The sequence below is a fragment of the Barbus barbus genome (assembly GCF_936440315.1).
Source record: "Barbus barbus genome assembly, chromosome: 3".
NCBI classification, from domain to species: domain Eukaryota; kingdom Metazoa; phylum Chordata; class Actinopteri; order Cypriniformes; family Cyprinidae; genus Barbus; species Barbus barbus.
In genome coordinates, this window is record NC_136731.1 from 17,280,189 (window position 1) to 17,402,084 (window position 121,896).

Below are 121,896 nucleotides of genomic sequence, written 5' to 3' on the forward strand. Positions count from 1 at the left end.
GATAAACCATACTGTCCATGATCCATGAACACATATGGTGTGATCTAAACATCCAGTTCATCTTCATTTTGTTTGCAAATCCAAATGTACATTTTGCAAAAGCTACTCCAATTTTTGCCCATAGCAATTGTTTACATTTGCACATTGCTCCTGTTCATATATTGGAAAACGTTATGCTTATAGGGTGCTAAATGATCCAGAACTTTAATTGTAATTGATTTATTTATTTTTGTGATTGACCAACTAATTGTATATTATTCTACATATATGCAGCTACTTAGCAAATAAAAATAATAAATGGACATGATGTAGATTCTGAATTTGCGTTGTTTTATTTCTGTCAGGACCACTATCGTCAAAGATGATTGACAATTAGCATATAGTTTGGATTGGCGGAATGGTTCTGTTCTGGTCAAGAACTCCCTGTGCATTCATGCAGCTTAGCATGGATGAGAGCAGGGAGAGCAGGAAAACCCCCAGGGTAAACAGAACCAACAAAAGTATTGCAGATTTGTTAAAAAGTTCAGTAATTTTATGAACACATTTTTGAATTAGTCTGATTCAAAAGAGAAGCAGAAGGCTGGATCCTGACTGACAAAGGAGTTGAGGATGGAGGAGGGTAATTAGCTATTGAGCAATGCAAAAACTGCTGATAATACTGATGGACCTTATATATGGATGTTTAGATAGGTGTCATATTCCTATAGGTAGATGGGGATCAGCTGAGAGTCTTGACTAACGTGACCAGCCAGAACAAACGCTAAGCTCGATTTTGTGAGAAAAAAGAGACCATTGATTTGAGAGATGAAACTAGCACAGCTATTTTTGAAAATATAAAACCTAAAAATAGCAACCAGTGACTGACCAGATTAAAGTATTAAGTATTAGTCACAACATAATCATTAAGAGTTTATTCTGTAACTAAAGCATTTTTTTTTACCCTATGTAGTCTGAGAAATAATGACAGAAGCCAATGCACTGTTGGTTAACAACTTCTGCAAAAGCCCAACACTATGTTTATAGGTGTCAGAGACCCTTAGCTAGACGCTAAATGCGCTCTTGTTCCAATAAATGCAACCTGTTACTGAGCGCAGTTCTCACATTTGTGTTTGTGACATTGAAACTGTGGTTTTCAGGGTGGAGTAGTGTGACTTTCAGCACCCTTTAAGTGGCGAACTATTTTAGATGCTAAAAGTTAGAATTCTCATGAACAGGACAATGTTAGCTTTAGCAATAAAGCATGACCAATGTTTGTGTAACTGAACAAAACAATGTCACTAAAATGTAGAAAACGGTTACACTTTATTTTGATGGTCCACCTTAGACATAATACTAGTAACTTTGCAACTATGTAAAAAAAATTCTCATTAATTTGCAACTACATGTCTACTAACTCTCAGAGTAGACTGTTAGGTTAGGTTTAGAGTTTGTAAAATAAGTTGACAGTCAGAATGTTGTATGTTGTGGACCCATCAAAATAAAGTGTTGGAAGATATTAAACAGATAGTCTACTAATACTCTATTGACTAGTTAGTTGCAAAGTTACTTGCTGTTAGTAGAAGGGTCTAAAGTGGACTATCAAAATAAAGTGTTACCTAGAAAACTACTCTATTTTTTTATATATATATGCTTGCAAACACTCCTGACACATTATTAAAAATGTGCTTGTCAGCATTTGGGGAACAGGAGGTCAGATGCTATCAGTATCTGACCTGATAGCACTAACAGTGAGGATCTCCATACACTGACGTTATCGAGTCTGTTATCAAGAACATCCTGTTTTTTCTCAGATTTATCGTATTTCTTTTTCTTTTTTTTTATCTGTTGCTGATTATGTTTTGACCTCTTGTTTAGGCTCCTGCGCATGCAAGGCTATTTCCTCAAGACTCATTAGATGTTGTCCCATGCTTCCAGAGGATTTCTACTGGAAGAAGGCAGCTTTACTTGGATTTTGTATAAATGTCAGTGGTGTTTCCTAAGTCTGAATTCACATTGAACACGTTTAGCCTGCAGCAGCAGCAGCGACACTCTAGCATCGTCATGGAGGTAAACACCACACAAATGTTCTTCAAGCAATTCTTACTGTTTTTCTTGATTTAAAAATCTTTATGAAATTTCTTAATGTAAAAATCTCAAATTAAAAAGGACTGCATATCACAGAAACAGCTCTGGAAACATCAGCCCGCATTTAGCGTGGGCAGTCTGAATCAAAGTATCTAATTCAATGGAATAGATTTGCATTCTGTGTATAATCTTTTACAACCACATTTTTCCTTTTTGGTCACTGAGGTCATATGAATATATTTCCACACTTCTGTCTGTGGCTCAGTTTCACACTTCTGCAAGAACGTTTCTACATTTGAAGTGCTTGTAAATGTGCGTGCTCATTAATGCGCCTATGGAGTTATTTATAAACATAAAATGCATTGTGAACTGTAGATGTGTTAGAGAAAGGTGTCGATGCTTTCGCTGTATGTACTAAATGCTAAATTAATAAATAAAGAGAACCACACATCGGTTCGTTTCCTCTCAGTGTTAGTCTGGCATTAACCTCTGTGCAGCCAGTAATTTAGTAGACCCCGGGATCCACCAGAGATTCATTTCTGTCTTTAATAGGGCAATTTCCCAACCCTCTCCACCCTTTCCATCCTTCTAACCCCTCTTTTGTTCTCCTCCCTTTTCTCGGCCTCTTGCTCTCTCCTCATTTTTCTTGGCCTTGCGTCTGTTCTGTTGGTTTTGGGGGTTGGAGAGTGAGGCCTGTCATTACATGATCTCTAATGGTATCGAGGAAATCAATCCCTGCTGCGTCTTTTATATTTGAAATGACTCTGAAACATATAGAGGCCTGGATAGGGGACAGGAAGCTCTTTCGAAACTATGTAAAGAAATATTGCTTTGACATCTGTGTCTGTTTTTATCGCAGGAAACTTTTACTTACCAATAAGACTTACTCCGTTACTTGAAAAACAGACGCTCCACATCACATACCTTCCTGTACTTGCTTTATTTATTTCCAAAACCACAATCTGAAGGAGATCTTGACAGGCTGTACACGAGAGACTGTTTCTACTGTGCTGTAGCTTTTCAAATTCTATATTTCATTATGTTTTACAACAGCTTTATTCCAACATGTTTTAGGAAACTTATCTTTAGCATTGCTGTGTTTGACCTGTTATGGAGCTCTTTTACCAGTTACTAGTGACCAAGAAATGATGCCATAGAAATAGTTCATGCATCTGTAGATAATTTACGCCAGATTTACAAAACAAAAAAAATTAAATTTCCAAGCAAAGTCTGTCATCAAAGCATTTCTGTATAATTGTCTTACACAACTGCGTTCCCAAAAAACAGGCATCCACCTCCAAGAGCAATGACTGCATTTACTGTGTTTCGTCTGGTTTGTCTGAGGAGCAAGCAATTTATTATAGCCTAAATTGAAATTATTATTTTCAGTGGCTTCTCCTATTAATCCAATTTTGCAGATAAGTAAAATGCGCAACTTTGGATGGAAACCCAGCAATTGTCTTCTGAAGTAGCGTGACAGCCTTTTTTGTGAAACAAGAATGACTTTTAAAGTGTATTGGTGTAATTTATGAATCAGTAGCACCTGATGGAAGTGCAAAAATAATGACTGTTTTCAAATAAGTTTCCCAAATACTCCCATTGTCGAAATTTAGTTGCTTTCAGTCTGCAGCTTTTTTTTTTATTTATTTTTTTTTATCACAAATGCTTTGAAAATACACAAACTATCAATTCTATTTCACTTGTTTAATTGTCAAATCTGGCTTGAATACATGCTGTGGCAAAGAGGAACGTTTATGATAAACTTCATAAATGACAATAAATATGGTCTGCTTATTAACTATTACATGGCTTCAGAAGGCTTACTGTATATAGCACAGAATACTATTTTTATGACGGTTTTTTTTTAACCGTGACAGCATGCATCCCCTTTCACTTTCATTGTATAGAAAAGCTTTAACGACTCCCTTCAAAGCACTGAGAATTTCACTGTGAACTTCCTCATCCTTTTGTTACTCAGAAACAATGTTGTAAATATCGAATACTCCTAAACTACTTCAGAAAGCCCTTTCAAAGGCCTTTGCCTGTTTCTACAGATCCTGAGATACTCTTATCTAAATTTGACAAAGCAGGAATAGAATGCATTGTGCCGCAGAAAAGATGAGTTTGTAGACTGATAAAATTCTTGTTTTGGATATGAGCTGTGCGACCATACTGCTGCAGGATACCTGGGGTCACATGGATTGTTCTTGACTTGGGTTTGGCAGCTGCCGTACCTTTGATCAGGTATTACAGGTGTTGGAATTCAATTTGGCTTTCTGTGGCTTTAATGTTTTTTTTTTTTTTTTTTTTATATATATATAAAAAGTAGTGTAAATAATGCCAACTGTTGGAAAAGTAAAATCCCACAGTTAGTATCAAATACTGAGGGAAAAAGCTTAATGATATTGATCCAGGAATATTATCTGTTGACATATTAATGTAGGCCACATTATGTTGCATTATGCTCTAAAATCTTGTCTGGACAGCTCTCCTGTCAGCAGTCATGACATGGCTATATTAATAATCTCAGGCATGTCACAACATAAAGTGATATCCATAGTTGGGTTTCTATATCTGAACACTCTCAGCCAAACCCTTTGTCTTCCACCGGATCTTATCATGTCTTGTAATCAAATACACATATCCTCACATTGACTCTGAAGGAAAGTTGAAAACAAACCAACCATAGCCCTTTTTTATGTTCCCACACTTACAGATGAGCAAAAGATAGACGTTTTATGTTGGTATAATTGTTTTTGTATATCATTCCTAGCTCCATCCTCACACCAAAATAAAACATGACCTAAATTGACATCATTTTTATGATGCTTTAGGGTATAAAAACATTATTTGACATTGTTTTCTCTAGTTTTGTGCACCCTGTGCTAGAGTCATTCAAATTGTGAAGGGCTGTGGGTAAAAATTCCACAAATATACAATCCAATCTGTGGGAAGCAGCTGTGATTGTAGGCGAGTGGTGTTGAGGTCATGAGGTCAGGGGTTGTGGGGTTAAGAGGTGTTTTGGGTGGGCGTAGTGCAGAGGCGCATGCAGTTTTATATGGTGGATGCTCAAGTGCGTGTTGATCGTCAAGATCTGACACAGCTGCTTTGCTGGAAATGAGCAGCACACTCTGAGTTTCCCCGTCACATACTTCGCCTGCCAGTTTTACATCACAGACCTTGTGCAACTTTAACCACAGTTTATATTTTAAAAACAGTTTGACTGACTATTTAGAATACAACTCTCATATAAAAGGAAATGCAGGGAAGTTTGAGCACTGCATTTCACATTCAGTGTAGTGACTGTAATTGGGCCATTATCACAAGTTATACTGTAGTTTGTGCTGGTTAATGAGCAGTAGTGAAGAACCAGCACATGCAACCAATGGACATTATATTTAAACACAATAGAAAGAGGCACAAGTCAGTAAGGAAGTTTTGGTATGGGAATCACACACAAGAATGACTCTCATGAGACTTGTGACAGTCTTTAATAATTAAAGAAAGTGCTGCAACCATCAGACCACTGTTCAAAGCCGATCAGTTAGATCATTTTGGCTCAAAAGTTCAGTTTTAAATAAATATTATAAAAAATGTTCATTTAATTTCAGAAATCATCTAATTTGTAATCATTGCAGTAAGTTTTTTCATATATCACTATATCGAAAAGTCATGGACTACTGTTTGTTTAAATGGTTTACACTTTCATTTTTTGTCTATATTTCTTGACTATTATTTTTTGAATATTTCTGACTCTCTGGCTGTGTCTCAATACACTACTGTTAAAAAGTTTGGGGTCGACAAGTTATGCTTACCAAAGCTACAATTAATTATCAGAACAAAATTACAGTACAAACGCTAATATTGTGAAATATTATTATAATTTAAAAAAATAGTTATATGTTGAATTGTTATTAATTCCTGTGATGGTAAAGCTGAATTTTCTTTACTCCTGATCCTTCAGAAATCATTCTAACACCGCGTTAAAACTAAAGACAATACAACTTATTATAAACAGTGATTACTGGATGCAGCACGATGCAAGCACATCTTCCATAGTAAACTGATGCATCGTTCTGTTTATGACCACTGACACAAAGAATAATTTGCAACAGTCGCTTTGTCTCGTCCAATATTGACAGGCTCTAGGTGTTGCAGTCAGGGATGGGCAGTATTTCAAATACATGTATTAAAAATACGTATTTCAAATACAAAATACTATTTTGTATTTTGTATAAATACCTTTGAAAAAAATCTAATGTATTTTGTATTTAAATACATTTAATCTTAGTATTTTTGTATTTTCAAAATACATAAAATACTTTTTGCCAATCAACCTCTTCATTAGACTGTTGATTTCCTGTATCAACCAGTTCAAACATGCCACTTTCATGCATGTGAGCTGCAGCTGTATGACTCCATCTAGAATCGGGTAATGACATTTTCTGGTTTCCTGTAAGGAAATAAGGAATAATACTGACTTCGTGTGCTATCAAAACGTCATATTTCCAATTTCAGAAGTCCTGATTACAAGCATGTCGCATTCAAGTGCTTTGCTTTTGGAAAGAAAAGGAATCGTGGAGGACGCCAGGTTTCCTGGGAAAATCTTATTAAAGTCAAAATCATAGATATTTAAGATACTTAATTTTGAATAAAATGTAGCATCCCATTTGTTGACAACTATATCATCATTCACAGTGCTATCTTTATAGTTAGCTTGTTGATGATTCTGGATTTTCAGTTAAATACATGCTGTTTTGTGTCTAAACCACACAAATGCTTGAAATGGTTATTGCACTACTATGTGCATGACTTTAACATTAAAACAAGTTGATCTTGCTTTTGTGAGAAAAAAAAGCATACCTGTCTCAGCAGGTAAAAAAAAAAACTAGCAAGGGGAACATTAGCATTAGCATTAGCACTAGTCAGTCTTGTTAGGTTTTTTTTTTTTTTTTGGTCAGATTTTGGTTTTATCAACTATGTCAAATGTGTCCATTAAACTTTAATCATTACTGCTTGCTATGGCGATATGGCAATAGGCCTATATATGTCGGCGATGATATAAAGTGTAAATCGATTGAAATTTTTCTATATCGTTTATATATCGTCGTGTTTTGCAAATATATCTGTGGAGCTTTTCGTGGGCAGGAGCTATTGACACGTCAGAGCAATAAAGAAACATGTATAAATGAGTACATGTGTAACCGGTTCTACTTTGCCTCGCTCCGAGCGGGATTGGAACCGCGGTCTCCGGCGCGGGAGGCGGGCGCTCTAACGAGGAGGCTAAAGGCCACGGGCCACTGAGGTTACACGCTGAGGTTACACGCACCAGCACTTACTTGCCTACGTCTGTTACACATGTAAGTACAATAAGCCGCTTTCTGTGTGTACCAAGACAAAGATAACTATAATGCTAATAATAAAGATTTTTTTTTATTGTTCTAAGGGCATACTCACACTAGGCACAGCTGCCTTGTACTAAAGCCCAAGCGCAATTGTCCTTTTGCTAACAGACAGATATCTGGGAGTATTACAGAGGCAGCTGAGGATAATGTTGGGATTTGCAGCTTTACTCGCAAAAAACTACATTACCTGTTCATCAATAAGATGAGACCCAGACCCATTATAAATCTAAATGTACTCGAATTAAATTAATTGAAAAGTGTGATATCCAAGTAGTTATAAATATTTTTGCTGTCATAATGATAACAATAGTGCATACAAAAATAGTAAATTAACTGTTCCATGCTACATGTGTACCGGCACACGAGCCACCTCTTCAGGCAGGCCAGGGCATGGTTAAACGAACCCCACTGGACACGATACAGAGCAGTCACACTTGTGAAATGAACTGGACTTTGGGGCTCAGTCGTGCTCAAACATGGATCAGATCCCCTAGTGTGAGTTCATCCTAAATCTAAGAAGAATAGAAGATAGCACACCACAACTATAACCATAACAGCACAAAAAATTATGAAAGATAAAAACATTGACAGCCAATCGGAATCATTTCTGCTTTAAAGAGCTCGAGCATTTAGTGACAGATGACACAACTGCATTGTATACTTAGAATACACTAATATAGTTACCTTTATAATTATCGTTCTTGGTGCAAACAGGCCTTAATAGTGGATGGCCAATTTCAAATGTATTTTCAAAATACAAAATACAGAATTTGTATTTAAATACATTTTTCCACACAGTATTTTGTATTTTTATTTTAAATATATTTTGATGTATTTGTGCCCATCTCTGCTTGCAGTGTGAAGCGACACTACTGACAAAGGTCACGACCGGTGTCAGTACAATGTGAATTGTTGCACAAGAAACATTTCTTATTATCAGTGTTGAAAAACGTTGTGCTTCTTATTATTTTTGTGGAAACCATAACACATTTTCTTTGCATTCTTTGATGAATAGGAAGTTCAAACGTATAACTTAGAGACCAGTTAAACACTTTTATTGTAATAAAGGAAGATATGATAAAAAATATGACTAATATATATCCAGATGTGGAAAGATTTGCTTCATGTGCAGTTACAGTAAACACTTTAAGTACGAGTAAAATTCCCTGGCCAGTAAAACTGAAATTGACACTGATAGTGGATACAGATTGGAGATTATTATGGTTGATAAAGTACTTTGCACTGTCAGTTCTCTTCCATATTGTCAGGCTCGTGGTTGGTTGCAATGACGTATGTTCTCAGTGATTTTAACTTATTGCTATGTGGTTGCTATAGGGCATTCTGGGTGATCGATAAGTGCTAAGTCAAAAGTGTTTGTGGCCTTGTAACCAATGCTGAGCTCAAAATTCTACATTTTTAAAAGACCGCAAACTCCAGATATCCGGGTGGTGATGGCGCAGTGGATAAGACACATGCCTTTGGTGTGGGAGACCCGGGTTCGAATCCACTGTGAGACACCAATGTGTCCCTGAGCAAGACACTTAACCCCTAGTTGCTCCAGAGGCGTGCGACCTCTGACATATATAGCAATTGTAAGTCGCTTCGGAGAAAAGCGTCAGCTAAATGAATAAATGTAAATGTACTAAGAAATTTGCATTAGCCTATATACTAATGTGAAGAACTGTGACATTACCTTTTGTCTTTTGCTTTCTCTTTAGTGGGAATGTGAAAGTTTTTGCCCACATCTGCTGTGTTATTTTTAATGCCTTAGATTGGCCCTTTGACCCCCCAAGCACCAGTTTGGTCATACCCGGCCACATTTTAAAGACACTGTTGTGGTCAGCTGTTGGCTTCTGGGATTGCTCCGAGCAGAGCTGAGGGGAAGCAGCAGGATTTGACCAAGTGTGGTCAGGAGGAATGTAGTGCAGCGCCTGGGGCCCCACTCAGGTATGCTGACCACTAAGAAGGACACTTATAGAATAACTGGGAAAAATATCTGATTCTAACACCTTTTCCTGTTTAAAGGGACAGTAAAGACATTTATAGTATTGCAAAAGATTTCCATTTCAAAGAAATGCTGTTCTCTTTGAACTTTATATTAATCAAAGAATCCTGAAAAAAACAACTTTGATAAGTTGAAAAGTTTTTTGAGCAGCAAATCGGCATATTAGAATGATTTCTGAAGGATCATTTGACACTGAAGAGTGCAGTAATGATGCTGAAAATTCAGCTTTACCATCACAAAAATAATAATTAAAATTTTTTTTTTTAAATGACATAGAAATCAGTTTAAATTGCATTAACATTTCACTCATGCTTTTTACTGTATTGTTGATCAAATAAATGCACCAAATAAGTGAATCTTTTCACTACCAATTCCATGTAAAATGTTTGAGTGAGACACTATATTAGAAAATAAATGTAGATCGGGGCTTAATTGTATTCACCATAATTGAACCATAATTGGATCAGTGAAAACTTGCCTTTTTTTCCCAGAATGATGCCAAACCTGAATACAGGATTGCCAAGTCTACCTGTTGCCAAGGATTGATTGATTGATTGATTGATTGATTGATTGATTGATTGATTGATTGATTGATTGATTTTTCTTTCAAGTAAAAAATTATTGCATAAATTGCATTTGGCTAAAATGCTTCTATCAAAATATTTTACCCATTTTACATTCTACCAATTATAAAACTGGCAAGGGCACTAGAGAGTTCATATATGATTAAAACTATATAGTGATTTTCAAGTTGAAATTGTGTGAAGGTAAAATATTTATTTTATTTTATTTATTTCAAAACAGTGCAAAATAGCTATTTGATTACTGTGTTTTCTTTTTTGTCCCCATTAATGACAAAGAGTGTTTAGCGAAACTATTATATTTGTCTTTCATGCATGGGAAAAAGTCATAAAGGAATTAAACGTGGGTGAATAAATGACAACATTTTCATTTTTGTGTGAACTATTACTTGTTTTGCAGGTTCAGGAGTTGTCTTAGATTTCTAAAACAAACGCGTACAAACATAAATAACTCAAATTCACAGAGCTCAGATAATGTGTACCTACTATAATTTCAGTAACCAGATCACCATCACTGTGCACTACAGTACACTTTACCACCGGCCAACCCTGGAGCAAAGGCTCACCCATATTTATAATATTTTTGCAGCTCCTTGAACGAAATTGCCCCGAACCTCAGACTTTCAACACAATAGATGTGAACTTTTGTGTATCCGAGGCAGTTTTTCATCTGTCATTTTTCTGGAAACACGATTCCTGCCCTACTGGCAGGCAAACAGGCCAAGACTGCTAGTTTTGCAGCGGTTGCTTTTTGCCAAGGCCTGGGAAGCCCATGTAAGGATGTGTGGGTGGATGGAGAGAGAAGAAAGAAAGAGTAATACAGAAAAAGAGAAAGGGAATGAGAAAAAAGGAGAGTGGGGCTGCCAAGGAAAGCTTCCAAACTCACTGCTCAACATCAGTCATTATTCTCAAGACTTTGATGTAATTCCTCCCTGTTTTCAGGCTTTAGGACAAGCGCCCATATCCACATGAATCAGGCTTGGCCGAGTAAAATAATCCTCAAATCATTTGTCATCCCAATCCCAATGATTGTTTTCAAAGACAGAATGATAAGCACCAGCAGCAATAGCAAGAGAGCTACTGGCTGCCATCTACAAGTTAAACTAACATCAGTTATACAAGTAGATCTTTGATCTGTTTCACAGCTTCAAAATCTTTTTTTTTTTCCTACACAGCAGAACACCAGGGTAACTCATGTTAGTAAAAAAATATTTAAGATAATTAAACTGTCAGTAATACAATAAAAACAAAAAAGCAAAGGACAAAGAAATATAAAAAGATACAAATGAAAGAAACAGCTCTTTTACGTTTGTTATGCAAGTCTGAAGTATTTAGCTAACAGCCTACTACCGAAATTGAATAATCGAATGTAAAATAAAACAGCATAGTTTTCACTGTAAGAAACTAACTTTGTTTGTTTCTCATTAAATCTAAAAAGTCATTAAGTCAAGAGCACAGAGTGATTTTCTCTTTGTCTTTTGTTGTTTGATTAATATTAAGCGCTCAGTCGACAGCAGGAATTGCCTGTTGTCAATTTAAAGGGATCATATGATGCGATTTCAAGTTTTCCTTTCTCTTTGGCGTGTTACAAGCTGATTGTGCATAGATAAGATCCCTGAAGTTGCAAAGACTAAAGTCTCGAACCCAAAGAGATATTCTTTATAAAAGTTAAGACTCGTCCACGCTGTCCTAAAACGGCTCATTTAAACACGCCCCCACATGTCTACATCACAGTGTGGGAAGATTTACATAACACCGCCCAAATGTTTATGCAAAGAAAGAGGGTGTGATCTTTATTCTCGCTGTAGCATTGTTGTTGCCGCTGGCGCCATGTCCTGGAGATGCTGTGCTTCGTTGTGAAAGCAAAACTACTTTGTTTGGGCTTCCAAAAGAAGACACAACTAGAAATCAGTGGTTAAGTTGTATTTACAACACTGTTCCAGAACAGTGCAACGCAAATATTAGAGTGTGTGCAGCGCATTTTACGGAGGATAATTTCCTGAACCTGGAAGAGTAACGTCAGCCTAGAATGCCAGCTGTGCACAAAGGTTGTTTCTATAAAGTGGGGCAATTCCAACTTTGCAAGGACAGTCTGGTGCTTCTGACTCACAGCCTGTAAGTATGTTTTCTTATTTAAAAAATTTGCCACTTACTATTCAAACGCAAGTTTTGAGCAGTGTAGGGTAGCGCTTGTTGTTTGTTGTTTCTCCGATCATAAATGCAGACATGGCAATGTTTACGCAGAGCAACACGAAGCATAAAAAGACAGTATAAGTCATTATAATCAGTAATTATGTCCCCACTGGATGCAACAAATGCCTCGTTTATAATGGGTTTTTATTGTTTTGGTCTCATCATGCCGGGACAAGGCATCACAATACAGTAAGGGGCGTAACATTTCAGTCACACGCTTGAGGTATTAGGCCAATCACAACAGACTGATAGCTGGCCAATCAGAGCACGCCTCGCTTCTCAGAACGATGAGCTCAGAACGCAAAATCGATGCGTTTCAGAAAGGCGGAGCATAGAGGTGCAACAATAATGTACAGTATGTGGAAAATAATGTGTTTTTTGGACCTTAAACTGCGTTTACATTATGTGTTTGTGTATTACACCAAATACACAAAATAACATTCTGTATAGTAACATCATACGACCCTTTTAAGAGCCGCTCGGATCCAATTTACTGTTACACAGGTATTTTCATTCTCAATTGTTTACATTCACTTAAGAAATAACCGACCAGGGTTTATGTGAATTATCAACGAGAGCAGATTTTTTTATGTGTATTTGACCGTTTAGGCACTCACCTAAATGTTCACTTTACTTATCTGTGTTCTGTTCCATCTTTGAATGCATACACAGAAATCCTACTGAGGAACATCGTACGTTCTCTTTCATGCTTTTAAAAACATTAAAATGTCTAAAGAAAATTATAAAAAAGTCTATCAACTTTAATGAATAAAGCACGTCCCATTTTGCAAAAGTCACGTTTTACGATTTTACTGTTTTGCCCATGAAATTGGGCTTATCTGGAGGAGCGAAGGTTCACCGTTGGAAAGGGGGAACAATAATTGCTTTATCTCGATTATTGTATTTTTATAATTGGGGGTCAAAATCTTACTCAAAACGATGAATTGCACAGCTTTACTGGTGAGTGCCATTGAAAGGTTAATGCTCTATCGTGCTTGAAAGTAATGTACAACCAGGGATGAGCAGTATTTCAAATACATGTATTTAAAATACATATTTGAATTTAAACTTGCTTTTGTGAGAAAAAAAAAGCATACCTGTCTCAGCAGGTTAAAATAAACAGATTTTGGTCAGATTTTGGTTTTATCAACTAGTCAAATGTGTTCATTAAACTTTAATCATTACTGGCGATATGGCAATATATATGTCGGCGATGATATAAAGTGTAAATCGATTGAACTTTTTCTATATCGTTTATATATCATTGTGTTGTGCAAATATATCTGTGGAGATTTTAGTGGGCAGGAGCTATTGACACCTCGATAGAAAAGAAAAGAAACATGTATAAATGAGTAATAAGCCGCTTTCTGTGTGTGTGTACCAAGACAAAGATAACTATAATGCTAATAATAAAGTTGTTTTTTTAATTGTTCTAAGGGCGTACTCACACTAGGCACAGCTGCCTTGTACTAAAGCCCAAGCGCAATTGTCCTTTTGCTAACAGACAGATATCTGGGAGTATTACAGAGGCAGCTGAGGATAATGTTGGAATTTGCAGCTTTACTCGCAAAAAACTACATTACCTGTTCATCAACAAGATGAGACCCAGACCCATTATAAATCTAAATGTACTCAAATTAAATTAATTGAAAAGTGTGATATCCAAGTAGTTATAAATATTTTTGCTGTCATAATGATAACAATAGCACATACAAAAATAGTAAATTAACTGTTCCATGCTACATGTGTACCGGCACACGAGCCACCTCTTCAGGCAGGCCAGGGCATGATTAAACGAACCCCACTGGACACGATACAGAGCAGTCACACTTGTGAAATGAACTGGACTTTGGGGGTCAATCGTGCTCAAACATGGATCAGATCCCCTAGTGTGAGTTCATCCTAAATCTAAGAAGAATAGAAGATAGCACACCACAACTATAACCATAACAGCACAAAAAATGATGAATGATAAAAACATTGACAGCCAATCGGAATCATTTCTGCTTTAAAGAGCTCGAGCATTTAGTGACAGATGACACAACTGCATTGTATACTTAGAATACACTAATATAGTTACCTTTATAATTATCGTTCTTGGTGCAAACAGGCCTTAATATTGGATGGCCAATTTCAAATGTATTTTCAAAATACAAAATACTGAATTTGTATTTAAATACATTTTTTTTATTTTATTTATTTATTTATTTATTTAGTCATTTAGCAGACGCTTTTATCCAAAGCGACTTACAAATGAGGACATAAGAAGCAATCAAAACCAACAAAAGAGCAACAACGTGCAAGTGCTATTACAAGTCTTGGTTAGCCTAACGCAGTACAGATAATTATTATTATTATTGTTGTTATTTTTTAATAAAAAGACATAGATAAAATACAATTAGAATAGATAGTGCTAGAGTTAGAGGGTCAAGTAAAGATGGAACAGATGAGTTTTTAGCCGTTTCTTGAAGATGGGTAAGGATTCGGCTGCTCGGATCGAGTTGGGCAGGTCATTCCACCAGATGGGAACAGTTAATGAAAAAGTCCTTGAAAGTGTTTTTCTGTGTTTTTGGGATGGTACAATAATTCGTTGTTCACTTGAAGAACGCAAGCTTCTAGAGGGCACATAAGTCTGAAGTAAAGAATTTAAGTAAAGGGGTGCAGAGCCAGTGGTGGTTCTGTAGGCAAACATTAATGCCTTGAATTTAATGCGAGCAGCTATTGGTAGCCAGTGCAAATTGATGAACAGAGGCGTGACGTGCGTTCTTTTCGGCTCATTAAAGATTAATCTTGCAGCGGCATTTTGGATTAATTGTAGAGGTTTAATAGAATTGGCTGGAAGACCTGCCAAGAGAGCATTGCAATAGTCAAGTCTGGACAGAACAAGAGCCTGAACAAGGAGTTGCGTTGCATGTTCCGAGAGAAAGGGCCTGATCTTCTTAATATTATATAATGCAAATCTGCAGGACCGGGCAGTTTTAACAATGTGGTCTGAGAAATTCAGCTTATCATTAATCACAACTCCAAGGTTTCTGGCTGTTTTTGAAGGAGTTATGGTAGATGAGCCTAACTGGAAGCTGAGATTGTGATGAAGCGATGGGTTAGCTGAAATTACAAGCAGTTCTGTCTTAGCTAGGTTGAGTTGAAGGTGATGGTCCATCATCCAGCAAGAAATGTCTGATAGACACGCTGAGATGCGAGCAGCTATCGTCGGATCATCAGGATGGAATGAGAGGTAGAGTTGAGTGTCATCAGCATAGCAGTGATATGAAAAGCCATGTTTCTGAATGACAGAACCTAGTGATGCCATGTAGACAGAAAAGAGAAGTGGTCCAAGAACTGAGCCCTGAGGCACCCCAGTAGCTAGATGTTGCGACTTGGATACCTCACCTCTCCAAGATACTTTGAAGGACCTATCAGAGAGGTAAGACTCAAACCACTGGAGTGCGGTTCCTGAGAAGCCCTTTCTCAATAGGGTTGACAAGAGGATCTGATGGTTGACTGTATCAAAAGCAGCAGACAAATCTAGCAAGATGAGTAATGAAGATTTGTCAGCCGCTCTTGCAAGTCTTAGGGCTTCAACAACAGAAAGCAAGGCAGTTTCGGTCGAATGTCCACTTCTGAAGCCAGATTGGTTACTGTCCAGGAGGTTGTTCTGTGTGAGAAAGACAGAGACTTGGTTGAACACAACTCGTTCAAGTGTTTTTGCAATGAAAGGAAGAAGGGAAACCGGTCTATAGTTCCCAAAAAGAGTTGGGTTAAGAGTGGGTTTTTTAAGAAGTGGAGTTATACGAGCCTGTTTAAATGCAGAGGGAAAAATTCCAGTGTGAAGGGATGTGTTAACGATGTGAGTGAGTGCAGGTACGACTGCAGGTGAAATGGCTTGAAGGAGATGAGATGGAATAGGATCAAGCGGACAGGTAGTAGGATGACTGGAAAGGATGAGTTTAGAGACTTCTGCCTCAGAGAGTGGAGAGAAGGATGTGAACGAGTGTATGTTTGCTGGTAAGATATGTTTGATAGATTGTGGTGTGGAAAATTGTGCAGTGAGGTTTGTAATTTTATTAATGAAGAATGTGGCAAAGTCATCAGCTGTTAGAGATGATGAAGGAGGGGGAGGAGGAGGACAAAGGAGGGAGGAAAATGTTTTAAATAGCATGCGAGAGTTAGGTGAGTTGTTAATTTTGTCATGATAGTATGTCCTTTTAGCAGTGGAAACATAAGCAGAGAAGTCAGAGAGGAGTGATCGATATAAATTAAGGTCAGTAGGATTTTGTGATTTGCGCCATACCCTTTCTGCAGCCCTGAGTTTAGAACGATGTTTTTGGAGAACATCAGATAGCCAAGGGGCAGAAGGGGTACTACGGGCTGGCTTGGATGAAAAGGGGCAGAAAGTATCTAAACAAGACGTCAGAGTGGAACAGAAAGTATCAGTAGCACTGTTAGCATCAAGAGAGGATAACTGTTTATGGGGAGGAAGCGAAGATGAAACCATAGCAGATAGCCGGGAGGGTGAGAGTGAACGCAAGTTACGTCGAAAATTGACATGTGGAGGGATATGTGATGTGTCAGGAATCATGTTGAGGTTAAGAGTAAGGAGGAAGTGATCTGAGGTGTGCAGTGGAGTAACCAGCACATTATCAGTGGAGCAGTGCCGTGTGTAAATAAGGTCCAGTTGGTTCCCTGATTTGTGAGTAGCCGTAGTTAGCACTCTCTTGAGATCAAAAGACGCAAGCAGAGTGTGGAAGTCTGCAGCCTGAGGTTTATCTAGGTGGATGTTGAAGTCTCCAAGTAAGACAAAGGGAGTACCATCCTGAGGAAAGGTTGAGAGCAATAAATCTAATTCTTCCACAAAATTACCTAGTGATTTTTCCACACGGTATTTTGTATTTTTATTTTAAATATATTTTGATGTATTTGTACCCATCTCTGTGTACAACCTACAGTACACTGAATCCTATCCCAAACCTAACCGACAGAGTTAACAAATGCAAAAACACATTTCCTGAAGCAACTATGCAATTTTAGTTTGCTTCTACAGGTTTCTTTTATTGGGACTTCTGTTTCACTGGAATCGAGCATTCTGCATTGCAAGTGCAATACTGGGTGCGCTACTGAGCAAGATTACTTCAGAAATGCCATACATATGGAGCAGGTAATGTGGCCTGGACATCAAAATGTATTTATTACAAGTTATTTTTCATTAATCGATAATCTGTTCCTGTAATAATCATAATTTGTGTGAAAAGGAATAAAAGTTGCAAAGTTGTGTTTTTACTGCTGCTAATGTTCATTTCAGCTGGAAACTGCAGTGAATTGTATTTGGACTCACATTCCTCCTTCAATATCAGTTTATGAGAACTTTTCACCTTTTTATCGTCTACCTACCACATAAATATTGTAACTTTGATCACTTGAGCAGAAAAGCAGAAGTGCAACTCTGCTTAATAAGCTGCATGATTTAAAGTATCATTCATGTCCATGGCAACAATAGTAACACATTTTTGAAAACTGCGTCATCTACATTGAAGAGTTTCCTAACTATTCCTATTTAATTATATTTACAGTTATTCTCCTGATCCAGAGATTATTCACATTTCGGGTATTTGTTGGAAATCAAGTGATTCACACTTGACATCTGCCATTTTTGCTTCTAAATAAAATCTCAATAGTTGATCATTTTTTGTTGTTTTTGAAATGGAAATGTAAAAAAAAAAAAGTAAAAGTAAAAGATTATCAAAAAATATGCTTTGTTTGTGAATATTTGTGCATAAAGAAGAAAAAAATCAAAATCACATAAAAAAATAAAAACTTGGTGGTTACTAGGGTGTTCTGTATGGTTGCTAAGAGGCCAAGGCCCAATTGTCCCCAAGTCCCATATTCTGGCCTCTATGCTGCCATGAAAGTGTGGAATAATAATAGCTTTAGCTTAACATTGTAGTGCACCTTGATATACTAATATGCACCCTTCAGGGGTTGAGATGATATTTTGATTATAGTGTAGGTATGACTTGAACTGGCTACAAATAGTGCGGGATGAATAACATGCTGAACTTTAATAAGGTTAGGGGGTTGTACCAATCATGAACCCTAAGTCGGCGCAATAGCCTTAAGAAGAGTTGTGTTTGCATTTGAATGTTTTTCAACAAGTGGATGAAAATTATGGGTTTGATTTGTTCTTCTGGAGTGAACATGATGAAATTCCCATCCAACCTCAGCTACCCAGAATGCCTCAGGACACGTTCAAAACACAATGAAGACACTGTGCGGTATATCCTGCCATCATAAATCTGCCATTTGGAACAGTGAAAAGCGGCTGTGGACAATTTAAGCCCAACTAAAAACTTCAAAGCAAACTTTCTTTTTCTACCTCACTGCCAAATCAAGCCACACAGATCAGTATCAGAAGTCACTGTGCAGCAATCATTTAGACATAAACAGGAATACTTGGCTGTGAGACTGTTGGCATATGCCCATTCTTCATTCTAGAGAAATTGCCCACTCATTCATATCTTTCCATTCCTCCCACATTCCTCAGGCTCTTTCAGTGAATGTGTGAAATCCCTATTTTACCTTTAAAAAGTGCTCATCTCATGCTTTATTCAGTCAATTAAGAAATATCTTCAGCCCAAGTAAAACTAGTTAACTTGCTACATGAATCAACAGAAGCAGCATGTTACAGTCAAGTGAATTTTAAATGCAAAAATCTTTTAAATCAGTTTTGCATGATTATAAATGTGATGAAAAAAAATGCATAGTTCAGTCATGAAACTCTAGATGGCGCATGCTAATGGTATTAAAGTAATTTATGATATTCACAGCGTTAAACGACTTGGCACAAGCTGACTGGTTCATGTTGCATACGCAGCCAATGAGCTTGCTGCTTTACATTTAAATGGCTTGTTAACATCCACTTGAGCATTTTGCAGTGCACTTTCAGAGTTCCTCTGAAACACTGTATAGATCTGCTACGGGTTATTTTATATGCTATTTGTGCAGCAGCAGTATGTCTTGAATACTCACAGCACTGTATCACCGTATGCATTGGCAAGTTCCTGTACTTGCAGCAGCAATAATCTACAACTACAGCAATAATCAACAGCAGCAGCAATTTAGCAGCAGCAGGTGGTGATGGCGCAGTGGATAAGACACATGCCTTTGGTGTGAGAGACCCGGGTTCGAATCCACTGTGAGACACCATGTGTCCCTGAGCAAGACACTTAACCCCTAGTTGCTCCAGAGGCGTGCGACCTCTGACATATATAGCAATTGTAAGTCGCTTTGGATAAAAGCGTCAGCTAAATGAATAAATGTAAATCTATTCCGCCAAGACCAAATACATTAACACTGTCATATCCATTACCATGCTAAAATCTTCGGAGAGTTGTCATGATTGAAATTATATATATATATATGAGTATACATACACACACACACTTTATATATATTTGGTGTAACAAATAACTATTAGATTATGTGAATTTTAGATGGTTTTGTGTAGTAGATATGATGTAACTTTATTTTAAAAAATGATGTCTCTTACATGAAGTAATATTTTAGGTTGTCTAACAAAACAGTGTGCAATAAAGTTTATATAACATGATTTATTTTGTATCTGGAAGTCACCATGTTGCCAAGCTGTCATATAATTACAGGCTGGTGAAAATGCAAATATAAAACTCCACATCTCTGCACAATTTCTTCTTTGCTGCAAGGCATGAATCAAGAGAAATACTACAATGAGACATGCTGGTCCATTGAGGCTGTTGCAATGGTTTTGAGAAGCATGATGTGCTAAAAATGAATAGTAGTGGGAACAGTGACACTCGGTTAGTGCTACACGATTGATTCAGCTTACGTGGGCGATGCGTGTTGCCGCTTTCCCACACGCAGATATCAGCTGTGTCATTTCTAACCTGTTTTTAATCAGCATAACCATGAGCTGCTGCCAAGAGGCTGTGGTTTGTGTGAATTCCCGTGAATAGCTAGAGAGTCGCCTGGCAAGTTGATTAACAAAGCCTTCAGGTTGAGAGGGAGCTTTGTTCTGACCTGTCTCAGGGTTCTAGCTAAAGATTAAATAAGTTAAATTCATCATGTGTTACCTTTTGTGGTTTAAATGACAAGTGTATTAAATTAAATTCTGTTTTCATAAGAAACTTGGCTTATCAATGTGCACAGCAGGCTCTAAGAGGTGTTCGGCCATTTCTAACATGACAGGAAAATTTAATCCATTCACTCTTAACAACTGTCTAATTGTAAATGATTCATCGGTGCACATTAATCCAAAGAAAAACATGTTTGTCTTTCTAATCTTTTATCAAAATGTAACAACTTGCTCCAACTTGATGTGTCTTTCCAATTTGGCTGACATCATTTAGGCCGTGCAAGCGGTTGGACAATGTTAATCAGCAGCCAAATAATAATAATAACCCTGACCTAGTTTTTTTTTTTTTTTTTTACTGGGTATATATCCTATTTCACTTGGAAATACATTACATTATGAAAGTAAACTGGTTGCGTATAATGTTTCATGTTGACTTTGAAGACAAAATCGAGATGGTTCCCATTTACTTGCATGATAAATGTTCCTGGTCTTACTGTGCAAATAATCAATATATATTATATTTTATTTATTGGTTTTAGTATATATTATTAATATATATACTGTAACTATATTTAATAATATAGTTTTTAATTTTAGTTTATTATTTTAGTCATAAGAACAAATTACTTTTTTTTTATAGTGCCATTGTCTATTTTCTCTCTCTCTGGAATACAGGAGCTGGACCAGTGTGACAAATACTTGTTTTTTAGCCTGATTTGCCAAATTTACCATACTATTGTTGTCCTATTTTATTGCAGAAGTGAAAACATTATTGAGAAAAAAAATCTAAAAAGTTTTTCTATTAGATTTCAACCTTTCCTGAGGAATAGTTCACTCAAAAATGAAAATGTGCTAAACATTTAAACAACATACACCCTATATACCATCAAAGATGTAGATGAGATTATTTATTTTTTTAATCAGCTCAGATTTGGAGAAATGTAGCATTAAATCACTTACTCACCAATGGATCCCTTGCAGTGAATGGGTGCCGTCAGAATGAGAGTCCAAACAGCTGACAACTTGTGGCAAGTTACATGCCAAAGTTCAATACTTACGGTTAGAAGTTTGTTCAAACACCAACCCTAAGTATGAGCAATAGTAATGTAAAGGTCAATTTAGGTTTTTTTTTCAAGTCCTTTCTGCTTTGTTCCCAGGCAGCACTTGAGAACAACTGTGCTGACTCATAAAGAAAATCTGAAACGTAAACTTCAATTAATCACACAGAAGCCAAACAAATTCACTTTCTCACAGTGCAGAAGTGCCCGAAGGCCTCAATACAATTTAATGGTGCCATCATCAGATCAGCAAAGATAATTTCAAGACGTTGTCATCCTTCCCGAAATCAGAGTGATTAGTTTAATGATACGTGACTCGCCAGACTGCACAGATTCAATGATGCAGTCAAACAGCGCTCACGTGCACAATGCATAATCAGTGATTCAGAGCAATGACCTACAGAGAACTGCTGAGTGGATCTTCTCACAGGATAACAGTTGTGGGAACATTATGGAAGCACAGGTAAACAGGGGTCAGCAGCAGTTGTTTTAGCCATATGGAAACTATGCTGAGCTAAGGAGAGAAACAATCTGACTCCAGTATTGGATACTGACCTCTACACATCCGCCCTGCCCTGGGGGTCGTGACCTTTAGCACTCACTGACAGCAGCTGACACTTGTTCATGTCTGAGTGCTCCACAATGACAAGACAATGATTGTTACAACTGAAAGCAAATTAATGTTTGAATATGCATATTGGGCACTTTAAGTTGTTTTTAAATATTCAATAACATCAATACTTTATTATGCAGCTCTTTAGAATACTCGATTCTGATTGGTCATTTGCTGCTGTTACGGTTGGTGGTTGTGGAAATAGGAGCGCACGACAGAGAATAACAAAAGGTATATTTATTAGCTTCAACACACTCTAAACCATTACAAACTTAAGATCTGACAAGGATTGGGACAAAACTGAATGCTTATAAAGAAACAGGAAACAAAGGAGCAAACTAGATAATTAATCAAACACAGGTGACAAGACTAAATGATGATTACTAATTAACTAAATAAGAACAGGAACTACCAAATAAGGTCAAAACAGAACTGAAAGGAAAACCGACATGTGACAGATATCGCCCCCCTCCCGGTAGGTGCGTCCCGCACCGTAACAGTAACATCGGGGAGGGGGGGCGGGCGTCCTGGAGGCTGGCATAGGATCAGGACAGGGAGGAGAACAGGGAAGCCTCCAGGGCAGATCAGGGGCCTTGGGAGGCCATGGCAGGACTGGAGATTCGGGAGGCCATGGCGAGACTGGAGATTCGGGAGACCATGGCGGGACTGGAGATTCGGGAGGCCATGGCGGATCAGGGTCCTCGGGAGACCATGGCGGGACTGGAGATTCGGGAGGCCATGGCGGATCAGGGTACTCGGGCGACCATGGCGGATCAGGGTCCTCGGGCGACCATGGCGGATCTGGATCCTCGGGCGGCCATGGTGGGTCGGGGTCCTCGGGAGGCCATGGCGGATCGGGGTCCTCGGGTGGCCTCGGCGGATCGGGGTCCTCGGACGGCCATGGCGGATCGGGGTCCTCGGGCGGCCATGGCGGATCTGGATCCTCGGGCGGCCATGGCGGATCGGGGTCCTCGGGAGGCCATGATGGATCTGGGTCCTTTGTGGCCTTGGCCTTTGGCCTGGCCACACAAACTGAGGCTATATGGCCCCCCCCCAAAATTTCTTTGGGAAAGTTCCCCTCAGGCGGCCATATTGGAGGAGAGGGCTCTTGGGGGCGCTCTGGAGGAACGGGCACTTGAGGGCGTTCCGGAGGAGCGGGCACTTGAGGGCGCACGGGAGGCGCGGAGCTGGACGGAACCAGCGGAGACGAAGGAGAGCTGGACGGGACCAGCGTAGATGCAGGAGGGCGCTCTTGCAGAGCGGACTCTTGAGGGCGCTCTTGCAGCGTGGACACGAGACGAAGGAGAGCTGGACGGGACCAGCGGAGACGAAGGAGAGCTGGACGGGACCAGCGTAGATGCAGGAGGGCGCTCTTGCAGAGCGGACTCTTGAGGGCGCTCTTGCAGCGCGGACACTTGAGGGCGCACGGGAGGCACGAAGCTGGATAGTATCAGCGGAGACGAAGGAGAGCTGGACGGGACCAGCGGAGATGCAGGAGGGCGCTCTTGCAGCGCGGACACTTGGGGCCGCTCTGGCAGCGGGGATTCTAAGGAGCGCTCTTGTAGCGCGGACATTAGCATTAGAAGGCGCTCTTGCAGCGCGGACATTAGAGGGCGCACGGGATGCGCGGGGCTGGACGGGACCAGCGGGAACTCAGGTGGGCTGGACGGGACCAGCGGGAACTCAGGTGGGCTGGACGGGACCAGCGGGAACTCAGGTGGGCTGGACGGGACCAGCGGGAACTCAGGTGGGCTGGACGGGACCAGCGGGAACTCAGGTGGGCTGGACGGGACCAGCGGGAACTCAGGTGGGCACTTGCGAGGTGCCGGAATTGGTGGGCTCAGACGAGGAGCAGGCACAGGAAGGCGCTTGCGAGGAGCTGGCACTGGAGGGCGCTTGCGAGGAGCAGGTACTGGATGGCACTGGCGAGGAGCAGGCACTGGATGGCACTGGCGAGGAGCAGGCACTGGATGGCACTGGCGAGGAGCAGGCACTGGATGGCACTGGCGAGGAGCAGGCACTGGAGGGAATGACATGCCCTCAAACTCAATTAAAATCCCCACCGGCACCTGTTTTTCCCCCCTCGGTGGTTCGGGGGAACCGTTATTGCGCGGGCGGAACATTCATCGCCGTGTACGGCGGGATCCTCTTCGTTGCCGACGGCGCAACGTTCATCGCCCCTTGAGGCGGAATCCTCCACGCCGTGGGCGGAACATTCCTCGCCGTCTCAGGCGGAGCGAATTTCACTTGGGCGGTGGGTAAGGGTGTGCGGCGAATGGCGACCCGTTCTCCCCAAAACGGGTGGCCTGGGTAAGCCGCTACAGGCAGCCCGACATCCCACGCAGCACGGGCAGGGGCGAGCCGCGAACGGCGGCGTGAACCCCCGCAAACGACGGGCACAAGCTCCAGCATCCTGAGCGTTGATCTCGTCTAATGCTGTATGCGGTCAGATCTTCTGTTACGGTTGGTGGTTGTGGAAATAGGAGCGCACGACAGAGAATAACAAAAGGTATATTTATTAGCTTCAACACACTCTAAACCATTACAAACTTAAGATCTGACAAGGATTGGGACAAAACTGAATGCTTATAAAGAAACAGGAAACAAAGGAGCAAACTAGATAATTAATCAAACACAGGTGACAAGACTAAATGATGATTACTAATTAACTAAATAAGAACAGGAACTACCAAATAAGGTCAAAACAGAACTGAAAGGAAAACCGACATGTGACAGCTGCATACAGTCAAATATTTTATATAACTGCCTAATTGACCTGATAACAATCTCCTTCATACTTATACTAGTTTTATGTCTCTTGTATTACTTTATGGTCTTTTTCCTCTCAAATAATATTGTGCAATTAATCATTATATTATATTATATTATATTATATTATATTATATTATATTATATTATATTCATTTATTGTACTGAATATCCCATGAACAGCCAGATGTTGCCACAAAATAAATCCATCTGGGTTTATTTTGCAATAAACTATGGTTCATTGCGGTATCTTTGTTGTTCATCAACATTTAAGAAACACCTGAGTGCATGTGCAGTAAATGATACCCACAGTAAAAGTAGATTACTATTTTTATGACATTAAAATCTCATTTTCCCTCACGGCCCTGATGTTTTAATTCTGCTCCACCAACGATGTTCTGAAGGTTTTAACAGATCACGATTTTATTTCCATGATCCCAGACTCCACATGAGACAACAGCTGAAGGCCCATTGCCAGTGTTTGTTTACTGGAACCATGAATATTATTCCACTGGATTTAGATTAAAGATACGAGCAAAATTCCAGGTATTGGTAGTTTTCTGCCAAAATATTCATGGCAATACGGTGCGTAATTCAAAATACCTATGAAAAATCATTATGGAAAAGTTATATTAACGCAGTACACTGGGCCCTGTTTTAACAGACTATTTTTAGAGTGTAGATTTTCTGAGGATGGATGCGGGTTTATAGTATAATGTATTCAATATTTACACATTTCAGTCCTTGAGCCTAGTTACCCTAGTTACTAGCTACTCTAACCACCCACTCATCCATCCGTCTGTCCATCGACGGTGGTAACACTACCCTCTAATCATCATTGCCCTGGACCTTGCTTGCTGGACCTTCAGGACCACAATTACACTTTGTCACTAAAATCCACCATTGTATCTCATTGTTCTCTACTGAACAGTCCTGACACCACACCACACCACATTTTTCCCCATTACAGAAATAAAAAATCTGTGAAAAAAAAAAAAAAAAAATACAGTTTTATTGTATTTACCTAAATTTTACACAAATTGTAGTGTTAGATGCATTCATGAAGTTCGAATATTTTTTTTTATTAAAAATTTCTAAAATATAAAATACATTTATGTCCAGGTTTTCCAGTAATGTTATTTTATTATATGATAGGAGTGTGATAGGAGTTTTTTTCAAATGCGTACGCACAAAATGAATGAATGAATGATGCATTTATATAGCGCTTTATTGTGTATTGCTGTGCACCCAAAGCGCTTTACAATCATGTGGGGGGGGTCTCTCCTCAACCACCACCAGTGTGCAGCATCCACTTGGATGATGCGACGGCAGCCACAGGACAACGGCGCCAGTGCGCTCACCACACACCAGCTACAGGTGCAGAGGAGAGAGAGTGATAGAGCCAATCAAGTGTATAGGGATTTTTTTTGTGTGACAAGTAAAAATTTAATTGTGTGACAAGTAAAATCTTTACTTGTCACACAATTTCTGAAACCTGACACTCAAACACCAGAACCACACACCAAATCTGCAAAACCAGACACCAATTCTTGGCCTTTGACTCAGATTTCAGTTTCATAAAACACTTTTTGCAAAACACAACACACAATTCTCTATGTAACACAAAAATCAAACAGGAATTAATATTATGGCAAATGTTTGCCTTTGAGATGTGTTTGTGATATTCTGAATGCAGTGCTTCATTTTGCAAGAGTTATGGGGCATTTTGTGTGTGTGTGTGTGTGTGTGTGTGTGTGTGTGTGTGTGTGTGTGTGTGTGTGTGTGTGTGTGTGTGTAAAGAATGCAGGTAAGATAAGGACACAAGTCACAGTGACTGATGTGTGATTAATTGTTCTCCTCTGCCCAGGAGCACTTAGTGAGCAACAAAAAAGGAGAGTTCAGCGAGTGGATGAAGAGAGGGCAGGACTGAAGACGAGTGTGAGTGTGTGTGTGGGCTGTTAACAGCTGAGAAATGCCTGAAGCAGCAAATCAAGAAGTGTGCACAGTAAAGGTTGTATATGTGTAGATAGATATGCAGATCGAGATAGAGATACTGTAGATAGAGTATATTTTGTATGTACTGCATGCCATTTCTATTGGCGTCAAAGAGCCCATCAAAATAGAAGTGTTACTTTTATTGCATGTCTGTTAAGAAGTGGAAACCGTCACCAGTGACACTTTGCGTGTGGCATAAAAGGCACAGCTGTTGGAGTTGTGTCATCCCTTCACATATGAAAGCGCACAGGTTTATAACAGTGTTTCTCAATGCTACTACTCGTGCCCCCCAGCACTGCACATTTTTGATGTCTTCTTCATCTAACACACCCGATTCAACTCATCATTTCATTATAAAGGCTCTGTGACATGAATTGGGTGGATCAGATTAATAAATCTTGTAAATGTGAGGTGCAAGAACCTCCAGGAGCAGAATTTATAAATGCTAGTCACTGACGACAGGGGAACTGCTGCTCTAAAGCTATTTAAAACTGAGGTCAAGCATTGGCTCACTAGTAATAGTAGAACCCAGTTTTCCTCTGCTGGTGGATTACGAAAGTGCACCATCTGGACACAAAAAAAATGCATGTTTTTAATCGACAGTTGTTCAGAATTCAGAAGTGTTTTTTTGTTTGTTTGTTTTTTGCAAGCAACACATAACTCTTTTTTCTATTTTAATATACTAAGTATATTGTTTATATACTATATATTAGTATATACTTTACAATGTGATGGTAAAGCTGAATTTTCAGCATCATTAGTCCAGTTTTGTCACGTGATCCTTCAGAAATCATTCTAATATGATAATTTATTAGACCCATCAATGCTGGAAGCAGTTGTGCTGCTTAATATTGTTTTGGAACCACTGTTTTTGTTTTTTTCAGGGTTATTTTATGAATTTCTGGCTTATATTTACATATTTAATTGTCCATATTTTAACTGAAGATATGTCATAATAGCAACTTAATTCAATCAAATCTAATGAGTTTACTCAGTGAGCCTAAATGAAAAGTGAAGATATGCCAATTCAAAGTCTATTTTTATCTTTTTATTTCAAAATAACAACTAGCCTATATTTTTACTCCACAAATCTAAAAACATGAATCTATCATTAACAAAATGTCATAGACCACTATTAAAATCGAAAATGTTTCCACTGACTAAATCTCACACATGTTGGCATTCAGATGAAATGACAAAATTAAAAATAGCACAGCCATTTATTAAAAATGCTTGAGGTCTATGGTCAAGAGAAAAACATAAGGTGGGGCGCATCTTAAACAGTCCTACTCTTTATAAATGTAGAATGCATTATATTACCCAGTAATGTAGTTGCCTTCCTTGTTTGCAGCTCATAACAGTGACCAGGGGGCTCAAAGCTGCGCATGCTCTTCATCAGCCGGTAGAGTTTTAACAGTGGGGTTTTACTGACACCTACTGGTCATTTAATTGATCACAATATGGTATGGGTTTATGAAACCCAAAGAAATAAATAGCATTTTATGGAGCCTTTATTTCAGTATAGGTAACAGTTATTTCAGCTGCATATTACTTGATATTCATAGTAGCCTATATTCTTACATTCATTATACTATGCTTAAAGTTTAGCTTTATAATAGTTAAATGTACCTCATTAATAGGCTAAGTTTAATAAAAAAATACATATATTTTTATATAACAACGTGATGTCACACAAATGTATTTTTCTTTAAAAAGCCGTACGCAAGCAGTGTATATAAAGAGCTGAACAGGTTTGTCTGCTGTCTTCAGTTGAACAGAACAGACATGACATGAAGGACACCAAGCAAGCAGATACAGGCCTGCACCTGTAAGGTGGCATTTCTTTCTTCTGGTTCTTCTTCCTCTTCTTTTTTTTTTTTTTTTTAATAACTATCAAAAAACGTTTGTCTTGACACAATGCAAATCCAATGTTTTTCTAGTAGCCATTTTTCTCGAATTTCTAACAAACGTTGATATAGCCTATAGCCTGCTACACCCTATTTGAGCTGGGCTGTAATATTTTTGGGAACCAGCTGTTTATTTACACTGATTTAAGAAGAATAATAGGACTAGATCTAGATAAAATATTGAGTAAATTTAAAAGCCATCTTCCACCGCAGGAAACTTTTTGTCACAAGGTGGCGCTGTTTCTTTAATCCGGGGTGTTTTTCTTCAAGGCTGCAGGCATCCCACCAGCATGCCCTGTTCAGTTTGTCTCTGCTGTCCACTCATTTATTCATGCCATCTGCATAAAACAACCATCTCTTTGAGGACAAGAACGAGCAGCATGGCCTCAAGTTAGCACGTTGTTTTGAACACAAGAACAAAAGACTAGCTACAGACCTTCTCGCTAATCAATGCACTATTAGTTTTGTAATCAGAATTAAACGAATCTGCCAAACACAAGATAGGCCTAAACCTTGTTTTTCTCGCGCGAATAAAACAGACTTTGTCAGCAGATTCTAGGCATTTTTTTTTTTTTTTGGAAAGAGATAAGCTATTTTCAATGTTTACATCAGTCATTTGCAATAAATTAAATATGGTGCACCGCGGCAATAAAGGCAGAAAGACAAATGTGAATTAAACAAATTATATTTAATGGGATCTAGGCTATTTGTCACAGTTTTTACTATAATGATGATTCTTATAATAGGCTATATAGCTACATTTATAACTTGGTGACAGCTTACACCTGAATTGTAAAAAATAGACAAAAATGTAGGCTACTGCAGAACTTTTGTATAGCTTTATTGCGTTTACCCAACGGATATTGCAACAACAACAAAAACTATGATATTGTAAATTTGTGTTTGTTAAAATTATTCTCATTTAAGATGGTCTGCTAAATTTTTGAGACCATATTAGTTCTTCTAGAGAAAACACACGTTTGTGTAATGGGACTTTTGACTAAATTCGATATAGCCACGGTCTATCCTAATAAAACCAAAATATTAAGCGTATAAATAGGTAGAACATCTTTTACATAGCAAGTCATTTATTGTCGTCTATATTTGTAGAGTATGTTGTCTATATAGGAATACCTCACCCATGAATACCACATTAAAGCACATTATCTGTGGAACTACTGCGTCGGGTTTGTATTATTATCCTCTTTTCGCTTCCAAAACCATCCTTCATTCATGTCTCTCGCTGGGCCTGTTTCCAATCTGAGGACATGCGTGATAGATTTGTGAAATCATGCCCACCCACTTCATCTCTCCGCTCGGTGGGCTCCGGTATCAATAAGATTATGCGCAGGAAATGTAGAAATCCTCAACAAAGAGCTGCATCATTAAAACAAACACCCCACGGCCTTCAGCAGCCAATTGCCAGGGAAAATGGTTCACTTTCATCTGAACGACCCGACAATTTTATAGCTAATTTTCACCATATCATAAAAAACTAGCCTGTAAGCGCAATGGGAAATGCAAGATAATAAGACAGAGGAAACATATGTGCGAAGATCAAATACAGTATAGGCTACGATACCTTATGATATAAATCTGTTTCTTATTTTAGCCTCATTGCTTCACAGCTGAATGACATGCAGGCTGATTCACATTGTGCTGTCATTTTACTTATCTTGTATTGGTTTTAATGGTCTCCAGTATTTTCTATATTTATTATAGGCTAATTGTTGTTTTTGTTGTAGCCTATATTTATCTGGATTTAACAATAGCCTAACTAAATAACAATAACTGCTGTAAAATTATATGTTTGATATTAATGCTGTTCAGTAGGCTATCTATCAATCATTATTAATATTATTTAATAATTTGTTATTCATTATTTAAGATAATAAAACAATGTGGATAGAAATAATAAAGAACATTAAATATTTACGAATAAAATTGGTCACACTTTATTTTGATAGTCCACTTTAGACGTTCACTAACTATAAGTAACTTTGTAACTACGTGTCAACTAAATCTCATTAATTTACAACTACATGTCACTAACCCTCAGAGTAAACTGTTAGGGTTAGTAGAATAAGTTGACATATACTTGCAAACTAAGTTTCTGATAGTCAGTATGTTGTATGTTGTGGACAAATCAAAATAAAGTGTTAGAAGATATTAAACTCTAATGACTGCTAGTTGACATGTAGTTGCAAAGTTACTTACTATTAGTAGAATGTCTAAAGTGGATTATCAAACTAAAGTGTTGCCATAAAATTAGATGACAATACCCCAAATAATATAGCCTACAACTTTGTGCAATATGAATAGCTGTCATACTGTCAACTAATTTTCTAAATTTGCTGAATGGCTAAAAAAAATAATAATCTCAGGGATACACAATTGTTATGCATGTTATGTCACGTTATCCATTTCTTAACTTGTGCCCTAATTCAGCAATTTTCAATTAACTTGGTCGATTTAGGCTACATGTAAAAGCTATTGCGTGAATAGAGAAATAAGCATATAGGCTTAACTAATCATTTGGTGCTGGTAGATTTCATTTCTGATAATTCCTTTCGATTTCCAAAATAAAACAAAAAAATCTAATTCCTTTGACTGCTCGACATATCAAGTATTGTGTTTGAATTGACTGAAAATATTAAAAGCATGCACTAATGAATCTCAGCACATGAAAGAAGGACAGGGACATGCTCACTTTTATTAATGCATGCTTTTAATATTTTCTGTCAATTCAAACACAATACCTGAGCAGTCAAAGGAGCAGGTAGTGTAGTTTGTCTAATTCATACTCAAAGTTAAGCGACGTAATACCCTTTTGACTTGAGCGACATGATATCAATCACTCCAGAGGACTGTCTGCGGACAGAACCTGGTAGAGTTGCCCTGTTTTCATTGGAGTGGAGCTTCTTCCTGAGAACTCCGTCATGACATCATCGTCATCCGATTCCCGAACAGCTGCAGGAATCCAGTTGCGTTGGAGTGGACGATGGACATTGCTGCAAACGCAGCTCTCCAGACCTCCTGCGCTCGGACGGTGGAGATTCCTGTTTGGCCAAATTAAAGTTTGCGTTATAGCGCTCGTCTCTTTATCATCCATCTTCCATCCAGGGTGTTCTGAGGTGCCAGGAACAGCCCTTTTCGAGCGAAGGAGAGTTTAAGACTCCTGCGCGTTGCCATCTGCTTGTTTAGAACCCGTTTCGCGTCTCCAACTTGTGGATTATGACCCTGGACACTGATTTAATGGATGACCTCGTTGTCGACGTGGTTGGAGAGGGTGGCAAGGAGTCTGGAGACGAACATCTTTCGCCATCAGCTCTTTCTGCATCCGACCGGGTACATAATGGGGAGGATAAGGACCACGTCCCATCTTCCATGTGTCCCTCAAGCTCTAGCAAGAGCCCATCGGTGAAACCGCCCTATTCCTACATCGCTTTGATCACCATGGCCATCCTCCAGAGCCCAAAGAAGCGTCTCACCCTCAGCGAGATATGCGACTTCATCAGCCACCGGTTTGCGTACTACCGAGAGAAGTTCCCAGCCTGGCAGAACTCCATCCGACACAATCTCTCCCTAAACGACTGCTTCGTGAAAATGCCGCGCGAGCCCGGTAATCCCGGGAAAGGGAATTACTGGACTCTGGATCCCAATTCATCGGATATGTTTGAGAACGGAAGTTTCCTGCGGAGGAGGAAGCGATTTAAGCGGCAGCACTTCAAATTTGGCGTGTTCAAAGATCAGGCGCTGCAGCCCAGTAGCTTTCCTAACCTCGGCTACGGCGCGTACGGGCTCAGCGCGTCCTGCGCTCATTTACCTGGACTGGATATCTACCCGTTTGGCTTCCATCAACCCATCGGCGTGCCACCTGTTGGGAGCATTTTACCGGCGCTGTCCACGCTTTTCTCGAGGAACTCTGTCACAGCCAAGTCTTTCCCACAGTCTCAAACAGTGGCCATGGAGCCTGTCACCCCTGGCCTCGCCTGCGCAATGGCCCCGACCTCTCCATACGCGTCCTCAGCACTGTTCAATCCAGTGGGCTTCCCTCGGGTCCTTAATTTTCAGTACGAGTACCAGAAGCTGCAAGATGTGCACAGCCACGTGGATTTGTCCACTAAACACAGACACCTGGCCAGTGTCAATGACTAGCAGCGCATATTTGGACACGAAACTATTGGGTTTTTTTTTCTTCTTCTCAGGAATCATTTCATTTGTCCCGCGGTATAAACGTGTGCAAAGCATCGCGTCGAATGTTTTCGATTATTTTAACGAAGTTTTGAGCTTTTAATTTCTGTCAGGAATTCATCCAGTGAAGTGTTGAAGGGTTACATGCTGAAATTGTTTATTGATGCATGTTATTTTATTGGAATTATTAAATATCGAACGAATCGATTATTTAAATGACGAATTTCCTTTTCGCGTTTTGTCGGAAATAAAATTGACATTTTTTAAATGGCCAAGAAATGTCGTGATTTGATTTGGCATGAACAAGAAATACAACCAGAAAACGGTTATAAGATGATGTTGTAAAACAAATTGTGTTTTACTTGCAAAATTTCTCTTGAAATGTGCTGTAAATACAGTGCCATTATTTTCCAGACGTGTCTCACTCATTTCTCAACAAGGATTAACAGTTAAATAAGCAACCAACCAAAAAAGGTAAGATCAGGTAAGATATCGATTGCTAACATTTTTTTTATTTATTAATTATTATTATTCATCATCACATTTTCAATATTGTGAATTATTCTCATTACTATGAATGAAAAATTAGGAATTATGATAACTATGACACGCATAGGCATAAATAGGCTAAACACAACCTGTGTGTGTGTGTGTGTGTGTGTGTGTGAGTCAGAAATAAACCAGGACTTAGAAAGTTACATATAATGCCCCACATATCTAAAACGTGAGAGCTACTTCACATATCTACTCATATCTACTTTCCTCTGTTAAGTAATTTATCTGTTATCTAACATTTGATGAAAATCAGATAATAATCTAGGCCTAATGGTTTTTATTGATTGTGGGAGGGTTTTTAAATAGTATCTTGTGCATTTATGTGATTTTATAAGAGCCATAATCATTAACATTCAGAATGTATTGAACTGTTCAATTGAAGTATTGTACATGAATGGTATTTAACATGGTTAAAATATTGCCCTGATAGACGTAAAATGGCCTTGAAAATCATTTACAGAAGGACATTTATATTGTTTTATAGCTCTGGTCCTGTGTAGATCTAAATGGCTGTTCATGTATCTCCATCATAAATAAGCTAAAAAATTAGAAGGATAACACGTGCCCACTCATGTCGGTTTATTTATTTAAGCTTGTTAAGCGGAAATAATCAACCGGATCAGTCTCAAATGCGTTTCACAAATATACAGTATCTCGCCTGAGCATGAGCAGATTTCCATCTGAGAGCACATTGTAAATAATCATCTCCAAACGCGCAGCTGAGTCTTGACAGCTGACTCTGACTCAGGTGTATATTCACACTTCTATTAACCTGACAATTATTTAACACGGTAATTTCTATCGTCGATTTCTACACATTATGCATCTACATGCAGCCTATCATCACATGACCGTAAGTCTTTGATCCCTCTTCTGAGTGCTTTGCTAGGATCTTGGGGCCTCCATTTTTGCTTGTAATGATTGAACAGATTTTGTATGATTTCATAATCAAATCAAAAATACACTGTCAACAAATTCATAAAATGATTCAATAAGAATTTATATTTCTCCTGGAAAAACAACAGGCCACAGATTTGGAATGAGAAATAATGACACCCTTTTAAAGTACAGATTTTATTTTATGTGCACAGTGCAGTGTGCTGTTTTTATGAGTTTTATATCATAAGGACATATGATTGCTAAGTTTCAGAATATTCCTTCAGTTACACAAAGCGTTTTTATCTGTATGGAAGACATATTTATAGGAATGGAAATGAAAAAGTACGCAAGCACTGGTATACCAACTAGAAGAAATAAAGATAATGCAGAGGGCAGAGTGACAGGAACTGGAAAACAAGAGTTAAAACCAGTGTACTGTATGTATTTATCTAAATATATTCATATTTGTTTATATATGTGTGCGACACAGATCGACCACATTGCTGATATGAATTGGTTTTATATTTTATCATAAATTGAATAGTCACTTTAACTCCTACGTTTATTAGAACGTTTAGATAACGAGTAAAAGAATTAGAATTTCTATAAATTAAAAATGTAAGAATTATGCATTTTATGCTGCAGAATGGCGTTTAAAATATTTTTCAGTTAAAAAAGTCGATCCCTAATATTTTATCATATTGACAGCAAATCCATGCCTCGGAAATTGTCGGAATTATTATGCCTAACGTAAATTTTAAATATAAAAAAATAATACGGTATAGCTATAACAAAACACCACGAGAGCGTCAAATGTCACATGCATGTCTGCATTTAGCGTCCCTCACTGAGTCTGTGTGCTGTATCACCAAATAAATATCATGCAAGCAAAAGAGCTCGTGATCTGGAGTATACCAATTCATCTCAGCTGGATCGTGAAGTCACGTGCCTTAATCCTGCTTTCAGTTTGATGACCTTCTCAGTGTCATATTTGTCATATAGGCTACAGATCTTCATATGAATAAAACGATTACAGTACAGTTCCTTTTTTTTTAGTTTTATGTAAATAAAATGTCAAATATCATATATCAAACTGAGGGAAATTGTTAATTTGTCTGTAAAACCCGTGACTTCTTTAAATTTCACCGTAATGCTTTGGCTGCATTTGAAATCTTGTTTATTTGGATTTGGCCTGCGCTTTAATTTTTGTCGTTTTCCAGTCTTCCTCTTTCTTTAGGCTAATTCATAAGACTGGACAATGATCTTGAAAGTTATATGCCTAAATGGACTGTACTGGATTCATGTGTGAAAAAAGAAAAAGAAAACAAGCGCAGAAGAGCCAGAACCAAAGTTAAGGCCAACCTGAGATAACTAAATTCCCCGCTGCACCTGACAAAATAAAGGAAACAAAAGCACTGTGTCTTTGTGAGTGTGTGTGAGCACAAGAAAATGCACTAGTGTAAATGTGTCCATCTGTCTTTAGCTCGCCCACAGACTCTTTCATGCAGTATATGGAAAGATTCCTGTTGTTGGCTTTATTTAGCCGCGTCCCAATAGAGATATAGAGACAAATATTTATTTCTACAGTGACCATCACAGCGTATCTGTGACCCAGCTCCCACATCTTGCTTAAACACTATCGTCTTTCCCAGCTGCCACAGTTTGTGATCCTCAAAAACAATCTGCGAGATTATTTTCCCCAGTCAAATGGCCGTCTAAAACCCATAACATAAAGCAAAACAATTGATTTCACGTAAAACACAAATGATAATAAACCCTACATTTGTGGTCTGAAATTGAATACGTCATCTGTGAAAACACCACTTCACGCTCCATCAGTGTCACATTAAGCATGTTAATAATATTGTGATTGTGATGAATTGCTCTTTATTTGACACCCTCCAGCAGCGCTGCCAGCGCCCGAGTGCCGCGCTTTATTAGCAACGACGTATTATAATTCATATTTTTACTCTCCGATTCTGTTTAAAGGTCTGCTTGTACCTGACCCGAGAGGCGATTTCTCCTGTCTCCTCATGCCAAGTCAAACAGGATGGTCAAAGTCATTGCTCAAAGCCTGTACCAGCTCTCCTCCAGCCACGCAGCGCTGCAGAGGTGTGGGATATCCTGAAAAGGAAAATACTGTTCCCTCATAATATTCCTGTGTGTTTGAGGACTGTTTTGTTGCATTTGAGCTGTGAAGGTAATAAAGTGATTCAAGGGGTGAAATAAAGACATTCATTTAAAATTAATTTGATCCAGAAAGTGATTCCTAACAATCACGTCTAAGCCTTTCAAAATTTAAGTAGGCTACTACACTCCCCATAATCCCACAGTTTACATGGTAATAAAGCAATACACACCACGGTAAAAAAAACAAAACAAAACAAAAAAAAAAACTGTTGTCAACTTAAAAAAAATGTTACTCTGCTGCCTTTTTTTTGTTACCTTTACAATACATTTCTTGTTGAAATAATTTACCCTAAAAATAAATAATTTTTTCTTATTTTTATTTTCAAGTCCAAATCAATGTTTTTGTATTAACAAATTAAATGTCAACTTGAAAAATATTTATTTCAACTTAATGAGTTGATTAATCTTAAGCACATTGCTGCCTTAAAATTTTTACTGTATAAGATGATTAAATAATTTGCCTTGCGTCAACTTAATGATTAAGTCACTTTTCCCATTCACTTTATACTTGTTTAAAATCTCAAAATAATATACAAATAAGCAAAATCTGTCAAAATAAACAAAATATAAAACCAATAAGGATTTATGCTAAGTACACACAGAAGTCCCATCATTCTGACAAATAGGGTGCAACAATATATAGAGGTATATGTAGGGTGTAACAATATACAGCAATACAAAAATGTGACAATACATGTATATGCACAATTAATTGCAATATAGAGAATAATTCACCCCAAAATAAAACGGTGTCATTGATACCTTCATGTTGTTCCAAACCCATATAACATTTGCTCATCTTCCGAATACAAATTAGAACGTTTTTAATTAAACAAACATTGACCAACACACACACATAAAGTGCATCAAATTCTCATAAGTCAATTCATATAGATTACTTTTTTCATGATGTTTTATATACTTTTTGAAGCATGGACTTTCAGTGGAGGCACAGAAATATCTTCATTTGTCTCTCTATCTTCAGTTTCGAAGATAAGTAAAAATTGTGCCTGGAATGACATGAGAGTGAGTAAATGATGGCAGAATTGTCATTTAGGGTGAACTATCAATCTTGCTGTAGAGATAAAGGCCATTCACACAGATGCAGTGGGATAAAAAAAACAAGGTGTTTTTTTTTGTTGCTGTTGTTGTTGTTTTTTTTAAGTAAGAGGCAAAAAAGCACTACAATAAACTAAATAAACTGTACTTTATTCCTCACAGCCTCGTTTTCATTTCTTTCAAAATTAAATATGGAACTACCCAAACTAATATCTACTGCTGCACATAAACAAACACAAAAAATATGACCCATACTTTATTGAAGAATTATTGAAAAAGAAAATTCCTATACAGAAAAAAATAAATGGGAAAATATCTCTGGAAACAAGACAGCTGAAATATTGGACAGTCATAATCTCTTATCAGAAACAGGTTGTATTTCAGACCAGATCTGATTGAGGAATCAGATGAAGAAGCAGTATGAAAATGTTTTTACAATGAAAGTTTTTTTTTCCTGAAACTAGATCTCAAATTTCACAAAGCCCTTGTTCAAGCACAGTACACACTTCAAACTCTCTTTTCACCCATGATACGAGTTGGAATTTGAGTGAAGCATTAAAACAGCAATGATCATTCTGGCCGAAACATCACATTTGTAATAAAGTGTTGACTTATCAGCTAGAAGCAACACACTGATATAGTAAGTGACATATCAGAGACCCTGGCCATAATGAAATCTGATCACAAGTGATCACAGAAGACACATTTGAGACGCTTGTAAACACCTGGTGTAAACAGCAGTCTGTCTCAGCTGTCCACTTGTGATCAGATCACCAGAGACGGTTGTTAATACCAAGTGTAAACAGTCTGTTTTTTAATCCGACGCTGCAACATAATTGCCCTTTAAAGGAACAATAACGATCTACTAATACGACTAAGACAGAATGATGCACGTCCTTAATGAAAGGGGAGATGTTGTATGATGTCAGCACTTAATGTAGCCATTGATGTCACATAAATGATCAGTTCCGCTCACACACACTTTCGCCAGCACCACACATACACACACACACACAGCAAAACGTGTGCCGCTCTGAGTTATAAATCACCCCACACCTCCACCCTTCACCTTTCGTCAGTGAGTCCTCTTTCCAGAACCAAGGGGCCTCTGCTCACTATTTTGCCCAGCTATTTATTTGAGGGGTGACCAAGTAGTGCACATACATTTTGCGTGCACACGTATGCCAGTGTTTCTCAATACGTATGTGGGAAATGTGTGCATGCGTATGCCCCCTCCCCATTCCCACCCCAGCTGGTTTCTTTGCCAAAATCAATTTGCCAGTAGATGACAGTGAAATACTGCAGGAAAGCCACCCAGAAGGGGAATGAGCTAACACCTCAGCCATGCTCCTTCACCAATGGGCAGAGCAGATGAATAAACGGCAATGGCAGAGATGGAATGAGAAAAAAGGAAGTACAAATGGCCCATAGGGAAAGAAAATGAGAAATTTAATTAGGACTGCTTAATGTGTCCATGTTAAGAAGTGGTGTATGGTTGTCTGCTAACCTCTGAAGCACCCTGCTGCTTCCATGCACATGGAGCCCTGATGCTCAGGCTTAGTAAAGAAACAGCACACTAACATAGTATTCTTCTGTCTGTAGTATGTATACTGTGCACAAGGCAATGTGCTTGACTTCATCCTTCATTGCCAATATTATGGACCAGAAGTAATTACAGCGACACTATTGTTTTTTTGTTGTTGTTTTTTGTTTTGTTTCCTATCCCTTTCTAAATAATAAAAATAAAAGGTTTTTCACAGCAGAAGAACCATTTTGGGTTTCCCAAAGAACCTTTCAGTGAGCAGTTCTTAAAAGAAAAAAAATTCCTTAAGGCTGCAATGCACTACACAATCTGGACAGATTTTAAAACACTGAGCATCATACACTCACCCACTTTGTAATAGTCACAGAGGAAAAACTGCCTATCATACACTAAACGACTGAGGATCACACACTACCAGACTTTAAAGTTGCGGCTTGCTGCCAGGAGACGTTTGACAAATTAAAACAATATGCATTCTAAAATCAGCTCAAAATATCAAACATTTCTGATATCCTCTGACTGGATGGAATCAAAAATCTGAGTCTGTGTCCATCATACACTAGGTGATTTTTTATGAAATCTGTCAACTTAAATCTCCAGACTGGCTCTGACTTTCAGCAACTAGCATCAACTTATCCAATCTATAAATCAGGGGAAAAATTGTAATGTAGTGTAGTGAACCTTTAACATCCAACCTTTCCATTCCACAAAATATTTTTTATAGCGGAAAAAAATTCTTTAGCTTATTAAAATATTCTTCACACTAAGAAAAATGGTTCTAAGAACTGTTTACAGAAAGGTTCTTCAGAGAACCCATAATGGTTCTTCTGTGGCATCTCTGTGAAAATCTTCTTTAGGAACCTTTAATTTTAAGAGTGTAAAGAACATTTTGCAGAATTGAAAGGTTCCATGATGTTATAGGTTCTTTATGGAACCATAGATGCCAGTAAGGTACCCTTATTTTTTGTAGTTTCTTTGAATATACAAAACAACCATGCAATACACCACTAAAATGCAAAATATAAGAGTTCATGTGATACACATGTACTACCATTTAAAAAGTTTTTCATTGAATTTGCTTATTCATTTAAAAAAAACATGCATAACTACGTATGCAACATTTAGTAAGTACTAAACTATAGGCCTATCTCCATTTAGAACATTTTTGGTGATTAAAGAATTCCCCTAATTTGTTTTATGGGATAAAAGCTATTTTTGTAATTATAGGAATATAGAATGAGTAGATGTGTCCAGTTTTTTTTAACAAACTATATACTGTAATAGTAGTGAGAGTAGCATCATGTTATATTGCAAACAAAGCTTATTTCAAACAAAGCTTCTTTGCATCCCTATCGAAAGCCAATAACACTGCCGAAAATAGTCAACAATCTCTTTTGCAACAAGGCAACGTGAGGTTTCTTGAATGAAAAATGTTTTTCGACTAAAAACTGAACAAATGGCATCAAGTGGTGCTGCTTTCAGTTGCACAATTAGCTGATTCCTTTGTGAATGAGCTAAAAATCTGCTGTCATGTAATCAGGAAGGGAACAGGAAGCATAATTAACATATGGGTCAGAGGCTACAGAACCGGGTTAATGTGCGTTTCAGTCTCTGGTTACTGTTGCCTTGTTTTTTCAATGGGCCCAAAGCCTGATTATGCTGACGTGGTGATGGTCGGGCTGCCTATGGTCAGGTGGTTTATTCGAGATCTCCTTCACCCTCAGTCGCTGGGTGTTGCTATGGGAGCTGAATGAGGTTTGTGGACCACCAGCAGCGAGCTGCAGCAGGAGATTGGTTCTTAACCTCACCAATTCCCCAACCTCAACCTTACGCTTTGGTTTGGTTTTCCGCTCTTCTACGCTAACGTCTACAGCAGTGTAGAAGAACTTGGACCTGGACTTTTAAAAGGCATTGGAACGAGTTCTGGAAGGGAAAAATCATGAGCTGGCATACATAGTGGACACTTATCCAAACCTCACACTTTGTATCAGATGAAAAAAGTCTGCTTATTCCCTTCTGATCCTTAATCCAATAGACCAAGCTCAAAGAAAACCAGAGAGGATTTGGTGTAAAACATCTTTTCTCCTGTACAATCGTTCTCAAATCCCTCACTTTGAAAAATGCCTGTTCCCCATCAAGGCGTGATATTAATATGCCGGTCTTGCTCTCTCTAAGCGTGACCTCGCTGAGTTGAAACATTACACCAAGTTTTAGCGAATTGATTACTACGAGTATCAGCAAGTGCATGAAATGCCAAATGCCGCCCTGCCACCCAAACTGTCAGCAGGGCGAGCATGCACTTCATTTCTGTGCTGCCTGCCTAGGTGGTCTCTGGTGTAAGCTATATTTTACCCTTGCCTTTCTTTTTCCCATTTTTTATAGCAAACAGAAAATTGTTCCTAATTCGCTGTTGCTAGAGGGGGGTAATTTGTGGCTTTTGGCAGAGTGTCACAAGCCCCAAATTTGAAAAAGCTGCTGTGGGGAAGCTGTTTTTTACAACCGTGCAGGACACATTTTGGCAGCGAGAGAGCCGATCACTTTTATATATCAAGGAAAAAACAGAATTAAGCAAAGGAAGCGCTGGAACTAAACAGAGGGCAACGAGACTGTATTGATCTCTGAGAAAGGAAGTAACCCTTGTCTAACTGTCAGGGAACTGTCGTGTGTGTGTGTCATGTGTTCCTGCCTCTTGTGCCCTTATTTGGTTTGTTTCCTGTCATGTCATTAGTAGTTCATTCTGTTCAGCTGTGTTTGTCTCGTTAGCTATGATTTACCTGTGTATATTAGTCCTGTCTGTTCAGTTAAACTTTGTCTGGTCTACTCGTTACTCCCCGGTGTTCCTGTCTGTGTTTTGGTCCTGCCTTGTCTTGCCCTGCCTTGATGTTCTTCAGTAAAGTATGTTATTTGAGTTTGTATCCTCGTCTGCGTGTTCCTGGTTCCTCCCTAGTGTGTGCACCGTGACAGAAGACCAGACCAAAACAGTAAGCGGCGCCCCTTCACCTCGTTTTTGTTTTCCGTTTTTTAAAAAAGTCTTTTGTTTGTTCCTGTTTTTGGTCTGTCTATCGTGGCATGGAAGTCGCCACTCGACATCCCGCCTTAGCCCACTGCAAGTCGGCGTGGGAGTTCGGCGGGATCGCCGCGAGTGTCGCGAGTCCGCTGGCCGCGAGCCCTGCAGTCTGACGATCGCGGGAGAAGTTCGCCGTTGTCCGCGGCTCATCCAACCCGCCGATCGCGGGAGATATCCGCCGCTGTCCGCGGCTCCCAACCTCGCCGCTCACACCGAGCCCGCCGTTCGCGGGAGTTCACGCCGCCGTCCGCGGCACACCGAGCCCGCCGTTCGCGGGAGTTCACGCCGCCGTCCGCGGCACACCGAGCCCGCCGTTCGCGGGAGTTCACGCCGCCGTCCGCGGCACACCGAGCCCGCCGTTCGCGGGAGTTCACGCCGCCACCTGCGGTTCACCCAAGTCCGCCGTCCGTGGGGAAAGCCAACCCACCGTCGGCGGCTTCACCGTGCCCGCCGTTCGCGGGAGATCAACGCTGCCGTCCGCGGGGAAAGCCAACCCGCCGTCGGCGGCTCCCCCTGTTCACGCCGCCGTCCGCGGCTCCCCTGTGCACGCCGCCGGTCCGCCTCTGACTCAATGCCCGCCGGTCCGCCTCTGACTCAATGCCCGCCGGTCCGCCGCTGACTCAAGCCCACCGGATTGCCGCTGACTCAAGCCCACCGGATTGCCGCTGACTCAAGCCTGCCGGTCGCCGATACCCTCTCCGTGGATCAAGTCCCACCCAAGTCCGCCGTCCGTGGGGAAAGCCAACCCACCGTCGGCGGCTTCCCCAAGTCACGCCGCCGTTCGCGGCTCACCGAGCCCGCCGTTCGCGGGAGTTCACGCCGCTACCCGCGGCTCACCGACCCCGCCGTTCGCGGGAGATCACGTCGCCGTCCGTGGGGAAAGCCCACCCACCGTCGGCGGCTCCCCTGTGCACGCCGCCGATCCGCCTCTGACTCAATGCCCGCCGGCCAGCCTCTGACTCAAGGCCCACTGGATTGCCGCTGACTCAAGCCCGCCGGATTGCCGCTGACTCATGCCCATCGGCCGCCATGACCCTCTCCGTGGATGAAGTCCACACGTCACGGCCAGGAGTGCCGTATGTATGTCTCGTTGTGCCCACAGGAACATTTTAACTTACCATGTCATGTCTTGTCCATGGAGACTCGTCTGGGGCAGGCGGCTCCTTGAGTTGTGGCCATGGAGGCCAGTCGCAGCCGCTTGCCCCCCCTGTCGCAGAAGTGGAGGAGGTTGCTGAGGGACCCTGTGAGGGCCCCTGACTCCTCGTCATGCCCAGAGGAAGCCTCAGCTTCCTAGCGAGCCCAGGAGGGCTTCTGGTTCCTGTGGGATGTCTTGTACTGTTTTGTTTGTCTAGCCCCGGAGGGCTCCTGATACCCCCTGGATTCCCCATGGAAATTTTGGGGGGGGGTAGTAGAGCTCTGGGTGGAGTGGGTGGGCCGACGAAGGATGCCATGGCCACAGTTACCACCTGCCATGGCCTCCTGAGCTCCCTGCTCCGCCATGGGTCCTGTCTGTCTGTTCCGCTCTGGAGGTCCCCGTCCTGTGGTCCGTGTCTGTCCTGAGAGGCCTCCAGAGCGCCCACCCCCCCTCCCCGATGGAACTGTTAAGGCTCGGGACGAGCCTTTCGGGAGGGGGGAGTTATGTCAGGGAACTGTCGTGTGTGTGTGTCATGTGTTCCTGCCTCTTGTGCCCTTATTTGGTTTGTTTCCTGTCATGTCATTAGTAGTTCATTCTGTTCAGCTGTGTTTGTCTCGTTAGCTATGATTTACCTGTGTATATTAGTCCTGTCTGTTCAGTTAAACTTTGTCTGGTCTACTCGTTACTCCCCGGTGTTCCTGTCTGTGTTTTGGTCCTGCCTTGTCTTGCCCTGCCTTGATGTTCTTCAGTAAAGTATGTTATTTGAGTTTGTATCCTCGTCTGCGTGTTCCTGGTTCCTCCCTAGTGTGTGCACCGTGACACTAACATAGTTATCTCCTGTTTTGTAGGCCTCTTTTGCACTGTTTGCAGCCCATGCATTTGATCTTCAGATGTTTCCATGAAGTTTCTGAGAGCCTAGGAGATCAAGAACATATGGGGCTTACAACATTAAGTGTAAATGAATGAATGTAGACTCTCGAACATGAAGGTGGGAAAATGCAGGAAAAATTTACTTGTTTTATATTACTATTTAGAGTTAATAAAACAAGCCTCAACCCGTTCTATAGTTCTTCATTTTAATGTGAACATTCTTAAAGGCATAGTTCACCCAAAAATGACAATTTAGTAATTTTTTACTCACCCTTGTGTTGTTCTGAACCTGTATGAATTTATTTCTACTGTTAAGCACAAACTATATAGAAACATGTTGGTAATCAAACCATGTTGGTAACCAGTTTTCCCCATACTATGGAAGTGAATGGCTACCAGCCAACTGCTGTTTGATTACCAACACTCTTCAGAATATTTTCTTTTGTGTTCATCAGAAAAAAGAAACTCATACAGGTTTGGAACAACTACCCCTTTAAGATCCATTCACACCAAGAACCATAACTATAATGATAACTATATTAGTTCAGAACACATGCTGCTCTTATGTTGTCTACCTGTACAGTCCAACCAGCGTAGTGCATTCACAAACAAATGACTGTATTGTGCCAGTCTTTTTAATGAATAATTATAAGGTGAATCACTCTGATCACTCCTTCACTCAGTGTATTATTGAATGAACATCAAGTAATCATAAGGTCCAGTTAGGGAATATTCTAATATATATATATATACACTGCGCTCCAAAAGTTTGTAAACGCAAAATGAACATGAGCAAAATGCTCTTTTATGAGCATAAATAAAGTCTACTTTTAGTGAAATTAAAATTAGAATTGATGCCCAGCTTTAGTTTCCAGAGGCCCTAACTATTTCTTTATTGTTCTTTTTGGTTATTTTTAACTCAATCTCCTCTTTAAATACCCCCCCCCCATCCGACTCTCTCCCCTATATTCACTTTCACTCTTCAGGGATTACTGAAGCATTTCAGCGTCTCCGACTCCAGAGTTTTAAAAAGGTTTAAAGAGCAAGGAGGGAAAAAACAGAAAGTTGTACATTAACTCTGTATTACCCAAAGGAACGGTAAAACCTGCACCCTGAGCAAAATGTGAATAAATAAAACCCACGCCTGTCAGAGATCTGGAACAGAAGAGTGGATGCGAACTGGGGGCGGGGGCACCATGTTGAAATTGGAAGCACTAAACTTGGAGGGTGTCTGCTGTAGACTGTGAGACCTTTAGACCAGTTGTTGTGTGCCAGTAATTAATGATGTCGGACGCAGTGCCTGACGAGCCAAAAGTACCAAAGTGTTTGAGTCTTAATAACTCATTTTGTTGAATGACACAACACAGTTGCCATTCACAATGGGAACACCATCATAGAATACAACACTCCCTGTGCCTACTCTCATAGGAGGTCTTACAGCTGTGAAGAGCATATCCAAGGGTTGAGTATAAGGCCAAATTAATCAAAACTCAAACGATACTTTGACGTGTAATCATGACACATTCTCTGAAATATCACTGTTAATCCTTCACCGCATTTAATGAAGTCACTGTACTGCCATTATTTATAAACTCTTTGTTGCTCTCACACCCTCCAAACATCTGTTTCTGGTGGGAAACTCCACGGGAAAGTTATATCAGTTCAGAAACTCATGGGCAAAAGCAGAAAGTTGGAAGAGCCGATATCTTATGTATCTTTTTTACACATAAACCAGTTTTGTTCTACATTGGGGGCAGTTCTAGGCACAATAAAGCTCTTTTGATGGATGGAAGCCCTGGAGAATGCCACAGGTGTTGCGTGGGATACATCTATCACACGCCAAAACAAGCCGGAGTTGTTCCTCCTGGATTGAGATGGATGGAAAACAGCATTCCACGAGTCTGCATGAAAGACAGCGAGAGCGCTTGACAGGCCTCCATGTCACAAAGGTGAAAGTTTGACCTCTTTATCTGAATATTAGGTTAACCGGAGGAGTTGAGTAGAGGAGTGAAGACCAGGACAAGGTAAAATATGCGTTAAGTGTCCCATGTATCATGTATATGGCATGCCATTACAAACTACACACTTTGCTGTATGTTCTACCAGTGATCTAACTGGACAAGCGCTTTAAATAATTTCAGATTCCTAAAAAACAAACACCTGCTCCAAGAAAGTTCCACCTGTAACTATTATTATTGCTATTATGATGACACCTTGTAATAATTCACATGAGATGGTGAAAATGTATGTTACTGATGACTTGTTTTTACAATCTAACTTCTAGAATTTCACTCATCATTTTTTTCAAAAACCCTTATCTCTCTATCTATCTATCTATCTATCTATCTATCTATCTATCTATCTGTCTATCTGTCTATCTGTCTGTCTGTCTGTCTGTCTGTCTGTCTGTCTGTCTATCTATCTATCTATCTATCTATCGTTTAATATTTAAAAAAAAAGACACTGCCATAGTGGACATATTTCACATTTTTGTTTTTGAGAAAGTTCGCGTTACTGGATGTATTTCTCGGAGGCAGTTTTAATCTATCCTCACATGTGTCTGGCGTTTACAAATCACAGAAACCCCAAACCCTTCATGGCTCACCTCTTCTCTTTCTTTCAGTCCTTTCCTCCCTTTCAACCCCCCTAGGGGAGGTAAAACCCAGACCTGAACCACACTTCTCTCTTATTTAAGGGGGTCAGGGCGAGCTTATCGGTCTCCGGAGGGCTATAAAGCGCACAGGCTCGTGTTTTCTCTGCGCGTCTCCGGATGAGTTGCGGCGCGTGAAAGGCTTGCTCTGCGGGCACGCGGAGGTCTCGCGCGCAGTTAAGATGAAACCGTGGCTGTGGAAACAAAATATAAAGACTTGTGCGGCCTTCGGAGTATTTGATTCATGTGAACAGTGAATCTGTGAAGTTCCGGGAGGACATGCTCCGTAAATTTCCTTATTTTCGCTATTTTCCTTGTTAAAGTTGCGGTTTACGCTGTTAAAGAGCGTGCGCGCGCACAAAGGTAAATACAGATAGACCGTGTGGAGCGCGAGAAAAAGCAGGGTAAAAACGGAAGATGAAGTGTGTTTCTGTCCCAGCTTTGACTGCAAATATTTTTTGTTAAATTTGAAAACCTTCTTTTGAAACTTCCTTAAACGTGCAATGGTTCACAAAGTGTCTAAAGAATATATAACGTCGTGAAATTATGTATTTAGGTTTAGTGACGGCAACAGAAAATTCTCTGAAGAATGTTTATTTCACAAAAATCCCACAGCTACTTCAATTTTTACTAGCAAAAATTGTATAAAAAAAAAAAAAATCTGTAATTTCATTGTTTTTTGTTTTTATTTCATTAGCCTACTTGTATTTTTATAGATGGACAGACAGAAAGATAGATAAATAGTCTGTCTGCCTGCCTGCCTGCCTGCCTGTCTGTCTACCTATCTGTCTGTCTGTCTGGCAGTCTGTCTACCTACCTACCTACCTGTCTGTCTGTCTGTCTGTCTGTCTGGCAGTCTGTCTACCTACCTACCTACCTGTCTGTCTGTCTGGCAGTCTGTCTACCTACCTACCTACCTGTCTGTCTGTCTGTCTGTCTGTCTACCTACCTACCTGTCTGTCTGTCTGTCAGTCTGTCTACCTACCTACCTACCTACCTACCTGTCTGTCTGTCTGTCTGTCTGTCTGTCTGTCTGCCTTCCTGTCTGCCTGCCTGCCTACCTACCTGTCTGTCTGTCTGTCTGTCTGTCTTTCTGCCTGCCTGTCTGTCTGTCTGTCTGTCTCCCTACCTATCTACCTACCTGTCTGTCTGTCTGTCTACCTACCTACCTGTCTGTCTGTCTGTCTGTCTGTCTACCTACCTGTCTGTCTGTCAGTCTGTCTACCTACCTACCTACCTACCTGTCTGTTTGTCTGTCTGTCTGCCTGCCTGCCTGCCTGCCTGTCTGTCTCCCTACCTACCTACCTACCTACCTGTCTGTCTGTCTGTCTACCTACCTACCTACCTGACCTACCTACCTACCTACCTGTCTGTCTGTCTGTCTCCCTACCTACCTACCTACCTACCTACCTGTCTGTCTGTCTGTCTGTCTGTCTCCCTACCTACCTACCTACCTACCTACCTACCTGTCTGTCTGTCTGTCTGTCTGTCTCCCTACCTACCTACCTACCTACCTACCTGTCTGTCAGTCTATCTACCTACCTACCTACCTACCTACCTACCTGTCTGTCTGCCTGTCTGTCTACCTATCTGTCTGTCTGTCTGGCAGTCTGTCTACCTACCTACCTACCTGTCTGTCTGTCTGTCTGTCTGTCTGGCAGTCTGTCTACCTACCTACCTACCTGTCTGTCTGTCTGGCAGTCTGTCTACCTACCTACCTACCTGTCTGTCTGTCTGTCTGCCTTCCTGTCTGCCTGCCTGCCTACCTACCTGTCTGTCTGTCTGTCTGTCTGTCTGTCTGTCTGTCTGCCTTCCTGTCTGCCTGCCTGCCTACCTACCTGTCTGTCTGTCTGTCTGTCTGTCTGTCTTTCTGCCTGCCTGTCTGTCTGTCTGTCTCCCTACCTATCTACCTACCTGTCTGTCTGTCTGTCTACCTACCTACCTGTCTGTCTGTCTGTCTGTCTGTCTGTCTGTCTACCTACCTGTCTGTCTGTCAGTCTGTCTACCTACCTACCTACCTACCTACCTGTCTGTTTGTCTGTCTGTCTGCCTGCCTGCCTGCCTGTCTGTCTCCCTACCTACCTACCTACCTACCTACCTGTCTGTCTGTCTGTCTACCTACCTACCTACCTGACCTACCTACCTACCTACCTGTCTGTCTGTCTCCCTACCTACCTACCTACCTACCTGTCTGTCTGTCTGTCTGTCTGTCTCCCTACCTACCTACCTACCTACCTACCTACCTGTCTGTCTGTCTGTCTGTCTGTCTCCCTACCTACCTACCTACCTACCTACCTGTCTGTCAGTCTGTCTACCTACCTACCTACCTACCTGTCTGTCTGTCTGTCTGTCTACCTGTCTGTCTGTCTGTCTGTCAGTCTGTCTACCTACCTATCCACCTACCTTCCTACCTGTCTGTCTGTCTGTCTGTCTGTCTGTCTGTCTGTCTGTCTGTCTGTCTGTCTGTCTGTCTGTCTGTCTGTCTGTCTGTCTGTCTGTCTGTCTATCTATCTATCTATCTATCTATCTATCTATCTATCTATCTATCTATCTATCTATCTATCTATCTATCTATCTATCTATCTATCTATCTATCTATCTATCTATCTATCTATCTATCTATCTATCTATCTGTGATATAATATAGCCTATACATTCACCAGGAGGAAAAAAGACAAAATGGACCAGAGTCCACGAGTGCCTGCAAAATCATTCCAAATAAAATAATGGTCTAGTCCATAGCAGATCTCTGGTGGTCTCTTGAGGTATAACGGTGGTCTGCAAAAAACCCTTCCACGTCATTTAATGGCCATTTTAAATGCTTTTAAAATAAGGGCTGGAGTTACTTCTCAGGCAACATTTAAAATTAAATTTACCTTTTGGAAATAGCTTAAAAACTGTTCCTTACATTAATTCCACCTCGTTATGCAGCAATGCTGCCCAATATAAAACATCTGGAAAATACCTAATTTACAAATAACAATGCTTTCATGAGAAACAAAAAATACACTGCGGCTTCATTGTATGAACTCAATCACGACTTGAAATTTCACAAATTGATTAATTTAATGATACATTTCAAGCAGCAGGAAAGGTGTTCAGAAATTACAGTGGTAATAAGGATGGGAACAAGGTAGAGGAACAAATTACTTTATTACTATTTATAATTTATGTTTCTTTTTTATATACTATTTGTTCTATTTATTATCTATATATTTATAGATCCCAACAAAAGAGCAATCGAGATATCGCCTGCTAAACTTCATACACATAGTGCGTGTCGGTAGGGAGTGTAGACATTAGCAGTAAAGTGAGGAAATTTATGTGGTGAGGAATGGGAGGGCGGTCAGGGAATGAGTGAACGAGGAGGGGGCTTGAAAGAGAGGTGTGGAGGGAGAGAAGGGGGTTTTAGATAGCATGGGTTGGGAGAAGGAGAATGTTTGGATAGAAGAGGGGAAAGTCACGCTAATTTATACTCGCCTAATTGGAACCAGGGCAGGCCCTGCACCTGAGCTGCATTCCACAGAACTGCAACACAGGAGAGTCTACATGTGTGCTTGAAAGCGCAGGATGCTGTGTATCTCTGTGTGTTTGCTTAAGTCAGAGGTCAGGGGGTTTTTGCCAAAGAGCAAAAGGTCAGCATCAATGGTGTCTTTGTTATCTAGCATCTCACAGTGGTCGGAGCGCGTCGAGAACCGTTCCGTCGTGACGGTCGCACTAGCTACTCAGAGCCAGACCACCCTGGCTTTCGCACACACACTCATAAAATTTCTCCAATCAGTTCGGAAAATCTGGAGCGCACAGTCACTATTATGATCTAACGACCAGGCCTTTATAGTGGCAGATGGACATCATCATGCTAAAATTCTCACTCAAACATGGATGCTTAAGTCATAAAGCAGATTGCCAGATGCTAAGCATATATCACTGTACCAGTCCAGCTGGTATGAAATGAAGTGCCAACTTTGGTTTTGTCTGCCATCTCGCTGCTGAATAGAAGCGTATGATAGCAATTTTAACCAATGCAGGAATGATAGTCTGTACGGTGGTGATGATGTGGCTGGCAAGGAGGCTTCAAGTTGTGCTTCAAGTCATTATTCAGTCTCGTCTCACACAGCAACTTATCAATAACTTGAGCTGTGAACGGATGGCCCGGCAGCGAGTGTACGCTCATTGAGTACACACGTATAAATCCCCAAAGAATAAAATAGATGTGTGGAAGAAAATCCAAATTCCATTAAAAATAAAAACATGAGCCGGGTTGAAAGACAGCGGCTGCAGTCAGACATATGGAGAGCATATTGGTCACAATGCAACATCCCCTCCTTTTCTGCTTTTTTCACCTCTTTCTGGAAAGGGAAGAATTGTAACAGAGATTCAGATGTGGCGGAGTGTTTTGTTTCCCTCTGAGAAGGGCTGCATCACTCAGGAAGTTCAGGACAGCGGTTTTTTTTTCATACTCTTTTGAAGCTATCTTTTCCAGTTTCATTGGCCATGACAGACAGTTCGATAGTTTGCACACATTAATGACTTTGAGTCACTGGAGAGTGAAGGAGTGTCATGCTCGGTTCATTAGTGGTTGCTGCACAGATGCAAACTCTCCTAGTTTTTTTGTCTCGTGTCTATTCCGAGTGCCTGACTCAAAATGCATCAAAGAGGCCGCAGCTCGTCTGCTTTTCCCCCCTTTCATGACACGCACACACAAACACGCTAGTTTTGCCCCGTTTCAGCAAAATCACAGGGCATTGTGATAACAGATAAAATAAAAACAGACTATAACCTCAAGACTCAAGAATATGAAGTCCAGATACATGAGGCGGAAAGACCATCTCTGGATGTAAATTCTAAGAAAAAAAAAAACAGACATATTAATAAAATAATGCAATTTTTAATAAATTAAGTAAATAAATAAAATAAGTAAATAAATAAATATAACCATTTTTTAGAGACAACATGAAATAGGATTAAAGTCTATAAGAAATTGTTTTCATAACCCATTCAACAGTAATATACTGTTTCACTTTGTAATTTTAGAGATAAACAACAGAATATTCAACAACAACAACAAAAAGGAAAAAAATGTAGGACGGGACTTGGTTTAATCTGTTGTTGATTGGAGCGAGGCAGATCTGAATGTGAGTTTGCAGTCGACTGTACGAAAATAACTGAAATTATGAAAATAAATGGTAAATCTTTCACAATAAGATCATGCGTTTTCATTTCATTCCGACTTCAAGAGGTCATTCTTTTTTAGCTGGGTTAAAGCTTTCTTTCATAAATAAGGAACAGTATTGATGAAATTTCCCAGGGAATTATTTCCTCCCCTCATAGACAAATTGCAGCGTTTTCTGTTTTCTATTTTCTATTTTTCCCTCACTCCCAGTCTTCTGCTTAATGCATGCTTTCAAAAGGACCACAGTGAAAATCAGAGGCCTGGCCCTTAGGCCCAACACACTGCCTTTCATTTGAGATTTCAGATGAAGGACGTAATTTTCTCTCTTTCTGCCTCCCTCTCATCATTTTTCTGTCTTCCTTTTATTGGGTGATGAGAAACTTGGGGTTGTGGTTCTTATATGATTAGTTCACGCAAATATGAAAACTCACTCGTTATTTACTCAGCCTCATGTTGTTTCAAACGCGTATGCTGTCATTTCTTTCTGTGGAACACAAAAGGAGATGGTTAAAAAATTATGTAAACAGCTATTTTGCATTCAACAACGTCTGTGAAGCTCCAAAAACTCGCAAAACCCATTTTTAGGTGAACTGTTCCTTTAAATGAGACTAAAACTGGATTCAAACCCAACTGCAGCGTTTCTCCCTGCCTTGACACCAGATGATCGCTGTTTTACAGTCCACTTCAGCCCAAGGTCTCGCGTGTGCATGTTTTGCATTTAGAATAACACAACTTGATAGTTCTTCTGAACACAAGTTCTAACGTATCTAATAGCCAGAGCATCAAAGAAAATGTGTTTCGCAGGCTTTATGTTTCTTGTCACTTCAAACCGCCTTTTTCTTAGGTTTTGTCCTTTTGGTAAGTGTTGTAGAACTAACATTAGCCTCTTGATCAAACATATCTATCAGAAAACAAAGACAGCCCTGAATGATGTAATTGCTCCATTAGCATTTCAGTCTCTTTGGTTGTCAGACTGACATTGGGTTACGAATTTCATGACGGTATCCCGACTCTTCCATTACGCAAGTGTGCGGTCAGGCCAGGATTAAGGCCCTGATCCGCTGTATTGGACAGGAGCAATCCTGGTCAGATCTGCATTGTATTAATTCATCCTTGAAGCAGTATCCAGATCTCTCGCTGTGTCTGGTAATGGGAGGAACAGTATGCTTGCTTTGGCTTGACCCTGAGCCGCGATCAGACCGCAGAGCGGTGTTCATTACAAAGAGCAGCGTTCTCTCTATGGTATGTTCAAACACATCCTGCAGGCCTGCACTTCAAACGTGGGCCGTTCCCGATCACCAGCAGCAGCATGTCAGTTAGTGAGGCCCGCACAATTAATCAATTAAAGGCCTGCGTGGAGCACAGCAAGGCCCCCGTCCCGCCATGATTTGAGGGAAGGATCATTAGTACTCACACTTGAGTCACTTTAAGATCGCTCAAGGCTGCATTCAGATGAGGTATGTGTGGTAAAGCACTGATTTCCATGGCGTTAGATGCCGTTAGTGGTTCTTTATCTGTATTAAGACTGAACAGCTCATTCTAAAAGTGCTCTAAATGAAGTCACACTCATTTGTTCACATTTTTTAATGAATCATACTGAAAGGCTCAAAAGTCTTGATCCAAGTTACTAATGCGTCACTCACTGATTGATTCATTGAAGTGATTCAGTAAATTGGCAAAATATATACCTTGAATACCTTGTACATGCTTGTTCTGACTTGTAGTTAAAAGTAAATAATCAGAATAATTAAACAAACAAATAAACAGAAACCTTAAAATATTTTGTTTGTGTTTTTGTTTAATATATCTGATAAGTATATTCATGTTTTTTTAAGTAATTAATGCTTCTATTTAGCAAGACATTGATAGCATAACAAAAGATTTCTATGTCAAATAAGTTCAGTTTCCACAAAAATATTAAGCAGCACAACTGCTTCTCCATTAATATAAAATGTTTCTTGAGCAGCAAATCAGTATTAGAATGATTTCTACTGAAGACTGGAGAAATGATGCTGAAAATTCAGCTTTGCATCACAGGAATAAACTACATTTACAATATATTCAAATACAAAATATTTTAAATTGCAATAATATTTCACAATGTTACGGTTTTACTGCATTTTTGGATCAAATAAAAACATGAGACTTCTTTCAAAAATAGACTTTTGAATAGTGTCGGCAATATCTGCAATAACATGAAACCATCTACATATGATTGTATCAGCATAACTCTTATAGACAGATAGATTTTATTTCTGATTATTGTAGTACTTGTGTAGTGGAAACAAAAACATTTCAAAAATACTTCAAATTAGAGTGCAGCTGAATGTAGACACTGCAAAGAAAACCTTTAAAAGTAAAGTGCTTTTGAGAACACATACCTCATAGCTAGGCTTCAGTTGTGTTCACAAATGTAATAAATAAACACCACCATTTTATGCGCTGAAACGTTGCCAGTGCCTCATAAACATTAACAGTTTGATTGTGTGCGTATAAAAAAATAAGCCCTCAACGTGCTATTATGAAAGCAAACTTTTGTTCGTCCATTTTTATTTTGTAATTTGGCCAGGGCTATTAGCAATGCTTTATAGGTTGCCTGAAAGCCACACACACTGTTACACACTCATTCTAAACAATCACAACCACACACACACACATGCTCATGCTCCAGGGAGGAACATGAAAATAGCACTAATAGGAAAAAGATGAGGGAATCCATTCGGGTGGAGCACTCCCTCTCTCCAGGGCTGGGCGCTGGACATCATGTGTTTCAGAAGATTCACACTGTTTACGGTCAATCAGCAGCCCTGTGCTGTGGCTTATAGCAGCGTGTAGGTCATCTCCAGCAGCTCTTTCATTTACAGTAAGTTACATGGATCATGTTTTTTAGAGCTTTAAGGCTGATTTATATATATAGTCTTTTAACAATTGTGATACAATTTTCCAATCTAAAACCTGATTTTCTACTGGGTGTAACAGATCACAAGTCGTAATTCTATACACATGCTAGCTTCACCATACCCTAATAGGCCTACTAGTTATCCTAGTTTTTAAATCATTCAAACTAATTTTTTTTTTTACTTTTTTGCATCACGGCTAATCCATTAAAAGAATATGATTTAATATGATTTTAAACACTGTTTTTAAAATATACTAAGAATTTTATAAACTGTGACAAGTCTGTCTCTTTTTCAAATATGAACAGAATACAGGTTGTAGCCCACATTTTATAATAATACCCATGCAGTATATATCTCATGCAGTGAAAAATTCATCACGAAGCAAAGAGGACACTGACAACCTGCCGGTAATACCGTTTGTAGCTTTTTAATGTGTCATGACCCAGTTGAAGCAGCACGTGAACCGATCATATCTTCCTCTATACTAAATCTAGCACGAAATGAACATGAATGAACATCAGAAGGTATCTCGATGGCAAAAAGACATCACCTACCATTTTTCAAGTTCAAGTCCACCGACAGTAATCTGCTCTCCTCTTTGGTTTGTTTGTCGGACAAAATGGCAGATTCTGTGTTACGATTGGTCAGATCGCCTGTCAATCACAATTGTGTGAGAACTGAAAATAACATTTGTGAATTCTCTCAATTTAGGCCTTTTGTCAACAAAAACCAATATACACCACAAATATGCAATTATTTTGATTTAAAACGTGCATATAGTGTATTTTAATTACAATTTTCAACCAACGGAAAACTTTATATATAGCGTATTTTTTTTTTTTATACTTTAGTGGTCTGGACATTGTTGTGAGTAATGGCTTAGTTTTAAAGTGCCAAAAACTCTATTTTCTGTGTAAAATTTGGATCTTATTATATTACTTTAATAATAAAAAAGGAAGAAAACCTACATTTGTAATCAATCCCGCAGCCCTTTGCCTATTTTGCAGTATTTGCACATGCGCGAGCTAAAGGCTAAAAGATGACGTGTATGCTGTGGCAGAAGTGTGTGTCACTGGGTTTTTCGCTTGGACTTTACTCTTTCTCAGGCCACAGGCAACGATCATAAGAGAGCAATGTCGAGGCGTCTGCAGTTTGCTTCTGCTCCTCACCGAGTGGACCACAAGGCCCTTACAACAACAACTCCGCTGAGGGGCACGGTGGCATAATTCATCCTTACCGTATTAAAGATGGGCCACTTGTGACTCCGCCAGACTTTGGCCCGTGTTACGCATATGGCACAAATCATTACGGTGTCAGTTCTCAAGGGCATCAGGTCCTTTGAGAGCCACTGTATCGCCATGAAAAGAATATTCAGTGTTTTTTCATTTTTTTATGTGAGGGAACAAACTCGGGTGTTTATATTATCCCCCTCCATATTTCTAGTGATTTTTTTTCTCATATTAATCCACAGTCCCCTCCTTTTCATTCTTTCCATTGCTTTCTTTTACACATTTCTCCCTCATTTTCTCATCCCTCTCTCTCCCAGATGCATGTCCAATAGGACAGAATAATATTTGGACAGGTGTTCCTTTTTAAACACGTTATCCACAAGTCCAAGTACGCAGGGGACCGCACTACATCATTCCTGCATCATTTCTTTAAGAAGATGGATCTGAGGTTAAAATATACAGTACTGGCTGAGTCATACACAGCCTGCTATACTGTAATCTATAGAGCACTACATCCGTAATCCCTGACAATAAAAATCTGTTTAGCACCAATTTTCCTTTATTTTTTAAACATTCTTTTTTCCTGTTTCAAACAACTGCAGAAAGCCACATCTGGAAGACAGATGTACGTCCCACAGCAAGCGCTTTCTCTGTACTTCTCTCTCTGTGCTTAGAAACATGAGAGCAGGCTTGTGTCTCTCACTCTCTCTCTCTCTCTCCCTGGGCGGACCACCCACATAAGGAAACGCCTTGCTGTACTGAAGGCAGAAATACAGGGATGGGTTTTTTGATGCATGGGTTTAGCAGACTATCACTTATGTCAATGTCAAAACCATAAACCTGCTCTCGCAAAAGAGGGCGAAAGAGAGAGACATCTTTGCATCTGTCTGTCTGACGTCTTTCTGCAGTGGCATAAAAGCCTTTTCACAATATTCTTGTCTGCTCGTGGCTCCTGAAGCTGTTAAAGGACTAAGCTGATGGGCTGATTGGGTTTCTTGTAGATCTTTGTTTTTTCAGAGACACATCCTTTCTGTTTAAACTGATAAATCCCATACAGAAATGCGATATGTGGCAGGCAATACATGTACACTAAATACTAGGATATATGATATGGTGGCCCCAAACAGTTTCGGGGCACTTAAGCAGCACTTGTGTGCATGAAAGTCTTTGTATTACATGACACACAAATTAAGAAAGATATCACAAGCAGAGTTTTCAAGCAAAACATTCCATATAACACACTTTGTGAGGTTATAAATGATAAAATAGTATATATAATGTATACAATATACATGATTTGAACACTTTCTGGTTATTAAACACTAATGGATCATATTCATAACTAATGTGATGAATCTGCGGACTTGAGTTGATTAGTCACTGAGCAATAATTGTGAAGAAAAATGTGACTTTAAATTGTGCAAAAGTCTCCAAATACTTTGTCACTGTATATTGTATATGATTTGATGTCAAATGATTATATTTTATACGTGCATTTATGTAACTTGAATTTACTTAATTTTTATATATATATATATATTGAATATGTACATATATTACAATATAGGTAATAAAATATATTTTAAAATATAGTTAAAAATAGTGTTTTTTTTTATATTATGAAAATGAATAATTAATTACAAATAATTAATTACAAATAAATACTGGTATTTAATATATTTACATATGCCTACATATATGGCCATATGTGCATGGGATTTTATATGTGCTTCCTTTTTCAATCAAATTATGTTTTAACTCCAAACTAATGACTGAACCAGTGATTGCAAATGCGTGTATAAATAAAACATGGAAATTAAATCACACCATCACTGATTGTTTTCATTATGCTGCTTTATTTTCATACTCCAGAACAGCTGCAGAAACATTTGAACTGCAAACCAATTAAGTAGCAAAACTGCACATGAAAACCGCTTACATGAGGAGCGTTATTAAATTTATGCTCATGCGATCAGTCTGAAAATGTGTAGCATGCGTTTGTTCCATAGCAGCTGTTTAGTGCAGCAGTGATGTAATAAAAACACTGTTATGCAACTAGATCCGGAGATGTTTATGGCCTGTAAACAAATCCTGAGTTTATAGTGCGCTTAGAGTTCAATGCTCACTTCAAAGAAAGCACTTCAGGCCGAGTAGTGATACTGTGATTTTTACTTGTGCATGTGTGAAATAAAGCTATTTGGTGACAGTGTTAAGACAGTGATGTTCACTCCATTGCTCCATATACGCTTCTTATGGATAGTTGCTCTTTAAACTCAAAACACATAACATATGGCGTTTAAGGCAAAAATAAGCTTTAGTACAAAACTAATGGTGTACACAAAAAGTCTTAGAAATGGATCTCAAAGGCACATCTTATCCATTGTCTTCTGCTCACCATTAGAAATTGAGTTTGTAATACTTGCCTTTGGTGTTAACCTTATCATTAATATATATATTATGCTTAACAGATCATTAGTTAATGAAAATTCAAATAGTTGGAATTACTGTGTGTGTGTGTGTGTGTGTGCTATAGATAGATAGATAGATAGATAGATAGATAGATAGATAGATAGAGAGAGAGAGAGAGAGAGAGAGAGAGAGAGAGAGACTTAAAATCTAAATTCTAAAATCTAATTTAAACATAAACGGAATGTTTTCATATTTAAAATAAAAATAAAAAAAAGTCATAAGGTCAAGTTAATAAGAAATATTTTAGTATTCCACACTATTTTTGGATCAGAAATTAAACAAGCAAGCATGAACTTTATCAATCAGTTTTACACAAACTTGTGTAAAGTGCTTCTGTAATTAAAACATATAGGGAACAAGGCAAAATCCACAACTCTGAAATTAATATTGATTGTTCAATTCAACTCAAATTATTAAGTTAATAATACAATTTTTAATGGGGAAAAAGCATGTATTCAATAGAAAAACATTTCATTAGCGTTTGTATTGACTTTTGTAGCTGACTATATATATATATACATATTTGAATGTTCAAGAACAACTGACCTGTTGTTTGATGTTTCTCAGTGACAATGAAAACTACAATAAACTGTTACCAAAGTTCCAAATGCTCACTTGGTTTTTTGTTTCCGTCTACCCACCTCCGTCGCCACAGAGCCCACCGTTGCTCCCATGGCCCCTCCTAAGGGCCCCCCGACGAACAACCCCACGATCGACCCCAGTAAAGCACTGCCCCTCACCATATTGGGGAGCCATAGGAGCCACCCGACCACACTGTCCCACAACCAGCGTAAGAACGAGGTGTCAGGCGTGGAGACGCAGAGCTCTGCGATTCCCTCAACTACCAAATCATCCACACTTTTTTCTGCTTCGGCCCTTATTCCCTCCGAATAATCCTCTCCTTTTTCTTTTCTGCTTCTCAAGATCTCCTCCTCTCTCTCTTTCACTCTTCTTTCTGCCTCCTGCAACAGAGGGCAGGTGTAGAAGTGTGTCCCGGTTTCTTCCACCATCTTCTCCACCTTTACGAACAGCTCCTCCACGCTGGATCCCGGCCGCAGCAGGTGATATCGGTCCCTGCACTTTTGCACAAGCTCTAGCAAGTCGGGCCGCTCTGTACTGAGATACTCGTCTAGAGAAACATCCTCAGGCAGGCGTTCCATACGAGTGAAGAGCACCATTGCGTGTTTACTGACCGCCTCAGGGCCAAACACCTTCTCGATGGTCTCCAAAATCTGGAGTTCCAGGTTGCTGGGCCTGTGGACAGGGACACAGAGCAGGAAAGCATGGGGCCCCGGGGCTGATAAAGCCACGCAGAGCGAAAACTGGCGGCGGACGTCCTCTGTGGGACGCTCGATGCACAGGCAGTCAGGTGTGTCCACGACAGCCACCTGTGCAGAGAACAAGACAAAGTTTTAGAAAAAGGCCCCTTTAATACAGCACTAAGGGATCAGTTTGAATACAGTTAAAATAAAAAAAGTGATTTTACCATGGTAAAGAGGTGTTTAAGTGCAAGGTGTAATGTAGTTTATTAGTTTAACTGTAGGTAACACTAGGCCACTTTCAATTGCACATACATATTTTATAATCATTTTTATAAAATATTGAATATTTTATTTATAATATATTTGGTAAGACTTTGCAAAAAGGCCCCATTAGTTACTGTTAATTCACTAAATGTGACCCTGGACCACAAAACCAGTCTTAAGTCGCATGGGTATATTTGTAGCAATAGCTAAAAATTCATTTTATGGGTCAAAATGATTGATTTTTCTTTTATGCCAAAAATCATTAGGATATTAAGTAAAGATGTTTTATTCAGACCATGAAGATATTTTGTAAATTTATAAAAACTGCAAATCTATCAAAACTTCATTTTTGACTAGTAATATGCATTGCTAAGAACTTCATTTGGACAACTTTAAAGGTGATTTTTCTCAGTATTTTTTTTTGTATCTCGGACAAATATTGTCCAATCATAACAAACCATACATCAATGGAAAACTTATTTATTCAGCTTTCAGATCATGCATAAATCTCAATTTTGAAAAATTGACACTTATGACTGGTTTTGTGGTCCAGGGTCACATATGACATTAACAAGCATTAGGCCATACATGTTATATTATTTATTCATCATTTGTTAATCTTAGATAATAAAAATACAACAGTTCATTGTTAATTCATGTCAGGTGAGCATTTACCTGACATGAATTTACATAACATTTTAGTTTTTAATAATGTAAATGTTGAAATTACTATTAACTGCTTTAGACGTGCTTTAGAAGTAATTTTCTTTGTTAGTTCATGTTAACTAATGTAGTTTATAACTATAATAATATTTAACAACTATAATTATATATAATTATAGCATAATAAAAATGTTACCAAATGTAACTGTATTGTAAATATTATGCTCAAATGTATGATCTTTTTTTAAATTGTTTCGCTTTTTGAATCAAAGGTTTTGTAGACAAATATTTTTTAAGATTTAGTAGGCAAATATAAATTGAGATAACATTAATTTCTAGTTAAAGTTTGCTTAAAGTCAGTTAAATTTGCACAATTACTGTTAAGGTTTATGGCATGTATACACATAAATGTGAATATAATGAGAAAATAACTCATTTTAGGAAATGCTATAGTCACATACTAGGAAATCATGTGAATGCATGTGAAAGTATGGTCTTTCTGAGTTTTAAGTGAGAGCTGACCTGTCGTCCTGCCAGCGTCACGCATCTCTTCTGACAGTCGGTGGCTGGTGTCTCGGGGCCTGTACACTCGGACTCAGATGTCGGGCCGCCCAGGATGGCATTGACCACACTGCTTTTCCCAGCACCCGCTGAGCCGAGCAGCACCAGTCTCAACTCTACAACCACAGACAGAAACAGAGTGTTATTAAAGACAGACATGAGTTACAAAGAAACCACTTTTTTACACAAATTATATTAGAACATGTGATTTATTTACATTTTAGATTTAGTTTTGAATAAATAAATGGAAAAAAAATAAAAAGACTCAAGTTATGTTACTGGATTTATGAGGGTTAATTCAATATCACAATTTCTTTACAATAATGGCATATTAAAAAATGAAATTTATATTTCATTGCAAATTAATTTTAAATTTTTACTTTGAGCTTTATTTTAAAATCTTAGTATTTCATATAGTATATTTGCAGTGTTGGGCAGTCGCTACAAGTAACTTAGTGGCGCTACTAGTTTAATACATTTCTCAGTAGCGTCGCTGCTTTCTGAATCAAACTGCTTTTCAGTAGCTGAGCTCTTTTTTGGATCCGGTAGCGTCAACAAAAGCTAACGTTACATTATCCAAAGAAAGCATTGTGAAACTCGAGCTCATATCAGAAATATAACTGCTACGGATCACTGATCCTGGATCAGTAAAAGTGACACACACACTAAAGCTCGTAACGCCATTGGCTCCTCAACCTGTCAATCAAACCTCATGATTCCTCCCGCCTCTCTCGTCAAAGAAGTGCATTTTAGAGCATCTCAGCTTGTTTGCTGTCTGGAGGTAAATACAGAACTGTTGATTGAATAAGTACAGCGCTTTCTTTACTCAAAAAACACTATTTATAAAGGCTAATGCTTTTTTTTTGTATTTGAGCAGCGGAGAAGAGTTTCTTAGTCTAGTATTTGTTGTCAAGCCACAGCCAAACAGCTCGTGCGAGGCACTGAATCTTTCATAATGTGATGCTTTTACCAAATAACAGAAAAAACTGAACGCCCACATAATGACAGAAAACTGGGGAAAACGGGACACGATCAGAAAAAAAAAAAAAACATTCGCTGGTCAAAAGCTTCGTATTTGAACTTGAAATGTGTAATATTATTAATATAATGACACATGCAATGATAATAAACGTAGCCTATCTGTAGGCCTATACATGTGGAAACACTATACAATACGATTTCATTAATGTTAGCTAATGGATTAGGCTATCTAACATGAGCATACAATGTATAAAATACATTTATTACAGTATTATAATAAAATACATTTATTACAGTATTATATTAAAATACATTTATTACAGTATTTATTCATCTTTGTTAATGTTAGTTAATGAAAATACAGTCGTTCATGTCGCAGTGCATTAACATGTTAACAACTTTTTGATTTTAATAATACATTAGTAAATGTTGAGATTAACATTAAGATAAGTATTGTTCATTCTTAGTTCATGTTAACGACTGAACCTTATTGTGAAGTGTTACCATTTATATAAATGTATCTGTATACAATAAAGCCACGATACCAGCTACCAATAGGAGGTTTCCAGCCGACAGCAAACATTTATTTTGCCTATGTCACAATTTGAGGTCAATCCGGCCCTGTATTTGATACTGATTATGTTGCCAAATTGGTTTGAATAAACAATTAAACTGAACATGCTTGACTATCTGCTTGACTGACAGTTTTATTGATCTCTGAGTGAGCATTGACTTGGTATGATGTTGGTTCAATATAATTAAAAAAAAAAAATTTTAATAGCTTGGATAATCTATTTGTATAATCTATTATTGAGTAATACCAGCTGATTTGTTGTAACATATGAAACATGCAAAAAGTACTGTTCTTTATTCAGAATTCGAAATATAATGTTTTATTGATTGCCTTTTAATGTTTAAAGAAGAAATAGTTTTTGATCAATGTCAGTTAATGGTGTGACAAACTCATACAAATCTGGGTTTACCAAAGCAAAGAAAAAGCAATTTTCATATTTTTCCTATTTAAGTGGAAAATCATGTTTCACAAGCACAACAGCTTGATATCTCAATGAAAATAATCATTTTTTCCCCCACACAAATATTAGAGCTTGTAATTCCACATATGGGTTTGACTTCCTAAAAACCAAGATAAATAAACTGGTCCTGTAGCACCAGACCTGACTAAACGAAAAGAAACAAGCAATGAAAAGAATAAAATGTGCATAGCGATACAAAAATGTTTTTTTTTTTTTTATATATAAAAAATATATTTTTAGATCAAATATTAATGGGCTACATCATAATAATAGGTTAAAATGAATGCTAAACATAAATAAGAAATGTCTGAAGTAGTCGTTTTATTAAGATAAAAACAGATCAAACGTGAATTGTGTGTGTACTTAGTACATAACATTTAAATTGAACTTACTACTTAAAACAGCAGGTCTTTATGATGCATTATACAAACAGATTACCAGGATATAATGATGTGAAAGTCAATTTTCTTAGTTGTGCATCACAGAATTCTGATGCAATAGCGCCACCTAAAGACTGAATTGACACATAACACCTTTCATGATATGAAACATCAGAAATGCAACTTAAACTGCGAGTTTAGATTTGTTGCAGTCAGCAGGCTGTGTGTTATGCTTAGACCCGTTTCAACACACAAATAATGCTCAATTGCTACACTATATGTGGGTCAGCATAAAAGTGTGATTTTTATTTTTAGTAAGGCTGTTTTCTGAATTGAGTGAGTGAGTGAAGTGACATTCAGCCAAGTATGGTGACCCGTACTCGGAATTCGTGCTCTGCATTTAACCCATCCAACGTGCACACACACAGCAGTGAACACACACACACCGTGAACACACACACGGAGCAGTGAACACACACACACCGTGAACACACACACACAGCAGTGAACACACACACACACACCGTGAACACACACACACACACCGTGAACACACACCCGGAGCAGTGGGCAGCCATTTATGCTGCAGCACCCGGGGAGCAGTTGGGGGTTCGGTGCCTTGCTCAAGGGCACCTCAGTCGTGGTATTGAGGGTGGAGAGAGCGCTGGACATTCACTCCCCCCACCTACAATTCCTGCCGGCCGCGGACTCGAACCCGCAACCTTTGGATTACAAGTCCGACTCTCTAACCATTAGGCCACGACTGCCCAAAAGTATCTTCCACCTTCTAATGGGTGGGCCGACATTTTAATGAGGATGCTTATCAAATTATTGCCTTTTTTACTTTGAGTGGTTGGAGAGGAACATACTGTAAGATGCTATTAGCAAGAGTTTCTCTCAGTTTCGAGCATCTCAGTAAGGGATTCTGTATTTTATTAGGAAAGTCATTTAAAGAGAAAGAAAAATAAGGACAAAATTATGATGCTTTTAGGGTAGGCTACATAAAAGAAAAAAGGTACAAAAGCTGTCACTGGGGCAGTCCTTTTCCATATTAGTATCATACATAGTACCACAGATTTTGTATCTTTGGATCTACTCAAAGACTTCATGTATCGCACTACGTCAATTATGTTGCATGCACTGCAAAAATGTTTCGCAACCTAAAACATGTGCTTCATGTGGTAATTAATCTAAATTAAAAGATTATTTAACATGCCTGCTAATCTAAATTACTTTTCACTTTTCTTACAGTGTGGTACTCCAAGAAAACACCATGGTACTATACTAGACACCAAGAATAGAGATTCATTACAATGGTACTTTTCTAGAAACAATGTAGTACCATGATAAAATTACAAAAAAACAAGGTATTACCATGGTAAATGTCCAAAAACAAGGTAGCATGTCCACAAAACCTTGCTGGTTTGTTTTGGCTAGTAGTGCAAATCAGACATTATTTCTGAAACTTAAGTAAACTTCCTCTAGTACCTCTCTCCTTCAGATCTGCCTGCCCTCCATCACTGCTTCCAGATCTGTCTTTCTCTTCCTGGCGAATTTGATCTTGTGTCGTACTTCCCTCCATAGTCTGCAGCTTGAAAGGGAACAGAACATAATGTATTGTGCAGTAGGCTCTGACTTGGAAACGGGGACATCATTCCATTCAGATGACTCAGCAGCACAGAGGAAGGGCCACACAAACACATTTCACATACCTCAGTTGCAGTGAAGCATTTTCACTGCCACATTTCAATTGACAGCTAAAAAGCAGTACTGTAAGTGCTTAGCTTCCTCTTGCAGTGTGGCATACCAAACAACTGATGTCTGCTTTTGATTATGTGAAAGCTGATAAAGAACACAGACTCAAGAGGCTTACCTTCAAGTGAGAAACTGATCTTTTGTGTACCGTGTGCTTATGAGCTGGCCTGGTCTGTGCTCCTCTGTACTTCCTGTTTCTCCTCCTGCTGTTCAGTCAAAACACTGCTGGCAGTGTGGCTCTGCCTGAACATGTGATGCTGTTGGGACACACTCCTCCTCTTCCTCCTCTCTGTCTCTGAATCACACCCCTACTTACAGATACTTCTAAAAGGTGTGTCTGTTTTCATGAACTGGGTGGATAAAGGGCTAGTGTTACAGAATTTTTATCAACTGTAACCACAAACAGGAAGTCACGCACGCTTCCTTGATTCAGTTACCACTACTTAATATATTTGCATGCTAAATGCAGTAGTTATGTAATCTTTCCAGTTTTTAGCCTTTGTTGTGAGATTCTAGTGGGTAATTTAATCTTGTGGTGACGCAAAATGTTCTTGGAAAAGCTGCAGTACAGGAAATTCTGGCTTGAAAAGGCTTTAAATGTGCACATATTAACACCTAACAATAACCCTGTTTGTATCATAGTAACACATGCAATAGAATAATGAATTCTAATTAGTGCTGTCAAACTAAGTTTTTGTGTACATAAAATATGTGTTCGGTGTATATTTATTATGTATATATATAAATACACACACATGCATGTATATATTTCAGAAAAATGTTATGTTTATATATTAAATACATTTATAATATAAATTATATGAATATAAATATATACATGTACATATTTTCAAAATATATACTGTATGTGTATATACATAAAAATATGCAAAGTACATATATATATATATATATTATGTAAATGAAAACTTTTATTTTGGATGCGATTAATTGATTGACAGCACTTATTCTAATAAAATCAGATATTCTTTGTAAAAATGCTAACAAAAAGTCATGCAAACCAATTAAAGAAAAAGGTTAATTGTTTGAACTGATTTTTAAATGTGACCCCAGCATTTGATATTTAATGTACATGTATGAATGACTTTACATTATAGAACGTACTTAAAAAAAGAGAAAAGAAAAAAAATCAGACCATACTGCTTTTATTTCAAAATTACTCTTTGGATGTCAAACAAGAGTTTGTTCAACCAAAAATTTAATTCTGTCATCATTTACGCACCTGAATTACTTTCTTTGCTCTGTGAAACATGAAAGAAGATATTTGGAGAAATGACAACAGTTTCAGTTCCCTCTGATTTCCATTGCATTTTTTCACCGATAACAAAATCTGCTTGGTTATCAAAATATCTTTAATGTTCCACAGAAGGAAAAAATTCATGCAGGTTTAGAATGACTTAATTTTGATGGAATTTTAATTTTTGAGTAAAGTATGCTTTTAATGGAACATGATCATATTTCATTTGATGAACAACATAAATGTAGAAAATTGTAATATCTACAGTAGTACATTAAAATTCAAACTTATATGTCCACATTTAAGTGGTTGGGGGGGGGGGGGTGTACATAAAGAAAATTCATTTATAAACGTCTTTTATAACAACAAACCCACTTAAGGTCTTTGAGATTTAATGAAAATAAGTCGATGCAAAATCCACATAATGCAAATATATCTCACTTTTTTCCTCCATCTTCTAAAACTACCAACAATCACTTGTTTAAAAAGATCACTTTAAATGTAAACTAAATTGTTGGTGCAGTAAGTAATTTTTTTAATGCATACTGATATCTGTCGAACTGGATACTGCATTAAGCAAAACTTTTCAATTAATGATGCCACTAAAAAAAATATGCATAGGCATATTTGATACCAGTTATTCTGCAACCAAAAGTGCAATAAATGAGGGTTATGTGAGGGAGGACCTTGTCCACTGATTTGGTTGGGGTCTTCACAACATTATAAAAATATTTGTGAAATTAACTATGAGTTTCTTAAGGTATAAAAAGTACTTACTGCACCTTAAAAATTATTTTATACACGCTTGCCCTGTAAACGTGCTAAAAGTTGAAAACTATAATATTTTTACAACATTTGCATTACAAAAATACAATATGTAAGACATAAAATGATGACAGTGCAGTTAAACTGCTGTTGATATAAATTAACTCAACATTAAATTAGAAAAAAACAACAACATTTGGCCCTAAAATGAAACTGCACATAGTTTTATAAAACATCAAATGTTTTGGACATTATGAAAGCATGTGAATTAGATCACACTCACAAACACATCTTAAAACAGACATCGAAACAAAACACAAAGACAAAAGGGGAAACTTCAAAAGTGTTCTCTAAAATAGGATATTTTTTTACAACAATAAAAAAATGACAAACGCTTTAAATACTATTTTTATAAACATGTCAGAGGCTAAGAATGTCCGCTGATCAGAAAAAGTTAAAAAAGTAACTGGTCTTCTGTTTGGTGCTTATGGGAATGCGTCCAAATGTAACTCAAGTCTCTTGTAAGTGCCTTTTAGGAGATTCATAATCCAGGCATTATGTAAGCGATGTTGTCCAAAGTATTTGACTGCAAAAAAGTGGGTGAGGAGTTGAAATCAGACACTTTGTATATCAACTGCAAATAGGAAATTTTGTAATGGTTTTGGATAAAATAAAATAAAAAAAACTGTAGTGTGAATGTGTCTCACCAGGATGTTGCGTGGACAGCCGTTGAGCTGGGGAACTTGTGCCGTCAAGCAGGTTAATGGACCAAGAGCACATAAAATAGAGTCTAAAAGCACCGAAAGACTGCCAGACACCGCCACCATCCCCTACAGAACAAACACAAATGCTTATGGACATGATCTATATGTGGACAGGCCCCTACAAGGGACATGTCTGCAACACAAACCTCCGTCTCCTGAAGTCGGTGTCCAATCAGAGACAGCGATTCGCCCAGCAGCTGCAGGTGAGCTGCTGCATCTATGGGATCCACATCAGGTACCCGCGCCGGAGACAACGACGTACCCAAAGACGAGCGGCCCTGAGGGGCCAGTCCCACCCCTAAACTGACAGCTTTACTTGAGCCTGAGATACACACATAAGGAGGGATATTCAAGAAATGACTCAAAAAAAAAAAAGTTGATGCAGGTGTAAAAATGAAATTTATAAGATAGGTAACTTGGAATTCTGTCATGACAACTCTTGGAGAGTTTAGCATGGTAATATACATAACTATGTTAATGTGTTTGGTCTTGGCGGAATAGATCTGTTATGCTGCTGCCAATACATCCACAACATGCTGCTGTGAGCATGTAGAAAATATTGTTGCTGTACACATAACATATATGAAATTGTATATGATCACGCTGTAGCAGATCTAGACAGGTGGAGCTGGGGAAGGTGGAGGGTTTCTGAAGCATGCTGCAACTGCTACAGCAACCACTAGCCAAGTATCTGAATGTTGATCAACAAGCTCATTGGCTGCTGATATGAAAAGAACCGATCAGCTGCGGCATGTGAGTAATGATGAGATTATATCAGATTGAGTTAGAACCTGCGCCATCAAGAGATTCACGACAGAACTTTGTATAAACTGATCAGCTTCACCTTTGCTTTTACTGTCTGAGGTTGTTAAAGTTTTCCGCTTGACCGTCATAGCTTCAGCTTTATTCTGCTTGTGCTGGAGATATTGAGCTTTCTGTCTCCAAACCTTTGGTGTGAGAGAGAAGAGACAAAAAGAGGTTGTATGCATCACCGTCCCACCACTGACTGAAATTACAAAACACTGCTCAAGAACTTGTTCAAGCACTTAAACACGAAACAACCCATTTTACTTGTTATTTCATTATTTTCAGTAACTGAAATAAAATTTAACAAATAATTAGTCGAAAAACTTAAAATTGAAAAACTAGAAATAAATGATTAAAAAATTATAAAAAAGGGCAAAAGCACATTACAAAATTACTAAAACTTTAAACTATAAAATTATTGAATTCAATTAATTCAAAATATAAAAGATCATTCAAATTATTAATAAATACTTCAGTAATAAATAACAGCAAAATAACACTGGCTACTTTATTAGCATAACCAGCATTAAATTGCGGTTATTAAATGGATAGTTCACACAGGAATGTAGATTCTGTCTCGATTTACTCAAATAAATAAATATTATGGAAGTCAGTGGCTACCAGCAACTGTTTGGTTATCAACATTCTTCAAAATATCTTCTTTGTGTTCATCAGAAGACAGAAATTCATCCAGGTTTGGAACAACTTGAGGGTGACTAAGCAAAAGTACAATTTTCATATCCTTTTCAACTTCCCCTTTAAGTCACTGTTTATCTGAAAGCAAAGGTAAAAAGTGTTCACCAGTTTGTCTTTTTCAGGCAGCTGTTTCCACACCTCTGCGAGTTTCTTACTCAGCTCCCCGAAGACTGAGGTGAAAAAAAGAACAAAATTTCAACCAATCGTGAAACAGCACAGATGATTGGCAGGTGAGCACAGAACAACAGCACTCACCTAATCCGGGCTGCTCCGCGTTGATATTGACCCTGTACTCCTTACAGAACACCTGATAGGCTGTCGTGTTCTTCTTCTTCGGCTGACAAGATGTACAGAACATTAATTAATGATAAAATCAAACCAGTCAAGGCATTTCCACCGGTGTTGGGAAGTGATTTAATTTACCTTGTCCTTGTCTCTGTCCTTTTCCTCCTTCTTTTTCTTCTTCTCACCCACCAGTTCAATGCTTTGATGGTGATGGGATGAGGTCGGTGGAGCTATAGCGTACATGCCACCAGAAGAGCTGTGATTGGTTGAGCTGTGAGAGTGGGAGTGGCTTCTAGACTGATCACCTGTTTTGCAGAGTTAAATTCAATTTTATGTAACAATGACAAAATGACAATACCAACCAATCAGTATTAGCTTTAAAGTAAGTGAAACATGTCTCACTTGGACAGCTTTTCTTCCCTCCACTTCCTCCTTTGCTATGTTTCTTCTCCCTGGATCCTTTCTCTCGGTCTCGGTCTTTATCTTTTTTCTTTTTGCTCTTCTTGCTCTTTTTCTTCTTTTTAGAAAGATGGGTGTAGGAGTCATCAATCACCAGCTCGCCAGCCTCTAGTTCTCCTCCTGAAGATGAGCTGTCTCCTCCCATGCCGCCGTAAGACCCGCCGTAATGCCCTGATTAACACAAACACACACATTTAATGCTGCAATACATTCACGTTAAGGCTTAGATGATGATCTTAATACAGTATGTCTCATTCATGCAGAAAATAAACACAACTTCAGTGCAAACAAAACCAGAACATTTGTACATTAGTGGTAAATGCCTGAGGGTTTTATTTTAATTCATAATTATTAAATATTGTAATTTTCCAAAATTTTATTACATGTGAATACAATTGTTGGGTGCTTTCCTTGAAAGATTTTACAGTAGACCTGATATTAAAGAAAAGACTAAACCAAAACGTAAAAAACAGGTCTATCTTTAATCATAAAGAAACTAGCTATGTTTCCATCCACCTATTTTATGCGCATTTTGGGATATCGCATAAACAAACACTGGATGGAAACGCCAAGATGTGCATAAATTCAAAAAATGTGCATAAAAAACGACATGTGACTTTGCGGTGGGACAGCATAAAACTGGACCAACCAATGGACCGATCTCATTGCACATTGACTCCATTTCATCAGCGTGCTCTGAAGCTTGTAATTTATTGTATACACAAATTATTATATACAGTGCCTTCTCCTACTGCAGCAAATTTAGATTTTCTTTGTGATATTTAGCGCAAGTTAATCAGGAAGTGATGATTTTGTTCTCTTCAACTTCCTGAAGGGAAACGGTGCTTTATTTGCAAATGTTTTATGCGATATTCCAATTTTGCACATAAGTTTAATTCGTAAATTTGGATGGAAACATAGCTACTGATAAATACAGTTCTTACTCACCCACGACCTCTACCTCTTTCCCCACAACAGGCAACGGCTCTCGGCTGTGCTGCTTTTTCTTTGGTGGCTTCGACATAATTTTATCTTTGTCTTTCTCCTTCTTTATCCCTCCTTTCTTCGAGCTGGAGGACGAATGATGGCCTACAACACCTGAAGAGGAAGAAGAATGTACCGGAAAGGAGAATCCCTCATTCATCCCTACACCTTCATTCTTCTCTTTTGAGGAAAGGATGAGCTTCATCTTGAGGCCTTCAGCTTCACAGAGCGTCAGCGGCTCTCCTTTCCCAGCTCCTCCGTGGAACAGCAGTGACTTTGAGGAGGAGGAATGCTTTTTAGATGAAGATGAGCCAGGCGGACGAGAGTGCGAGTAGGAGTGGCTGCTCTTGGAGCTGCCCTCACGTTTGCGGTCTTTAGAGGAGTGTGAGGAGGCTTGGGGAGGGTAGGAAGGTTTTTTGTGGAGTTGAGGAATGGGGTCGGAGCCCGTGGCCAGCGGGGAGGTGATGGCCTCCAGGAGGCCCATGGCCGTGTCTGTGGAGTGGGACGGGTGAGAGGACGACGAGGAGGAGAGGGAGGGCGAGCGCTCTGAAGACTTGCGCTTCTTCTTGTGGGGCGGCTGACTGGAGCTGTGATGGTCTGTGGGGAGAGTTAAAAATCCAAAATCATATTTGATTCAGTGAGGGTTGCTTTTTGAAAATTTTTGAAATGAAAAAAAGTGCAAAATTATATAACTTCGATATATTAACTCAAAAAGCATTTGTGCTAAATATAAAATATATAGATACAATAATATAGAAACAGAAATATATAGTGCAATGTGAAGATCTGCATTCACTGCAGACAGTGATTTGTGTTGCATTTAATCACAAAATTGATTCTAAATATTATTTGCTTAGACATTAAAGGGATAGTTCACCTAAAAATGAAAATTATGTCATGAATTGCTCACCCTCATGTCGTTCCAAACCCGTAAGACCTTCGTTCATCTTCGGAACACTAATTAAGATGTTTTTTATGAAATCTGAGAGCTTTCTGACCCTGCATAGACAGCAATTACCACGTTCAAGACCCAGAAAGGTAGTAAGGACATCATTAAAATAGTCCATGTGACAGTGGTTCAACCATAATTTTATGAAGCTATGAGAATAGTTTTTGTGCGCAAAGAATACAAAAATAACTTTATACAACAGTTCTTGTTGCATAACAACAAGAATCTTGAATGTGTCAGTTGTGTTGCTGTCTCTGGGAGGGTCAGAAAGCTCTCGGATTTCATCAAAAATATGTTAATTTTTTGTTCAGATGATAAAGGTCTTGCGGATTTGGAATGACATGAGGGTGAGTAATTAATGACAGAATTTCCATTTTTCGGTGAACTATCAATTTAACTAATTCATATTATATCTAATATATTATATTAGAAACAAAAATATAACACATAAAAGTAATGTAAAAATAAAAAAGAAATGAAAAGGACTACAATGACCAGTTTTTGAAGAAGACAAACCTCCTCACCTCTGTGATAGTAGTCATCACTTAAGTGCTTCTTTTTTTTCTTGTGAGAATCTCCTCCTAATAGGAAAAGGTCAGAATCCTAAAAAGACAACAGTGCACGTTCAAACAGGCATGATGTGTGTCCGAAAAATAATGTTAGTGAAGAAACAATCCACATATGGTTATTGATCTACTGCTCTACAACTACACCTACAACGGGAAGAGTAGGGATGCTCTGATCAGGCTTTTTACAGACTAATAAAAGGCTTTTTACTTAATCTGAAGCGGAATACAGAACATTTTAATAGGCCTTATATAAACAAGAAGGCTTACACAAAAGATTATAGGCACTAAAATGCATAAACCTATGAAGAAAAGCCTTATCCTACAAGGCTAATAAAAATAATGTATGGGTATAATTAAACATAATATGAGCTTTTGTACCTATTCAATAATTCATTTGTGAAATTTTTACTCAATTTATATCATTATGATATTTAATGCACTACTATAATATCTAAATATTGCACATTGGATTTATTTATAATTACTCTACCATTTGGGGTCAGTAAGATTTTGATTTTTTTAAAGCAATTAATACTTTCAACAGAAATGAATTAACCTGATCAAAAGTGACAGCAAAGACATTGATAATATTACAAAAATTTATATTTTAAATTAATGCTGTTTGTTTAAACCGTTTATTCATCAAAATATCCTAAAAATGTCATTAAACAGCACAACTGTTTTCAACAATAATAATAATAGTGCTGTTAAATGTTTACACGCGATTAATCACATCCAAAATAAAAGTTTTTGTTTACACAATAAATGTATGTGTACTGTGTAAATGTATTATGTATAAATAAATACACACACATTCAGTATATATTTTGAAAATATTTACATGTTTATACTCTTATATATTTTATATTATATATAAATATATTTAATATATAAACATACTTTTTTTTTAAATATATACATGCACGAGTTTGAATTTATATATACATAATAAATATACACAGTATAAAAACTTTTATTTTGGATGCGATTAATCGTTTGACAGCACTAAATAATTTACAACTCCAAATGACTCCAAAGCTTTAAAAGGAAGTCTACTTTCCCTTCCTTTTCATTTTGTTGGATGCCAGTGATATTTGTTAGCTACTACTGTTAATGCTGTTTAATCTGAAGTCATTTAAAACAGATGTCTAAAGTGTATTCCACTTTTTAACACACATTAATATTGCACTTTACGGAGAGCACCATACATTTTTCATCTTTCCTCAACACTTATTACACTGGTGATGGCATGAAAGTAATGCTAACATCTTAAAGTAGATAACGTTTTGCCGATTTAGGTTGACCGGGCAGTTCAGAGATTTCCAGTCGAGTCACAGGAAGTGATTATCAGCCCACTGATCACAGCATCCCTAAGCATGAGTCGATGACAAGTGGCCTGAGAGGGAAAAACACAGGTCCAAATCCCTCTCAGACCAGAAGTCATATCTACTTAGGTAACAAAACATCAAGTTTGCGTGTTTATTAATGTCATTAGAGTCTACCGACAGCTTTTGTGGTTATTACTGGTATTATTTCTCACACAACACAGTTATGAAATATACATGTATGCTGATAAATCAATGGATGACAATCAATGGATTCTTGTCAACCACTTGTTGATATGATGCAACTTGATGTTGGATGTTACCGTAACTCCCTGCTGTTACCTTGTGGTGTTTCTTGGAGGTTTTGCGCACCTGCGCTGCGATTTCTTCTTCCTCTCTCAACAGATCTTTATACGAGCGCCTCTTCTCTCTTTGGCTGCGACCCGCAACAAGACCAACCTCTCCTTCCATCCCTGAAATATCTACAAAGAAAACCAGATTGCACAGTAGGTTTTGATTGGACATGTTTGAGTGTGTCATGGTGCTTCTGTCAGACAATCATCATTACCCATCATTCCTTTCTTCTTTATCTCCTCAAAAGCCATGGTCAATACTAGTCCTTCGGGTGGGATTGGTCAGTCTTGTGATTCTAGTGCAAAAGAACAGATTCAAGTCATCAAGTTCAGTCTAAAAACACTTAATTTGAAACAAACTATCTACAATGACTTTTCCTGGTTAGATAACTGATAATTTGGTTTCAATTTAACTTGCACTATTGTATGTACTAGTTATCCGCACTACTTTGTTGTAGACTAAATGTCAGACTGTAAAATTGTGCTGCATTAAATATGATTGTTTAACATTATTTATATTGTAGTGTTTTCTCTTCCGATTTAGTCTAATACTTGTTCTACCTCTGTTAGAAAAATCTGCATTTGTGTGGGGGTTTTTTAAGCAATGAAAGTGTATATTACACAAAAGTTCACCCAAAAATGAAAATGTACTCACTCTCAGGCCATCAAGATGTAGTTGAGTTTGTTTCTTTGTTGGAACAGATTTGTTGAAATTTAGTATTGCATCACTTGCTCAGCAATAGATCCTCTGCAGCAGTGATACTCAAATCTGGCTTGCGAGATCCACTTTCCTGCAGAGTTTAGCTCCAACCCTGATCAAACACCCCTACCTGTGATTTTCTAATGATCCTGAAGACATCCAATGCTCAGGTGTGTTTGATTAGGGTTAGAGCTAAACTCTGCAGGAAAGTGGATCTCGCAAGCCAGATCTGAGTATCCCTGCTCTGCAGTGAATGGGTGCCGTCAGAATGAGAGTCCAAACAGCTGATAAAAACATTACAATAATCCATAAGTAACCCACTCCAGTCCACCATTTTATGAAGTGAGAAGATTTTGTAAGAAACAAATACATCATAAAGGCGTTTTAACTTTAAATTATAGTCCATGATCCATAATAACGCTTCATCCAGTGAAAAAGTCTTTAGCTTTAGCTCTGTTTTGGACTGTTTTGCTTGTAAATGGTCCTTGATCTGTGTATATTTCTCTCATGATTAAGTGACTTTTTCACTGAAGAAAGCAATAGTATTGACAGATGCTATTTTTAATTGGAAGCGGAGTTAAAGTCAAAAACATCTTGATGCAATTGTTTTTTTAAACACTGCGTTTCACTTCACAAGACGTTAACTGATAGACTGGAGTCATATGGATTACATGTGAATTATTGTGATGTTTTTATCAGCTGTTTGGACTCTCATTCTGATGGCACCCATTCACTGGTGAGCAAGTGATGTGATGCTAAATTTCTCCAAACCTGTTCTGATGAAAAGAAAAGAAAAGAAAAAAAAACTCTTGAGAGTGAGTACATTTTCATTTTTAGGTGAAGTCGCATTCTCATTCAAAAGAGCATTTTATTAGACAAACAACTGTATTGTAAAAATTGCTATACAAACTGACTTAAATTTAAGTTTTCGTTTGAATGCCATATAATGCTTAACATTAAATATATAAAACTAAATAAGCACTAATACAGGAAAAAAAACTACAGAGAAAACCAAACTCATCAGAAAAATACAATTAAGTCGCCTCATCTTCCAATTCTACTAAAAGATTTCTTCTAATTGCAATAACGTTGCACGCAGAAGCGTTGAGCAACTCTGAAGATGTGCTACAGAAAGCACACACACTCATTAGTGACAGATCAGGATCTGCAGCACACATCAGCTCTCCTCCAGCCACAACTTTAGTCAAGCTGCTGGTGACATTTGCAGGAATCCCAACAAGATCAGCCTCAACACTCATTATTGCACATTTCCCGCCTACTTTCGAAGAAATGCACACTCACACACCCCCTTCCCCTCTCTTCATCAGGTTCCAGCGCTTCCCTGGTTCAGCTCAAGAGGATTTGAGCAGCTGCGGACGTGTCGCGCGTCTCTGCCGGATCGTCCAGCGCGCTCAGTCCCGCGGCTGCGGTGCATATAGGCCGGTATCGGGTTACAACTCGATTAACGGTGCGTTCCCACCATGCAATTTTATGGGTTTCTACAGTACTGCAAAAATGGCACGGAATGCATTCGATTCGTGTGGAGATATTAGAAGTTTTGCGCAATAATGAGTGAAATATTACCTCGGGTTGAATGTGGGTTTAGTTGGCGCGCGACGCCATCTTTGCTGGGAGTCAACAACAAAAGCAGCCAGAGACGAGGAGGAGGGACTTTGAGACCGGAGAGTGTATCACAATAATGAAAGCCCCCATTTTTACAACCAAAAACTGACATTAAACATTAGCATTAGTAATATTTACCATATAAAAGCGATTTGAAAACGCACAGCTTATACTTTCCTGTTAATTTTGCAACGTCGTTGATTCAAAGACATGATGACAGTACACTCTTGGCATTATGCCATTTATTTGGCTGTCTTTCAGTCACTTACAAAAATGAATATACAGTAAACTGTGACATAACAGGCTACAATAAAGGCATAACAGAAAGGAATGAGAATGTTTCAGGAAGAAAAATAAAATAAAGGCAATTTATAATTTTCCTTAGTCAAAGTTGGATTTAAATAACTGTTATTACACAGTTGTGTTGTATATGTAGGCATGTCATATATAAATAGTTTCTCCTGTTTTCCCAATAAAACCCACAGTTGTCTCATCCTCTCACGTCTTTTCTTCCATCCATCTCTACCTGTCTCCCATATTCTGCATCTGAATACTGAGAGACGTGAAGCTGGCCAGTAAATCCGTCACCTCGTCTACCTGTGGATCACATGAAAGAATAACTAACTATGTCCAAAAGCTACAGTGATATCAAACACACAAAACTGTAGAATTAACACCTACTGTAACATATCTGTCGTCTGACTGATAGTTTATACTTTAAGCAAGAAAAGGACTTTGTTTAATTCTAAATGCCCCCTTCAGTGGTACATTTTCCATTATACAATATATTGACAATGAACACGTACTGGACTGAAGCGACTCAGGTTACTTGATTATCCATACATCTTTTAGAAAAATCATGTTAAAATGTGAGCATGAAATATGCCACATCACGCATCATGACCTGCATGATTCCCACAATAAAAACTACAGAGCCTTAAACATAAAACTAAGCATTTAAATATAATCTTACCAAGACATACAGGATATATAGTGACAACTGATATTTTTACGCATACTATGTAGTCTGTTATACTGTTATAAAGGTCTCATTGATTTACATTACAAGCTATACGAATTCCATCTTAATTTTGGCTGTATAAAAATCAGCAACTGACATATTTTTGCTCATTTTGGGCCTCTGAATAACAGTTTTTTTTTCTCTGCAACTATGAGCTACATTCTCCTATTATCATACTATATGAGCCATAAAAGCCTGATGTATCCCATATGATGCTCAAACAAATAAACACACAAATGCTTTTCTGTTTTTAGATTTTTTTTTTATATAGCTAAAGGTATAATAATGGTTCCATTTAAAAAATATATTAATATTTTATATGCCAGGCTTTACAGGGTGCAGATGCAAAACGAAAAAGGTCGTCTTTAAAGTATCAAAGGGAATGAGTACTGAACTCAGCAGCTGTTTTACCTGTTCTCTGGTGCGGGTGTTCTGCAGCTGGTTCGAGATGTGCTCCAGTTTCTCTCTCTCTTCACTCTGTCCCATTATATTCAGATATTCCCGGAGCATTTGAATTATCTACAGACATATTCAGAGATCACTGGGTCATTTTTGCATTATAGCATATATATGAGCATGTACAACAAGAGCATAAGAAAAGTGTGGGCAGGGCACATTATATAAACCTTATCAGCCCATCTCGTGTTTAACTAGTAGTCATTGCATTAAATTACATTATGCATTTGGCAGAAGCTTTTACCCCAAATAACCTTCATAGTAGAAATATTCACAAGAAGCATGAATGTCAGTGTCCACAAACTCTATGTAATGTGCATGAAGTGAAATAATCACCTGTGTGACCTCTCCTCTGAGGATTTCTAGGCTACGTGAGTCTCCCTCTTGCAAGATGTTGAGCTTCGAACGGGCAAGATGAAGAGGAGTCCTTCCAGCACGGTCCAGAGCATCAACACGGGCACCTGAGGGGAGATTTGTGAATGGTGTTAGAGGTACTGTTTTTGTTAAAAAATAGCAGAAATCTCTCGGATGAATAAGATTTAGATGAATAATCAATCGTACCTCCCCGCAGTAAGGTTGTGATGACAGGCACATGGTTGGTGCAGGCAGCTGTAGAAGGCAATTTAACTAACCATAAGCTTTGAACATAGATTTAATTATACATAATTATGCTTCTGCAAATCCTTACCCAGATGCAGTGGTGTGTTTCCAAGGCTGTCTCTCTGGTTTGGGTCAGCACCATAACTCAGCAACAACTGAACTACATTTTTAAACGTAAAGATGGAAAAAGGAAGTGTAAAATATTTCACAAATTGCTGAAAATGTACTCACTCTCAGGCCATCCAAGATGTAGATGAGTTTGTTTCTTTATTGGAACAGATTGGGAGAAATTTAGCATTGCGTCACTTGCTCACCAATGGATGCTATGCAGTGAATGGGTGCCGTCAGAATGAGAGTCCAAAAGTAGTCCACACCATTCCAGTCCATCAATTAACGTCTTTAAACCATGGCTTCCGGTTCATAATTCATCATAACGCTTTCTCCAATGAAAAAGCCCATCCCTTGTTGTCCTCTCACATCAAAATACACTGACATATTTGTTTAGAATAATTTATTTCTCTCCTGATTCAGACAAGACAACTTTTTTTTAATCGGAGAAAGTAATATTATGGATAGAAAAGGTTAAAAACATCTTAGCGATGAACTTATCACAATTATTATTTATTATTGATGGACTGGAGTCATGCGGATTACTGTAATGCTTTTAACAGCTGTTTGGACTCTCATTCTGACGGCACCCATTCACTGCAGAGGATTCACTGATGAGCAAGTGACGTAATGCTAAATTTCTCCAAATCTGTTCTGATGAAGAAACAAACTCATGCTTACATTATGTTACTTGAAAATAAATGCCACTTGGTTTGAAATTTTATTATGCAATACAATGATATTTATATTTTTTCTGTGTCTTGGGTAGCTAAAGACTTTTTGGTGCCAATAAATAAGCCAATAAAATTACCTTATCATGCATTGAATGCCACTATGGAACGTTAATGCCAACCGATTTGGTCCGAGCTTACCGATACTCTCGTTGCCATTGCAGGAAGAGAAGTGTAAGGCTGTCCTGCCCTTGTCATCAGCAGCACAAGGATCAGTATCCTCTTCCAGCAATCTACGAACTAGAAAACAAAGTGAACCGACTATAATCTAAATCTTGGCATCAAGTGTGACTACTAGTGTCTGTTCTGTCACGCTGATGATTCTCACCTGTGTCAATATCATTGGAGTTGGCAGCTTCTCTGAGCCTCTTCACAGCTTGGAGAAGGAAACAATATGGAATTGATTATATATATATCAGAGAAATAAAGGAGAGAAATAAGGAAATGTAATTAAATTTTAAGTGTCAAAAACTTACCACAATATGATCTTATGTGTGTATGTATATATATATATATATATATATATATATATATATATATATATATATATATATATTTGCCATTAATTGTAATAATCCAGAAGAACTGTGGCAATGTCTCCAAGATGCTTCAAGAAACCTACCTGCAAATCTACAGTACTACTAAAAGTTTTAGGCACTTGTGTAAAAATGCTGTAAAAAATAATGTCATAAGTACATTTTCTTTATCAATTAACATCTATTAACTAAAGCAACATTTGGTGTGACCATCCTTTGCGTTTAAAGCAGCTTTTGCCCTCGGTGCACTTGCGCATAGTTTTTTTAGGCAGTTGTGCAGGTAGGTTTCTTGAAGCCTCTTGGAGATGTTGTTCTCCACAGTTCTTCTGGATTGAGTCTGTCTCAGTTTGTTGTTCCTTCATGTCATTCCAGGCAGACTGGATGATGATCAGATCAGATCTCTGTGTTGTCAGACAAAAGTCTCACTGGATTATTACAATTAATGGCGAAATGAATGTTTGGAAATGTAAACGAATATTTCCTACTGACACACTGCTGCAAAAGATAGAAATAAATGACTTGAAACCATTTTTTTATCTGGTGAAAATACTGTTGTAATAATTGTGGCCACTACTGTGTGTGTGTTACATTTAATAAATGACATGTAAATGTTCATGCACACACCATACAGGTCTTTTCCAATGGGCCCCATGTTCCTCCGAGCTCTTCCCAGCCGCCTCACCCTGCTCGATGTGATCTTGCCCGGCGAGCTCCGTCCCGCCTGCAGCAGTTCGCCGGGCTTCCATAACAAGTGCAGGTACCGGAGCTCGGTGTCCGCCGCCGGTCGGGTTCGGTTGAGTCTCAGCGCGCTCAGCGTGTCCAGGCGCGAGATACTGAACCCGACCGCACCTGCAGCCTCCATCGGCGCCTCATCCTCCCGTTTCTCGCCGTCTCTCACAGCAGCTCCGTTCGCTACCGTGAACTCTCCCTCCGAACCGGACCGGTCGCCATCCGACGCGGCTGCTGCAACAAGTGGGCTCGACACGTCCATTTTTATAGAAGGCGTTTAACGTTACTGGACTAATGTCAGCATGTAATTGTCAGAATGTAAATACTGTATCTGTTGCACAAACCTAACGCAGCATTGTTACACAAGCGGCATTCTTCAAGACTGCATTTCCAGCCAGGTTTTGAAATAAAGATACGCTGCTTTTCTGTTCATTGCAATTTAATTTTGTAATGTTGAATACAAACCGTTCCGTGTTCTAACAAGCACTGAACTCTGAGTCCGTTTGAGCCAAAATGGCGCTGTTTCAATGTTTTGCGCTTGTTTTTAGTAAAACACGTCTGGATTGCTTAGTCTGCATTCATCGTGTCCTAAACAGCCAATCAACATCGATGTTGTTAAGGCCCTCGTCCAATCAGAGAACGTATAGTAATAACGTAGTAAAAATACGTACGTCATTTCTAGAAAATGTGAATTCTGATTTACATTTTTTTATTTTATGAAAACAAAGATTAGGATTTAAATTATTCATTATTTTATTTATGTTAGCTATATTTATTTACACATGTAATCCCCACTAGGGGGCCTCAGTAAACTTACACAAGGGCTTCAAAATGTCAAAGTAAAAATATATTTAAATAATTTAGCAATTCACATGCTAAAAATGGGTGTATAATATTTCCTAATCTGGATTACAATCAGGAACTCAGAACATGCTCAGCTCTCATTTTAACAGCATTATACACACAAACAAAACTGACTGAAATTGTATGTTATGTTTTCTCTGAGAACAAATAAGACAAATATTAAATGTTAAGAGTTAAACTCTTTCTAGTATTTCAGCCTTTTCTATAACAAAACATTGTTAAGTTCGTAAATGACGTTTCTACGCTACAATGCCAAATATATATAAATATATAACACCTTTAAACACCTTTATGAAATTAATTATTGAGATAGGATGTCTTTAATTTATTGTAGTTATAAATAAAAGTACATGCATGTCAACCAAGAAAAATACTTTTCTTATACCTTTAACAGTTGTATAAAAATATAAGTTATGCATTGTATTGCAACACCAAACCCAACACCATAAAACAGTATATAAAGCTATTATAAAAAACTATGGCAAGGTAATATATATTTAACTTCACTGTATGTTTGATCATAGTCTCAGGGTGCTAGATGTGGGATGTTTTCTATGGAAATGCATGTAAACTTATAAGGTCAATTCCATGAGAGATGGGAGGTAGATGAACACGATTTTAGCAGAAGAGATTTGGTCTTTGGTACCATTAGTGTTAATGCCTCTCAAAGGTCAAAGTTCATAGTTGAAACGACTGCAGCGCCAGCATGTTTCAGGTATTCAGGTACTGAAGTGTCACCGTCGGGCATAATATCTCCCTGATAATAAGCCATGAGTCCTGCCTCACGGGCATGCTGCCATAGGTGGCTGTTTCCCACAATGCCCTGCTTTCTTAAATAACCTTGACGGCAGAAGAGGGGTGGAGTACGACTGGTGAGGGACAGAAGGAAACAGGATTCTGAAGAAAAAGGACACACAGAGGCACATAATAAATGATGAAGTCCTGCAAGAACAGTTGCAAAAAGTACTTCTCTATGATGATTTTTCATGTTTTTTTTAAAAAGTCTCTTTTGCTTACCAAGGCTGCATTTATTTAATCACAAATACAGTAAAAACAGTAATATTGTATAATATTATCACAATTTAAAATAACTGTAATAACAGTGTAGTAAATAACTGGCAAATCTTCTCAGTAACAATATTCCTTAAGAAATCACTCTAATATGCTGATCAAGAAACACATTATTATTATTATTATTATTATTATTATTATTATCATCACTTTTGAAAACAGTTGTGCTGTTCCATATTTTTGTAGAAACTAGGGGTGTAATGATATCAAAATCGCACAATATGATATTTATTGCAATATTTAAAAAGAAAAAAAGACAAATGAAGAATTGGGGAAAAATAAACATTTTACATTTTAAAGTTAAATTATTCTATCTAATACACTTTGAGAGTTCAAAATTAAGAGCTCCAATCCATGTCTTTAACTAAGAAAACTTAAGTCAGAAAAAAGTGAATTGACTTGTACCTGAACTTTAAAGGGAACTCAACCCTCTTTTTATTTGTGATATACTGTCTCAGTCTAAATTACATTCACACTGGTGTTTTAGGAAGCCAAACTAATTAGAATATAATAATAAAAATAACAACAATGACAGTAGTAGCCATATGTTGTAAAACAATTGCACTGTAAAATAAATGAAAATTTATATTTCATAGGTATATTTACACTACAGTAGGGAAATTACACTACTTCTTTCCTAATTTCTACACTTAAAAGAGATATTTTGAATTTGGACTGCATTTAAACCATTAGATGTCAGCAATTCATGCTGCACTTTTAAGTTTTTATTTTGATGCAAATGGCAGTAGAGCTTTTATTTTGAATTAAAACTCCAGCTTCAGTGAAAACAGGCATATTGTCCTTTCGGTTTGATTTCGTTTGACAGATAAGTTACTGTGCCAAAGCATAATGGCCCAAAACAAATATATTTTAAAAACTACACTTTTTGCCCGGAAGACCTATCGTTTCATATCGTCATATGACCACAATAATATCAAGACAGTTTTACTTTATCGCAATATTGATAATATCGTTATAGTAGAAACTGATACATTTTTCTGGAATCTTTGACGAATAGAACGTTCTAAAATACAGCATTTTATTTTTTTAAATTATTGGCACTCAAAAAGTTCCCCAATGACTGAGAAGGGCATTTCTGTACTGACCAGCATAAAAGGCCCTGAGGTCAGTTTGGAAGCAGTGCTCGAGGAAGCGTCTGAGAGGTTGGCTGTGTGATATGGGCTGATCCCATTCAGTTAAAAAGTCCTCAACCATGTGATGAATGGCCTCAGGTCGTGGTAGTGGCCAGCCAACTGGACGCTGTCTCATATCCTTCTCTATCGAAACATAGAGCACACTTATTTTAATATTGCAGTATTTTATCCAGTGATTTTGATAGAATATCAACAGAAAGTCCAACATATTTTCTAAACAACATCCCAATCTCAAACACACATACAAATTACTTTGTACCGTATCCACTATATAGAAATCAACAGAACATATTGGAACAGCTTTTCACCTGTAGGTAGTGTGTTGTAGTAGTACAGGACCGGATGGAGGAAGTTGGACATCCAGGCTTTAGTCCATTCTGACTCAGCTCGACCTGGTCCTAGCATATCAGTCCGGTTCAGTCCATACTGCATGACCAAGACCAGAAGACCATGATCTGAAAGGGGCCGTCCAGATAGAGCAGACAGCTGGGGCAGGGCCTGCAGGGGAAACTCCTCCAGATATTCACAGTAAGACCTGTGGAAGGAAGGAAGAGAGAGATTTGTGTAGGTAAAACAGACATTCATCATAGTTGCCATATTTAATTGGATGTGAATGAAAACAAGGCCTTCAGGGATAGAATTATAATCTGTTCAATGTATTGTCAAGATCAGAAGTTACTAGATACAATTTTGACAAACCATGAGTTTATAGTGTTCACTGGACACTTGAAAAGACCGTTCAGTAAGATTTTTTGTTTTGTTTTTTGAAAGAAATTAACTTTTATTAGCAAGGATGCATTAAATTGATGAAAAGTGACAGTAGAAAGATTTATAATGTTACAAAAGATTCTATTTCAAATAAATTATTTTTTTATATATCATAGATTCCAGAAAAAAATTATCAAAGTTTCTACGAAAATGTGAAACAACACAACTGTTTTTAACGTTGGTAATAAAGATATATACGTTTCTTGAGCAGCAAATTAGCATATTAGAATGATTTCTGAAGGATCATGTGACATGTGAAAATTCAGCTTTACATGACAGGAATAAATTACATTTTAGTGTATATTAAAATAGAAAACAGTTATTTAAAATACTTCAGAATAATACTATTTTTACTGTATTTGTGATCAAATAAATTCAGCCTTGGTGAGCAAAAGAGTCATCTTGCATGTTAAAAGTAAAAAAAATAAAAAAATAAAAAACACACACCAACAAATACATATATTGTACATGCATCCCTTAAAACATCGCTTACCCTTGCAATAGAATAATGTCCCCAAGAACCCCAAACATCTGATACGGTCCAGAAGCTTCATTCACTCTCCTAAGAATCCAGGACTGCAGCTGACGGATGGGTAATTTTGTAGCAGGCCAGGCAATGTTATGGTAACGCTGCTCCAGGATTTTATGAACAGCACGCACTGTAGCAGCAAAACAGAGGACCTTTATTATGGCCTCCTAAGTTCTTACGACAAACCTGAAATGTTATGTTTAAGTGAGGTGAAATACTTACCAGTGTAGCGGAATCCGTGAACAAACCCACCAGCAGACATACGATAATCTCTGGAGTGGGCTGCTGTGCCCAGGACAAACATGTTGGGCGTCCCTCTGCCTTCATACCAGGCTGTTATTCCTGGCAACCGGCCTCGGGCATCACTGCTTTGGGGCGGCCGTGCCGATCTGGAAAAATAATGAAAATATTTTGTTAGTGTGAAAATAATTACACTACCAGCCAAGAAGCTCACCAAGACTATATTTAATGATTCAAAAATAGAGCAAAGCAGTAATATTGTGAAATATTACTACAACATAAAAAAATAATTATTTATATTTTATATATCACAAAAATATTAATTAGCACTCCTATTTTCAACATTCATATTAAGAAATGTTTCTTGAGCAGCAAATCAGCATATTAGAAGGACTTCTGAAAAATCATGTGACACTGAAGACTGGAATAATGATGCTGAAAATACAGTATTTCAAATAGAATAGAAACATTTTTTCACAATATTACTGTTTTTACTGTATTTTTGATGAAATATAACGTAAAAAAAAGACTGTTCCAAACTTTCAAGCAGGTGTGTGTGTATAATAAGCTGCTTGGCATGTTCATAATTTCAACTGTTGAACTTACCCATCAAAAATGGAGAAGTTAAAACGAAAGCCCAGGCATCGGATCACCCGGTCATACGGCTGTCTGAGTGAGAAGTTATCAGTGTGGTAACCAGGCAGATTCTGCCCAGTGACCTTTGAAATGTTGTTGCCATTCTGGTCAAGAAGTTCAGTGAGAGTTAAATACAGCTGCTCCTTTCCCTCCGTTGATTTTTGACTTTTCTTTGCTTTTCTTCTCTTCCCACCATCTTTTTCTCTACGGACAATGGCAATATCCTCCAGTCTTCCCTCTACAAGACCGTCTAGAGATTTCAGCTGGTACGTGTCTAAAAGCTCATTGTTTACTGCCCTAAAAAAACAGAAATGTTAATTTCAACTTAAGGTGCGGTCATATTAGTGAAGTTCCACATCTATTGACAATAATGTAAAGATTTATAAAGCACAGCTCATGAAACCTAGACAGAAAGCAGGCTTGAAAACATTCTGCAATATGTTGGACAGGGTGGAATAAATACCTGAGGTCCCCAACATAGTGTGTCTGCCATGCAAGTCGTACAGGGCTGGGACTATACAAGTGAATCCGGCTCGCTCTACCCAAGATGCTCTGTGCCGTCTCAAAGGCAGAGTTTCCTTTGCCGAGGATTAACACAGCCTGGTCTTTAAACTCCTCAGGATCAGTGGGAATAGATTCGTAACCCTCCACCAGGTCAGAGCCAAGAAAATCCACCTGCTGAGGAACCCAAAGACCAGTGGACACCAACAGGACACTATAGAGACAAAAAAGATTAAATTATATAAAACGTCATGAAGGGATTTCAAAGTCACATGAAAAGCACCTGAAAATATGATTAAATATGATTAATTAATTATATGTTAAATTATATAATTTGCCTGTTTTCACAGACAAGGCTTAAGCCTAGTCCTAGACTAAAATGTAGTCTGAGCTGTTTCAAATGAAAGAAAGTTGCACTGACTGATCTTAAAATAAATCAGTGCCTTTGTTTTGTCTCAAGATGCACCCCAGTAATGTTTTTTTCTAAGGCACGTTTATAAAAAAGTACTTAAATGTCCTCATTGAACTATGGCCTAATCCTGGCTTAGGCTAAGCCCCATCTATAAAACTGGGCCTAAATGTTAAACTTAATCATTTGAACTTAAATAAACAATGAAATTTGAAATGAGTCATACCTGCACTGATAACTGACACCATTCTGATCGGTTAGAATGTAGCCTTGGTTTCCATTAAAACCTGACGCTTTGATTCTCCCGATATCAGCTCCATATTTAACCTTCAGTCCCAGCTCCTTCACAAACATCGAGAGGTAACGTGGGAAGTCATCGGCACTGGGGTAGAGCTCTCGGCTTATTCTCTGAAACAGCAGGTCGGGCCTGTCACTCAGCAGGGAGTTCCAATCATGACGCAAGTTGAATTCCTTGTTCCTCCTCCCTGTGTATATTTTGTTAATGCTGATGAGCTTTCTGTGGCGAGGATATCTGAAAATAATACAGTAAATAAGACATGATTAAACTTCAAGAAACAAAGAAAGTAAAAAAGGAGACTTTAACAACTTATTTCAATTTTCCTCTCAGCCAGCAGCATTTGGAACCAATTTTATTTTAAACAGGATATTTTTATTATTCTTTGGATTAATATGCAATAATGAAACAGTGATGTCTTGTTGACTTTAAATATTAATAATAATTGAAGAAAAAAATGCCATAAATATATGTTATATTAAATTCTTTTGTATTAAGCCTTTTTTTACATGACATGCAGAGAGAAATATGTTTATCATGGCCATGAATTAAAAATTTGTTCCATTTAATTAAAACAGGAAATTAAGTAGTACAACGTAGTCACACTTTACTAAAGTGAGGGGACAAATTAGGGAACAGATTCTTGATTCGTGACAATAATTTATCTAAAATGAGGGAACAAATTAATCTTGCAAACAACTTAATTTGTGGCCGCAATATATATTAGTTTTTGTTTTCTCTAATTTTGCCCTTTTCACTGTAGTAGCTTGCAATCATTTAATTTAAAATCCTAGTCAAATCATTCTAGCTCAGTTTGAGAAATGTCCTTTTTCATTCAGATGTCACAAACATTTGGAAGAAGCTGCCTGGTCCTGTGTTTCGCTCTAGAATGATGTAATCTCTCTGGCTCCTGGACAGAAAGTAGCCCATCTGGAGCCCTGCAGGTCCAGCTCCCAGCACACAGTACTCATGGCTCACGCTGTTATTACGGCCATGAAGACCAGAACCAGAACCGACCAGGACCAGGACACACAGGAGCCTGAAGAGAGGCTGAATCACACTCATGAGGCCTGGGGACGGATATAAAAACAAAAGATTAAAGCCAGAAGCTTTATCTGTAACAGAGGCTTTACCTTAAGATCATTAAAGGTAATTAATCAAGCACTCTCTTCTATTTTATAGAAACTCATTGCAGATGGTTGCATGCATGAATATAAGCTTTTAAACTATAACTACTTCATATAATAAAGTATATACAATAAACACACAACTAAGCATAAAGGCAAACACAGTAATTAAGAATACAAACTATAACATAATAAACAATATATAATACATTCACTTATTTTCTGATACAGTCAATTATGGCTCCTAGTTCCAATACTGAGGATGAGGCAACATCCAGCACATGCAAAACTGCGAAAAAAACCACTGTATAGTGTACATTTATTGTCATTAAATCAACCAACCGTCAACTACAGCTGCTCCTGTGAACCTTCAGAAACAGAAAATATGGAAATAAACAGCAGGCATTCTGTGAACTACATCTTTGCGATTGCACGGTTTTCATAACATCTTCCTCAGGCAGAAGACAGAGCGTACTTTTGACGTCACGACAGGATGGACGTCGAAAGCGAACCAATGAGAGAGTAGAGAGGCGTGGCTAGATCAAACCGTTCACGCCCACTCTGTTGATTCTTATGGCATCAGCGCATTTGTGACCCTGGACCACAAAACCAGCCATAGGGGTCTTTTTTTTATTTTATGAGATTTATACATATTTATACGTTTTACTTGACCCTCTAACTCTAGCACTCTCTATTCTAATTTTATTTGATCTATCCGTCTTTTTTTTATTAAAAAAACAAAAAACATATTTAACCTTCTATCAATTGCATATTTATTCTCTGCTAGCTTTTCTTGAAAAACTAACATTAGCTTTATTTTTTCTATTCTATCTACATGTTTCTTATAATAGCACTTGCATGTTGTTGTTCTTTTGTTGGTTTTAATTGCTTCTAATGTCCTCATTTGTAAGTCGCTTTGGATAAAAGTGTCTGCTAAATGACTAAATAAATAAATATACATCATCTGAAATCTGAATAAATAAGCTTTCCATTGATGTCTGGTTTGTTAGGATAGGGCAATATTTGTTTGTGAAAATCTGGAATCTGAGGGTGCAAAAAAAATCAAAATATAGTTGTCTAAATGAGGTTCTTAGCAATGCATATTACTAATCAAAAATGAAGTTTTGATATATTTACGGTAGGAAATTTACAAAATATCTTTATGTAACATGATCTTTACTTAATATCCTAATGATTTTTGGCATAAAAGAAAAATCAATCATATCGTTGGCTATTGCTACAAATATAGCAGAGCTTATGACTGGTTTTGTGCTCCAGGGTCACATTTGTTTTTATTTTCTATAAACACTGGAAATAAAAATAATTCGCAGTTTAGTTACTATCCTTTTTTAAGTAACATTAAAACTATTTTATCATGCCCTTATCATCTATTATTATCTTTTTAATTGTGTGCATACAGTCTCCTTCGACATTGTTTGTAGACAAATTAAAATAGACTAGTATAACAGAGAGAAAATAATAATAAAAAAACTATTAATTTATATAAAGTGTTAATTTTCTTTTTATATAAAGTATTGTACTTTAATCAATTTAAAAAAATATATATATTTTTAATTGCATGAAAAAATGACTTTGTAGTCCTTGTAATCTTTTCTCAGGCAGTAAGTAACTGTGTGCATTGTCCTGGTTTTGAGGTTTTAATAAGGTCTTCACTGTCTGCTGTGTCATGTTTAGAAACACCAATAGCGAAACTGCACAGTCATGAAATCATAGTTTACACTCAGACACCCACAACACACGAACATTTTGAACTTTATTAGACGTAATACATTTAATAATATACTTTTCAACGCACTTTCTAACTTTATGACCCAATAAACAAACGGATTCAAACAACTTCTCATGCTGGTCACATTAAGCTCATGTGACTCACATCGCTTAGTCATGAGAAACTGCTGAGATTTCTCAGCAGAAATAAACGCCCGGTCATGGTTAGTGTAAGGATGTGGAGCTGCCTCAACATTTTCACTTCCCTTGTCGATACATCTAGTGACTCGCATAGGGAGGAGAACATATAAAAATGAAGTGAGGCGGTCAGGGAGATATCATAGTGCTGTGAACGCAATACATCTACTGCAAGAAACACAACAGCACTCGTCAAAACTTCATTTATATCTGTTACAGGACACAAGGTGACATTTAACAACAAACATCTGTTGTTTTAGGGATGGAATCCACGAAAAGCAAACCAAGAGATGCCACTGGCAGGTAAAATGCTTTTTATTTTCATTCTGCCGCAATCTTTGAATGCAACCACATTAATTTCATCATAATAATTATGAATACTATTCAAGTAAATCATACCAAAAATACGAAGCAGATGCAGTAGTGGATGTTGCAGTGCTAGATATAGGCTCAATGAAGACAAGACGAGTCGGTGATTCTTAAAAGCATAAGCTTATCTGTTCAGTTATGAGGGATTGTGACTGTGGCATGTTTTCTTATGAGGGATTGTGACTGTGGCATGTTTTCTTATGAGGGATTGTGACTGTGGCATGTTTTCTCCACAGTGATCTGTCTGAGCAAATAAAAGCAGCCACCAAAGACAGTCACGTCCGAGCTGAGAACACACAACTGATGCTCAACTACCAGAAAGGACAGATCACGCAAACACAGTATAAGGTAAAACTACAGAAAATCAATAGAAATGGTACTGCGACTAGCCTATTAGAGGACCTATACCTATATCAAACAATAACGAGGCTTAATGTTTTTAAGAAATATTTTTGAACATTCTAGAACATTCAAATATTGACTACCAAAAATAATCAAAATAGTAATAACAATTCCATAGTAATACCATCTAAGGGATTGATCTTCGATTATTTCTTTGATTAATTAATCAATTTACTGGATAAAAAAAAATATTTATTTCCTATTACTTAGTGAGTTAAGAAATATGCTAAAATCCAGCTTTGATCAGAGGGATACATTACATTTTAAAATATATTAAAACAAGTTATTTTAAATTGTAAGAATGTAATATTCACAATATTGCTGTTTTTACTGTATTTTTGCTCAAATAAATGCAGCTTTGGTGAACTTGACTTTGTCAGAACCATTTAAAAAAAAATCTTACCATGCCCAAACTTGGTACTTTTTTATATTGAGGGGGGAAATATTTTGTACTGTTGCTGAATATTATTTTTTGAGTTTATTCTGTTGATCACAAAAGAAAATATTTTGAATAATGTTGGTAACCATGCTATTTCTGATAGCCACTGACTTCCATGCTACAGATTTGGAACAACTTGAGGCTGAGTAAATTATTATTATTTTTTTTTTTGGATGAACGATCCCTGAAGACGTCTGAAGTACAGCCACAGTAATATTTTGAGTACTAAAAACTAACTTTAAATGTATGTGTTTCCAGCTCCTGCTGTGTTCTCTGTATGAGATCTACCGAGCTCTCGAGGAAGAGCTGGACAGGAACGCCGATCATCCTGCGGTTCAACCCATCTACTTCCCTCAGGAGCTGGCCAGACTGGAGTCTCTGGAGCTGGACCTGGAGCACTTCTTTGGACCCCACTGGAGGAAGAGAATAACAGTGCCTGCTGCCACTCACAGATACACCCAGAGACTGAGAGAGGCGAGTCTGGGAAAGATCTCTTTAAGGAAATGAAATTGTATTTACGCTCCAGCGATTCTCATTATAACTCAGTGCTCTTGGTTCCTCTTTAGATTGGCAAGAACAGCCCGGATCTCCTGGTGGCACATGCATATACGCGCTATCTTGGTGATTTGTCAGGAGGACAAGTGCTGGCTAAAATTACCCAGAAATCTTTGGGACTGAGTGGCGACAAGGGAGTGTTATTCTTCTCATTTCCTGGAGTGACGAGCCCCAACAGATTCAAGCAGCTGTACAGGAGCAGAATGAACAGCATTGAGTTAACAAAGCAGCAGAGACGGGAAGTGCTGGACGAGGCCACCACAGCTTTTGAGTTCAACATCGAGGTGAGCAATGACATCTTACACTTATAAGAAATGAATACTTTTAAGTAGCAAGGAAAATATCTTACCAACCCCAAACGTTTGGGATGTATAGAAAAAGAGGTGAGGCTTAAAAGGTTGATGTAATGTTTGTATTTGTCGTTTCATACAGGTTTTTGATGATCTTGAGAAAATGCTGAGCATCACAGGGGAAGCTTCAAGTGAGTTTCAAGAAATATAAAAACTTTAAATGCTTTGAAACGGTAAATAAATAAGATAATGATACTATTTTGCTTTTGTTTAGGTGACAAAGGAAATAACGCTGCAACCAAAACAGAGTCAAAAACCTTCTGCAGCTCTCCAGTGCTTCAGTTCGCATTGGGTGTGGGAATCACTTTGGCAACTGTTGGAATGGGAGTTTATGCTTTTTAATTCATGACTGTTTTTTTAACATCTTAATTCTATGATGATTCTTTAATAAACACCAATCATGGATATTATAAAACATGCACTCTATAATAAATCAGGTGCATCAAGTAATTAAAAAATAAAAAATGGTTTTAGAGAAAAGTATCACGTTTTTAAAATGCTCATTTACATTTGTAATTACTTTCTATGTATTTCTGTGAAATGCAATAAAGCTATTTTTTACGTTCAACACTAATTTGTCCTTTTTGCAAGGAGACACACACAAATAATTTCTTAAATGCTTTGTTTTTCCATACAAAACATGACCATATCTTTACTTTGACACCGACTTGACAATCAAATTAGATTTAAGAATTTTTTTCCATTGAAAAACCACATGAAGACAGTAAAGCATACTGTCAGAATGGTAACATACTCAATTCATATCAAGCTTTGACAGAGCAAGATGAGAATAATTTCTCAGCAAACAGTAAGAAGGATAAACAGGACATTTCTCCAGCAATAAAGTGTCCAAACAACTATGTACAATAAATCTGAATTGTATACCAGTTTTCATCTGCCAATCAGATCTTGGGTTCTGCTGACAGAACAATGCGACACAAACACAAATCACATAACATGCGTCTACTTGATCCTGTAAAGAACCTTCCTCTGCATGCGGTGCTGCAGCTCACCCCTCCTCATCATCAGATGAAGGACTTTGTGAATGGCGTGTTCTGGATATTTCTGTTCAGAGAAGAAGAGAAAAGCATTTTATTGACAATGTATCACACATACGCACAATGTATCAACTAAAACAGTGATTTGAGGAGTTCGCTTCTGGAGCTTTAACTCACCTGTTTGGTGAAGTCCTGTATGATGCTGTGTTCAGACACCTGGGAGCCGATGGCGAAGCGTCTCTTCAGCTGCTTTTCTATGCGAGAGATCATCTCCTGATCCGCCTGAGTGGTAAATCCTTCAACACCTACAAACATACAGCACTGCTACATCAGACTCTCCACAGACATTTATGCAGGCTAGAAATGTGGCTTGTAGTCATTTTGCTGGCTAACATAATTGAGGATTTGTCAACTTGCGAGAATGATTCGAGATGGAAATTACAAAAAATAATTTTCAACAAACATCCATTCATGAATTTATAGTCAACATGCAGTTATATTACCCTAATACAGTTGTTTGCACATTCTAAATAAAATTATGAATACTCTGACCCCACTACCTTTAAAAAAAAAAAAAAAATTATTAATATATATTATATAATGAAAATATTTAACCTATGCATTACAAAATATAAAGAAAACTGACTGAATTCTTTAAAAAAAAATTATTTAAAATATGAAAAACTGCTGAAAAATCAGTAAAATAAAATTACATTGGTAATTAATTTTTAACAGTAACATTTTAATGTCTATTTCTGGCAACATATTAAAAAACAGTTTATTGCTTTAACCACAATCAACTACTTTTAAACATGTCTTTATCTATATGAAAAATGACCTTTAATTATTAATAATATACATTACACATTAATTTTCATTGAATATTTAAATGCTTATTTTTTTGGCAATACTAAAAAAACAACAACAACGATACATTAAAAAAAATTTTTAAGTTAAATGATTTATACAGTTATATTACTATATATATATCCCCCCAATTAAATAACTATATTATATTTGATTTAATAAACTGATCTGGCAATCAATTAAACTGATTGAAATTATTTTATTAAGCGGCACTCCTAGTCCTCCATAAGGAATCTACTGTGATGAGTAATATTGCAGTTTATTCCCGGCCTGAAAGACCATCACACTTACCGGAGAGACTGCCGGACAGAGCCGCGTCCAGCGTGGACACCTGGAAGAGTCTCAGAGCCTCGTCCACCTCTTCCTCTCCAGCGATGGGCTGTAGCTTTATCTTAGCGAGAGACTCTGCAATGCGCACCACAGCCTCAAGCTGCCTGCAGGGCGACAGAGCACCAACTAGTTAATACCAACAAGTATTTACTGTAATTAATTCCATAACTACATGCAGGATGTATAAACATACATCTAGGAACAAAATGAGTAAAGACAGGTGTCATAATACTGAGCGGAGTGCTCACCTGATAGTGATGGGGATGGACGCACGTCTGTCGATCTCTCTCTCGTGTTCCTTCGCTCCGCTCCTCATCAGCACGTATCTGTTTTTCAGTTTCTCTGCGGCGGCCGCAGACAGACGAGGTCCACATTTCCTGTTTGTGAGTTAATGTATTTTTATTTTGATATACAAACACAGATGCATGATATTTCACACTGCGTTTATAGACTATGATCCAGACTTACGTTCTGCAGTAGGCGATGTATTTCTTCAGCGTGGCCAGAGTAATCTCTCCCTCGACACCCTCCGTCTGCGTCTGAGCGCTCAGGTGAACGTTCATCACATGCCTGGCCAAAGTCTTAAGAAAAACACAGGCTTGTGCATTAGTTCATATAAAATCAACCTCTTCAATGGAATCCGTAAGCAGGTGTTGTTTTGTTCACCCACCATGTCTCGCTGTTGGTCATGATGGTCTTTGATGATGAAAATCATGTCGAATCGAGACAGAATGGTGGGCATGAAGTCAATGTTGTCCTCTCCTTTTGCATCATCCCAGCGGCCGAACACTGAGTTGGCAGCGGCCAATACAGAGCAGCGGGAGTTCAGAGTGGTGGTGATGCCAGCCTTGAGGTGAACACACAAGTGTTAATCAAAAGAAATTAATCAATCTGATATAGATTTCTATGGTTAATGCAATGAAGTGAAAATGCCTGGTACCTTTGCAATAGAAATGGTCTGCTGCTCCATGGCCTCATGGATGGCGACCCTGTCATCTTCTCTCATCTATCAAAAAAAAAAAGAAAGCAATAGTTTAGCATAAAGCCCAAAGCACTTCATAATACTGCAAGAACACAACATGCATGTTCTGGAAATCCAGATTGCTTAGAAGTCCAACCTTGTCAAACTCATCAATGCAGACCACTCCTCCATCAGCCAGCACCATGGCACCACCCTCCATGACGAAACCACGAGTGTTGGGGTCTCGCAGCACTGAGGCCGTCAAACCAGCAGCACTGCTACCCTTACCAGATGTGTAGACCTAACAGAGACAAATCACTTTAATGCAGACTCCATCATAGAAAACATTTATGTAAGTGAGGACAAAGCATACACTCACATACACAATTTATCATTCTATGATTACATAAAATTATATTGCTCTTAAACATACTGAATGTCAAACTAAATATTTAAATATACATACAAAGATGCATCATTTAAAACTATATTTTATAAATATATAAAATTATGATATAAAATATTGCATCCCCTATATTAAATATCCATTATACAATTTATGACATGCATTATAATGATAAAATATTAGAAAATGTAATGCATGCCACATTAAATGTAATCAACATACATATGCTACTTTGCCATAAATATATAGACATACATGTTTGTTTACATTTAATGTAGCATAAATTATTTTATATTTTACAATATAATGCATGTCATTAAATGTCAAAATATATTACATTCATATTTAATATGACATGCAATATTGTCTCTCTCTCTCATTATATATATATATATATATATATATATATATATATAATAACATATATATATATATATATATGCGTGCACATATACGTGTGTGTGTGTATATAGGGTGCTATGGGGGGGGGGATTTCCCCCCCTTTGGTCTATGCATCTCTGCCTCTGGTGAATTATTTTTATCCCCGGTGGAGTTAAAATGATCTGCGAAACGCACTTTGAAGCCCCGTTCTGAATCAAATGATTCGCGCAATGTGATCCAATTGGAGTGCTTCGAAACAGTGAATCATTTTATTCATTGTTTGAATCACCAGGGGAATGAAATCATTACAATAGGTCTAACTTATACACACACATATACATATACATATATATATATATATATATATATATACACACATACATACATACACACACACACACACTAAAATATATATATAATTTTAACACTTTACAAAACATCTCGTTTTGTGTTGTACGTATGAAGAAATTCATTCGAATGGCATGAAAGCAAGAATATGATGGTGCATCTTTGTCACAGTCTTACCCCAATCGGAGAACATCTCTCCACAAACTTCAGCAATTGTGACTTGGCTGTGCCTGGATCTCCCAACATCAACAAGTTTATATCACCTCTGCGTGTCAAACCATCTGGCAACCTAACAAAAACAGTTCCACTCAGATTAGAAAGATGGCAAAACACACAAGCTGGGAAGAGGAGGCAGTTTCTATGTTTTTTTTTTGTGTTTACCTCTTCCTGGAGCCCCCAAACAGAAGACACACTATGGCTTTCTTCAGGTCGTCGCTGCCGTAGATGGACGGGGCCAGAGAGCGTGCGAGGGAGTCATAGACTGAGGGAGAGGAAGCCAGAGCCCTCAACTCCTCTTCCTCCTGAGGCGAAACTGAACCAGAGGCTCCACGGCCTGAAAGCCGGTGAGAAGGACATGAGAATGGCTAAAGAGAGATGCCGTTTTCAACCAAAAAACAGAAGTTTCCACACATGCTCACCTGCTCCTTCAGTATCCACTTCAATACCGACAACACGCAGGTACGCTGCTCGGATGCCCACACCTGCTCCCTTATCGCGACCTTTGGCCTTGGTCTGCGCCACCTTCTTGATGGAGTAGATGCCCATGATGGTTACTCTGTTTCCTGGTACTACACGGTCGCATAAGTACCTGGGAATGGAAAAGTGGCAAAAAAAGGTGTCTGGAATCTTATGAATTTATTTGATTATTGGGGTCATAATTTGATTCAAAACTGATTCTTAATTTAGAAACAAATTTCAATTCAATATACAAAAACAAACAAACAAAAAAAAAAAAACATTTCTGCAGGTTTTTGTTCTGCGCTTTTCATTTCTGTGTCAATATCTAATTTAATCATTACTTTACATTAGAAAAACAAGACATTATGGGCTATTACCAATCAAATGAAACCAGTATCGACAAAAGTCATCTTTGCAATGCAGAGGTGGCAAAAAAGCTACATCTAAAGTGGCATTTAGGTATATTTACAATTTAATGCAGTCTAGAATTGGTATAAATGCATTTACAATATTACAGTTAAAGAAAATTGTAAAAAAAAAAAAAAAAAAGATTGAAATCTAAAATTTAATCAAATGAAATGAAACTTTAAATATGCAACTAAAACCTCCACCAGGTGGCAGGAAAAATATCCCTGTCTTAATGAATGAGTCATTGAGGTTAACAAAAGTAAAATACGCATCTTAACGTTCACAAAGTTCTTCAAAGAATATTTAACCTAAAAATTAAACACGGGTCATCATTTACCCTCACGTCGTTCCAAACCTATATGCATTTTTTCTTTCTGCAGAACACAACCGTTTAGGTTCCCATTGATTTCCACTGGATTGTTTGAGCATACTGAACTGAAATTGTCTGGTTAGTAACATTCTTCGAAATCACTTGCTTTACGGTCCACAGAAGACTTGGAATGACATGAGGCAAGTAAAATGAGGAAATATTTCCATTTTTGGGTGAACCATCCCTTAAGTCAAACCATTCAATCAAAACAGCCGATTCATTCAGAAAATAAGCAAGTAACTTGCTGAATTCAGAACCACATACTAACACAATATTATTACTATTTCTGTCACAAAAAGACAGTAAAAATATTAATAGTAGTATGCAGTTTCAAATTCAGCAAGTGTCTTTATGAATGAGTCATTGAATCGTTCAATCAAATGATTAGTTCAGACACACTGAGCTGCGCAACTATTTTTAGTTCACATTCTAATGACTTCCTAATAAATTCTATTCATAATGCAGTGAAAGCATGTGCTCAAGACGTTAAATTCACAAAATAGTTTACAGACAAAAAAACATTTCTGCATCATGTGACAGCTTGTACCTGTCGCAGTAGAGCTGCATGTGTCGTGGCATCTCTCCATGTGGAACGGCATCAGGAGCTTCCTGCAGGCGCTGAGTTTGGAAATCCACACACGCACATTTGTCCGGAATAATGAAATACGGATCCACAGGGCACTTGACACGGCCCGCCTGCTCACTGCGGGACAAGAAAACAAAACAAAAACACACGTTACAGGTGTAAAAACATGCTATGCTTATTCTGTATTAAGATGTAATTGTATTTAAGTTCATTGTCATACCAGCATATACTGAATTAGTGTATTTCTAAACAGAATGAAGCAAGTTAAAAATAAACCAAGTATTGTGCAAAATACTAACGTGTTGCATTTGCGGGGCAGAGCGTAACCCTGCAGTCCCGGTGGCAGAGGAATGTTGGTGATCACTGCTCTGCATCCGCGGCACTGAAGACACACTTTGGTGGCTTTGGCCCTCACAGCCGTAGAGGATATGATAATACCAGGAATCTTCACAAGACGTGACACCTGCTCCGACTGCAAAAGATGATAGAGACAGGCAGAAAAAAAACACACAAACTTAATGCAGAAGTATGAACGTGGTGCACTAAGGCACAAAAACACTTAAAGTTAGAAGTGGAGTAAAAAAATATGGCGCTTTCCGTCGATTTTAATTTTGAATGGTCTTGTCAACAGTTTATTTTCTCACTTTCAGGTTGCGGATGGAGGCCGGGTGGGCGTCGCTCTTCAGCATGACCTGTATGTCCTGCACAGTCTCTTCTCCTACTGGACGCGGACGTGTGACCTCATCAGCCACTTCCTGCGCCGCCTCCTCTAACTGTAAATCAATGAGTGGAAAATATAAACAACCAGCCGATGTTCAATGGCACTTACGTATTTCATAATACAGCATGCTGGAAAGTGATAAAAACTTTGATAGTAAATTAGAATAAGTCTGTAATAAATCTGAAAATAGAGTATTACATTAATTGTTAAAAATAAAAAATTCTTTTTAAAATAAACATATAACACAATAAAATACAATACGCAATAAATAATGCTGTAAACAAACCCAACTTCAGTTAAGATTTCCAATATTTATATGGAAAGTTATTATTTCAAGTCTGTTCTTACCAAAGCCAAGTTCTCAGTAGGCAGTTTGTACAGACAGTCTGACAGATCTTCATCAAAACTGGCCAAATCCTCCATCTCCACCTCAATCCAGTACTCTCCCAAAGTATAGCGCCTCTTGAGTTCATCTCTGGAAACCAAAAACACAATTAACAGTGTCCTAAAGCATCAAAACAATAGGAACACAAATTTGTAAAACTCTGTTTAATAATGTATTGTTCATTATATTAGGGAAAATGGAGTTGGGAAATCATTCGTTTAAAAATGAATCGGTTCTTTCGAACAAATCTTTTAATTTCACCGATTCAAAAACGAGTCCGTGCCATCACTCATTTGCTGGAAAAATTCAATTTTTGTAGTTTAATTAATATTTGCAGGGTTATGATGCACACCAGCAACTGCGTGAGATAAACGTGTTGTGAAGAAAACCCAACATGCTATGAATCGATTGAACTGAATCACTCATTTCGCGAATCGATTGAACTGAATCACTCATTTCGCGAATCGGACATAAGTTAAGGCGAATCTGCAACAAATTTAACATGGGACAATGAAAAACAGTCTGGATCGGATATAATGATAACATAAACAATAGTCACTGATTAACACAGACAAATTATAGGCACTAGCTAGCTATGCAAAACGTATTTTGCCACTGTGAAAAATACAACCACCAAGGCGCTAGAAAAAACCTGTGATACCGCAATACCTGTATTTGTAGGTGAATCCAGTGCGATCGGTGCCGATCCTGAATTGTCTCAAAAACTCACGGAACCTCTTTTTGATCTGGCTGCGTTTCACGACCCCCTCATCACCGATGCCTTCACCTCCTCCAAAACTGTCACTGTAATACACTCCTGGATCATCAAACCCCGACATTCTGCTAATATTCAGACTCCTTTGTAATAAACGATCAATAAGATGTTACTTAAATAAGTGCTGTCAATGCTTAGCTTAAATATTGCTATAACGCTGTGTAGATCAGAGACAAGTGTCTCCCTGCAACACGCACACTAGATTTCGCGGCAAAACTTCTAGTCCTGCCTCGCGCTGAACTCAGACCCCACCCTCACTCAATTTTCCGACTCGCTTATTGGTCCACAAGGCGTTCTGACGAGGTACGTCACGAAAAAGGTGGTGCCAAAGAGGAGTACTGGCGGGAAACACACAAAACAAAGAGCAGGGACCGGAACTAGCTGTTCAGTTTGGCGCGGATTATTCTAGTCAGTTTACAGTTCTATCAACAAAATCTTATTTATATAAAATAAATGTGAATAATTATGAAATAGAAAGCAAAGTAACTGTAAGGTTTTAAGACAGAAGTCACAAATCTGAATTTTAAAATGGTTTTTTTCTTGGTTTCACAAACAAGGCTTAAGCCTAGTCCTAGACTAAAATTTTCCGAGCTGTTTCAACTGAAAGAAACTTGTACTGACTGATCTTAAAATATATCAGTGTCTTTGTTTTGTCTTTGGATGCACACCAGTAATGTTTTTTTTCTAAGGCATGTTTATAAAAATGACTTAAATGTCCTAATTGAACAATGGCCTAATCCTGTGAAACCGGGCCTAAAACTCAAATGTTATCGCATAATTGTTACAGCATTTTCATAAACAAGTGAACTCAAAACCAAGCTGACAGACAAAATACTAATGTCAGATATGAAATAAAAGTAGATTTTAGCTTAAAACTTGTACTGTTGTGTCAGGAAAAGAGTTTTACATGTAAATGTCAGGTTTTAAATGTTACACCTTAATTACAGTATTTATGGGTTTGACATTTAGATGACCTTTTACATTTTAGTGGTTACATGAATTGTTTCTTAATTGCTTGACTTGACTATTTGTTGTGACACAATGACAGGTTTCCGTTGTGACAACATGCTCCCGTTGGCATGTTGTTTGATACATTGTTTGTATGGACATTGCACTGTACAAAAGGGCTTTTTGTTTATTCAACATCAAGATGTATAACTGATTTTATACAGCTGTATCTGTATGAGACAGAGTATATTTCAGGACTTTTATTATGTAGGTTATGAAAGTAGTAAATTTAAGTAGTCAACTACCCTCATGTAAGTAATCAGAGAAGACATTAAATGGTATAACCTTTTTATTTTTACCCACCTATGCACAGCTGCAGCATGAACATGATCTGTACAAACTTGCTAATAATGCTAATGTGACATGTCTTGGCAGAAAAAAGTCAAGACACATTTGTGACCCTGGACCACAAAACCAGTCATAAGTGTCAATTTTTAGAAATCATGCTGAATAAATAAGCTTTCCATTGATGTATGGTTTGTTAGGAAAGGACAATATTAGGCTGAGATACAACTATTAAAAATCTGGAATCTGAGGGTGCAAAAAAAATCTAAATACTGAGAAAATCACCTTTAAAGTTGTCCAAATGAAGTTCGTAGCAATGCATATTACTAATCAAAAATGAAGTTTTTATATATTTACGCTAAGAAATTTACAAAATATCTTCATGGAACATGATCTTTACTTAATATCCTAATGATTTTTGGCATAAAAGAAACATCTTTGGCTATTGCTACAAATATATCCCAGCGACTTGTGGTCCAGGGTCACATTTGGTACATAGCTGGTGTAGAAGACTGCTGTAAAAAAGCAACTATTAATCATAGAGAAAGTCATTTATTCTGTCAAATATACAAATATCCTTTGACCTTCACTGATAGCAGTAGCATTTTTTGCTATGTTATGTAACTTAAACCTCACTCTAATAGTCCACAACTTTGTCAGTTGTGTTTCTGACATTAGGAAATGACACCATGCTTCCTGCCGGTCTGTATGAAGGCATCTACGGCACGATCAATGTCCTCGTCAGTGTGAGCTGCAGAGATCTGGACTCGAATGCGGGCTTTTCCTTTGGGAACGACTGGGTAGGAGAAACCGATCACATACACTCCTGATGACAAAGTGAGAAAACCATTGTTTAAAACAGGCTGCCGGTATTGTATATTTTTGTTTACTCACTATAACATTATCTTATTCAAAATGATAAAACATGCTTAAAAATGTAATTCATGCACTGTTCTATGCAAACATGTACTAGTCTATGCAAAAGTGTGATATCCTACTGTACTGGATGTCTGAATACTGATAAATGGTCTTAGAGTGCCATCTATTGGTCATACTGAGTATAGATGTTTTATAGGCCGTATACACCGGTCAAGGAGTACAGTAAACTTAGGATAACCTGGGGAACTTTGGGTGATTTCCAGAATATGAGGAATATGACAAATACATGTAACCAACTGTGATGTATGTTGTCTGGGATCACTGCCAACCAATGGGAGGAGAAGAAGAACTTTTACTTTTTAAAAAATGACGAATACAGACGAATGCCACCATTAAAAAATAGACAAGGTGAACAAGTAATTAAATGTGGTAAATCAAACAGACATAGACAATGAGAATAACAGGAACTACCAAATATGGGCAATAAGAAACATATATATACTCTGTACCGACACTCACAGAATCAGAATCAGTCAATGGGACAGCTGCTTCTCGACTTTATTGTCTTGTTATAATAAAGTCTTTTCTTTCACATTTGAAACTCTGCTGTTTTTGAGCCTTTCTAATTGCACGACTGAGATCCAGACCATCGACGAGAGCACGTTTTCCACAACATAAAAGTGGCACCCCAGATGGGACTGGATTGAGGCTCCGGCGTCTTGAAGGGCCGTTGCAGGCGAGGGACCTGGGTTAACACGCAAACAATCCGAAATTACGAGGCCTCAAGGTAAGCAAGTTTTGCTTATATATTTGGATATAAGGAGATTGTTTGCTGGTTGACTAAGGGTTGAGCCTGTGGCGGTGTTTTGGGACAGGGCCTCACCAGCTAACGGACGTAAAATTATTTAAATGTAAAAAGGTGCATATGGATTGATGAGTTTCAAGTGTTAAAGGATATGCCCATTAGTTAAAAGAGCACAGATGGTGCCAATATAAAGTAGTAGTGAAAAAGCCTAGTGAAGAAGGGCTAGAAGTGTGAGCGTCTAGTTAAGAGGGACGCTGAATGCCGGCAAACGCCTAAGTGAGAGGCGTGGATCTGCGGTTACCGGCCCTGGGACAGAGGGTGACTGCTCGGGCAGATCGTTTCGAAACGAAACCGTTAGTCTTTGTTCGTTATATGTTATATGTTATATGTAAGTGTTGGTACACTTGAGTAATATATGTTTGTCTAAAAGTAAAAGTGCACGGTTATTTGATAAAACTGCAGAAGAAAATCACGTTAAGATTTGAAAAAGATCATATTGTATTGAATGGAATATTTTAACGGATTATTGAAAATTGAAAGAACTAGAAACACCCCAAAAAATTGGTTGTGTCGTTTGTTTGGGCATTCTCCACAGTGTCGACGCTGTGATCCAAATTGTGAAACTAAATTGTTGATAAAAAGAAAAAGAATTGAAAAAGGCAATCTGAGCGCCTGTTTTCCCATTGTTGCGCCAGGGAGAGAAGAGGGGACCCGCGAGGGTGGGGGCTGAGGCTTTCTGTGTGTGTGGACTGATAAAGAGTGTGTGTGTGTGTGAAGTGCTCGAGCAGTGTGTGTGTGTGTGTGTGCGAAAAGGAAGGAGAGGGAGAGAGAGATTCTGTTATTCTGAGTTTGCCCATACGGAGACATGAAGCGGACAGAAAAAATAAAACACATCGATTTGAATGACCCTGACACTGAACAAGAAAATCAGTTTCAGGCAGTATTGGTACAGACACAAGGTATTCGCAATCATTTTTGGTTGGAATCCAGCTTTATTGATCTCTATGGGCATGAACAGAAATTGACAGAATACAAGAAAAATATCTTTTTCAGAAAATTGATTAAGATTACAAATTTGGGAGAAAAATCAGCTGAATGGCCAGGAATAAATTGGCAAGATGTGGTAATGAAACATATAACGATTCGGCGATTGAAATACAATTTGTTTAGACTTTGGGATGCAGCTCTTCCTTGGATGGGAGCTGAGTCAAATGCAATTGACATCCCAGTTGAACCAGTTGTAGCACCGTATATTAAAAATAATTGGGCACCCTGGCCAGTGCTCGAAAAAGGAGCTACAATTCTAGATAACATCCATCTCAGAGTGGAAGCTGAGACGAGAGAAGTGATTTGGACGTCCAGAGTGTTGTTTGAGTCACCAGAGATAGGAAGTGCGCAGCCTCTCTTTGTGACTGGCAGAACTCTGAGGCGCCTACTAGTGACGATTGAGCAGAAGTTACAGCCTCAGTTCATACGTCACGTGAGGGTGGAGATTCACGGAGATCAGGAAAGATCGGATTCATCTCAGTGCAAATTGCTAAAAACAATACTCAATTAAATTAGAAAAAGATAAGAAAAAGGAAGGATGGCAGAGGGGGAAATAAAGGGAAAAAAGAAAAGGGGAAAAAGAGGTAGAAAAATTTTAACAATGCCGGAAAGAAGCTTATTGATTGACTATATGGAACCTCTGTATCCGATGTGGTGCACAAGAAATGAATTGAATATCAATATAATTAGGATAAAAGAATTTTGTATAGAATTAATGCCATCTCTTAATTACTCAATTTGGACAGGAGGATTGACAGCAACAGGTCGCAAATTTCATGAGAGGAGACTGTGGAGTTTTGAAGCTTTCAGCTTGGGGGAACACATCATTTGGACAAAAGCTAATCTTCGGATAAAAGAAACAAAGGGCTTTGGGTTACCTTTTAAGTTATTAACCAGAAAACACATTGTGATTATTCTAAAATATTTGAGATACACTAACCAGATTTCTTAAAAAAGGTGATAAAGTCCTCAGCCCAGTACAAGTCCAGGTGTAATCAGGGGTCGGATACTTTTAGTGATCCTCGTCTGATGAGCTTGGTGAAGAATTAGCTATTAAGTTTTAAACCACTGGGATTATAGAGGTAAAATCACCTAATAAACAGAGAAATAATTAGATAAAAACTATTTGCTAAATAAATTGATAGGGAAAAATTTTATAATGTCTAGTCCAGTAGAATTATTGGCCTCTGAAAATCCAGCATGTAAAGAAAATATAGGGGGACTCTCGAAAAAATGGGCAAAAAGAACAAAGAAATTGGCCACCAAGTGGCCGGTAGAGGGAACATTTAATGTGGCTATGTGTAGAGAGATGGAAGTGCTGATTAAAAATCACAAGACCAATGACAAATCTAGAAAACGAAATGACAAGAGGGAACAAGAATTAGGGGTGTTGAATTTATTCAAGCAATATGGGATTAAATTATGGAAATTGGAAAGGGGAAACAAAACGGGTGAAGTAAAAGAAGAAAGACCACCTCCATATGCTCCTTGCTGTGACCAGGCCGTCAATCAGATGCCAATCATACAGGGAAAAATAGATATAAAAGGACCCATAGAATTTGAGGGGTATGTACATGAAACAAGCTCAGACGAAGAGATAGAAGCGCAGAGCTGCCCAGAATCATTGTCATTAGAAAGTAGGGAGAAAGAATATGCTTGCAGGGTCGTGAAGGAGGGGCTGGAGCCACAGGAGGAAAGGCTGGAGCTACAGGAGGAGGGGCAGTGGACATCTACACCAGCACCACAGCCGAGAGAGAGAGAGAAAGCAGCAATCTACAAAGAAGAGCCAAGAATTGAAGGAAGGGGGGCTGGAGCCCACAAGAAGAAAAATAAATCAGGAGCACCTCCCACACGTCATGAGCTTGAATCGATGTTAAAGGAGATGGAAGAGCGTTATAAGCGCGAAACAGCAGCAGGTGGCGGCAGTGAGAGAAGTGAGGAGAGTGAGTCAGAAAGATCATCTGAGGAAGGAGCGCCCTCTGCTGACTCAATACAGGAAGAACTGGCTGAAATGGAGGAAAGATGCAACAGGACAAGAGAGAAAATCAAGCAAGTTATTAACATGACAAGAGAAGAATATGAGCAGGTAGAGAGATCATTACAACAAGAAGCAAATGAATTATTGCATCTTCAGTCAAAGCAGCCTCATTCAAGTCTGCGTTACCCAGTTCAGCGAAAACAGTACAAACAAGTTGAAGGGATACTGACCTTACAGGACATAGAGCCACTGAAAGATCAGCATCAAGTGCAAAGGCAAAGAAATGAAGACAGATCAGCACGGACGATGAGATCTCCAACAAGAACAACAGAAGAAGCCAAGGATGGTGAATCAAGACATCAGTGCCCAATTCTCATCAAGCAAGGGCATGCCCAATATATACCGTGGGCTAGTCAAGATTTGGACTCTCTAGTGTCCCGTCTCCCAGATATTCATGAAGGAGCTGGAAAATGGATCAAAACAGTGGAAGAAGAAACAACTGGAAAGCTGTTGGCACTAGGTGACATCAAAGCATTGCTTGTAAAGTGCCTAGGAGCCTCCAAGATGAATGACATCCTAAAGCAGTCTGGCCTTCTGCATGCAGTGGACAGACCTGAAGCAGATGGAACCTCCTTTGACAAACATCGACGTGATATTTGGAGGGTGCTGAGAGCTGAGTACCCAATGCAAACTGACCCAAGCTGCCTGAAGGGGGAGCCGATGGGAGAAATAGAAAATCCTACCACCTACATACAGAAACAACTGAGACGATGGAAAGAAGAACTGGAAAGAGATCCTGAACAAGACAGAGTACTGACAGCACTCTTCAGGACTGCAATTGTGGAAGCCATGCCTGCATCAGTAAAGCTGAAGCTGGAAGATGTGGTAGGTCTGAATTCAAAATCACACAAAGAATTCAGAGACCATGTGGTTCATGCTGTGGAACAATACAGAAAGCAAGAACTGAAGATGAAAAATCAAGAAAAAGAACTACAAAGAAAGCTGACCCAAATGCAACTTGAAGAGCTCCTGAACAAAAAGAAAAGGATCCTCGCAGTGCAAAAGGAAGACTCCTCAGCTGTTATGGCACCTGTCAACACTTCAGTGCCAGTTAATCCACCAGCACCAATGAATGTGGCTGCACCAGCAAATCAGATTGCAACAGCACAGGCGCCATCTGCTGGACCAAGCAATGTACCACAAGGACAGCAACCAGTGGTAATATATCTCAAGCCAGAGCAAGCGAACAACAGGAATTGGAACAGACCACAACAAGGAGGGCGTGGTAGAGGCAGATTCAACAACAATCAACAGAGACCAGGAATATGCTGGGGATGCAATCAGCCTGGACATCTTAAAAGAGACTGTCCCTCCAATCCTTGGATGCAAGACCAATTGATGACAACAGGGGTTGGTTATGAACAACAACCAATACAGACCCGAGCTCAAGGACCTGTCAACCCGTGGCGTGGTCCTAATCAAGGTTACTAGGGCTGCCCAGAGAATCCTGAGGGGAGGAACCAACTTCCAATGATATCTTCGGATGCCGATCAAGAACCAATGTTGCGAGTTAATATTGAAGGAAAACCAATAACTCTTATGCTTGATACAGGGGCATCGTACTCGTGCTTGAATCCAAGATATGCCTCGCACCTCCCCATGTCTGGAAAATATATAAAGACAGTAGGATTCTCGGGAGTGACTCAGCTACTTCCTATGACGACCCCTGTAAGCATAAGCTTAGAAGACACAGAAATAAGATTACCAATTTTAGTTTCAGAACATACACCCGTCAACCTGTTAGGTAGGGATGCTATATGTAAATTGAAAATGCAAATATGGTGTACTCCAGATGGAATTTATATAAATGATAGAGCAGTGAGACAAATGAATTTGACAGACGTACAACAAACACAAGAGCCATGTGCTAATATATATTGGTTAGGGGATTTGTATGAAGACGTAGAAAAAACACTTAGCAAATGGGGAAGATACATAAGAGAACAACTTTGTGAACCAAGTCTACCAAAAACTGAATTTCATTGTACTATGAAGTATGATGAAAGTAAAGACCCAGAATTTGAAAAAAGATGGCTGAAAGACACAAAAGAACTAACTATCCCCATGATGTCACAATATATAGTGATAGGACCAAAAGGTGCAGCTCTGCAGGTAGATAGAGAAGAATTCATTGATGAGTGGTTTGATGTGCCTAACTCAGTTCCCCATGTTACTCTGTATGTAAATAAAGACTGTGTTTCCAAAGACTTAGGCCCCATGATGAAAAAAGCAGAAAAAAGTAAGTGGGAAGTTACAGAAAATCCTCTAATATTTCAATCAACAGATGACCAGTATCTTAAGATTTTATGTGCAACTCCAATGATGGGAGTTCCTAGAATGATTGTAAATACAAAAAACAAACCAAAAGTTGAGGAACATCAAACAAAACAGACTGAACTAATAAGAGAAATGGAGAGGCAAGTGCCATCAGAATTATGGTCACAACATGAAACTGATGTAGGGCTAGTAAAGTCAGCTAACCCGGTTAGAATAATACTTAGACCTGGAGCTACAGTACCTAGGAAAAAACAATACCCCTTGAAACCAGAAGCTGTAGAAGGAATAAAAAAGACAATCGAGGGGTTAATGACAGCAGGAGTACTAATTGAAACTAATAGCCCTTGCAACACTCCAATATTGCCAGTAGCTAAAGCAGATAAATCCAAATGGCGTCTGGTGCATGACCTGAGAGCAGTAAATGAGATTGTGGAGGACTGGCCTGCGGAGGTTCCAAATCCGCATACGCTGCTAACCAATGTTCCATCTACTGCTAATTATTACACTGTGATTGATCTGTGTTCTGCCTTTTTCAGTGTTCCCCTGTCAGAGGAAAGCAGACCATTGTTTGCGTTCACCTATCAAGGTAAAAAATTAAGTTATACTCGAATGCCCCAGGGCTTCAAGCACTCGCCCCACATTTTTAATCAGGTATTAAAAACCGATCTAGAGGACCTCAGGTTAGATAGTACCCTAATACAGTATGTAGATGATTTGCTTCTTGCTTCTGCAACTCTGGAACAGTGTCATCAGGACTCAATTAAAGTGCTTACTAAATTAGCAGAGGGGGGACATAAGGTTTCCAAAGACAAGCTCCAATATTGCCTGCCACAGGTTGAGTACTTAGGACGAACAATATCACATGGGATGAAAGCAATATCACCCAGTCAATTAGAGGGCATTAGCAAAGTACCCCAACCTCAAACAGTAGGGCAGATGATGACTTTTCTAGGAATGACAGGTTTTAGTTCAGATTGGATTGAAGACTATGCCATTAAAACAGCCCCGTTAAGAGCCTTAATGAAACAAGTGGGTCATCAAAATCTTAGGGCACCACTGACATGGACAACAGATGCATTAATAGCATTTGAATCATTAAAAAGAGAATTGCAGTCTGCACCTGCATTAGCAACACCAGCATATGACCAAGTATTTCATTTGTATGTTGCAAATAGAAAAGATGGCTATGCATCTGCAGTACTTATGCAAGAGACTTGTAGTGGAAGGAAAAAACAACCAATTGCCTACTACAGCACAAAATTAGACAGTGTGGCTGAAGGATACCCGCCATGCTATCAACAAGGATTAGCAGCAGTGTACTTTGCATATGAAAAAGCCTCTACAATAACTATGGGTTATCCAGTCATAATATATGCACATCATAAGATAGTGGAATTGTGGGAACAGGGTAAATTCGTTCTTACCCCTTCTAGGTGTCTGGCATATTCAACATTATTGACCTTTCCAGATATAACGATAAGGAGATGCACAATAGTCAATCCAGCCAATCACATACCTTTGCAAGATGAGGGAATACCTCACGAATGTGTAGCTGACTCCTTAGCATTCACCAGATTAAGACCAGATTTAGAATCAACACCCATCTCTGAGGCACAGGTTGATTACTTTGTAGATGGATCATGCTTCAGAGACCATTTGGGTAATCACGCAGGATTTGCAATTGTTAGATGTGACAGTGATGACTTTATTCCAGTGGTGGTGCAGCATTGTGAACAACCATGCTCAGCACAACTGGCAGAGTTGAAAGCTCTTACTGAAGCCTGTAAATTAGCTAAAGGCATATCAGCAAATATTTATACTGATTCTGCGTATGCTCATGGTGTATGTCATCTTTTTGGAGCAGTTTGGAAGCAAAGGGGATTTAAGAAAAGTGATGGTACACCAGTACAACATGGTGATCAGATAATTGATTTAATAACAGCTATGATGCATCCAAAGAGATTGGCCATCGTTAAATGCCAAGCACACAAGAAGGGTAATGACTTTGTGATTAGGGGCAATAATGAAGCAGATAAATATGCTAGACAAGCATCTGGCTGCACTACAGCAATAATGGCTCCGTCCATTCTAATTCAACCTCAGCCTCAATTAGCAGATGTAGCACGGATGCAGCAACAAGCTACCCCATATGAACTCAGTGTATGGCAACAGAGAGGAGCGACAAGAGACGTAAATGGGCTTTGGCGGTCACATGAAGGACAAATGATAGCTCCCACACCATTGCTTACAATCCTGATCTCTGACGCGCATGGTTTCGACCATTGCGCGAGGGGGGAAGTGATTAGAAAGGTAAAACGCCAAGGATTTTGGTCACCTTATTTACAAGCAATGGTGGATGAGTATCTGTCTGAGTGTGACGTCTGTGCCCAAAATAATGTAAGAAAGGGAACAACCGCACCCGTAGGCCACATTCCTGTCCCAGAAGGACCATTCAAACATTTGGTAATGGACTATGCAGATATGATAAGAACTGTCAGAGGTAAAAGATATTTACTGGTTATAATTGACAGATTTAGTAGATGGGTGGAAGCTGTTCCATCAGCAGACCAAGGGGCTCAAACAGTGATCAAATTTTTGACCAGAGAAGTAATTCCCAGATTTGGAATACCATCCCAAATTAGTTCAGACAATGGATCAGCATTCATTCAAAGAACAGTAAAGGCAGTAATACAACAGTTAAGGGTAAAGCAACGTCTAGGTTGCGTCTATAGACCTCAATCTCAAGGGATCGTGGAGAGAATTAATGGGACTCTCAAGGCGAAATTGAACAAAATTTGCGCCGATACAAAATTAAATTGGGTAGATGCATTGCCCCTGGCGTTGATGAGTTATCGTATGCAAACAAATAGGATAACAAACTTGACCCCACATGAAATGCTGACAGGTAGACCAATGCCAGTCCCATATTTGAGAGGTCCATATGAAGGACCGCCCCTTGAACAGTTGCAAATGGAGTTAAAAGCATATATGAAACAGCTGACGAAAATTCATGAAGCCATCCATACACAAGAACAGAATAGAGGTCCAAGAGAGGAAGAGGAAACACCTAGTGTTATACAACCTGGAGATCAGGTATATTTGAGGGTCTTTAGAAGGAAATGGAATGAGCCAAGAAGGGAAGGGCCATACACTGTAGAAAGAGCCACCCCAACAGCAGTACAGGTGCAAGGTAGCACAACTTGGTACCATTTAAATCATTGTACCAGAGTACCCAGATTGAGACCCAGAAGACGAGAAGAACAGATAGTAGAGCTCCCTTCAAGGGAGCACAGTCCAGAGAGAGGTGGGGAAGAAAATGAGCAAGTAGGGCCCCCTCCAAGAGAGCAGAGTCCTGAAAGTAACGGGGAGGGGGAAGAAAGTAATACTGATGAACCTCATTTCAGGGAAACAGAGCGCGCAGAAGCCGCAGCACTGACTGAAGATGGGGTGCAGCCTCCGGAAGTGGAACATGAAAGTCAGGGTGAAACTGATCGTGATCTTGGTGATGATATATCTGCTGCAGAGATTGCCCAAGACGCGGGGCAATCCACAAGACCATTCGAACCACAGCCATCAACTAGTGTCCAACCCAGATATCAACCTGATGAATTCCTCACGCTTGATCCAAACACCATTGCTGAATTATTCTCTTAAAATGACTGATCAGAAACCAGGTATTTATGCAAACGGACATGTTAGAAAGGGGTCAGTAAGTAGGGCTAACGATAATGAAAACAATGCTAAAACATCAGATTTAAAGAAAGAAGGACTGCTAGGTGCAGCCCATGACAATGAGTGGTTCAAATGGGCAGAATACACTGCAAAAGTAGCAGGAATGGATAGTTGTGTGTTTTGTTCTCCATCCCCTCTCGAAAAATTAACAGTAGTGCCCAGTCCCTATGATTTCATCCAATGTGGTAGACATTATGCTCAATATTGTAAAGACACTAAAGCTAAAGGGATACGTTTTATAAATGCCACATATTGTCCAGCAGAATGCTTACTTATGCTAGGAAACAAGGGCTACTATAGAGATTTTGGCAAAATAAGAATAGGAAAAGAGTGTAATCAGATGAATATTAGAGTTGCTCGAAATAAAAGAGAGATCCCATCAGCCTATGATATTGACTACACATTAGATTATGAATGCTTCAACAGAACCAACGGAAAACAAGATGTGGGTGAATTTGGGGGCAACTGTGCGGTAATTTGGCATATGGATGTATTCATGTTTCGAAATCCACATGTAGCTAAGTTTCATAGTCTAATGTATGCTACCGCAACTATAAAAACAAATATGACAATTGTGAGATTAATAGACAAATGTGCAGAAGCTACAATTCACTTTCCTTTTATTTATTATCTAATGGATCAAACAGAAGCAGTGGCAGATTACTATTGGATGTGTGGAGGAAAAAGATTGCGAACCACACTCCCAAAAGATTGGAAAGGTATTTGTACCAGAGTAAGATTGATGCAAGGAATAACAATAATAGAGGGAAACATAGATAGTGTAAAGAACCCCAAATCACAAGTAAGCAGAGCAAAGAGAGCGTATGCTCCAGACCCGAAGGTGTACTTAGATGCAATTGGCCAACCTAGAGGAATACCAGATAAATTTAAAGCAAGAAATGAGGTAAAGTCTGGCTTTGAGTCTCTACTTGTATGGATAGCCACCAACAAAAACACTGAATGGATTAATTACATTTACTATAATCAGCAGAGGTTCATTAATTACACCAATGATGCCTTAAGTGCTCTTGGAGAACAATTAGATGCAACAAGCAAAATGACATGGCAAAATAGACAAGCTTTGAATTGGCTGTTGGCGGAAAAAGGAGGAGTTTGTGTAATGTTTGGTTCTGACTGTTGTACCTATATCCCAAATAATACAGCGCCAGATGGATCGTTCACCCAAGCGATGGATAAACTGAAAAATCTGAGGGAAGAAGTGACCTTGAATGCTGGAACAGATCTGCAGATTGGAGACTGGTTAAATTCAATTTTTGGGTCTTGGAAAGGGTGGTTGATTAAGGTGGGCATTGTAATAGCTATTGCTATTGTTGTGTTTTTTGCACTGTTTTGTTGTGTTATACCTTTCATCAGATCCATGCTAGCCAGTGCTGCAGCCAAACAGATGCTAAGCATATCAGTAAGACCAACCGGAGTTGACATTGGATATGCTCACGGATACACTGTGGGCCCTGGTCTGGACGAACTAGACGACTTTGACCTAGAAGAGACTATTCTGTGAAACCTTTCCTGAAAAAACAACGGAGTGGTAGGGAAGGGGTGCCTTTTAATTTTTTATATTTCTTTATTTTCACTTTTGTAGATATATTAGAGGTGTGGGATAGTGTAGGGAGAGAGATAGGGGTACTATGTATTTTCCTTTGGCATATGCCCCTTCCTGAAGTCATTTACTCCTTATATCATTTATATTGAAATTTATTTACTAATCTTAAATGTATAATGTAAATACTGAAAGAAAAAGGGAACGATAAGGGTCTGAAGCAGGTCATTGTCCATGTTATGAGACATTGCAACCAGAAAAAGGGACTGACAAAGAAGGATTAATTGATATCTGAAAGGTGATTGAGGGTCTGACCCAAGTCAGGAGTGCAATAACAGTGTTTATTCATTTAGCCCAGCCTTCAGAGATCAATATGTATTTTTTCTATACTTATTTTTTATGCTATTACACTAACATTCCATTAGTTATTATAACAATGATTGCTGTATACACTGGAACATGTCGTCAGAAAGGAAGAAGGAAGGATCGACGAGCACCTCAGTGCTTAGCAACACGAGTAGATTCAACTGGGGTTTAAAAACCCACCATCTACTCCAACACCAGATAGGGCTAGAGGAAGCTCCTCTGGCAACGAAGGATAACAACACCAGATAGCGCTCTAGGCTACCGGAAATGCCTAGAGTTCCTCTGGCTGCGTGGGACAAACCAGTGTTTTAAATCTATTTTCTAGATGTGTTTATTAATCACTCATATATTCTACATAACCATGACAACCATGGGCAAGGCTTGAACATTTTGTGCACATGCTTACACACACATTAATGATTGAATTATTAATCCCGAAAAGTATGGTTGGATAGGAAGACAGATTCTTTTACTCTCCTCTAGTCAAAGGTGAGGAGAGATGTTTGGGTCTGGCTTCCTCTGGAGTGCGGTATCATGAAGAAACAATCTGACAAGAGGTTATGAGAGGCCGCACGCTGGCTGAAAGAGGGTATAAACTGAGGGGTGGACTCATGGAACTGCACTCTAGGTAATGAACATGATTGTGAGACTTAGTAAAGTCTCAAAGAGAGGAATATATTGTATATTTTTGTTTACTCACTATAACATTATCTTATTCAAAATGATAAAACATGCTTAAAAATGTAATTCATGCACTGTTCTATGCAAACATGTACTAGTCTATGCAAAAGTGTGATATCCTACTGTACTGGATGTCTGAATACTGATAAATGGTCTTAGAGTGCCATCTATTGGTCATACTGAGTATAGATGTTTTATAGGCCGTATACACCGGTCAAGGAGTACAGTAAACTTAGGATAACCTGGGGAACTTTGGGTGATTTCCAGAATATGAGGAATATGACAAATACATGTAACCAACTGTGATGTATGTTGTCTGGGATCACTGCCAACCAATGGGAGGAGAAGAAGAACTTTTACTTTTTAAAAAATGACGAATACAGACGAATGCCACCATTAAAAAATAGACAAGGTGAACAAGTAATTAAATGTGGTAAATCAAACAGACATAGACAATGAGAATAACAGGAACTACCAAATATGGGCAATAAGAAACATATATATACTCTGTACCGACACTCACAGAATCAGAATCAGTCAATGGGACAGCTGCTTCTCGACTTTATTGTCTTGTTATAATAAAGTCTTTTCTTTCACATTTGAAACTCTGCTGTTTTTGAGCCTTTCTAATTGCACGACTGAGATCCAGACCATCGACGAGAGCACGTTTTCCACAACACCGGGTTTGCAAACTTTATTTTGTAGAAAAAAAAAAATTAGATGGACTATATATGCCGTAATTTTTACCTAGTTTTAGCATGTCGTCAGCCAAAAGTGAAGCCAGACGAGCGTCTCCCAGCATCACAGGACAGATGGGATGAGCTGAGCCAGAAATGGTGAACCCTGCCTGGGTCATGTTGTTTCTGAACCTTTGGGAAAGAAGAAAAGGAAAGACAATAGACCATTGTTATCATTAGCTCAATGAACTCCAAAAATCCTTTATCCTTTAAAGCATGCATACTTTCATACTGAACCAGCAAAAGTCAGCTCTTTTTTTTTTGAATGCAATGTCAATGTTTTGCTGCTTTGAACAGCAACCTCTGTTAGTTTTGACTCTGCTGCTAATTTGCTGTCCACAGTTACACAAGCCAAAGGGTGTAATCAACTCTACAAATATCACAGAGCGCCCCCTCCAGTCCTACCTCATGGTTTTAGCTGCCATGGACTGAGCGATTTCATTGGATGCCAGCAGCAGTTCCACAGCACGGGTGGCACATCCAACCACAGGAGGAGGGAGGGAGTTTGAGAAGAGGTACGGACGAGACCGCTGTCTCAGAAGCTCAATCAAAGCCTTGGGTCCGACAGTGTAACCACCTAAGAGAGAGTTAGAAATATATGTGTTTGAAAGGACTGAAATTGCTTCAGCCTTATTAGCAAAGGAACTTTGCGATTTAATGTGTTATTTTGTGTGACATAGTAGCTTGACTATGTAAAACTGTGCTTCAAATGATGTTTGATATTTATACGCACCAGCAGCTCCTCCCAGTGCTTTTCCCAGAGTGGAATTCACAATGTGCACCCTGTCCATCACTCCCAGCAGCTCATCAGTTCCTCTGTGGGACAGAAATGCATGAACATCCACTTGTGATATAATATAATATGATATAAGATAATATTTTGGCATAGAGTGCATCGATGCCATCTTATTTTTCGGTTTCTTTCATTCTGGAAAAACTATTTCCCCATCTTTTTAAAAGTGTATTCATTAAAGAATAATAAAGCCATGAACCAAATCAACCAGCTACAAGATGAACCACTACATTAAAAACTTTGATTTGAAAAAAAAAAAAAATTTGAAATTACAAAAAAGAGGCAAAGGTACAAGACTGTGTACTTAACCTTAGTGAGAGATTTAATAAAGCCTTGCTAATGATAATCTATAAAAACTATGGATAAATATAAAACTATTGATTTAAAGCTGTTAATTATACATATTGAAACAATGCATTTATGTTAAAATATTTCAAATATATATGTATGTATATGTGTGTGTGTTTATATATATATATATATATATATATATATATATATATATATTTTTTTTTTTTTTTTTTTTTCCCCTGTATACTCACCGACCACGGGAACCCAAGAACCCCGTGGCATGACATTCATCAATGAACACCAAGGCACCGTACTGCTCAGCCAGATCACAGATACCCTGCAGAGGAGCCACATCACCATCCATGGAGAACACGCCGTCTGTGACCACCAACCTCAGACGAGAGGACTGTACATAAATAAATCAATTTAATGTACTGAGAAACTGAAATGTTTTGAATTACTTATGTTTAGACATTTCTAATTGTTGACTTTAATGGTTGCATTATATTTTCTGTTTTTCATCAAAGAAATCATAACCACATATCAAGCCAAAACACAGTCAGTTTAGTAAAAACATTATTTAAATATCAGCATGTGCAAAACCACTTGAAACTTGCAGTGCAACCTCTGATTTGCATGAAATCCAGTAATATGAGATTTATACAAAATCTACCTGTGATTCTTTCAGCTTTTCCTCCAAGTCATTCAGATCCATGTGTTTGTAGCGGAACCTCTTGGCACGGCACAATCGAATGCCATCGATAATAGAGGCGTGGTTTAGTTCATCAGACAACACTGCATCATCAGGTCCCAACAGGACCTAAAGCAACGAGCGCCAATGTAGTGTTATAGTGTATTTGCAGTGGTGCTGTTTACTTCAGTATAACATAAGGATTGGTTAAAACAGACCTCAAACAGACCAGCGTTGGCATCGAAGCAGCTCGCATATAGAATGCAGTCTTCTCTTTCATGAAACTGGGCTAGTTTCTCTTCCAAGATCTTGTGGATGCTCTAGAGAACAGACAGTTAACAGATATATCTTAAGACATCAATAAGCACTGCTATCAGTATGTTCCAATACAGTTTTTGTCCTCACCTGTGTGCCACAGATGAAGCGAACTGAACTAAGGCCAGCGCCATATTTCTGCAGAGCATCTATTCCTGCCTTCACCACCTCAGGATGACTGGATAAACCCAGGTAGTTATTTGCACAGAAATTCAATATGTCTGAAACAAAAAGAGAGAAAAATGGGATCAGAAGATGAAGAGAAACAAAAAATAAAATATTTTATTGGATCTATTCAGCTCTGCTAGTTGTGCATTACACATTTACAAAAAGGAATTCAATAAATAATATAAAACATTAGTAAACAGATAAATACTCATAGAACTTTTAGAAAATTTGTAAGATGATAATAAACATAAATTCAGTCATATGGGATGCCAAACTTATAACTTCAATTGTATTACAAAATATATATAATAATAATAATGAAATATATAAATATTGTAATATATAATAAATATTTAAAAAATAATGCATACAATAAATATACAATACATTTGTGTATGAATACTACTGTTAGTGTATAGTATAAGTAAATATAATTTTTTTGCCTGCACTACTAATTTCAAGCATCAAAATATAAACCTTTAGAAGAGTTGTAAAATATTGAGAATCATAAATTCAGTCAGTTTATTTTTTGTTTTAAAACTGAACATTTACATAAATTCGAAAACTTAAAATAACAATAAATTCAGGAAACAAAAAGTAAATATATTTTTTGTCTGCACTTCTCATTTCAAGTGTCTAAACATAAACCCTTAGAAAAGCTTTAAAATAATATAAAGCTTAAATTCAGCCAACCCCATTTACTTAACATCATTTTTATATAAATATATTTTATAAACCAACTGTATATAAATATATTTTATTAAATAAAATGATACATTTGCATAAATGTGACAAGCTTTAAAATTCTGAAAACTATTTTTAATTTACATTTTATTACCAATAATTTAACGTTTTAGCCTCCCTCCGTTAACCAGTTTGGCAACACTTTAGTTTGATAATCCACTTTAGACATTCTACTAATAGTAAGTAACTTTGCAACTACATGTCAACTAGCAGTCATTAGAGTTTAATATCTTCTAACACTTTATTTTGATTTGTCCACAACATACAACATACTGACTATCAGAAACTTTGCATGTATATGTCAACTTATTCTACTAACCCTCAACCTAATCTAACAGTGTACTCTGAGAGTTAGTAGATATGTAGTTACAACTTAATGAGATTTAGTTGACATGTAGTTACAAAGTTACTTATAGTTAGTAGAATGTCAAAATAAAGTGTAACCACCAGTTTATATTACGTGTTTGCTCTTTATACGTCTTTGTGTTATACATTCCCATGCAACCGCAAATAAAGTTGTATTTGATGGGGGAAACAGGTGTTGTCATATTTACAGTTTTTATGCAGCAAAGTTGAAAACTAAAACAGCAGGATGCTAATGACTTTATTTCCCTTTGGTAGGTGCCTCCAGGAATCTATAGCCTAAGCTTATGCTGTGTTATAATTGACTCTGGCTCTGTTGGGCAGCTCACCGCCTCTGCTGCCGTCCACAGAGATATGAGGACCCTGCTTTGAGGTGATCACCCGCTCCCCCTTCCATGTGCCCGCTGTCCGGATCGCGTCCAGCTCGCTGTCCAGCACCGACAGCGCCGCTTGAGCCGCAGTCGCGTACGCTCTGCTCGCGGTCTGTGAAACACTCCTGAGGGGAGCACCGAGGAGACGGGCCGCTGTGCAAAGGGACATTTCTCCCGCACTATCGATCACACACAGCAGTAGAGTAGGGACTGGAAAAGAGAACGCGTGGCAGATGTATGTAATTTACATGGGCGTCGACATATCAGCCAATCAAACGTGTCGACGTAAGCGTTTATGTCCAATGGTAGGTTTCTGTGATTTAAAGAAACAGGCTGCTAAATATGCTAGACTTACAGACAGCAGCGAAATATGATGCTTTCCACGCTCTAACTTGACAGACAGACAGACAGACAGACAGACAGACAGATAGACAGATAGACAGATAGACAGATAGATAGATAGATAGAAATATTATTTCAGCTTGCAAAAATATGTTATTGCCAGCAACTCTACTGCAAGCTCTGTTGTGCATCTGATGTGGTTGAAAAAGGTCATAAAGATGAATGGGCAACTGCAGAACCAGATAATTAGAAATGTTGGACAGGATCATTTCGCGGGAAAGAGGCGGAGTTCCGTTAGACCAGCAGTGTGTGCGGACCATGTGCAACTAGAGCTGGTGCTGGTGCGCGATTCAAACAGGAAGTGCAAGAGCACGTCATTTTCGCGGTAATATTTCACAGCTGACGACAGAGCTCTGCAGAAGAAAAATACTCTCGAGTCGGATTAAAATGTTTGTAAAAACTTGGCAACGTACGTTTTTAACATTTTTAGCACTATATTGGACCTCCTTTTAGGCGATGGCTTGCAGTGGAGTGAGAGGGGGAAACTTTAAAAGGTAAGTAGCTTTTATGAAACTAGTGTTTCCCTCCATTTTTATCTTTATAACTAAAAAGAATGTACTTCCAGTCATTACGAACACACAGCAGTTCGGGTTATTTAGTATTTTATTGGTTGTTATGATCTAGTTTAGACTGTATACAAATATTTAATTTATGTGCACCTCGTATGTTTTAATGACACAAAATCAACGCTGGGTGAATAATATATAGGTAGCCTATAAAGCACAATGATATGTTGTTTATTTCGTAAAATCAGTTGGAACAAATATTCGTTTTCAGTATAAATGCGCACAAACTACTCATTTTATTCACGGTTTGATTATGTGGTACAGACTTTTAGACTCCTCCTGATTTAACAGACGCGTCAGAGAGGGGGCGTTCGCGATCCGCGGGAAATCCGAATGCTTTCGTGTTCTGCTCATAGACAAAACAAAACAACGAACTTTAAACAACAAATACGAATGGAATTCATTCTGGAAATCAGCAGCACAGGTCAGAATTATTCTGTTTTAGCCGTATATGCATTGTCAAACTATGTCTTGCTCACGCCGACTGTGTATTTGCTTCTTCCTGTACTATTTTTAACAAGATGGACGACATTATTAATCGTAACTTATAATAATCGCCATTTCAAGCGAATTTATGCAATACAAAATGTTTAAATGCATAAACAATGGCATTAAGCATCATCAGACACTGGCCGACAAACTTTTAAGCACTCGAGATGACAATAAACGACGTTTTGACAACTGTTAATTGAAGCGAGTATC

The 121,896-nt window shown here is 38.4% G+C and overlaps 8 protein-coding genes across 12 annotated transcripts; 2 read left to right on the forward strand and 6 right to left on the reverse strand.

Moving 5' to 3' along the window:
* Positions 1-31,891: 31,891 nt before the first annotated feature.
* On the forward strand, positions 31,892-32,852 carry LOC306848819 (forkhead box protein D2-like; the record flags this gene model as incomplete). Its single annotated transcript, XM_079383575.1, has 1 exon — positions 31,892-32,852. Exon 1 carries the CDS (start codon positions 31,929-31,931, stop codon positions 32,850-32,852), a length of 924 nt encoding a protein of 307 aa, XP_079239701.1. The 5' UTR covers positions 31,892-31,928.
* A 25,120-nt stretch (positions 32,853-57,972) lies between these two features.
* Positions 57,973-65,840, reverse strand: LOC306850735 (GTPase IMAP family member 7-like). Of its 2 annotated transcripts, none has more exons than XM_079386565.1 (4): positions 65,626-65,840; positions 65,241-65,343; positions 61,319-61,473; positions 57,973-59,995 (listed from the first exon to the last, which is right to left on the reverse strand). In XM_079386565.1, exons 2-4 carry the CDS (start codon positions 65,332-65,334, stop codon positions 59,219-59,221), a joined length of 1,026 nt encoding a protein of 341 aa, XP_079242691.1. In that variant the 5' UTR covers positions 65,335-65,343; positions 65,626-65,840; the 3' UTR covers positions 57,973-59,218. The 2 variants fall into 2 exon arrangements, with proteins under 2 accessions (XP_079242691.1, XP_079242692.1); XM_079386566.1 differs by having other exon boundaries at positions 57,985-59,995; positions 65,465-65,691.
* Positions 65,841-66,951: 1,111 nt separating this feature from the next.
* Positions 66,952-77,284, reverse strand: LOC306853293 (HMG domain-containing protein 4-like). Of its 4 annotated transcripts, none has more exons than XM_079390593.1 (13): positions 77,006-77,284; positions 74,937-75,017; positions 74,711-74,850; positions 72,999-73,077; positions 71,490-72,122; positions 70,485-70,712; positions 70,221-70,387; positions 70,053-70,134; positions 69,903-69,967; positions 69,139-69,241; positions 68,441-68,616; positions 68,238-68,360; positions 66,952-68,116 (listed from the first exon to the last, which is right to left on the reverse strand). In XM_079390593.1, exons 2-13 carry the CDS (start codon positions 74,971-74,973, stop codon positions 68,072-68,074), a joined length of 1,878 nt encoding a protein of 625 aa, XP_079246719.1. In that variant the 5' UTR covers positions 74,974-75,017; positions 77,006-77,284; the 3' UTR covers positions 66,952-68,071. The 4 variants fall into 4 exon arrangements, with proteins under 4 accessions (XP_079246719.1, XP_079246721.1, XP_079246720.1 ...); XM_079390595.1 differs by having other exon boundaries at positions 74,741-74,850; positions 77,006-77,070; XM_079390594.1 differs by lacking the exons at positions 74,937-75,017; positions 77,006-77,284 and having other exon boundaries at positions 74,741-74,903.
* On the reverse strand, positions 77,267-81,774 carry LOC306853310 (ankyrin repeat domain-containing protein 54). The gene is made up of 8 exons (XM_079390629.1): positions 81,121-81,774; positions 80,289-80,336; positions 80,102-80,200; positions 79,210-79,281; positions 79,083-79,130; positions 78,858-78,982; positions 78,477-78,584; positions 77,267-77,641 (listed from the first exon to the last, which is right to left on the reverse strand). The coding sequence occupies exons 1-8, from the start codon at positions 81,485-81,487 to the stop codon at positions 77,567-77,569; spliced, it is 942 nt and encodes a 313-aa protein (XP_079246755.1). The 5' UTR covers positions 81,488-81,774; the 3' UTR covers positions 77,267-77,566.
* A 167-nt stretch (positions 81,775-81,941) lies between these two features.
* Positions 81,942-89,295, reverse strand: LOC306857527 (FAD-dependent oxidoreductase domain-containing protein 2). Its single transcript, XM_079397509.1, has 10 exons — positions 89,162-89,295; positions 88,543-88,762; positions 87,624-87,929; positions 86,951-87,202; positions 86,458-86,784; positions 85,834-86,000; positions 85,576-85,741; positions 84,623-84,849; positions 84,267-84,437; positions 81,942-82,986 (listed from the first exon to the last, which is right to left on the reverse strand). The coding sequence occupies exons 2-10, from the start codon at positions 88,755-88,757 to the stop codon at positions 82,754-82,756; spliced, it is 2,064 nt and encodes a 687-aa protein (XP_079253635.1). The 5' UTR covers positions 88,758-88,762; positions 89,162-89,295; the 3' UTR covers positions 81,942-82,753.
* A 1,612-nt stretch (positions 89,296-90,907) lies between these two features.
* LOC306850993 (heme oxygenase-like) lies at positions 90,908-93,428 on the forward strand. The gene is made up of 6 exons (XM_079386992.1): positions 90,908-91,048; positions 91,351-91,462; positions 92,214-92,429; positions 92,522-92,794; positions 92,943-92,991; positions 93,075-93,428. The coding sequence occupies exons 1-6, from the start codon at positions 91,008-91,010 to the stop codon at positions 93,200-93,202; spliced, it is 819 nt and encodes a 272-aa protein (XP_079243118.1). The 5' UTR covers positions 90,908-91,007; the 3' UTR covers positions 93,203-93,428.
* On the reverse strand, positions 92,911-101,440 carry LOC306850957 (DNA replication licensing factor mcm5-like). Its single transcript, XM_079386938.1, has 16 exons — positions 100,969-101,440; positions 100,263-100,389; positions 99,838-99,966; positions 99,493-99,665; positions 99,155-99,310; positions 97,790-97,959; positions 97,533-97,704; positions 97,329-97,440; positions 96,174-96,317; positions 95,996-96,061; positions 95,726-95,902; positions 95,524-95,636; positions 95,304-95,432; positions 95,017-95,159; positions 94,036-94,163; positions 92,911-93,925 (listed from the first exon to the last, which is right to left on the reverse strand). Exons 1-16 carry the CDS (start codon positions 101,136-101,138, stop codon positions 93,824-93,826), a joined length of 2,211 nt encoding a protein of 736 aa, XP_079243064.1. The 5' UTR covers positions 101,139-101,440; the 3' UTR covers positions 92,911-93,823.
* Positions 101,441-102,356: 916 nt separating this feature from the next.
* Positions 102,357-120,491, reverse strand: LOC306850985 (2-amino-3-ketobutyrate coenzyme A ligase, mitochondrial-like). Its single transcript, XM_079386978.1, has 9 exons — positions 120,185-120,491; positions 118,671-118,801; positions 118,484-118,585; positions 118,248-118,394; positions 117,826-117,980; positions 117,224-117,306; positions 116,896-117,067; positions 116,501-116,622; positions 102,357-103,193 (listed from the first exon to the last, which is right to left on the reverse strand). Exons 1-9 carry the CDS (start codon positions 120,393-120,395, stop codon positions 103,042-103,044), a joined length of 1,275 nt encoding a protein of 424 aa, XP_079243104.1. The 5' UTR covers positions 120,396-120,491; the 3' UTR covers positions 102,357-103,041.
* Positions 120,492-121,896: the final 1,405 nt, after the last annotated feature.

Excerpts from the sequence above, each read along its gene's own strand:
- LOC306850735 (XM_079386565.1), bottom strand. The coding sequence starts at position 65,334 with ATGGAGGGAAGTACGACACAAGATCAAATTCGCCAGGAAGAGAAAGAC. Across the intron at positions 61,474-65,240 it reads GGCAGATCTGAAGGAGAGAG|AGTTGAGACTGGTGCTGCTC; the intron begins GTACTAGAGGAA and ends CTGTGGTTGTAG. Across the intron at positions 59,996-61,318 it reads TGACGCTGGCAGGACGACAG|GTGGCTGTCGTGGACACACC; the intron begins GTCAGCTCTCAC and ends TTCTCTGCACAG.
- LOC306850985 (XM_079386978.1), bottom strand. The coding sequence starts at position 120,395 with ATGTCCCTTTGCACAGCGGCCCGTCTCCTCGGTGCTCCCCTCAGGAGT. Across the intron at positions 116,623-116,895 it reads ATGGCAGCTAAAACCATGAG|GTTCAGAAACAACATGACCC; the intron begins GTAGGACTGGAG and ends TCTTTCCCAAAG. Across the intron at positions 103,194-116,500 it reads TGACGACATGCTAAAACTAG|GAGTGTATGTGATCGGTTTC; the intron begins GTAAAAATTACG and ends CTTTGTCATCAG.
- LOC306853293 (XM_079390592.1), bottom strand. The coding sequence starts at position 74,893 with ATGTCCAATCAAAACCTACTGTGCAATCTGGTTTTCTTTGTAGATATT. Across the intron at positions 73,078-74,710 it reads CCTCCAAGAAACACCACAAG|GATTCTGACCTTTTCCTATT; the intron begins GTAACAGCAGGG and ends TTGTCTTTTTAG. Across the intron at positions 69,242-69,902 it reads TGCCTGAAAAAGACAAACTG|GTTTGGAGACAGAAAGCTCA; the intron begins GTGAACACTTTT and ends CTCACACCAAAG.
- LOC306853310 (XM_079390629.1), bottom strand. The coding sequence starts at position 81,487 with ATGGACGTGTCGAGCCCACTTGTTGCAGCAGCCGCGTCGGATGGCGAC. Across the intron at positions 78,983-79,082 it reads CACAACCTTACTGCGGGGAG|GTGCCCGTGTTGATGCTCTG; the intron begins GTACGATTGATT and ends ATCTCCCCTCAG. Across the intron at positions 78,585-78,857 it reads TCAGAGGAGAGGTCACACAG|ATAATTCAAATGCTCCGGGA; the intron begins GTGATTATTTCA and ends ATATGTCTGTAG.
- LOC306850993 (XM_079386992.1), top strand. The coding sequence starts at position 91,008 with ATGGAATCCACGAAAAGCAAACCAAGAGATGCCACTGGCAG. Across the intron at positions 92,430-92,521 it reads ACACCCAGAGACTGAGAGAG|ATTGGCAAGAACAGCCCGGA; the intron begins GCGAGTCTGGGA and ends GTTCCTCTTTAG. Across the intron at positions 92,992-93,074 it reads CATCACAGGGGAAGCTTCAA|GTGACAAAGGAAATAACGCT; the intron begins GTGAGTTTCAAG and ends GCTTTTGTTTAG.
- LOC306857527 (XM_079397509.1), bottom strand. The coding sequence starts at position 88,757 with ATGAGTGTGATTCAGCCTCTCTTCAGGCTCCTGTGTGTCCTGGTCCTG. Across the intron at positions 87,203-87,623 it reads GGTGTCAGTTATCAGTGCAG|TGTCCTGTTGGTGTCCACTG; the intron begins GTATGACTCATT and ends TTGTCTCTATAG. Across the intron at positions 85,742-85,833 it reads TCACGGATTCCGCTACACTG|TGCGTGCTGTTCATAAAATC; the intron begins GTAAGTATTTCA and ends TTGCTGCTACAG.
- LOC306850957 (XM_079386938.1), bottom strand. The coding sequence starts at position 101,138 with ATGTCGGGGTTTGATGATCCAGGAGTGTATTACAGTGACAGTTTTGGA. Across the intron at positions 97,441-97,532 it reads TTTGGGGGCTCCAGGAAGAG|GTTGCCAGATGGTTTGACAC; the intron begins GTAAACACAAAA and ends TGTTTTTGTTAG. Across the intron at positions 93,926-94,035 it reads TACAGGACTTCACCAAACAG|AAATATCCAGAACACGCCAT; the intron begins GTGAGTTAAAGC and ends TTCTCTGAACAG.